Raw genomic sequence first — 144,179 nt, 5'->3', positions numbered from 1 at the left:
AAACATGTGAAGGAGCGGCATGTGATGAGTTAAGATTAGCCATGACCCACTGCTTTGCTGCACTATTCCATCGTGGTCTTGGATTTTTTTTTTTGCATTTCCTTCGCAAGTTTCCTGTATCATGCAATTAAACACCCATTAAAAACACTTCGCATCCACTTCAACATCAGGGCATCATTCGCAGATTTGAACACATCTTTGTGTTAAACTCAGGGTGGTTGCATGTTCTGACAGAAAATAATTAGGCTTATTTTATAGTATTGGCCCTTGGTCCGAACAGCTGCCTTGCCAAGTGCATGCTGCAACAAGTTAACTAGACCACATAAAAAGGGGGGTCTTCAAAAAAAAAACTGAACTCACTAATGACAGATAGCACAGTAAACGGCAGAGTGGTATGGTTAGCTCTTGCGTTTGTACAAAGAAAGATCTTTTGAAGTTCATCTGGCTCACATTACAACTGTTTCAAACAATTAGAGAAGTAAAACTTTAAACCATGTGATATAACTGGTATTTACATGTTAATAGAAGTCTTCCTGTATGGCATTAATACACTAACGCGTGTGAGTTTGGTTAAGTAACATTTAAGAAAAAACAAAGTTCAGGACTTAACTATTTGTGTGCTAAACTTTGGCCAGGTGGTGTGAACAGCTTAAATTATCTAACAATGAACACGCATTCTTGTATGTTGAACAACTGGGGCAGCAGTATATGTTACTATGCTTCTGTTGTCCATAGAAACCAGAATAGTTAAGCCCGTGTGTACGAACATCCGAGGGGGTGCTCCGGTTTCCTTCCACAGTCCAAAAATGTGCGGGTTAGGTGAACTGACCATGCTAAATTGCCCCTGAGTGTCCAAAGGTAAGGTGGGGTAATGGGATTAGGGTGGTGGACTGGACCTAGGTGGAGTGCACTTTCGGAGGGCTGGTGCAGACTCGATTGGTCTGATGCAGTGTAGAGATATTATGCTTTTATCTTTCAAAATCCCTGGAGAACCAGATATTTAGGGAGCCCAAATGTATTTTGTAGAAAACTCTACAGTCAGATCCCAACAGGTTCAAGAGTTTCAGGGATTCTGAGAAGATTGCAAGTTCTGCAAAATATCCAGCCCTAACAATAACGGTACTATCAAATCATAATAATATTCTCATCTGGCAGTGCATCAAGAAAGAATTTGCATTTGCATGAAAAACTTCGGGTGAAATTCTCCGGTTCCCCAGCCTCATGTTCCAGGGTGCTAGGCTGGCAGTGCCAAGGTGCCAAGCTGGCATTGTGCCCACATCGGGCTCAGGGGTGCCATTCCTGTATGTGGTGAGGTGTGGGGGGGTCGAAGGACCCCCCCCCCCAGGTGAGTTGAGGCATTGGGGGGTCCGGGGGTTGCGCCGGGGGTTGTGAGACCAGGGCACCATTTAAAAAGGGCATCGCAATCCCTCCCTGCACTGAAGAGCTCCTCCGTGCAGGAAATGTGGCTAGGTGCGGCCTTCCCCGCCGAGGCACGAAAATAAGACATAGCGCCGATAGATAGTGGGGTCATTCCCTACATTCGCCACAAGCACCAGGAACGACCCCGCTAATCCCGCTCAGAACGGCTCTCTCTTTTATTTTGGTGAGATCGCGCCCTAAGGTTTTAATTGATTTTAATTTGGCTAAGTTTGTAGTGCTACGCTTTTGCATGGCTGATTAAAAGAATTGTTCGATAAGATTAGAGAAACAAATTCATCGCATAATTTTCCAAATGAGGCCATGAAAATAACTGACATTGGGTTCTGCTTTATTGATTTCAGCCGCAGTAGTTAGATTCTGATGGTAATCTTCATGTATAATGCTCCCTCACAGTCTACTGTATGCATTATTATAACTCCTGTAATTCCCAAATCATAACCTAAAGGGAAGATTTGGTTGACCTGACCCAGTCTCTGGGTGCAGAAGTGGTATCTTGTCATTAGTATGCATTACACATTGTGCGAATGACTCTTCAGTTGTTCTCAAGCCTGATCTACCCCATAAATCTCTGAAGGGAAGAAAGTACAACAAAGAGGCCGCTGCAACTGCAGCCAGTGTTCAACTAACGACATTGACTTTTTCCCCAGTCAAATTAGTGGAAAGTTTTCATCTTCCATTTGTTTTAAAGGGACAGTCCAACTTTCTTAACATCCATTTATTAAAGCTATTTGCCATTTTTGAAACCGTGTGCATGTAGTGCATCTTTCCTTCTACGCAAAGGTGATTCAAATGGAATAGCGCGTGGTAAGTTAGGGAAACGCGGTCAGAATCTGCAGTGCTTTTAAATATTCTTAAATTGACTTTTCCCAAATATTATTATATTTGCTGCACATAGTGATTGGATTGGATTGGATTTATTGTCATGTTTACTGAGGTGCAATGAAAGGTGTTGTTCTGCATACAGTCCAGACAGATCATTCCATTCATAGGACATACATAAATGTAAATAATTGGCACAGGCATTGGGTGAAGAATATTGAATGCCATGCTGATTTGTAAGTATTTCCAACAGGATCACAGGCCCTAAAAAACGTACTTTATATCTAAAAGTGCAGAGCTAAGAAATGTGTGAACATTCAGCATGTAACGTTGAGTCACAGGGCAGCATTTATTGTTCCACATCCTCACTGCTGAGTTAGACAGCTGCTCAGTGAAGGCCCTAGGGTAGATTTCAGTAGCTTTCCTGGCTTGGCAGTCACAGTTGCTTCACGTCCAGGGAAGACCACAGAACTATGAGAAAAGTTGGGAAGAAAACTGAGGAAAAATAATTATTTCTTTCTGTTGAAGTAAGTATTTAGCGGTGCATTTGACACCTCTTCTGTCTCTTGATTGGTCATTGACTATTTTTTATGCTTCCATTTCAGTGCTGGTGCATTCAGAGGACATGCCTTCCTTACTAGGCTGAGATCACTGGCAAAGCAAACCGTGCTGAATTATTCTCACTAACTCTCACTGTTCACTTGGGAGGTTTGGACAGACAAGACCCTGAGATGCCGCAAAGGCAATTATACTTCTTGCAGGACATCGAGAAACCTTTCATCTATTTAGGATTGGCAAAAGCCATCTCAAGCATGGCACACGCATTAGAATGGCAAGCACCAATGTAATATAGTTCCATCAGATTAAAATTTTGCTTTAACAGGGAAAGATGGCCCTACTGAATCTGCAGTGGGATTGACATTGACACCAGCAAAGGCCTCTGACTGGTTAATGCATAGTGAGCAAGAATGTGTGGAGATTAGTAACCATCATGGTAAGAATAGAAATGGAATTATAATATTCTATCACATTTCTCTTTCTTTTATAGCTGTTTGCCCACATGCATCACCCTTCATCAGATAGAAGAACAGTTGGAATTCTTCACTTCCAAGTATAATGGTCCCGCCATCTGTGTCATGGCATTTTCCAAAGAAGAATCATCGAGTGACATTTTATTCATGGTTGCTCTCTCCCACTGAATTTGCACAGTTCTGGCAAAAATGACTGCATCAAAGTTGCAACCACATAAATATCGGACCAGCATTTTAATTGCTAAACTACTTTGTTGTCAGAAGACCTCTTGTTAGAGTAGTTTATGAGGAGACAGTATTGTGTCCTAGATCCTAAATTAATGGCTCAACAAATAGTTTATGCACCTGGAGTGAGCATATGATTTATGAATGATCCTTTAATAACTTTAGGCTGTATTATTTAGATCAGGTTTATTTTTTCTTGTCGTGACTGTTCTCTTTTTACTTACTGTGGTGAAGGCCTTCATTCGTTGTCGAGGTATAGTTCCATGGGCAGCAGTGAGAAAGGATCTTGGCTCAGAAAATAAGAAAATAGAATAAATATGGGTGGGGGTTAGGACTAAACAGGATCAGAAAATGCTTATGGGGTAGCTCATAGGCCCCTTAACACTGGTTATACATTTGGGCAGAGCATTAAACAAGGGATAACTGGAGCTTTAACAAAGGCAATGTAGTAACTGTGAGAGCCTTTAAGTTTCATATAGACTGGACCAATTAATTGGCAAATGTAGTTTGGAAAATTAGATTATAGAATAATTTTGTTATAAAGTTTCCCAGAATAATACGTGTGGAACTGATTATGGATAATGCAAATTTCTCATAGAATTTACAGTGTAGAAGGAGGCCATTCGGCCCATCGAGTCTGCACCGGCTCTTGGAAAGAGCACCCTCCCCAAGTCCACACCTCCACCCTATCCCCATAACCCAATAACCCCATCCAACACCAAGGACAATTTTAGACACTAAGGGCAATTTATCATGGCCAATCCACCTAACCTGCACATCTTTGGACTGTGGGAGGAAACCGGAGCACCCGGAGAAAACCCATGCACACACGGGGAGGATGTGCAGACTCCGCACAGACAGTGACCCAAGCCGGAATCGAACCTGGAGCCTGGAGCTGTGAAGCAATTGTGCTATCTACAATGCTACTGTGCTGCCCAAACACAAACACTTTCACACAGAATTTGGGTCTGGTATTGTGCTGTGAGGCAGGTTAATTAGTAATCTCAAAATAAAAAATACTCTGGTGGAAAAAAAGTGATCATAATATAATTGAATCCTATATTAAGTTTGAAAGCAACATGCTCCAGCCCCCCAAAATAATCTTAAACTAAAACAAAGCCAATACATAGGTATGAGGAGAGAGCTGGCTATTGTTGATTAGACAGATGGGTGAAAGGGTGTGGCAATAAATAAACAGTGGGGAGCATTTAAAGTGTGATGAAGCTCATTTATTTACCTTCTTTAGTTCGTATACTCCAGTACCTGAAGACGTTGGGCCTCTTGTGCATGCTAGCCAGGAAATGATGACCTGATACAGAGTGCCATCATAGTGAGTGTGTCCTAGGGAGCAGCACAGGGGAAGAGGACATGGAGAAGGCCTCAAATCAGGGAGCGGACAGGGGGAGGTCCCAAAATGTAGTCCCAAGCCTAAAATACATTCCAGTTAAAAAATAACTCAGCACGAGAGATTCATCCGACGCTTATTCAAGAAGTTAAGGATAGTACTGGATTAAAAGACAAGGTTTATAATGTTGCAAAGAAAAGTAGTAAGGCCATGGATTGACAGTGTTTGAAAAACTGGCAAAGGACCATCAAAAAGTTGATAAAACGAGAAAAGGTAGAAGATGAGAATAAACTAGCTGAGAACAGAAAAATAGATCATAAGAACTTTTAGAGACAGAAACATGATGGGATTTTGTGCCAACTCTTCCCGTCCCTGGACGGTCGGAGACTGGACGTACAACTGAGATGCACGTCAATACCCTATGGAAGTCCTGACGCATTGGTCCACGTGGGAATTGCCTGGGAATTTTCAACCTCCAATGAGCAATGCCCCTGCTCCCCAGCACTCTGGGCGAATGTCACTGACTCTGAGTTAGAGTTGGAGATTTTGCACAGTTCCGCAGTACTTACTTGAACAATTATCCAGGAAATGTTATACAAATTAGAACCGAGTCAAACCCCTCAGTAACAGCTTAGGCCGGGATTTTCCGGCTCCATTGTGGTGGGACACACCGAGGATTTTTCAGCGACTCAGCCAAAAGTCCACTGACTTTCAGTGGAATTGGAAAATCCCAACAGCGGGCGTGGACGTAATATCCCACTCTCAGCCTCCAACTACCCCACTGACCCAAATTGACTGCCTCCAACCCAGATCGCCCAAATAGTCCCCAGACCAGACCTGACTACCCTTCCGACCACCAGACTACTCCATCCAAATACTCAACTACCCAACCAACAAGACACAGGCCTGAATTCTCCAGTCGTTCGCTGACGGTGGGATTCTCTAGTCCCGATGGCAGTGTGCGGTGGCTTCAATAGAAATTGCCATGGACAGCGGTGGGAAAAGAGAATTCCGCCGCCAGCGAACAGCTCACAGTCTCCCACTGCCGAGAAATACGTGACTGGCAGGCTGGAAAATCCTGCCCACAACCACCTCCCTCACCAGTCGACTACCCCCCAACCCGACTATCCCCACAGCCCAAACCCCTCTCAAACTGACAACTACACACTGACTGCCACCCGACCTGATTGTAGGAACTCACCCACCACCCCAATAGGAATCCGCACCTCAACAGGATTCTTCCCCCAAAGTCCAACTGCTGACAACCAGCCCTCGCCCCTGACAAGACTCAACTGCCAACCCCCTCCCCCATTCCGGCCCAAACTCTTTGCCCCACTCTCCCTGCAACCTCAGCCAGGTCCAACTCCCTCCCCCTCCAAAGGCCCAACTGTGGACCCAGTCCCGTGCCCCTTGGCCAAGCCTGACTACCAATATCACTGCCCTCACCCCGGCCAGGCTCAACTCCCTTCCATCCCACTCCACTAGCCAGGTCCAAGTCTCATCCCCACCCTACGGCACAACCGCTGACCTCCCCCGACACCCCCCAGACCCGACACACCCCACACAAATCCTACCCAGTTACTTTGTCCCGCGCTTGTTAAAGACCTTTAAACCTGCCTGGAACTTCAAACTTACCTGGCATACGGTAGCCAGTGCAGTAAAAAAAGTGGGTGTGGCTTACTTGCTTATGGCTGAGCTGTCCTCGGCGGCCCTGGGAGTAAGTTGCATTCCACAGATCTCGCCCGGCCTGAGTTTGAAGGTTAGTCAAGATAGGATCGCCTGGATTTCCAGCTAAGTACTTTTGACTGGAATGGCAATCCGACTTAATTCCAGTCCATCAGAAGGTACGGCACAATGTATCTCAGTTTGTTTACAATACAAATCTAGGTGGGAATGTACGTTGTGAGGATGACAGAAAGGGACTGAAAAAAGACATGGACAGGATAAGCGACTAAGCACAAGTTGGTTCATGGACTAAAATGTGGAGAAGTGTGAGGTTATTCACTTTGGAAGTAAGAATAGAAAAGCCGAATATTTTTTCAAAAAGCTGTGAAACCTGGAAGCATTGATGTTCAGAGAGGACTTTGGTTGTGTTTGTATAAGGAACACAAAGTTAGCACGCAAGTACAGCCAGCAACCTGGAGGCAAATGGCATGTTGGCTATTATTGCAAAGGGAGTGGATCACAAGGACAAGGAAGTCTCGCTATGATTGTATGGGGGCTTTGTGGAGACTGCATCTGGGATATTCCGCGGAAGTTTGGAGGCGTGGCTCATGCCGTCACACTGGTGGAGCAGCGCCGGAAAAAGCTGGAATCCGGGAATCCCAAGGTTGAGGTGCCCTTTAAATATAAAGAAAATAAATTCCCACACATGCACAATGGTGCTCACCAGAGGGCCCCCCTTCAAGGATGCTAGGAAGCAGTACCAGGGCACTGCCTGACCATGTCCCTCTCAAACCGGGGGCTATAGATAGCTGTGTGCCCCCAGGGGGTTCCCTTCGAATGCTTCATGTTTTTAAAAGACAGTTGTAAACCTCACTGACGTGACGTCACATTGGTGAGGGGGGGAATTCTAAATGTGGGGGACGATATGGTGGAGAAGCCTGCTAATCGTATTAAAATTTATTAAAATGTACTGAAATTGAGGTTCCTGCCCAGTTACCCAACAGCGAGGGGGTGGGGAATATAGGGAAACGGGATCTTGCCATCGAGAATCTAGTTTTCCAATTCTTGCGGGTTTTGCGCCTGCATCGCCGTTCCCGCTCACAGCAGGCACCGGCGCAAATTCGCGGCCACTGTGTGGAACTTTGGTCTCCGTATTTACGGAAAGATATACTTCCATTGGAGGCGATACAAAAAAGGTCCCTGGGTTGAAAGGTTTGTATTATGACAAGGTTTGTCCTAGGGCAGCACGGTAGCACAAGTGGATAGCACTGTGGCTTCACAGTGCCAGAGTCCCAGGTTCGATTCCCCGCTGGGTCACTGTCTGTGCGGAGTCTGCACGTTCTCCCCTTGTCTGCGTGGGTTTCCTCCGGGTGCTCCGGTTTCCTCCCACAGTCTAAAGATGTGCAAGTTAGGTGGATTGGCCATGATAAATTGCCCTTAGTGACCAAGAAAGAGTCAGGAGGGGTTATTGGGATATGGGGATAGGGTGGAAGTGAGGGCTTAAGTGGGTCGGTGCAGACTCGATGGGCCGAATGGCCTCCTTCTGCATTGTATGTTCTATGACGAGAGTCGATGTAAATTGGGCGAATGGTCTCTGGAGTCTTGGAGAATGAAAGGCAATCTTATTGAAACATGCAAGTTCCTGAAAAGGCTTATTGGGTAGACACTGAGAGATGGTTTTCCCTGGCTGAGGAAATCTAGCCTCAGGGTAAGCAGCCAATTATTTGGCACTGAGATGAGGAGAAATTTCTTCAGTCAAAGGGTTGCGAATATTTGGAATTCTCTACCCTGGATTGTTGTGGATGCTCCTTCGTCGAATATAAATAAGGCAGAGGTAAATGTATTTTTGTTCCTTTGGGAATTAAGAGATATGGGGAGCATGTGGAGTTAAGGCTGATAATCAACCATGATCATATTTAATGGAGAGCAGGCTTGAGGGGCTGAATGGTTTACCCCTGCTCTTGTTTCTTATGTTATGCTCCTATGGACACTAGTGACCCTCAAGTATCTCACCAACTGCCCCCTAGTTGGGCGGAATAATACAAGATAGTAGATAGCTCACTCTTCCACCCACCTCCCCCTCCTCCTCCACCAACCCCCCCCCCCCCCCCCCCCCACACACACCCAACAAAGTCAATGAGGAGCCGCCATGCTCCATGCTGACCCAACCCAACACCATAATCCGCTGCAGGGAGGCTAAATGAGGACCTCACTGGGCAGGAAGACCTGCCCTCTGGAGTTTGGGCCAATCGGATTGGCTGGCAGCTCCAACAGTCCCAGTACCGCCAAGAGCGCAACAGTGGCAGCTACCAGGACTGCAGGAGGAGATAGTGGAAGGCCCATGGATTCCCGGAGCAGGTAAATCCAGGATCTTGGCCAGAGAGGGTTTGGGTATATCAGGGAAGAGTGGAGCAGGGTGGGGGGGAGGAGATGGTTTTAAGGATATGGGTGGGTTGGAAGGAAGGGGAGGGTTTTGATCTGGGGGGGGGGCGGGGGTTGCCCTACTATCAATAAAGGACAGTCCCCTTTCCCTCCTGCCATTTGAAAGATACCTTTTTTTTAAATCAAGCTATCCAACAGCCCACACCAAATATTTTTTATGGCATGGGTAAGTAGTATTAATGTCCACTGGCTTGATAACAAGCCTAATTGACCTTTGGTTATGTTTTTGAATATGGTGGCTGGACTCCAGAATTAGCAGCCAACCCAAACCCTGTACGAAGGAGAACTCTGGGGTAGGTGGGGGGAGTGGGGACCCACCCTATCATATGTGCCCCTCATTCCCAAAACACAACCAACGTGGATGCCTTAAATACATGGTGTGAGCCATGACTATGAGTCTCTTCAGGATATTTCACCACAGGTAACTTCACTGCTGAGCCGAAACCTATCTCACTTAATTTCCACACATGCATTCCCAAAACTCTGAAAAGTCTTTGGAGTTTGAAAGGTTGCCTCTTCTTAGAGGGGTTGTGAGATTGCTTAGAGCAACCAGCCTACTCTTCCACTGAGATCCCTCAACTCATGATGGACCTTCCTGGCCTGAGTGTCTCCGCCATTCAATGGGATAAGTCATCGAGCTTATTTCCAACTAAAAGTACAGGTAGAGATATAAAAAAAGGAGACATTTTTCCATGGCTAGAACATAGAGATCACCGGCTCTACCACGTGGCACCTATTAAAAGCAACGAGCCTGGTTCATGCAGTCAGTTTTTACAGGAAGTAGTGCTTCCAGATTTAAATATGGGATGTTTTTAATAACTCTTTCCTACTGTTCTTTTGGCAAGTTAATGTAGCAAATATCGAGGGTAATTTTCATTTACAGGCATTGTCAGCATTTACATTTCAATCACTGTGCGAGTGAGAATACCATCAATACAGTGCAACTAACTCTGCAGTGCTCCAAATGGTATGAAGTTTTACTTCAGAGTCTGTGTTCAATATAAAACCATTCAATGGAAAGCATTAGTCTCACAAAACATTGTAAAAACGCCCCAAACTCTCAAATATGCATTCCTATAAATCATCGTTACAAATTACACCTTTTCTTTTCGCGAAATGCTTTTTATATGCTTTAAAAATGGCAACCTTCCTTGCTATAGTCCATGTTTTTGCAATCATTCCTGATTGCTATCGTAAAAAACGTACTGGGAACTTTGTGAGAAGGTTGTGGTGCAGACTGGAACAGATTAAAAGCTGAAATTGTTGTTGTTTTTATCATTCAATGCAGTCGACAAAAGCACATGAAAGAAAACCACTGTAAAATTGGCTTCCGGGTTCTTTGTCTGCTTGTCCATAGCCAACTGCACTTGGAGTTTGTCCAAGTTTAAAAACTCAGAAAACACTTCCAAGTTGCAGTAGCCCTTTTGTTTGGGTTTTCTCCTTCAGCTGTATTTCAGACTTGTAGGAAATTATTAGCGGGTGCTCACAAAAAAGGGGATCTTAAAAAACAAACGCATTTTGAAAAGAAACTCGCAGGACCAACTTTGCATTTTGAGCTCGCGTGGAAAATCCATAAACTATTTATCATCGCCACCAGAAAATCCACAGAGTGATCATCTTTTCCCTGCTCCCATTCTGAAGATGTTGTCTTCCCCTGAGGTTCCACAGGCACTGGCTGCCCTCCAGTACGAGGCCCAAATAGCCATTCTTCATGTGTCAACCCAGACAATCGGTGGCAACAAGGTATTTGACAATGGGAACTAATACAGCTGAGCCTGACTCTGCTTTGACCTGGCATCGAAGCATACTTTCAGCAGGATAATGATCAGGCGTGGGAATGCAGGCTGATAGATTTCTTATCCCCGCCTTAGTCTGAAAAGACTGAGGGATATTGCAGCACCCCAGCCTTTTTACTCTGAGCTGCCAACACAGCATCAACAAGAAAGCTGGGTGTAGAAATCTGTATGCGACACCTGCTGACTTTACCGCGATTCCCTGGAATTAGGCTACACCATGGGCTGCTACCTAGATGATCTATTCTGCATTCTGCACCACCACCCCCCCCCACCCCACCCCACCCCGCACACCCACACACACCACCACACGGCAGCTGGTGGAATTTCACAAATGCCACTTTAGGTGGAGAAATCTGCCATCCTTACCCTGTCTGGCCAACATGTGTCTCCTGCTCCTCAGCAATGAATTTGTTTCTTATCTGCCCACTGAAATGGCCTCATAAGCTACTTGGTTCAAGGCAGTTACGGTGGGTAAGAAATGTTGGCCTTGCCAGTGACGCCCACATCCCACTAATTTTTTAAAGAAATGTGCAAATGCAAATTTGAACTCACAAACCCACTCTGCAATCCTTCAAGAGGCTAGAACAGTGTTCCCTCGACTTCCTGTTTGCCGTGCATGGCCGGCTTGTTGGACAGCGCAGCCCCCTTTAAGATTTACATGAGACCACGAACGGCATATCTTAAAGAGAAAATGTATTTGTGCTTTGCCCCTCACACAATGCATTCCTGATTCCTGTGCGACTGCACAATTCAACACAGCTGAAAGGGAACATGACTATTAAGTGTAAAATAATGAAGGAATTATGACTGCAAACGTCAAACCACCTGAGTCTGATTACATAACGGCTGGGATTTTCTGGGCGTTCCCACCAGCGGGATCTTCCAGGCCCGCGAATGCACCCCCCCCCCCCCCCCCCCCCCCCCCCCCCCCCCCGCGCGCTCATCATGGATTCCCTGGCAATGGAGGTTGTGAACAATGGAAAATCCTGTTGACGCAGTCAGGCCCGGAAGATCCCGACCAATGGCAAAACACGTGATTGGGGGGGAGGGGGAAATGACGATGGGGGGTGCAGAAATCCTGCACAACTTATACAATGCATTTCAAGTGGCTTTTGAACATCAGTGCACTCAAGAATGAAGTATGACCAAACTGTCTCCATAGAATGCTACCCTGTGCAGCATGACTACCAATTCAATTGAAAAAAATAAATCATTAGTTTATTTTCCCTCTGCCCCTCAAGGAAACTCTCAAAAATAAGAATTTCACACTTATGTCCATGGTTGTCTTAGCTAATGTAGCATCAGTTTGGAGCCATCAGACTCCAAAGTTTTGATCTCTGCATGGGTTGGTACTCTCTCCAGCTTCACTGACTGGTAGCAGCAGAATTAACCCGAGTGTGAGCTTGGGATGGATTCTAACCCCATGCGCACCTCTTGTCCATCAGGTGCAAGGGGTTAAAATTGGGCCCAGTGAAAGTCAATGTCAATCCCATTCTCAGGTGATTCCGTGGGGAAATGGGTCGTCCTAGGTAACATAACTGGCAACTTTGCTTAGGATGTTATATCTTAGGGGATTACAGTTTAACCATACAGCAATAAAGGTGATTAGTTTTGCATCTCACTAGAATTATGCCTGGCCTCAGAATGAATGATTTTGTCACTGGTTTAACAAGTACAGGAACATTCTCGTTTCTGCTAACCCTCAGTGATATGAACACCAATCCACAGTGACATTAAAAAAGAAATGTCTTGATATGAATATTTCTTCCAGAAGGATAACTGACCTGGGGAAATCCACGTTCTAACTGCTGCATTTTAATCAGAGGCCATGGTAATGATTTCTTTGTGCTGGGGTTAAATGGAATGACAAGGGTGACCTCATTCTGAGGTTGTCTACGGCAATTCTATTCTAGGTGAGAGTTTTATTAAAATGCGATGAATACATGCTGAGATATCTGTGTGGCAGACCATAAAATATCCATTTTGGCAGCTTTGTATGTTCACCTTTTATCTTGAATTATACTATATTAAGACAAATCCTTCCCGTAAAAAGCATTCATTATATAGGAGTTATTTAAGATCACAAAGGATATTGTTGGAATTAAACCTTCCTAACTCAATTCATTAGTTAATGTTTAGATTGCACACACTGATTAATTGACAACCTATTTTGTGATTTCATTTCTCCAGGCAATTAACCATAAACAACCCAAATAGGGTTAGGTTTCCACAGAACTGTGAACTTCCTACAGTTTCTTATATACGGCCAATAAATCAAACTAATAGGCACTGTAAATGGTTGCACGCCTAGTTTATTTTGAAAGAATTCCCATAGGGTAGAAAGGTTAAAAAGTAATTTGGATTGAAAACATATATAAAAATAGGTGTGCATGTATGTGTTTGGGCAGTTGTATGAATAAAAGGACTTAAAATATTACAACTGTAAGAGCTGGAGTTGGGGCTTAAAATGATTGGTTAACCCCAGCTTTTGACGGACAATTTTACAACTTTTTTCTCTTGTTGCCTTCTGTTCGGCGTAGATTTTCTCTGGGTGCTATTCGTGATGGAGCTGTGAATCCAGTCCTTGCGAACGCCTGGACAGTTTTGCTCAGAGGAAACCTCTACTCTTGCGGAGCTGAGCTCTAAGTTGACAGTTGGCAGTTTTCCGTCAGGCCTCGAAGAGTCCAGCGTGGAAGTGAGACATTGCAACTCATGAGAGGAAAAACTGAGACTGCCGTTTAGGCCTCACACCGTTTGGGCCTCAGGTCAGCCAATAATGGAGTGGAACTGGCGAATTCTGCAGCCAAAACCGAGTTGCCTTCCTGATTGGAAGATGACGGTGCTGGTGTGTGTGGCCAGCAATGGCTAAAAATGGAAAGAACATTTACAAGTTTGAAACTTGAAATCTGTACTGAGCGGTTACACAATTGATGGAACATGTGGAAAAGGCTTTACCTTCCAATTGAGATCAACAGGTTGCGTACTCCTGATGTTGCCCCTTACTCTACCAGCATATTTATGGTGTGAGGATCGATAATATATTTGCTGTGCAATTGTGAAGCAGTTGCAAAATAATTTGAATTGAAGAGAGAAACGTTGTTGTCTTATGGTTGACCTCAACGTCTTTATCATTTATCCAAATGCAAAACATCTTATGGCAGACAAGGTCCTCTTTGAAAAGATGTGTTTAACCAGGATTAGCAATCTTCACGTTAACCAAACAAAAGCATTTGTGCAAACTAAATGTAAATCTACAGTTGTTCATGCTGGTGGAGAGATGAAATACATTGATAAGAGCTTCATGCCGGCTTTGTGATCTCACTGAGACAGCCCCAGGGACAAAGGTATTAATTTCTTACCACCAGATAATGTATGTTTCTCCCAGTCCGTGTCACCAGCAGTTCAGAACGACTTGTCAATCTCCGGTTCTGTATGGTGTTGCGCAATCTTTACACAAGTTGTTTTTTTTTGCGCGCACAAGAGATTTGTCTCTAACTGAGAAATTAATGAATCGGGAGCCTGGGGATGTTTTCGGTGTCATCCCCAGTGCATCCCGCTGCCTGTAACACCCACCGCAACCTGCATGTGGCATTTCCATGGCGTCGTCATGCAGCCTGGTTGCTCCTGAGTGCTACTGCAGGAGCTTCTGATTTTTGAGTGCCGACAGTTCATGTATGTAACCGTGATAATCTACATGTGATAATCTACATCCCTAAAAAGAGCTTGGATTCACTAAAACCCCTCCAGAAAGAGAGGAGTGAATCAGCTGTCACTTTCTGATTTAATTTTATTAATGGGTTGAATAATTGACTAATTGACCTGAGAGGGGTCAAATATTCAGCTTCAATACATTTCTATTCACGACAGCACTGTCACATGTCACAAACAAGCTGTGGCACCAAAAGCACGGCTTCCATTCGTTTCAATGTAACTCAGAAAGTTAGAGCTGATAATATGACCAGCAACGGCCAACTTCATTTGTGGCTGTTGATTAGATTTTGCTCTTCGCTTTGCCTGAACTGAAGCATTAGATTCACAATCACAGTTATTGCTAACTTCCTGCCGACTCATGTGAAAGGCACCCGCTCAACTATTTATTCCACTTTTGTTTGACAATAGAACGCAATTCCCATCCTCGGTTCCAAGACAGTTAAAAAATGAAGGATTCCTGCCAGAGTAGCGTGGCGGTCCTAATGTCAATCTCCTGCCATTAATTGGGTTGTTGTGGACTGTCGCAAGAATAAGTGGAATCATGGCACAAGAGGGCATAAACATTTTGAAATACATTCAGTTTCGGCCTTTTCATAGAATCCACAGATTTCCCGAAAGTGAGGAAGGAGGTCACTCGACCCATCGAGTCTGCACCGGCCCACTGAAGGAGCAGCCTACCTAGCCCCACTCACCCCCACCCCCCCCCCCCCCCCCACCCCCATCCCGAAATCCTGCAATCTCCTAACCTGCACCTCTATGGTCGCATAGCTCAAACTTACAACATCAACTTACAAATGGGATGTTATAGCAGAACCTTCTAGAACAAGATAAAGTAAGCTTCTTTCGACATTTCCATGGGCGGGTGAACATACATAGAACATACAGTGCAGAAGGAGTGTATTCGGCCCATCGAGCCTGCACCGACCCACTTAAGCCCTCACTTCCACCCTATCCCCGTCACCCAATAACCCCTCCAAACCTTTTTGGACACTAAGGGCAATTTAGCACGGCCAATCCACCTAACCTGCATGTCTTTGGACTGTGGGAGGAAACCGCAGCACCCGGAGGAAACCCACGCAGACACGGGGAGAACGTGCAAACTCTGCACAGACAGTGACCCAGTGGGGAATCGAACCTGGGACCCTGGCGCTGTGAAGCTACAATGCTATCCACTGTGCTACCGTGCTGCCCACAAAGGAAGGCAGAGGGGGGATTCAACTTCCACCCAAAACAGAGATGATAAAGCTGGACCAAGCACCTAAAGCTACTGTTGGAATGCCCAAACTGTTTTGAGTTTTGGGGCCCGTTATAATAGCGTAGAGGGCTGTGAGTGGCAAATGCCTCGGCACGTTGAGCCTGGAGGGGTGTAGAATGGAGCCTGTCTCAAAGGTGTAGTGGTAGTGCTGTGTGTGGGAGCAAGCATAGGCTAGCATTGGGACCAGGAAGAGCCCCGAAGAAATCCTCCTCGAATAAAGTTTGAGCCAAGGAGTTCATATGGACAACTATCCTTCCGTTTGCACCTGAAAATTGCAAAAAGAAGTTCTACAATCGGCACAGGACTCTGATTTTTATGTAACTTTTGCCAGCAATGGAGTGAACCACTCACTGTTCCATTTACAGGTTGACAATTACTGAGAAATGAACTGCCAGCCATTGAAAATTGTCCCCATATTTTATTTGCCTTTTAACCATAAACCTGTGTTGTATCATAATGCTATTGTTGGACCATTTCAGTTCTGCTCCAAACATATCATAACATTGAGATTCACAGGAGTATTGCCAGGAACTTTAAATTGATTCTGGAACTGACAAAAGTCTAAACTGGGCCCAATATTATGGAGTTTCTTTTTGAAGAGTCCAAACTTTGGCCCAATTGTTTCCACTAAAATGGTGTTGTCCATTAGGAGCGGGACATTTTTTGCCAATTGACTTCATTGTATGTGTGGTGCCATTTTGGTCGCTCTACTGGAAAATTCCAAGCTCATTGCACCTTCTGGACACTGGAGCCAATAGGGTGTAACACGTGCAGTACACACCAAATAAAAACTGACAACTTACTCATGTTTGGTACAGTTGACTCATTTCCACATCAAGTCCCTTTATATGGTCCAACAAAAAAGAGGAATGGAGAGAGGAAATAATGTTTTAGTTTTGCAGAAGTTGGTATTTGTTTATTTAATTTATCGTTTATCTAATATTTCACACAGGTCACCATTTCCGTCACCTGTATGTTTCCAGACCGTTGTTTCATGCCTCTTGTACAAACCTCATACAATCTCCAAATCAAAGTGGGCAGGTGCAGAAAACGATTTTCAGGTATCATTTTTCTTGCAGTGAATACTCAAGATCGATCTCAAAATATCTTTGACGGATTGTGCATGTTGACCACACCTGATTAGTTTCATTTTGACCATGTTTTGGCAGTCATGAGTTGCCAGCTTTCAGCCGGAATTCTCCGGCCGTTCCGGACGGCAGCGCACTCCGTCCTCAGGTTTCCAGGCGGCATGGGAGGCTTCAATGGGAAAGCCAATTGACAAGCGGGGTAGGATAGAATCCCGCCACCAGTGAACTGCGCATGGCCAAGAAGCACACAGCTGGGGGACCGGAGAATCCAACCCTACAATTAATTGGCACTTTCTCTTCAGAAATGTCCGTAATAGTCAACCACTTTTGTCCATGATTGTGGGCTGCACCTATAAGCTTGGCAACCGTTTCTTGGTAATGTCCATAGATTTAACTAGCAATCTCTCCCAGTTAGGAGTCAGAGGTCTACAGCCTCTTTATTAACATTTCAGGTCGGTGACCTTTCATCAGAAACATTGGGGGTGATTCTAACCCCCACGTTGCACCCAGCATATCTCCGTCGTTCCCGGGGAATAGAGGGAGAGCCTCGGATTGGGGTTTGCGTGGGCGCCGGACAAAGTGCGATGCTCCCAGCCTGCAGTACTCGATACGATCTGGTTCACGCACTTGCGAGGCATGAACCAGACTCGCATCTTTAAATAAGTCTTCAATCTCATTTAGATGTGTTCACTGCCCCCGTAGGCGCACGGTGAGGCCAGCGGGAATTACTACCAGTTTCCAAAACTGAAAACCAGATGTTATAGACATGCCGGGGGCTCGGAGCGCACTGGAGCCCCCGGGTGGTCGGGGGCAGGGCCACCCTGCCAGCCTGGCACTGCCCCAGCACCCTGGCACTGCCAGGTTGGTACTAGCAGGGTGCCATGGGCAGTGCCAGGGTGCCAAGATGGGCTATCAAGGGGCAGAGCCTGAGGGGGGTCATGGCCATGAAAGTGGGGAAATTGTGTGTGGGGTGGCCTGACGGGGGTGCTGAAAGAGGAGTAAGCCTCATGGTGGGGGGCCCTTGGGACCCTATAGTTGGGTATCGCTCAATTGTGGGGGGGGGGGGTGCTGATGCCCTGATCCCGGCGTGGATCGATGGCGATGGTTGGGTCCCCCAAATGCCTGCATGGTGTGGGGGGGGGGACACACAGACATTTAGTGATGGGGGTTGGTTGTCCCTCCAGAATCAAGGTTGGGGTTGTTGTCTGTGTCTGGGGGGTGGTTGTAATGTCCGTGGATGGGGGTGTGGGGAACCTTGAACTTAACTTTGAGATTGGGGCACACTTTGATCTCTGAGGAGTTGGTTTTGCTGGCATCTCTAGGTCCCCACTTCAGAGAAAATTCTAAGTGGGAGAATTCAGTGAGAATCTCCCCAAACTCCAAAATAATGACGAAGGGCAGGATTCTCCATTGCTTGCTGCCGGTAATGTGTTTCCCACATCAAACGCAGCTAAGTGTTCCTATGTTCCAATGTAAGTGCTTTGACTTATTCTTTTTCACAGCAAAAAGCACTTAGCTGCTTTCGATGTGGTGAAGAGCTGTCAATCTTAGCAAGATTCTGCTCCTACTGCACTGTAAATTCTATGATTCTATGAGTATTTAGAAACATTGTGGTGAGCATCAAAGCAAGGGAATGGAGATGCATTCAAACCTGAAGGGAAAGTTAGATCAACGATCCACCAAAGCACCTTTCTCTGGAGTAATAAAACTGTCAATCACAGGCTAATGCAATGTATTGCTGTGTGAAATTGAATGGAGGATTTGCATTTCAATGGCTGTCAAGGGATTTCAAGCCCTTTGAAATGTACTTGGCTTTCAAGCAAGCCTCTGACACTTGTAACAGCTGCTGCTTTAAGCACATTTGTCTGAGGTTGCAGATGTTAGTAAAGGGTAAGTAAAAATGCAGTGATTGTTCACCCTACTGCCTGGACTGTTCTTCAGTTTTCAGGCAGAGGTCTCTGTTGGGGGTCTCATGAGGGGGTCTGATGGGGGTTAGTAGGGGGAGTCGAGTCACCCTCATGCATGCATGCTTTGGGGGGGTGACCTATTATTCCCATGGTGGTGGGGGGAGGATACTACTACTTGTCAGTGGTGGGGGCAGGATTTCCTTTGTGCGGGGGGAGGAGGGGCCTGCCGCTGGACCTTGGTGTTGGGCCGTCCACTCAAAATGCCCCCCCCCCCGATACCCGGATTCCGACAGTGGAGACCAGGAGTGAGCCTCCGTTGGCAGGAGCACTTAATCTCCAAAATGGAGAATCCCGCCCGTAGTCACTTTTTGGGAGAGTCACCCCTTGTATGCTGACATGAGCAGTATATGTAGTGAACTGGAAGTACAAGCGGGTACTGATGCCTGTCATATAACAGCCACCAGTACCCTCTTGTTCTTCAGGACGCGCATCAAGGTGGTTATGTTGGACAGACATGTCATGTGCTTCAAAGGGAAAGATGATGAAAGTGCTGACCACAGCAATCACCTGGCTGATACATTTCTGAGAAGCACACAAACTGATATTGCAGTGCCAGCTGGGAATAAGCCACCGGAATAACGGCTGGGGAAGCTGCTGATCTTGACAGTCGCTAGGAATGCCATCCCTATATCGCAAGTTGACCCTTACTGCAGACGGAAAACCTCCGCAAATAGCTCAGGGCTAATCCAGGGAAAATGGAAACAAACACATGTGCCAAAGTTTGCAATGGTAACTTGTTATTTGCTGCTCTCCCTGGCATGCATTTTATTCAATCACCTCGACTGTGAAATATCGCATTTGATATACTTTCAAAAATTTGTTAAAATGGCCCTCAACGTTTCTCAGATAAACAATCAGAATAAAAATGTCTAATAAGAAAAACATAGTACTAAAAAGGTTCCCTGAATATAAATGTACGTTGTTGCTGATGCTGGTTGGTTACTGCCACAATTTCATGCACCAAGACAAGTGGTGATTATTCGAACACATTCCTGGCTTGATTCTTATTAATGCTGGACAGCTCAGGGAGTGAATCACTTGTGACACCGTACCAAGCCTCTGCCCTGGCTTTATAACCATGGTGCTGATGTGGGTGATGTGGCCAACCCAGTGAATCCCAGGATGTTGATCATGGAGAACTCAATGATGATAGTATGGTCGAAGATCAAAGGGAAGTGGTTGGTCTTTTCTTGTTGAATATGGTCACTGCCTGGAACGAAGGTGGTCCATGCGTTACCTGACACTTATTGGTACTAGTAACTCGAAACATATGAAAGTTAATTTAGTGAGTGAGAAATTTAATAGCTTTAATCTTTCTATATCCCCTTCAAGTTTTCACAATACGGACATATGCTCCTCGTGAAAACGAAACCCCAGATGCATTGGGGGGCTGGCAGCGGTGGGGAGGGGGGAGTTAGAGGTGCGGCAGGTCTGTGGTTTGATTCCAGTCATCAAGAATCTTCATATGGTTCATGCACATGGTTCAATTTCTGTTTGTGCAACTTTGCATTAGAAACAACCAACATTTATCAATAGGTTCACATTACCCATGGTGAATATTTGCAGTATTCAGACAAATTACTGAAGGACCACAATGTTTTTCATTGACTAAAATAGTGGCAGAAGGACATGAACAGTTCATCTGGAGGTGGGTCGCCACCTTATTATGACTCACCTATCCAAATCTCACTGTTGGAAGGCACATAAGTAGTGCCCTTGTAAACTGCCAAAATCTCGGCAGACTTTAATTATCCACGATGGAAAAAACAAAACCACACTGAAATGATTTATGGGCGACAACTGGCAACTTCATTTTGACTGAAAACTCAGGGAGCTACGTGTTGCAAATCATTTCTCAACAGGTCTGGGCAATTGTTGTTGAATTCATTTCATCACACACTGCCTTAGGGGAAAATAAAAGAACAGGTAGAGACAGAGTAAAACTGCTTAGGAAAGAGGAGGGGAACGAAAGGCAGGGGAAATGGTAACAACTTTCATCTGTATTCGTAATGTTTCTGGCTAAAAGATTCAAGTATATCTTAAATGTATTAACACTATTATCAGTAGCATTGCCACACCTTATTCTTTTGTGACTGAGAGAATGAAAAGCTAAATGTAGAATTTTTGTGGAGAAACATTAGTCCTTTTCAACTGCAATTGTAACTAATATGATTTAGCAGCCGGCTTTAGCCAGGAACATCTTTAGATTCATTTTCAGTCAGTTTGATTCAGTCCAAACTTTCAACGATTACATTTACAACTTCCAACAATTATACATGAATGAAGATTGGTAAAATCCAGCACTCCCCCATTTGGGGTACAGAGATTGCACCCAGCATGAAGATTAATGTGCAGTGAATTAGGAATGATGTGAATTGCATACATGTGCAATGAATGTTTTTCAGATGGATTGCAAGGAGTGTGTTTTTTTTGTGCAGGAAAATAGCTACAAGATTCCTGTCCAAATGTTACTTGAAGAGAGGTCCTTGACCTGAAAGGTTAGCTCTGCTTCTTTTGCCACAGATGATGCCTGGCCTGCTGCGTACTTCCAGCATTTTCTGTTTTCATTTCAATTTCCAGCATCAAGGGTATTTTGCTTTTATTTATGGTAATCCACATGAGAAAAGGTGCAGGGATACAGCATATTAATAGGAGTGCGCTTATGATTGTCACTGCAAGTGACTCACACTTCCCAGCAATGATAAATCTACAGTAATCATCCTGAATCATATTGCACTAAGAGGAGGAGTAGTGACAGGCTGGTGGCCTTTCGCTGCAGCCCCATTACTGAGGTACGGGGCAAAATTCTCCCCAAACGGCGCAATGTCTGCCGACTGGCGCCCAAAACGGCGCCAATCAGACGGGCATCGCGCCGCCCCAAAGGTTCCGCATCTTTGGGGGCTGAGCCCCAACATTGAGGGGCTAGGCCGGCGGCGGAGGGATTTCCGCCCCGTCAGCTGGCGGACGCGGAAATGACATGTCGGGGCGGCGCATGCGCGGGAGCGTCAGCGGCCGCTGACAGTTTCCCACGCATGCGCAGTGGGGAGAGTCTCTTCCGCCTCCGCCATGGTGGAGACCGTTGCGGAGGCGGAAGGGAAAGAGTGCCCCCACGGCACAGGCCCGCCCGCGGATCGGTGGGCCCCGATCGCGGGCCAGGCCACCGTGGGGGCACCCCCCGGGGCCAGATCTCCCCGCGCACCCCCCCCAGGACCCCGGAGCCCGCCCACGCCGCCTTGTCCCGCCGGTAAATAGCTACTCTAATTTACGCCGGCGGGACAGGCAATTTCTCGGCGGGACTTCGACCCATCCGGGTCGGAGAATCGAGCGGGGGGGGCCCGCCAACCGGCGCGGCCCAATTCCCGCCCCCGCCCAATCTCCGGTACCGGAGACTTCGGCAACCGGCGGGGGCGGGATTCACGGCAGCCAACAGCCATTCTCCAACCGGTGGGCCGGTGGGCCCCGATCGCGGGCCAGGCCACCGTGGGGGCACCCCCCGGGGCCAGATCGCCCCGCGCACCCCCCCAGGACCCCGGAGCCCGCCCACGCCGCCTTGTCCCGCTGGTAAATAGCTACTCTAATTTACGCCGGCGGGACAGGCAATTTCTCGGCGGGACTTCGGCCCATCCGGGTCGGAGAATCGAGCGGGGGGGCCCGCCAACCGGCGCGGCCCGATTCCCGCCCCCGCCCAATCTCCGGTACCGGAGACTTCGGCAACCGGCGGGGGCGGGATTCACGGCAGCCAACAGCCATTCTCCAACCCGCTGGGGGGTCGGAGAATGACGCCCACGGTGTCTTTGGCTCCAATGGTCCCCCTCTCTCCCTGCTTCTGGGAGACCACCTCCAATGAGCTGGCAGCCTCCACAAATGGCTGATGGGAGTGCTCCTCTGTTGGCAGCAAAATACCAGTGTTGCCATGTGGTAGTCACCACTGTTGGATTGTACATGCCACAGAATGGCCGCTAGGCAGAGCCTCAAATGCCCAAATTGGCTGCCTGGCTCCTTGGAATAGACAGCCAATACTGGTGCCCATCTGCCCTGTAAATTCTCACAAGGACAGGACTGGGTAGGGAGCTGTCCCGACACACCTCCCCCATATTCTCCTGCCCCCATCCCGCCTCCAACCACCTTTCCATGGGGCAGGGAATAGTCAGCCCGTTTACTCTGTTACTCTCTCTGCGGATGTTGCACGAGTATTTTAAGCAGGCTCTGCTTTTCTTTTAGATTTCCATTTTGCTTTTTTTTTATTGAGAGGGGCCTGACGAATCAGTCATTGGCTGGAATGGATTTGTCTTGGACAGGGCAAGCCTGGGCACTTTTCCATTTTGTCGGGTAGATGCCGGGAGTTGGAGCTTGTGCTGAAACAGCATGGCTGGGGCAAGGTTAGTCCTGGAGTACGTCTTCATTACAACATGTGTCAATCACTCAGCATTTCTGGCTGAAAATGGTTCAAACAGTTCAGCCTACAACCATTCATGATCAGAGGTTGGAGGACTGCAGAACTTTAATCTAACCGTTTAGTTGTGGAGTCACTGTGCTCCGTCTGCAGAATGCTGCATCTGCTGCTAGGAATTCAATCTTGCGTTGTAGCTTAACCAGGTTGGAACTTCATTTTTACACATTCTTCATTTTGCTCTTGGCACGCTCACCTCCACTCCTCAATGAAGTAGGTTTCATAGTTATGGCCAAGTGAAGGAAATGCTAGGCCCTGAGATTAAACACAATTCTGCTGTTGCTGAAGACCCAAGCGCATGTATTTCCAGTTTTCTGTTCTGAGTATACCCCATTTGGCGCAGTGCTAGTGCCACACCATTTGATGGAGGGTTCCCTCACTTTGAGGGCAATATTTCCATCACGTTGCGCCTGGCGTCGATCTGGGCATGCGAGAGAGGCCCAAATTGGCCTACGCGCTGGGGGCAAAACCAGACCTGAGTCACTTGACCCGCAGTGCCCGGCGCAATCATAATCATATTTAAATGATACATTCGGCTCATTTAAATCTGCGTGGCCTATTTGAGGCCGCAGTCTCCTGGCTCCCGTGAGTCACCAGCCACACCGGCAAGGCCTCAACCCGGCGGCAATTAGTACTGGTCTCCACAAGGGGAGACCCAATGTGATGGCCACTCAGGGGGGTCTCGGAGGACATTGGAGCCTCCCGGGTGGTCAGGGACAGGGCAGAATCCTGGCACACCCTGGTACCCGGGAACCCTGGCAGTGCCAATCTGACACTGCCGGTGTGCCCAATTGACACTACCATGGGTGCTCAGGGCATTGCCTGGTGTCAGGCTGGCAGGGTATGCCTGACCCTCTCTGCCGCCGCTTGTCCATCCAAGGCAGCTGCCTTCGCTCCTCCCCAGGCTCATCCGCCACGTCCCCCTCCTGGTCCAGCACCTCCTCCTCCTCAGGCTAGGCCGCATGTTCCTCCTCCTCCTCCAACACGTCACTCCACTGCTGTGCCAGTTTGTCGAGGCACAGCAGACCACCACAAAGCGGGCAACCGTTGGAGGGTGTACTACAGTGCACCACCAGAGCGGTTGAGGAATCGGACCGCATTTTCAGCAGTCTGAGGGACTGCTCAATGACAGCCCAGGTGGCCACATGGGTCTTGTTCGATCAAGTCTCCGCATCAGTCTCTGGTCACTGTACTGGCATCATTAACCAGGATCTCAGCAGGTACCCCTTATACCCCAAGAGCCAACCGGTCATTTTGGGGTGCCCCTCAAAAATGCCAGGGATCTCCAACTGCCCCAGGATGTAGCTGTCGTGCACACTCCCTGGGAAGGGTGCGCACATGTGCATGATCTTAAGGTGGTGGTCACACACAAGTTGAACGTTTAGGGAGTGGGACCCCTTCCTGTTAATGAAGGGTGCTCCCAGGCCACCCAGTGCATGCAAGGTGACATGCGTGCCATCTATTACCCACTGGACCTGGGGTATCCTGGCGATGATGGGCCTGGTCCAGGGAAAAGTTTATATAGTCCAATGCCCAGGCAAACAGGGCATTTGTCACTTCATGGATGCAATTGTGGGCTGTAGGTTGGGATATGCCCCACAAGTCCCAGCTCAAGTCCTGGAATTAACCCGAAGTGTAAAAGTGACCTTCGTAGCCACTGGGAGCGAGTATCCTTCTAATCCACGTGGTGCCAAGTCTGTAAGGACGTGGCATAGATGCCGCACCATCCCCTTGTTGAGGTGGAGCCTCCTGCGACACATGCTGTCCAGCATGAACTCAAACGACCAGCGACGTCTGTGCGCCTTAAGCCATCGCCTGCTTCTCCCTCGGGGTCCCTCCCTGGCCTGATGGGAGGCCAGGTCCTCAGGTGGGATGGGCCCCTACACTTGGGCTGCTGTCTTGAGCCTCTGTCATCGTTGCTGCCGCTACCTTCGCCGGTGTCTGGTCGCATGGCTGATACCACCACCATGAGGGCAGCTACTGCATGGTCCACAGTACCATCCATAATGTGATAAGGAATTGGAGAAGGTGAAAGACTGACAATCAGTTAGGACTTCCACCCTGGAACCTTCCAGTCCCCCAAGCCTCCCCCACCTTTACATTCCCTGCCTTCTCGTAGGGTGCCATCCAACAAGCCGGTTGTGCTGGGGGACCCCACCCTACACACGCACCCCTGGACACATCAGGGGCCCCCGGGTAATGAACCCCAGATCCTGGATCTCAGACCCCTGCCGGGACCATTACTTGGACCAGGCGCAGGTACCCTCCCCGATCCACACACCCACCCTATGGTCACGGGGAAATCCCCAGTGCTGAAGCCCAGCTCGAGGGAGCTTGATCGTTGGCTGCTTCCTCTATGGTGTTGACACCTCCAGTGTTCAGGCAAAGTGTCCAGACCTCACAGTCTGATTGGGATGCTTGGCAGTAACACTCACCTGCGACATGGCACGTCTACCCATGGGTATCTACTTGGGAATATTTTGTTTATTAACAGTCAACATTGTACAAAAGGATAAAAAAGGTAGAAAACCAAATCACTTACATCACAGTAATCATTAATCGGCATTCGCCATTGGTATAAACGCAAAGTTCCAACAGTACAAAGAAACCCAAATGCACAGCCGACGATAAACAGTCAAGGAATCCACTTGGGAGCTGTGGAGTACTGATGGAACAAAACAATGTCTATTCCCTATTAGCAACAGCCTTCAGCTGTACAGCCAGACGCCGCCACGGTCAGTGTGAGTTAAAGTGATCTGCACCATATTACCACGGACAGGACTCTGTGCTGGGGATGTTCGGTGGGCAGCAGGGGGGGCAGACAACATAGCCGATGATGCCCCTGGTTATGGGTATCCGGGGGGTGGTATGTTCAACCCACGGAAGCTAAGCCCATAATGCCCCCCACCCCCCCACCCCCAGCCCGGCTCCGAGCACTGGGGCAGAGACCGGTTAGATCATGGGAGGCCATTATATAGGGGGTCCAACCACTAACGATGTGGAGACTGGGCTTAATTGGTGATTATTGGTTTCTCGCCACATCGCGGCGAGAGCCGGATCTTGCCATTGAGAGCGGGCCATGCGGGCGCAAGGTCTGTGCAATGGTAATTTCTATAAATACTGTGATAGACGGATGCGTCAGCACAAGCAGGTTGGTGAGGATGAGGTCAAGTAGGTTTTTCGTTATTCTCTCACCACTTGGCACAGGCCCAGGTTGGTAGGTTTGTCTTCCAGGACATGGTCAGCTCAGTCAGCAGCTCTTGGTTGAGTATATTCTGTGTCCTTGCTGCCTCGGTGCACTTTCCAAGTGGTGTTCAACATGGAAGAGTGCCGACTTATCAGGTGAGAGAGAGCAGTGGGTGGTAATCAGCATGAGGTTAACTTGCCTACATCTGACACGATGCCATGAAACATTTGGGGTGTGGCGACAGCAGTATCTGCAAAGTCAGGAATGCACACCTGCTCCTTTTGGCTTCACATGACCGTTTGGTTACAAAATGGAACACTTATATTTCACTGATGACTACAGGGGCCACTGCAGAAGCTGAGGAGGAGATTTTCTGGCCCCTGCCCTGGTGATTTTTCGCAAGGGGGATGCAGTGAGCCATTCAAATGTCCATTTATTTCGGTGGGACCAAAAGATCCCACAGGCGGGAAAGCCAGAGTGAGAGAGGCTGTTAGATCCATTAATTTGTAATTGATAATGCACAGGGTCCCTTCATCAAACATTAGGCCTGGAATTAACATATTCCAATGAGCTATCATCTGTTTTAGGCTTTTACTCGGAACACCTCAACTAATATACCTGCGCAACCAATGGGCCTGCAGATTGGTCACAGGTCATCCCACTGCTAAGTTGGTATACTTTGCACATGTTTTATGCCTGAAAGCATTTATCCCAACATGCCTTCATATTAATTCCTGACGTCCTGTTTTTCATTTCAAAATCTATTTGGCGGATCCACATTTATACTTGTGATATTGATTTCACTGATATTGATTGATGTGTTAAGTAAGTTGGTTCAACGTTGACTGCAACTGGATGCAGTGAAACTAGAAACAGGCTTCTGACACAGGACATGGTCCAACACTGTTTTATTGAACTTCCTGACTGCTGCATATAGTCTGCTGTGAGTTGACACTCTATCAATCTAACTGACAACCTCCTACTGGCTTGACCAGACTAACTGTCTACCTCATGGTGATAGTGCTCACTGGCTTGTGCACTCTTACTATCTCAGTAGCTGTGTCCTGTAGAAAGAGGGAGAGTCTTAATGCCCTGTGTGCTTTATAGTGGTGGTGTCCTGTCTGGTGATTGGTTGTTATGTGTCGTGTGTGTTCATTGGTTATCCTGTGTGTCAATCACTGCCTGTCTGCATCTCATTATATACATGAGTGGATATTATGACATTGATTTCATGTAAAACATCAGACCAGAGACTCAAGCATCATGCAAGACAATACTAAACCTTAAAAGGCTGTCTTGATAATGATGATTTGCCAGAGCCTTCAAAGTGTTTACAAATTACAAATTGCGAGAATGATACCTTATTTGGCGAAAAGAATAAATAAAACAGATAGGTTACTGCGTGGCGCGGCGGAACCAGGTTTTGTCTTTCCAGCTCTGGGATTGGGCAAAAAGTTCTTTCTCTCAATGCCAACTTGGAAGCTTGCAGGCGAAGGATGGTTTCAGCAGCATTAACCCAGGTTGTAGGAAGACCACTGCATAAAATTATCCGCTCGTAACTTTTATACGGCCACGAAGGAGTCCACATCAGGTAGTTCAAAGAAACTTAGTTTATTTACAATAACTATTATATACATCGCACAGTAGATCCCAACTGGATCTGCCTTGGCGGGGCTTAACTGGCCAGCTTTATATACCATACAACAATACGTTGTTTACTTAACGGTGGAACTCATACCCTGCCAGGCTCGCGGGGAAGTCAATTGTTCCCACCCTTAAGATACTTGCGGGTTATAACAGTAACTAATTTAGCAATCCCACTCGGGGAAGCCACAGGCACGGCTAGTATGCCTGTCGCAAAGCATTAATGAATGTGTAGCAGGAATTTCACGCTCCCCCGCTGGGTTTTTAGGCGGGGGGGGGGGGGGGGGGGAGCATGAGATCGAAGGAGTTCCTACCCACCCCAACTTCGCAGCCATTTTACATTGGGATGCATAAGGCCTCGGATGGGACGGCCGTTCTTTCCCCAGTTGAGGTCCTCAAGTGGCCAATAATCAGGGATGTTTACTGGCCAGCCTCAATTTATGGCTGGCAGGAGGATCTACCTGATGTAGAGAAGCCTGAAAAAGAATGGCCTTACCTCGCGGGTGGGAAGCAGGGGGGATCAGGGGGAGCTGGTGGTGAGGGGAGGTGTCTCCATTCAAAGCCCCCTTCTGACTACAGGCACCCCCCCCCCTCTCTTAAGGTCCTGTGGACGTTGGACCATGTCCTCCCCCCCCCACCCCCCCACTTTCTCCAACACCTCACCTGTCACCTTTGCATCCCCCAGGTCTTCCCTACCCTCCTTTCCTTCAATGACAGGACAAAGGCTGAGACATCTTCCTGAAGTTCCTCTTCAGTCCACCACAGCTCATTTCGGTGACTCAGATTGGCCGACAGCTTTCAAAGGCGAGACTCCCTCCCAAGTGAGGAGCTAAATGTCCCGCCTGCAGCTAATTGATGCTCGTTAGAGCATGAAATGGTTACAGGACACTTGGAGTCCGTGGGTACTCTTTGGATGTTGGGAAGTGAGATCCCGCTATCCTAAAAATTCAGGCCCATGTCTTGATCTCTCGGATGAAGACTCATTGTTGGGACACAAAAGAGAGAGCTTTTACTCTACATCTGGTGTTAACGTGAGAATGACAGTGACATTAGACATCTGCACCTGATGCACTGCATCACGTAGGTGCTGCAAAAGTCGCAAAATTGGGGGGCAAAACATAAAAATTAAAGCAGATTGCCTGGTTTTCCTTCATTGATTTAAAGAAAAAAAAGGTGGGCGAGATTTAAGGTCTGCTCTGCAAATCTCCCAATTTCCTGATATGCACTGCACTCTGGCAATCCAGTGCAATTGCTCCAGAACATCTCCTCTTGGATGCAAAAAAATAAAACGGCAACCGTTATGCCATCTAGCAATGACAGCACGGTGGTTAGCACTGCTGCCTCACAGCAGTGAGGGACCCGGATCCGATTCCAGCCTCGGGTAACTGTGTGGAGTTCGCAGATTCTCCCCGTGTCTGCATGAGTTTCCTTCGGGTTGCTCTGGTTTCCTCGCGTAGTCCAAAGATGTGCAGGTGGATTAGCCACGCTAAATTGTCCCAAAGTATTCAATGGTTGGGTTTGGTTGCAGGGATATTGCGGGGGAATGGGCCTAGGTAAGGTGGTCTTTCAAAGGGTCGGTGCAGACTTGATGAACCAAATGGCCTCCTTCTGCACTGTAGGGATCCCACGATTCTATGAATGGCACCCGCCAATTTAATATGGACAGAACAGCACGGAAAAGGTGAACAATTAGGCCAAGGACAAAGCTTGCTCTACTTCCTTCCTAACTGTCTCCTATTATGGCAACGGGTTGTTTATCAGCACTAAATGCCGCATTGTAAATGGAGTCCCATTTTTCAAATGCATGTCAGGGAACAAACAAGGATTAATTTTCTTTGCTGCTCAATTCGATGGCTGGCGATACCTGCCGAAGCTGTCTATTTGGACCACATGCACAGCCTTTGACAAGCTGCAATTCGTATTTGCTGTTTGACTTTGGAGGTGTCGGTTACAGCAAACAGTAGGAATTACTGGAGCATGAACTGAAGGGAACTATGTCAGAATTTTCCATGTCTGTTAATTTAACTCACGTATGGACAGCCTCAAACGGATTGTATTTACCACAGGAGAGTGTTTAGCTGCAGTAATTATTTATTGACGATGGATTCCACAGCATTTACGACAGGTAACTGCATGAAATGAACACTTTGTCGTAAAGTCATTATTGCTCCCAAAAGTCTTCTTCATTAATTATTTACAACCTTGCTTTAGAATCAACGAAATGTCAGCATGTTTTAATACTGAGAGAAAAAAAGAAAGGCTTCAGTGGAAAAAAAAACAACTTTTCAGATTGCCCGAGGTAAGATTTGCAAGAATGTAGACCATAATACTTCATCTCATATTCCCTAAAGCTCTTGTCGCCCAGTTGTTGACATGACGACGTTTATATAAGCCTGTCCTCCCTATGAACTGCGGTCTTGAACTTCACAAAGAAGCTCATCTCTTTCTGGGACAGCTAATTGTTATGAGGACAACTGCAGTTTTGTTCAGGTGAAAAATGATCTCTTTTGCTACAGGAAGTTTTTTGAAAGAGGAATTAAAACCACACAAAAAAAACCCTCAAGGAGAAATAAGACGGCATCTCCACGACTGAGTGTTAATGTCAACCTAGTGAAAGATTCTCGGGTGATAGCATTCCGGTTTCTTCCCCAGCAAAAAGTATTTAGAAGTCGAGGTGATCTTTCCCCGTGGTTCAGTTAGTGAACATACTACTTAGCTCGGAGCTGAGTGATACAGAGCAGGGAGGTTTCAGATTCAATGCTGATTATATGCTGAACTCACTGATCAGTCACGGTAGCAGTATTAATACTAAAATTGGCCAAGGTTTGTACATTCTCCCAGTGTTTGCGTGGGTCTCACCCCCGCAACCCAAAGATGTGCAGGCTAGGTGGATTGGCCACGCTAAATTGCCCCTTAATTGGATAAAAAAGAATGAGGTACACTACATTTTTTTTTTTTAATTGGCCAAGACATCAAAAGTGCAAAAATGGGGTTTAAAAAATAAAAGATAGGTTTGTGTTCCTGGTCAGGAGCCCATGTCTCTTGCAGGTTGCTTGAAGCCTATAAGTAACCTGATCTTCTAAAACCAACTCCGCTGGGTTGGCCATCTGCTAAGGGTGTCAGAGTCCTCGCTGCCAAGGCAAATCTTCTTTGCCTAGCTCAAGGAAGGTCTCACGACCAAGAGGAGGACAAAAGAAGCTCTTCAAAGGCACCTTGAAGACTTACCGTAAGAAATGCAACATAGACTTCAGAGACTGGGAGACCGTTGTTCAGAAGAGACCTGCCTGGAGGCACCTCTTGATTGAAGGGGCACAATTCTTCAAGGATGCCCGACTTCAAGCGTAGGCTCGGAAAAGGAGCCTGAGAAAGGAATACCCACGATATAGAATCGAAGGACTAATCCCACTTCCCGGAAACCTCTGCCAAATGTGGGGTCGAATTTGTGGCTCTAGGATCAGGCTCATCAGCCACGAAAGGGCCCACAGTGACCACTAAGACGGAGTTTCTTAGATAGACAATCATATTCACGAGTGTGTGATCGCTGAAGAACAAGAAGTAACCAGACATGGAGGGCAGTTATACATATATACAGAACATCAGGGACATGTTGACAAAACAGTGCAAAACAGATGAACAAGAAGAGAGAACTATTCACATTATCCCACTGGTGAGCCCATAAAAATATACCTGAGTTTGATGGATGCAACTGAAAGAAGCTTACAAACCTGATTCTGCTGTCAGCTCTGCAGGTTTGCAGATTACTAAAATGTAATCTGCAAAGTCCTCAACGAAAGCTGCCGGGCATCCCTCCACTTGAAACTTCCACCAAATTCTGACGAAGCCATCGCAAACCTAGAATTAAAATAAAATACACTTTATCATTCACATATCAATAATTATCCCATAAAAGTGAATCAGCTATCGCCAAACTTGAACTGTTGCTTGTTTTCCAAAATATAAAAATAATTAACATCCGCAAATGAGTGAAATATGACTGTAATGCTTCCACAAATGTAAAACCATGTTGAGCTAGCTTGTAATTAAAATTAATGAATTCTTATGGATTGAACAGAGAGTGTTACATACTTGGCTTACACTGTCGATTTGCAGAATGGAATGGTTGGTCTGTGACCTCCGATTTGTATTTCCTTGATTACCACACCGTTTGTCTTATAACTAGATCTTTTTCCAACTTTCCAAACTGAATTTTTCACTTGAAGTTAGCGTTTTAATAGTCGTTTTAAACCTCACACAAAAAGGAAGATTATCCACTCATACGAGTAAGATCTGTAGAAACATGCTGATGCTCTTGGTATATGCAAGTTATTTCGTCTCCCTGTCAGAGAAGGTAATCTGTTTTTTTGCAGCAATGCTCAACGTAGCCTATTGATTACCCACTTGTGCGGCCACATTTCCTTCTGAAACTGAGGTGAAGAGTTTGGAACCATTGTGCAGAACATCATCAAGACTGAAAAGAGTAAAAAGATGAGGTAAGGAAATATGGATTAGCTAAGCACACCAAGCTTTGGTTTTAAAAGCCTGAAGAATTTAGGAGGAAATAATCAGGGAGGTAAGACACTCCACAGCTTTGACGTCCTTGAAAAGACAGTTAATGTCTGCAATAATGTAAAGGGGAGGAAGAGCATGAAGTAGAAACATTCCTCAAATTTACCAGAATACGTATTTTATTTTACAATAAAAATTTGAGGTTTTCTGAAAGAGCATGACCCCCAAATGTACCACCAATTTTCTGCCTTCAACATTTGTATTCCTCTCGTCACACTTCCATGTTTTTTCGACAAAGCGGAGAGGGGACAGTAGGAACAGAAAGAACTTGGGAATGGAGGTTAACGAAAGTGCCAACATTTAACTGCGGGATGGGGAAAGATGGAGGAACACGCCATCTTTAACTTGGCGGGGGAGGGGGAAGAACATAGAACAGTACAGCACATACAGGCCCTTTGGCCAACAATGTTGTGCTGACCACTTTTCCTAATCTAAGATCACCTAACCTACATCCCTTCAATTTACTGCTGTTCATGTGCCTGTCCAGGAGTCGCTTAAAATTTCCCTAATGACTCTGACTCCACCATCCCAGCAGTGCATTCCACACACCCACCAGTCTCTGTGTAAAGAACCGACCTCTGCCATCTCCCCTATACCTTCCTCCAATCAAATTAAAATTATGTCCCTCGTGACAGCCATTTCCGCCCTGAGGAAAAGTCTCTGGCTATCCACTCTATCCATGCCTCTCATCACCTTGTACACCTCTATCAAGTCACCTCTCTTCCTTCTTCGCTCCAGTGAGAAAAGCACTAACTCACTCAACCTTTCTTCTTAAGACATGCCCTCCAGTCCAGGCAGCATCCTGGTAAATCTCCTCTGCACCCTCTCTAAAGCATCACATCCTTCCGATAATGAGGTGGCCAGAACTGGACACAATATTCCAAGTGTGGTCTAACCAGGGTTTTATAAAGCTGCAGCAAAACCTCGCGGCTCTTAAACTCAATCCCCCTGTTAATGAAAGCCAACACACCATACGCCTTCTTAACAACCCTATCAACCTGGATGACAACTTTGAGGGATCTATGTATATGGCCCCCAAGATCCCTCTGTTCCTCCATACTTCCAAGAATCCTGCCTTTAACCCTGTATTCAGCATTCAAATTCGACCTTCCAAAATGAATCACTTCACATTTATCTAGGTTGAACTCCATCTGCCACTTCTCAGCCCAGCTCTACATCCTGTCAATGTCCTGTTATAGAACATAGAAGATAGAGCATTACAGTGCAGTACAGGCCCTTCGGCCCTCGATGTTGCGCCGACCTGTGAAACCACTCTAAAGCCCATCTACACTATTCCCTTATAGTCCATATATGTCTATCCAATGACCATTTGAATGTCCTTAGTGTTGGCGAGTCCACTACTGTTGCAGGCAGGACATTCCACGCCCTTACTACTCTCTGAGTAAAGAACCTACCTCTGACATCTGTCTTATATCTATCTCCCCTCCATTTAAAGCTATGTCCCCTTGTGCTAGACATCACCATCCGAGGAAAAAGGCTCTCACTGTCCACCCTATCCAATCCTCTGATCATCTTGTATGCCTCAATTAAGTCACCTCTTAACCTTCTTCTCTCGAACGAAAACAGCCTCAAGTCCCTCAGCCTTTCCTCATAAGATCTTCCCTCCATACCAGGCAACATTCTGGTAAATCTCCTCTGCACCCTTTCCAATGCTTCCACATCCTTCCTACAATGCGGCGACCAGAATTGCACGCAATACTCCAAATGCGGCCGCACCAGAGTTTTGTATAGCTGCAACATGACCTCATGGCTCCGAAACTCAATCCCTCTACCAATAAAAGCTAACACACCGTACGCCTTCTTAACAACCCTCTCAACCTGGGTGGCAACTTTCAGGGATCTATGTACATGGACACCGAGATCTCTCTGCTCATCCACACTGCCAAGAATCTTACCATTAGCACAGTACTCTGTCTTCCTGTTATTCCTTCCAAAATGAATCACCTCACACTTTCTGCATTAAACTCCATTTGCCACCTCTCAGCCCAGCACTGCAGCTTATCTATGTCCCTCTGTAACTTGTAACATCCTTCCGCACTGTCCACAATTCCACCGACTTTAGTGTCATCTGCAAATTTACTCACCCATCCTTCTACGCCCTCCTCCAGGTCATTTATAAAAATGACAAACAGCAGTGGCCCCAAAACATATCCTTGTGGTACACCACTAGTAACTGGACTCCAGTCTGAACACTTCCCATCAACCACCACCCTTTGTCTTCTTCCAGCTAGCCAATTTCTGATCCAAACTGCTAAATCACCCTGAATCTCTGAACTGACTTTCTGAATGAGCCTACCATGGGGAACTTTATCAAATGCTGAAGAGTACGAGTATTACTCAGAGACAATGGGTGCCATTTTGACTGGAAGGCAAAGGGAGCAAGCTTGAACGGAATCGACGGAGGAAGAATAGTGCCAGTTTGAATCAAGCGAGGGACAAAACCAATTTGGGGGGGGGGCGGGGTGGTAAGAGCATGAGTTTGAATTGAAAAGGCAGAAGAAGAATGCTAGCTTGACTGATCAGTGGAAGAATGCCAGGTTAAATGGAAAGGAGATCCGAAACAGAGGAGAGGGTCAAGTAGGATGAACTAAGAGGGTTTGGGGGGTGGGGAGAGGGGAGCGGGTGTGTGTGTGTGGGGGGGGGGGGGGGTGCGAGCAGAGTGACTCTGTGAAGGGGTGAGGAAATGGATGGAGTGTGTGTTAATTAGGTCTCGAGATATTAAAATGGGCCTGACAGCTGGGGCGAGGGGGGATATGGAAAGTAAATGGTGCGTTTAATCTTCGAGGAACTTGAAAATTCAAATGTCTCTGTACCTTCAGGTCTTTTTTAGATTAAAAATCTGTCAAACAAATGACTCAGAACGCAACATAAAAATATAAAAAGTCAAAATTGTCCAGGAGAGCACTTGAACCACCTGGAAATGCACCGATTTGGTGATTGCAACATTTATATTCCTCCCTTTAGGCTTTCAATCACATTGATTTTTTGCACCCTATATAAGTGAAAGAACATTTGTGACTATTGTACAGCTTGAGTTACAAGGCTGTGTAACTATTAGTTTTCACTTGCCATAGGGTTATATTCCGGTTTGCCCTTGAGCGGTCCGCTTTTGATGAGCTGATTCAGTCTTTTTTGAAGCCGTTGGCTCAACTTTGCTAGTTTTCCAGGGTGCCATGTATGCATAACTTTCAAGATGAGGGATGATTTGAGAATTAACAGCAAGCTGATCATTTGGACCAGTGGTTAATGATTAGAGTGGGTTGTTTTCAATCCCCATGTTGCACAGTAAAGTCCTTACAAATCTTCGCAAATGCTTTTCATTGTCTTGGCTCCCTAATGTGAATCTCTTTATATCTACCAGTCACAATTCATCTCCAGACCATTCCAGACAAGTGATATTTGATACAAGCATAGAATTCCAGTACACTAAAAGACTTCCCATTCATCTCTTTTGTTTCGGATTTGTGATCCAAGCATAGCTCTGGAGTACAAAATGCTCATCCAAGCACAATGTGATTCCCAACTGTCCAGTTTGCCATGCTCAGATCACTAAATACGCTCAGTATGTTGCCAAATCTCACTTATGCACAATGGAATATTTTCCAAGTTTGTTCTCTTTGTGCGACCCAAATGTTTCTGCTCTGTGTTTCCTGTCTTTTTTTTTTAAATAAAATCGAAATGCCAAATGATTGAATTAAAACTAAAATTAACTACAGTTAGCTGCACATTTTATTTGCTTGCAGAACTTTTGGGTTTGTTAATGTGGGTTGTTAATGCTGGAATAGTTCAGACATCGCTCAGAATTTTCAATTCAGGAACTTTGAGCGGGATTCTCCGTCCAGCGATGTCGGAGTCGCAAACGATGGAGAATCGTGTGTCAGCCGAAAAATCAAGGTTGGTGCCAGGCGGAACGCCACGCTCCGCCACCTCAATAGCAGCGTGAATGCGTTCCATGTCCCTCACTGGTGTGGGCATGTAAATTGTACAGTAGTGGCCCGACCCGGTAGTCTCCAGCCTCCCGCGATGCTCCGCCCCCACCAGACGGAAGGGGCGCAGGCATGGTTTGCTTGTGGTATTTTAAAACGGGAATCAGGCACCGTGACTGTTGACGGTGAGAGAGGAGATAAGTCATTGTCATGATATACACCAGTATATCATGGTGCAGATACACACACTGATGGACACACAGCAAGACCAATCAACACACACATCACCGCAGCCAATCACCAGTTAGAGCACACTCACTATAAAGACAGGGGGCATCAGATTCAGCTTACAGCACAGGTCCTCACCATGTGCTGAGTGCATAGACTGGTTAGGACAGGCATAGGTCTTTAGTTTAATCTAATATTGTGTTAACCCACAGTGAAAGTATGTTCAACAGTTTCTCACTTAATAAAATAGTGTTGCACTATTTTAAGTGTTGGTGGCCTGCAGGTGTTCCACGGATCCAGAGCACCCAACACATCAGTCATGTTTCCAAAGGCGCAGCTGTGGTCTGCCAGTTGTGCCGCTGACTCGGGGGTGCCAGAGCCGGGTAGGAGTGACCAGAAGATGGACCGTGAGCCTGGGGTATCCCCCGGGCCCGGAGTGTCCGGGCACAGACCGCCATTGCCGCGGCCTGCAAGGCGGCGCACTCCACTGACCGCCCACCGTGACACGTAAATGTGCAGAGTGCCACCAGCCGTATGGATGCCCCCCAACCCCCCCCGGGCCGCCCCCCCCCCCCCCCACCCCCAGGAACCCCAAAACCCCAACCAACCCATAACAGGATGGGCATGGTCCAACGTAGCCAGTGATCCACCAGGTGTTGGCAGCTCTCAGTGCACCTATTCAAGGTGCTGACCCACTGCAGGTGGAGCAGGGGAGGGGGATGGTACAGAGCGAAGCCCGAACAGCGGGCGCATGCGCCATAGCCCTTGCCACCCCCCCCCCCAGCACACTACCCCCCAGAGCGGATGCCCCACCATTGGCAACATCAGCTACCCCGCAGGAACACGGCCCAGAACCAAGCCTCACCTGCCCACTGCGGCCCTGCTCCCATCCAACTTGCCCCCAGAAAGGTAGTCGCAATGACACACCACAGCTACGGTCCCAACAGGTGCCAACAGGCAGCGCCTGTCGTATGAAAACCAGCCTGACCGGGCGTGCCGCCAACGACTGCAGCTCAGCAGAGAAACCGTGCAACGTCTGTGCCGGATCATTGCGCATCTGGAACCTCGGGGTATGGGGGAGGACACCGGCTCCTGGTGTCTGTCAAGGTGACTGTCGCCCTGAATAACTATGCCATGACGTCCTTCCAGGGGACCTGCCTGGGACCTCCCAAGCCTCCGTGCATAGGTGCATCCGCACCATAAAGGATGCCCTGTATGCCCGGGCGGCATAACACATTGTCTTCAGCGTGGACCAAGCCCACCAGGTTTCCCAGGCAGCCGCAATCGCTGGCATGCCCCAGGTCCAGTGGGTGATCGATGGGATGCAGGCCCCCCTATGGACACTGCTGCCTGAGAGGGTGCTCTTCATCAATCGGAAGTGGTTCCACTCCCTCAATGTACAGCTATTCAAGCAGCGTGCACGACATGTTTGTCCTGGCCCACTTAATAGTGCCTGACTCATTGGAGGTGCTCCCCTGGGTGAGGTGCTGGCTCCTGGGCGACAGGGGTTATCCGCTGTGCCCGTGGCTGATGACGCCTATCCGGAGGCCACAGACCGATGCAGAGACCTGCTATAACAATGCCCATGCAGCCACCAGGGGCGTCATCGAGTGGTGCACCGATGTGTTGAAGGTGATTCAGGTGCCTGGACTGCTCAGCAGGTGCCCTCCAGTACAGCCCTAGGTGGGTCTCCCGCAGCTTGGCGGCCTGCTGCATCTCCACAACACCGCGCAGCAGAGGGGCAACATGCTGGAGGAGGAGGTGGAGGAACGGCATGCCTCATCCAACAAGGAGGATGTGGAAGAAGGCCAGGATGCACAGGACATGGGGCCTAGCCAGGCACAGGAGGCTGCAAGGCGTGTGCACCAGGGCCGCCAGGTACGGGGTAAATTGATCGCCTCCACATTCGCCAAATAGTGGGCCGGGCCACCGGCAACTCAACCGTTCCGTTCCACCGCTATATGTCCGATACCCCCCCATCACCCCCAACCCAGCAACCCACCCCCCTCCTAGCTTCCCCACCAGCTGCACCACAGGGTGTTGGACCTGGGTTGGCAGCATCAGCGGGTCCGTTCCATGGGACGGAGGATGACGTCGTTCCACTCCGTGATTAGCTCTGGTGGTCCGCAACGTCTGACTCCCGCCATGGTGTCACATACCAGTATCCGTCCGGATGATCTCTGCATGCATGCTGGCCATTCCCTCACAAGGGCCCAGACACCCTCTGGAGGGTTGAGGAGATGGGGTTCGGGGGTGGGGGGGAGGTTGGTGAGCGGTGATTGGTCACACACTCAGCAGGCCCTACCACACGGCACCGCCGCATCTCTGGCCCAGGCCCCTGCCCCCTCCAAGGGCGTCCACTGGGGGTCCACCCGATTGCCCTGGGGGGCCCTGCACCTTGCTGTCGTCCAACACCCTCACCCCACATCTCCGCACCCCCCCCCCCCCACTCACCCCCACACACACACACCCAACACCCACCCGGCACACTGCACCCAGCCCTGCCTCTCCCTCACACCCTCCGGACAGAAGCCCCTGGCAGCTCGGAAAGTCGGCCGCGCAAAGATTTCACAACTTCACTTTCTCTGAAAATTCTGCGAGCATACCACTCAGTCGATTCACACACCAGAGGATTGGCTCCTTCACTGGCTCAGAAGCCATTTTTTTTCCTGTATGTCAGTGAAGTACCTTGGGATATTTTCCTCAGTTAAGTGCACTGTGCGACTTCAAGTTGTTGAATGAATGATAGATACTTTGAAGCATTCATTTTCGTACTTAACGAGGAATATGCAATGTGGTTTTGATTCTTGAGTCCGATTGTTTTTTCTGATCTCTTACTTGTCCACTAGTGGGACAATTATTGTCCACTAGTGAGAAAAGTTCGGCAAAATTTGAATAGACTGAGAGAAGAAACTTGGAAAGCTGCAGTTGTGAGAGTTTGATGGCTATTGCTACCCACAGTACAATATCATTCAGGTCTTGGAACTCACGCATTAGAAGCACTTGACTAAATGTGTTGCTAATAACAGTAGCCCTGATCTGGGTGCTACTGATTGAGGTGGGTTTGTGTCTTCTCGAGGCTGCTGTTGGCTGGTTTCCATGGGTCAAATCAGAAAATCCTTGACCGAGGCACCAATGGGATCGAATTATCTATGAAGGTTATACCTGAAATTACAGCCATCTGTGCACTCATTTTATCAATGTCCATTATAACTCAAAGCTAGAGAGGCAGAGAGATTTAGGAAGGGAATTCCAAATCATAAGGAACTTGGGAGCTGAAGGCATTGCCACCAATGGTGGAGCAATTAAAACTGTCCACATGACAATGGATGAGTACCTATTTTTAATTCCTGTGATGCCACACTGAATATTCATACCTCGTCAACATGACATCTACTATATAAAGATGAGAATAAGTCAAGGGAGACCTGTGGGAGCACCAATGTAAGTATAGCCCCAGGGAGGGCACGGGACATGCCCAGGCAGTGCCTTGGCAATGTCCCCTGGCACTGGTTGGCACTGACCCGGTACCGGTTGAAGTTGCACCCAGCCCAAACCGGGTTCGGAAAGGGTAGGCAACTGGTGGCCAATCTAAGAAGGCTGCTTAATGTGATCATGATGCCCCCGGAGAGCAAGGAGGTAGAGATAGTGGTAGCTATGGATGTGGAAAAGGCTTTTGACCGGGTCGAGTGGGACTATCTGTGGGAGGTGCTGGGACAGTTTGGGTTCGGGGAGGAGTTCATTGATTGGGTTAGGCTGTTATATCAGGCCCCGGAGGCTAGTGTAAGGACGAACAGGACGACATCAGATTATTTCAGACTGCACCGCAGGACAAGACAGGGTTGCCCTCTCTCCCCACTGCTGTTCGCGCTGGCCATAGAGCCCCTGGCAATTGCTCTGAGAGCTCCAAGGGATTGGAAAGGGCTGGTCCGGGGGGGGAGTGGAACATAAAGTCTTGTTATACGCGGATGGCCTGCTGTTATACGTAACGGACCCAATGGCGGGGATGGACGGCATCATGGAAATCCTGAGGGAATTTGGCCCGTTTTCAGGATATAAACTGAACGTGGCTAAGAGCGAGTTGTTCGTAATTCAGGCGAGGGGGCAGAAGAGTAGGCTGAAGGGGTTGCCGTTCAGGCTGGTAGGAGAAAGCTTCAGATACTTGGGGATACAGGTGGCACAGGACTGGGGCAGGTTGCATCAGCTCAACCTGTCCTGACTGGTGGAACGAGTGAGGGAGGAGTGTCGGTATTGGGATGCGCTCCCGCTGTCACTAGCGGGGAGGATGCAGACTGTTAAGATGACGATTCTCCCGAGATTCTTGTTCATATTTCAGTGTCTCCCCATTGTCATCCCGAGGTCCTTCTTTAAGAGGCTGAATAAAATGATTCTGGGATTTGTCTGGGCAGGGAAGTCTCCACGGGTGAGGAAGGTGATGCTCGAAAGGAACAGAGGGGAAGGGGGGCTGGCGTTACGGAACTTTAGCAACTACTACTGGGCGGCCAACATAGCGATGATAAGGAAATGGATGGTGGGTACGGGGTCGGTTTGGGAGCGGTTGGAGGCTGCTTCGTGCAAGGGCACCAGTTTGGCAGCCCTGGTTACGGCGCCTCTGCCGCTCCCGCCTGCGCAGTACTCCACCAGCCCTATAGTGGTGGTGGCTTTGCAGATCTGGGGCCAGTGGAGGAGGCATATAGGAGACGTGAGAGCATCGGTGTGGACCCCAATCTGCGGCAATCACCGATTTGCCCCGGGGAACATGGACGGTGGGTATCGACTGTGGCAGAGGGCGGGGATTGCGAGGGTGGGTGATCTGTTCTTGGAAGGGAGCTTCCCGAGCATGAGGGCATTGGAGGAGAAGTTTGGGCTGGCGGGAGGGAATGACTTTAGATACTTGCAGGTGCGGGATTTCGTGTGCAGGCTGGTGCCGTCCTTCCCATGCCTCCCGCCAAAGGGGAGGCAGGACAGGTAGCATAGAGGGTAGAGTCTCAGATATTTCCAAAGAACTAATGGGAGCAGAGGATACACAGACGGAGGACCTGAAGCTTAAGTGGGAAGAGGAGCTCGGGGGGGGGGGAGATGGAGGACGGTATTTGGGCAGAAGCTCTGAGCAGAGTAAACACGACCGCAACATGCGCCAGTCTGATCCAGTTTAAGGTTGTCCCGGATTTTGAAAACTGGAGTGGTAATGAGTCCTGAGGTGACAACCTTTGGGGTGTCGGAGGACCCGGGAGTCCAGGAGGAGAAGGAGGCCAACGTCTTGGCCTTTGCTTCCCTGGTAGCCCGGCAACGAATACTGTTGGTATGGAGGGACTTAAGGACCCCGAAGACCGAAGTATGGCTATCGGACATGGCGAGCTTTCTCGGTCTAGAGAAAGTTAAGTTCGCCTTGAGAGGTTCACTATCGGGGTTCGGCCGGAGGTGGCAGCCATTCATTCATTTCTTCGCGGAGAATTAACAGTCAGCGGGGCGGGGGGGGGGGGCAAGGTAGAGTAGAGTAGGGGGAGGTTTAGGCAGGTCCTTGCGAGAATGGAGTTGTGGTTTGTACTATGCGTGATTTGCTTTTTTTTTGTACAGTACTATACAATGTCATTGTTTTATATGCCAAAAATACCTCACTAAAATTGTTTATTAAAAAAAAAAGAAACTGCACCCAGCACCAGTTGGCACAGCCACGGCATGGCTGGCACTTCCCCGGCACTGATTGGCACTGCCCATGGCACTGGTTGGCAGTGCCAGTTGGCACCAGAGGCAGTGCCAACCAATAACAGGGCAGTGCAGGGGAAGTGAAAGCCTGTGCTTCAGCAGTATCAACTGTGCCAGGCCAGTGTCCACCGGTGACAGGGCAGTGCCAACTGGCACCAGGGCAGTGCCAACCAGTGCAAGGGACAGCGCAAACCTGTGCCAGTGGTAATGCCAGGATGGGCCCTCTGGAGAGCCCCATTGGGGGGTTCCCCATATATCTGATGGGGAGGGTGGGGGGGCGGAAGGACTGCCTGTGAAGGGGGGGGGGGGTGATCCCTGGAAAGGGGGTGTTGCTGAGAGGGGGGGGGGGAAGAGTGCCCACGACACTTGTGTGGTGTGGGGTGTCACTCTGATGCTTGTTGGGGGATCTTCTGTGTCTGTGGAGGGTGGGGTAACTAGGGTGCCATTTAAAGAGGCACCCCAATTTCTATCAGGGCCCTCCCACCACAGTGACACCTTGAACCGCACTCCCCAGATTTTCTGTGCACTAAGTGTCAGAACATCTGGTCTGGAGTGATACATGGCGGTTTTCAGTCAGAACTTGACAAAATCTGGGAAAATTCCATCCCAGGAATGGAGCAGGACAGTTCAGTTAAAATGGTTGAGAAACACTGGTTTGTTTTATAGAAAGTTGCCACGTGCCTTTACATTTGTTGAACATTTCTCTCACTGACACATGTTTACTGTGCAATTTTCACAGAGACACACATATAGTCCAGAGCTGGCCGGTTCTGAATTCAGGCCCGGTGACACAGGGAGCTCTATCATACAGGAGAGAAGGATTGGGTTGCTGCCGATGATAGAATCATAGAATCTACAGTGCCGTAGGTGGCCATTCGGCCCATCGAGTCTACACTTGCCCCTGGAAGAGCACCCTACCTAAACCCACACCTCCACCTTATCCCCGTAACCCAGTAACCCCACCTAACATTTGGACACTACAGGGCAATTTAGCATGACCAACCTACCTAACCTGCACATCTTTGGACTGTGGGAGGAAACCGGAGCACCCGAAGGAAACCCACGCAGACACGGGGAAAACGTGCAGACCCCGCACAGACAGTGACCCAAGCCGGCAATCGAACCTGGGTCCCTCGTGCTGTGAAGCAACTGTATGGATAACTGTGCTACCGTGCCATCCTAAATCTTATTTTGGATTGGGCAAGTTTCAAATGAGGCATCTGGAAACTTCCAAAATGTTAGCCTCACACCAACAAGATGATCTGAATGTTGCTCACCCTGGAATTGGGAGAGTCAGGGCAGAGATTGCACTCGCTGGACCTCTGTATACAACATCCTCCCCGACAATCTCAGCTGTCATTGCATTCCAGTTTTACCTGGCATATCTTCCCTGCCACCACCCTGCTCATTCTCAGATGTGACAAATGCTGAGAAATAGTTCACATTAAGTCTTTACTTTTACATTTGCTGCCATTTGCTTTTAAGTTGGCAGATCTCCTTCAATAAGAACTTTTAGCCAGACCTTCCAAGAGCCACACTCAGGCTAAGTAACAGGGCAAGGCCAAGTTGCAATTGCCACAGAAACAGTTCTGTATCCGGAAATTGCGTGCAGTCACCTCTGTGCACTGCTGACTAGCTTCGTGTTCACAGTCTATCATTCTAGCACAAATTTTTTCCAACAACGAAAAGTCATAATTTAGAAATGTAAACTTGTCAAGACTTAGTGTAACTGAACATATTGTCCATTGTCTCTCTAAATCACCAAACAACAAAAGGTGTAACCACTTGGCCCTTGGCAGATAATTCAATAAGCTAATTAGCCAGAAGGGAGTCAGCTAATTCTGGGAAACACCTTTATCATGTTGCTAAGGGAGCGTGACCAATCAGAGGTTTAACAAAATGGTTTGGTGTACACTACGTTCCATAAGGAAGATTAAAATTCGACAAAGCTACCCATTGCCTGTCAGTCTGGGTTTATTCTATAAAGTACATAAAAACTCCGAAATTTTGAGGTTTAAAAAGTATGCCTCATCCACTGGAAGTGTAATGCAAAAAATTTAAATTTATCTCGGAGAGAGACAGGGAATATAATTAATAAACTGCCCAAAACTAACAATATAATCTGATTTTGCAAGTTGTATGATATACAAGGAGAGTACTGTGCAACCTGTTAGTGAAGGAGGAGACCAGAACTCAATCTTTAGTCATTTTATTCACAAAGTGAGAACATACAGATGTATCTAACTCAACAACCCATCACCGGAGTCAATAAGTATCTCTTTATACTCCTCTGAAGTAAACTAAAAACAAATAAATAAACCAATTGACAATCCCTTAAATGACCACAAGGTAGCACAATGGTTAGCACGGTTGCTTCACAGCGCCAGGGTCCCAGGTTCAATTTCCGACTTGGTCACTGTCTGTGCGGAGTCTGTACGTTCTCCTTGTGTCTATGTGGGTTTCCTCCGGGTGCTCCGGTTTCCTCCCACGTGCTTGTTAGGTGAATTGGACATTCTGAATTCTCCCTCTGCGTACCCAAAGAGATACCGGAGTGTGGCGACTACGGGATTTTCACAGTAACTTCATTGCAGTATTAATGTAAGCCTACTTGTGACACTAATAAAGATTATTATTATTATGGGTACTGCAACTAAAACAAAACTAAGAAGGAAACTTATCAAATTAATTTAAAATGTCATTTCTGGGCTGATGATGCATGCCAACCCCCTGCGGTGCCCACAAGTTGCGGAAGGCCTCAAGCACATGGGTGGCCAACACATGCTCCCTCTCCAAGGAACCTGGGTGTGGATGCAACCATAGAAAAGCGACAGACAGCAGAGTCTAACAAAGTGTTTCTTCAGATGCATACAGATGTCTTCATATCCGTCCAGGTCATCATCCAATGGGTGCCCCCTCGTATACATTTAACCTTATTTTTTACAATTAACATGCTGTACTCTATACACTTAAGAATGCTAATAATTAAGTATTTTCTTTACTGTGCTGACTCTATGGGTGCAGTAACTAAAGTGGTTTGACTATCAAGTTGCTTTGGTTTACCATGTACATTCTTAATATAATGTCATACAATCCAATGTTTAATACTGTATTCTACTGATTATAATGATAGTAAGTAATTGTTCCTGGCACTTGTGAGGATAATGAATGCAATAACTGTGTTTAAATTGTAGCCTAAATTTTTCAAGTGAATACACATTTTCTTCTATATCGTTGATATATATCACAGACAATAAGGGACCTAGCACTGAACCCTGTGGTAGCCCACTGGAAACAGGCCTCCAGTCACACAAACAGCCTTCTACCACCACCCTCTATCTCCCATCATTAAGCCAATTTTGGATCCAACTTGCCATTTTACCCTGTATCCCATGTGCTTTTACCTCCTTTATCAGTCTCCCATCTGGGATCTTATCAAGGCTTTGCTGAAATCCACATAAACGACATCAACTGCACTACCCTCATCTATACACCTGGTCACCTCCTCAAAAAATTCATTCAAATTTGTTTGGCGTGACCTCCCTCTAACAAAACATTAAAAATATTTACCAATTACCTGTAAGCTCTGCTTTACTTTCAGTAGACTGAGCAGCCATTGCCATAGTCTAGATTTTTGCTTGGATGTGATGGAGGCAAAACCACACTTAATCAACATATTCCAATTTAAATCTACAAATAAAGATTCATCTGACAAAAGTTATTGTAAACTAGCACAAGTTTATTGTAGCGCCACCCTCTCCCATCATCCCTTGTAGCAGAGGCAAAGGTGAAGAAAAATGCACATGATCTTTCAGAATTAATAGATACAACCAGAAATATTAAGAGATTTTAAAATAACCGGCAATAACAGGTTATTTATGATACGGTTGGTTTGCTTACAGGGCAAGATTGGTGGAGACATAGCGCAGAATCTGGTGGCCCCGGCATGCCCGGGGCTGGCCCAGGAAATATTGGTGAGCCGTTCAATGCTTCATTGACATCAGGGCGACTGGAAGATCCCGCGTGCAGGATGGGACCTTCACTTTCTGCCCTATAGCGTACCACTGTCGGTAACGCCAGTGGTCATTTTGCTGGCATCCTGCCTCTGAATGGATTGGCAACTGCTGCTATTTCCCATCGCAAATATCTTCATGATGTAGGCCGGATTTCTCCGGCTGTTGGGATTCTCTGTTCCTGCCGGCAGTGCACCCCGCCTGTGGGTTTCCCGGCAGCATGGGGTGGCTTCAATGGGAAATTCCATTGACAAGTGGTGGGAGTACAGAATCCCAATTCAGCAAACAACGCAGCTGGGGGACTGAAGAATCCAGCCCGCAATACAGAGTATGGTACCAGAAGATATTGGTTTAGATAATCTAATAGCATATCGGCAGTGTGACCGTAACATCCGCGGTGTGATTTCCAATCCTTCCCATCCAGCTCCGCCAAAGTTGACACTTGCCATTGATTCCCTGGCGGCAGGAGGGATGGGGCACGCAAATTGTCATTGACTCCGGTAGGACCAAATGATCCTGCCACCAGCCAACAGTGAGCTGACTCCGCCCTGGAAAAAAACATCGCATGGGAATGGTGTCGGGGCAGCGGGCTGGAAAAAGGGGCCATCAGCAAAATATCATTACTGGCAGTAATTTGTGTTCATACTATTTTCGTCTCACGCTGTACACCAAAAATATGAAAAAACAAATTGTTTTAATATTCCTCAAAATCTCGGGTCAACTTATACCTAAGATGTATAACACAATTTTTGGGGGCCAAAAATCAGGGGTTGACTTTTACACGTGATCAGTTATTACTCGAGTATATACTACACTTTCCTTTTCAACTTTGCGAAAATAATTGGGTTTATTTACTTATTACAGAGATTCACAAAAATACTTTTGCATTTATACAATGATTTTCACAACCTCCAGATATGTCAATGTGCTTTACAGACAATTAAGTACTTTTTGAAGCGTATGTTATAAAGTAGGAAACATGGCAGCTAACCTACCCTCAGCAAACTTCCAATCAACAATGCGGATAAAGAGCAGATAATCTATTTTTGTGATGTTGGTTGAAGGATAAATATTGGCCAGGGCTCGCGGGATAACTCCCCTGCCCTTCAAGATGGTGTCATCTGATCCGTTACATCCATCCTCGCAGGCAGATGGGGTCTCAGTTTAACACCTAATCTTAAAAACAGCGCAGGGGCCGATTTAGCACAGTGGGCTAAATAGCTGGCTTTTAAAGCAGACCCAGGCAGGCCAGCAGCGCGGGTTCAATTTCCGTATCAGCCTCCCCGAACAGGTGCCGGAATGTGGCGACTAGGGGCTTTTCACAGTAGCTTCATTTGAAGCCTGCTTGTGACAATAAGCGATTTTCATTTCATTCATTTCAATTCTCTCTCAGCGTTGATTTTTGTGCTTTAGCCCTGGAGTGGGACTTGAACCCAGGACCTTGCAATTTAGAGGTAAATGTGCCACCGAAAGAGGCCCAGCTGACACTGTGACAGAAAAAGGAACGCTTTTTGACTTTTTACCAGATTTTCCACGAGCCAGAGGAACACGGAGTTCTCTCTTTTATTACTACAACATGCATCAAAGTTTCCCATCGGAGGCAAGAATCAGGAGGCAGGCCCGATCTTGCATCACATTCCTGCCTCTGTTGACAGCCTAGAGGAAAAGGGATTTGCATGAGATCAGAAAATAATGACCTGACAGACAGGTTTGCTGCCCAATTAGTCGGCAGGAGGGTGGGAATGGAGGTGGGACACCAGGAAAGTGGGCCGCAATCTGGCCTGAATTGACAGCCATTGTTGAGCTGCCCAAACGGGGGAAAAAAATAATTAGAGGATCTTCATCTTGAAAGTAGCCAGGGCAAATGGAAAGCTGGGACTTAGAATAGGGAAAGATTGGTTTTCAAAATTTCATTGCTGATCTGCAGTTTTTTTTGTCCGTACTTTTGCTTTTTTCCCCATCAATCAAAACTATTTCAGCATTGGTGCCCTGGTTCCCGCCACAATGCGGTTTGAGCTGCCTCAGAGAGCTTCTAAAGGCCCCCATAGAAATCTCAGGAAGTCTGAAGGTGAGTTCCCTAATGACTTCAACTCGCCCAAGTATCGAGATGGATGACTTTGCTTTCCTGCCCACGCCCCTACTCTCCGTCACTCCATCCTCGGAACAGTCAGCGAAGGCAGCAGATAAAGCCTGCAGCGCCATTTTGTGCCGTCTGGCCTCCATTGCAGCCCAACTCGGGACAGGATAACCTGGCCCATGCATGCGTCTAAATCCATTCTGGGATGTGGTTACCCTCCCTCTTCTGTTGCAATTCTTTAAAATCTTCTGTGTTGTTTTATCCTCATGCCCGTTCTGAGTGGAATTGTCAAATGACTCCCAACTGCCAAAAAACTGGAGTCATGTCCGGTGAGAAGTAATTCCGAAAAGTCCAAACTCAGTTCCAGTTTAACTGCGTGATCTTACTTACACAGTTTCCCAGCCACAGCCCACCCAAAACATTTGACTGTGGCCGGCTGGAATGTTTACTCGGTGACATTCTTGCTTTGCTTCTCAGTGATGGCTTACCAAAGTAAAATACCAAAGTTTGGCGCGTCAATTGTATGAAAAGGCAATAAAAGCCATGGCTTGGAAATCTGACTGCGCAGTCCCACTCTGTTTTTGGGGGGGGGGGGGGCATGATAATTGGGTGCAGCAGGACCCATTATAGCATCTGGGTGCTTCTTCTGTGCTGGACGTCTGCAGCCTGCCGTGCTGGCGAAGGCATCCTGCAGTTCACACCTGGAACTTATGGTTCCTCCACTGTTTTCCAAATCGACAGTCTAATCCCTCTTTCTGACCCCTCTGCAAAACTGTTTCTCAGATAAACAGCAGCCAAACCAAGTGGCCCTTAAAGGGATCGCTGGAGGCTGCCACCCAAAATGACACCTTTAAAGTTTTCTACTTAGCTTAAGCTAGAGCCAGGAGTTCTTCCCCCACACCCCCAGATTATAACCTTGACAGCTGCTAGCCAACGCTTGTGTTCCCCACCTCCCCCCGCCACCCCTCCCATCCTTCCCTTCCTAGCAGTTCTCTAGTATTATCTTAAAGGGCCTGACAGACCAATGTATTTTGGTCATCAGCCTTGTGGATCATGTCCATGTTTGTTTTTTATTCATTCACGTGTGTCTGTGCCAGCATTTATTGCAAGTTAAGACTCAACCACATTGCTGTGGTTCTGGAGTGACATGTAGGCCAGGCCAGGTAAGGATGGCAGATTTCCTTCCCTAAAGGATATTAGTGAACCAGCAGGGTTTTTGCGACAATGGTTTCATGGTCATCATTAGACTTTTAATTCCAGATATATATTTTTTAATTGAATTAAATTCCATCACGTGCCATGGTGAAATTTGAACCCGGGTCCCCAGATCATTATCTTGGGTCTCTGGATTATTAGTCCAGTGTTAATGCCACTATGCCACCGCCTTCTCAGGCATGTTCCAATTTGTAAGACCATATCATTGAAATGTGGATATTGGCATGCCTGTGTCAAATTATTGCATCGCCTGATTAACGGATGAGCATTTTTAAAATACCGGTTAAAGTCCCTGTTAAACCAGCGATGTAGATTTATAAAAATATGTTAAATATCCATTCACTCCTGAAGCACAGGATCTATTCACTCCTGAAGCACAGGACCATTTCTAGCCTCATCAGTTTATTTCGAGAGCCAGGAACTGATCACTGTGTGAGGCAGCTTGATATAATGCCCAGAACTATTTATCATCATTATGTCCTCTTCCCTACCTTGAAGAGGTTTTCACGAGAGCACAAAACTGATAAGGTCACATCTCTAACTTGCAATCTAAAAATGATCTGAGCAGCAAATGCTGTCACCTCAAGCTGAGCAATCAATCAATTAAATGAGACAGGACTGTGAAGAAATCTATTTGATTTTAGCAAGGTACAAGAGCTAGCTTCAACAAGATAATCTGTACATTGGTGTTCTTCACCTGGCGATTTTCACAAGCATTTTAGTTCTGAATTCTGCCAACACAGTCAATTAATTAATTTTTATCAGATAGGTTTTACATGTAATTCCAAGCTCAACATTTATGTTCATATCATTCCAAATAAAATATGCTTTTTAAATGCAATTATTTGATCGATAAAGGCAAAGTGATTACTTGTTGCACAGCAGACACCGCGGCAATGTATATTTTTAAAAAGGAACTTTGAGTGTTCTCTGACTTGCCCTTTTAATAAACACTGTTAGTAAGCCCCTGTGATTCACAAATGGGTTTCATCTTTTGTCCAAGTTCAATACCCGTCACAGCAAAATGTGCACTTAATAATTTTGAAATACTAGATTATAACATTATCTTTTACTCTGCTTTTGGTTCTCGGGCATGGACAACGTGCATGATGTACAAGTGTGAAAAGAGAATGTCAAATTAAGAACATTGGACGTGCTGGACAAGACAAAAACCAAGGGCTATCCAGTTCAACTTTTACCATCCTGGTCGGCACATAATACAGCGATAATGGAGTCACTGACTAATCATCATTGTAAATATGTGGGATTTAGCCGGCCCGTTCACTGCGGGTGTAATCCTGTTGGGGCTGTTAAATCTTGCAAGAGAACATAACGGGATTTGCACCGGTGAGATTTCAGTTTAATATTTTCCCTGGCCCCCGCCGGTGACATGATCAGGTTCATGTCCAGAAAGGGTATGAACCTGCTTTCCATAATTTTTTATGTATTAACATATACTTACTCGGCTTGAAGCTGTAATGTCCACTCACGTCTTATATTCCCATCCAGTCGGCGCAACGTCACGTAGCCTGAATCACAACTGGTTTACAAAAATGTGAACCTGTCAAGAGGATCACGCCAGGTGATTGCGGTGAGTTTAGCCCCCAGGTGGTGAGGGACGTGTCTGGGCTGTGCCCTTGCACTGACCCCAGGCACCCAGGCAGTGCCAATGTGTCACTTCCAAGTTGGCACTGCCAAGGGCGGGCCCTCTGGTGAACGCTAATGGGGACATCCCTTTATGGGGGGGGACGTTGTTGGGGGGTAGGTTGTGCATGCATGGGGGTGGGGGAAGCTGGAGGCTGTGGAAGGGAATGGGGGCGGTGATAGCGACGGGGAAGGGACCAGTGCCAGTAAAGGGGGGGGGAGGGGGAATGCACCAATGCAAGGGTGGGAATGTCTGGTCCCCCGATGCTCGAGTGCTGTGGGGGGGTTGATTGCCATTCTGATTGTGGGGGTTGAGGGAGTATTTCCCATGTTCGCCAGGAGGTCCCGACCTCCTTGCAGGGGGTCCTAATCTCCTTGGGGTGGGGGAGGGGGCCTGACGCAACTTTGATATCGGGGTGCCCTATAAAACAGCACTCCAATCTCAGAATCCCAGCTTTGTCGGCATGTTGAGGCCCTGCCTCCTCCCCCAGCTGACTGTTTAATCCTCACCTGCACTTTGAAATAGCACAGAGGGCCGTTTAATCAGGTGAGAAAGTCTGTGAAGCTGGATAGTTTCACACAGCTTTTCTCACCTGATACAAACTCTGGGAAAATTCCACCCAATTGTTCTGTTAACCTACAACAGACCCAGACAAGAGGCACGGAATCCCTTACCTGAAAGGTCTGGGGAACCAGAGACCCAAAGTTACTTGTTGCTCCCATGTTTTTCCTCCGGGTGCTCCTGCTTCCTCCCATCGTCCAAAGATGTGCAGGTTAGGTGGATTGGCCATGTTAAATTCCCCCTTCGAGCCCAATCATTAGGTGGGATAGTGCGGGGGAGTGGGCCTGGGTTAGGGTGCTCCTTTGGAGGGCTGGTGCAGGCTAAATGGCCTCCTTCTGCAATGTAGGGATTCTATGGTTCTATATAATATCTGAAATCACACATTTACTCTCAGCTAATAGTATTGTTTTTGCACTGAGCTGCTTCTGCTGTCTCCCTCGGGATTTACCACTTGCTGAGTGAAATGTTTCTGCAGATTGGTATTGAACTTATTCCCATATTCTCTAATTGTTGTGTTCCAGACAAATGAAAGAGCTAGATCACGGACTAGATTATAGTCCCTGCCGAAGCCTTAAAACAGCAATCACAATCATATTCTCAGCCTTTTTTCCAGTGAGAGTATGCCCAATGTAAGTAATTGCTCTTCATAATTCAATCCTCCACCTCGCGATCATTCCGGTAGCTTCTTTCAGGATCCTTTCAATAACTGCCTTTTGTACTGGGGCAACCAGAACAGTATGCAGTATTAATTTAGAAAGAGGAAGGTTTCTCTTGCTATTTTGCCTAATTATTGCTTCTTTAACAACCCAACATCATTTTTAAATACGTTTCAACAGTGATTTGCTGCCATTTTATCGTCAATCAGTGCATCTGGATCACTTACATTTTCCATGCACATCATTTTCTTTCCACACAAGTAAAAGTCCCTTCCTGCTGTCATGTGAGAGAACCTTAAGACATGGATGTTTAAGCAATGTACCTTTAAGAAAACAGTGATGTCAGAGAGTGGGTGGAGCTGAGGTCAGGTCAGCCATTTTGCAGTTTGGTTTTGCAGTTTGAAAAGTGCCTGGCTGGTTTTGCTGAGAGCAGTTTAAAAGTGCGTGGCTGTTTTGCTGTGAGCTGATTAAAAGGAGAATGCCAGTTTGAGACAACAGCTTGAGAAGTTCTGGTTTTCTGTGAGTTGCTTGAAGGGAGAAAGCCAGTTGGAAAAGGTGGGTGGTGTGTGTCTGTGTGTGTCCAGAGAGCTGCAGGAAGAAAGCAAGGTGCTGGAGCTGAAGTCAACCAAGCTAATATATCTCTGCCATTTTACAGAAAATATATATATCCTTTAACCTGATGTGATACTGGTTAAAGGTGTTAACTCTCTTGGAAGTTTGAAGGAATATTTTAAGGAGTTATTTACTGTTGCAATATTTTCTGAGTTATCTTTGAAGTAAGGGGTGTTAAGAGATCCGATGTTTATTTAAGATGTTAAGTTGAGTTCATGGAATAAACAGTGTTTTGAGTTTAAAAACCCACATGTCCATAATTTTAATACCGCACCTAGGGAACAAGCCGTGTGCTCGGAAAAGCAACAAATCCATTAAAGGGTGAGGTTGGTTAAACTCCATGATACATTTTGGAGTTCTGAAAACGCCTCGCCCATAACACTGCTCTTGTGAAATGAAGACCTTTACATTCTTCTGCACTGGATTTCATCTCCCACCTATTGGCCTAATTCACAAGTATTCCAGCCAATGGCCATGCCTGCCTGTACGATCATCAGCGTCTGGGCTCTGTGATTAACTTATTATATTTCAATCTATTTCTGCCACCTTTATGGGTGGCAGAGTAGCACAGTGGTTAGCACTGTTGCTTCACAGCACCAGGGTCCCCGGTTCGATTCGCAGCTTGGTCCACTGTCTGTGCCGAGTCTGCACATTCTCCCCGTGTCTGCGTGGGTTTCCTCCGGGTGCTCCGGTTTCCTCCCACGAGTCCCGAAAGACGTGCTTCTGAGGTGAATTGGACATTCTGAATTCTCCCACTGTGTACCCGAACAGGCACGGGAATGTGGCGACGAGGGGATTTTCACAGTAACTTCATTGCAGTGTTAATGTAAGCCTACTTGTGACAGTAATAAAGATTATTATTATTATTATATTTAAAGTACCACGGGGCGAGATTCTACGGTCAGCCAGCCGTGTGTTTCTCGGCGACGCGCCGTTCACTGGCGGGATTCTATCATCCCGCCGATTCTCAATGGGATTTCCCAATCATAACCACCCCACGCTGCCGCGAAAACCAGGCGGGAAAATTGAATCGCAACGGCTGGAGAATTTCGTCCCAGTTGTACCAAAGGCCAAATAACGTCTGTGGAGAGAGAAACATTAGCGTTTAAAGCTAATTACGTTCCATTCGCACCATTCTGAAAGGCTATTGACCCAAAATGTTAGATGCTGTCTGACCCGCTGAGCATTTCCAGAATTTTCTCTTTTGATAACAGGTTTTCAACATCTGTCGTATTTTGCTTTTGTCCCAAAGGCCTTGCTGAAATTCAAGTAGGTCACAGCCATTGACTTAATGTATAAAATGCGGGCACTCAAAGATTAACAATACCGTCCTTTCCCGAAACCATATTGAGTATCTTTAATGATTTTATTCCTAACCAGATTCCCCACTTTCTTACCTTAAATGAGAATGTCCATAACTTTACCCACATTGAACATCAGTCTCAATGGCCTTGTTTCCTGGGTCAATGTTGCTGCTTCTTTTTTAGACGTGGACCAATCTCTGGATTTCTCCAGTCCCCAGGCTCCTGTCTGGTATTCAGTGACTTTTGCAAGATTTTTTGCCAAAGTTCCAGCAGTCTCCTTTCTTATTTCCTAGGGGATCCTCAGGTGTACCTTCTCCAGTCCCTGGGATTTATTTACCTTAAGGTTACGCAGTTGATGTGTGTGATGTTACAACTTGGCTCTGAAACAATGGAGTTTATTTCCAGGTTGAATAAATTGTCTGTTTATCCTTGGTAAAGACCGAAGCAAAAAACTGATTGAGCAGGTTTGCAGCCTGTGTCGCATCTGTCACCTGCTCACCCATCCCACCTTCAACAATTCCACTGCATCCTCATTTTGCTTAATGTGCCAAAAAAAGCTTTTATTATTATCCTTCACTTTTTCATTCCATATTCATTTCTAGGTTTTTTCGATCTTCATGCCCTTTTTAAGATGCCTAGCGTGCCTTTTGGCTTTGAATCAGTCTTAATTTTGTACCATTTTCTATCATGGCTTTTTATCCCCTGTGAGTTCATAGAATTATAGAATCACAGAATTTACAGTGCAGAAGGAGGCCATTCGGCCCATCGAGTCTGCACCGGCCCTTGGAAAGAGCACCCTTCTTAAGCCCACACCTCCACCCTATCCCCGTAACCCAATAACCCCACCTAACCTTTTTGGACACTTAAGGGCAATTTAGCATGGCCAATTCACCTAACCTGCACGTCTTTGGACTGTGGGAGGAAACCGGAGCACACACGGGGAGAAAGAGCAAACTCCTCACAGACAGTTACCCGAGGCCGGAGTTGAACTCGGGTCCCTAGTGCTGTGAGACAGCAGTGCTAACCACTGGCACACAGTGCCATCACACCACTCCTTCTTCTCATCTGTTATTTTAGTAATTATTTAAACTGTACAAACTTACAGCTGATAAAGGCATGGAAGAACAGGTCAAAGTGTCTTTTAACTGATTGGACTTCAGCGATGTAAAGAAACAGAAGTTATGTTCCTCACATCGAACCGGAATAGATTTGCTAAATTATGAAATTGTTCAGCGTGGAGATTTGTGTTCATTGAACTGCCTCTTGTCTTTTGTGAAGACGGAGCCCAGCTTCTAGTTTTCAAACAGAAAATAAGTCAGTCAGGAGCAGGTAGTGTGAGCTGGTGATATTGGTGGAGAATTAGTAGGGAAAAAGAACCCCTGAGGCAGAAAAAAAAAGCCGAACAGAATTGACAAGCTAGAGCATATCCTGCATCAAGCATTTATTAATAATTACAGTTTACAGCAAGTGTGATTTAAAAAAAATGTGCTGACAAGAAAATACGCCAAGTATTTTAAACATCCACATGCCCCAACTGTAATCTGTTAATTGCAAATTGATTGCTTTACTGATACGATACAAAAGCTATTTGAGAATATGCACAATGGCAATGGAAGGATACAGTATTAGTTGCATTAGCCTGATCCCACAAACGGGAAAATTTGTCAGATCAAAGGAAATATATTAAAAATAGACCCACTTATCTTCAAGAATGTGATTTGTCATTATCAGAGATGCTCTGATGAAGATTGACTGATATTTACAGTCTCCAGTATCTCTGTCGCACTATATCCGTGCTGAAGCCAAGGGGTTTTGCAAAATGAGTGATATAATTTGAGTGAGAGGTGTCCCCAAGCATAATTCAGCAAGACGCTTGAGGCCGCCTTCCAGGTGGTAGTTTCATTTCACTTCAACCTCACACTTTCTGCCATGCAACATGACACGCCAGGAACTTTCAAAATTTTAATCTTGTTTACACACAGCAGAATGCTTCTAACATCAAAATTCAACGTGCAGAATCTAGTTAGTGCAGCATTTCCACACACAGCAGCAGAGTAACCTTGGAGCTGGCTGACATCTAGCACTGGTCTGAATGATGTAGGTTCATTCATTAAGAAAGGTGTTGGAATTTCAGCAAAGATCAAGGTCCAGAAATTCTACAAAGTGAGTTGTTTCCCTTTTTTACGTAAAATATACCAAGAGTTTTCAAGCAGAATCCCAATGCATTATGCAAATTAGTCCCGCAGAGGACAGAATGGCAGAAACCCTGGGCTGGATTCTCCCAAAATGGGACTATGTCCCCACGCCAGCGTATAAATGCTGGAGATTTACTCTGGAGATTCTTGCAAAAAAGATCAGTAATTTAATGACCTGCATGGGGCTAGCAGGGCCCTGGAGTAATTCACGCAGCTTTAGATGCGGATACGGGCCCCGCACTTCCGTTTTTGAGTCTGCGCATGCGCACGGCAGCGGCTCCCAGCTGCCGCGCCGAGTGCAATGACGGACCCGGGGCGAAATTCTCCGTTATCGGCGGAAACTCCGCCGATCGGCGCAAAAAACGGCGCAAATCCCACTTGCGTCACGTCATAAAAATGGGCCGATAGTCTGCGGCCCGAAATGGGCTAGCAGCGACGTAACGGGATCCGCGCTTGCGCAGTGGTTCACGCCGTGCAGCTTCATACGCGCTGCACGGCGTGACGGCTCATAAGGCCGCGCAGCTCCCCCCCACCCGACCGGAACAGCCGACCGCAACACCCGACTTGATGGCTGGCCGTCGCTCAGCCCCGAGGTTCGAGTCACGCGATGTGGAGGCGCTCCTGGATGCGGTGGAGCAGAGGAGGGACGCCCTGTATCCCGGGCACGGCCGCAGAGTTGCCCCACGCCACAGCCGGCGTCTGTGGAGGGAGGTGGCAGAGGCCGTCACCGCTGTGGCCCTGACACCACGGACAGGCACCCAGTGCCACAAGAAGGTGAACGACCTCGTCAGAGCAGGCAGGGTGAGCGTCCCCCATATCCCCCATATCCCCTCTCCCCCAAATCCCCCCCTCCCCCATATCCCCCATATCCCCCCTCCCCCATATCCCCCATATCCCCCCTCCCCCATATCCCCCCTCCCCCATATCCCCCCTCCCCCATATCCCCCGTCCCCCATATCCCCCCCTCCCCCATATCCCCCCTCCCCCATATCCCCCCTCCCCCATATCCCCCATATTCCCCCCTCCCCCATATCCCCCATATCCCCCCTCCCCCATATCCCCCCTCCCCCATATCCCCCATATCCCCCCTCCCCCATATCCCCCATATCCCCCCTCCCCCATATCCCCCCTCCCCCATATCCCCCATATCCCCAAGTGAATCCAGCCCTAACCTTAACCTCTGCAATGCACGCGCAACCGATGGCGTGCATTCATATACCTGCCTAACACTGTTGCCTTTTACCCCTGCCACCACCCCCCCCCCCCAGGAGAAGCGCGCACACAACAATAGGGAGCATGTGAGGACTGGAGGAGGGCCCGCTGATGAGAGGCCACTGACCGTACACGAGGAAAGGGCCCTGGAACTGGCTGGCGGACCTGACGACCGGGAGGTTGCTGATGCAGAGGTCGGGGCCCCACGAGCAAGTGAGCCACCAACAGCCCGTCCCCATATCCCCCCTCCCCTATATCCCCCTCTCCCGTATCACCTGATCACTGCCTGATGTCTAACCATGCATGCTTCATTGTGTATCGCAGGACCAAACGTCCAGGCCCCCATCCCCGCAGATGCAGACCGCCCGCAGGATGCCCCTCCGAGACCACGGGAGACGGAGAGACCCGCACCCTCCAGCATGCGACGCCCGCAGGATGCCCCTCGGAGACCACGGGAGACGGAGAGACCCGCACCCTCCAGCATGCGACGCCCGCAGGATGTCCCTCGGAGACCACGGGAGACGGAGAGACCCGAACCCTCCAGCATGCGACGCCCGCAGGATGCCCCTCGGAGACCACGGGAGACGGAGAGACCCGCACCCTCCAGCATGCGACGCCCGCAGGATGCCCCTCGGAGACCACGGGAGACGGAGAGACCCGAACCCTCCAGCATGCGACGCCCGCAGGATGCCCCTCGGAGACCACGGGAGACGGAGAGACCTGGAGCAACAGGGAGACGACACCCCCGTCACGTGCGGGAGCGACCACCCAGCGATGAGGGGGGCAGCCACAGGCCCCCGTCACATCCGAGCCAGGACACCACTACCCAGGACACCACTATCCAGGACACCCCTACCCGGGACACCACTACCCAGGACACCCCTACCCGGGACAGCACTACCCGGGACAGCACGACCCAGGACACCCCTACCCGGGAAGACGAAATACCGGACAGGGACTCAGAGTGGATGGGTGGAGACGAACCCCCACCCCAAAGTGCCATGGACTCAGAGTGGGACGAAGAGCACGACACAACGCCACTGCTGTCACCAACACCCTCCACCATCGCAGAAACACTCACCACGGTTGGGCACTTTAGTGATGAGGCGTCTGGTACACTCACTGGTGCGCACAACACAGCCGTCCCGGTACAGCAGGTGGAGGTAGGAGCAGCAGAGGTACCGGGCGGTCGGAGGGCAGCCCAGGCCAAGCGAACATCTGCCGCCCAGATGGATCCCGGGTTCCTGCAGTTACCACACCCACACATAGATCCGATGCAACCACCGACACGGAGACGAGCGAATAGGGTGACGGGTGGCTTGCGGCGGCTGCGGTCGCAGGTGGAGGAGTCCACCCGCGTCCAGGAGCTGGGAGTGGTCCCGGTCATGCGTGCCACCCAGGCTGACACCGCACGGGTGGCGTCCGCGGTGGAGGCAATGGGTGCGACGGTGTCAGACATGGGGAACGGTTTGCGAGGCCTGGGGCCTTCCGTGCAGGCGGCGTCTGTGGCCCAGGAAATGGCTGCCCTCTCACAGGAGGCCATGAGCCAGTGCCAGCGCCAGATGGCAGAGGCGCTCAACGCCATAGCCCAGTCTCAGCAGGCCATGGCCCAGTCTCAGCAGGCCATAGCCCAGTCTCTGCAGGCCATGGCCCAGTCTCTGCAGGCCATGGCCCAGTCTCAGCAGGCCATCGCTGAGGGCATCGGCGCCAGTGGCCATGTGCGAGCTGGCGTCGCACTGTCGCAGACAGGGTTCGACAACCCCCTGGGCTCCATGGCTGCAAACCTGCAGACCCCTGTCGATACCAGCACGGGCCTCCAGGACTGGCAGCGCCAGATGTCGGGGGCGCGTCGGATGGCCAGTCCGTTCGCATCCCCCACCCATGTAGAGGCCTGGGGGCCATCGGGCACCCCGAGGGAGGAGGAGGTGGTGTGGTTCCTTCCGGCTCCCTCTGTAGGGGAGGTCCCGGTGCACCGCGACACCTCGGACTCCCCCCCTTCCGTCCCAGGTGCATCGGGTGGGCAACGGGCAGGACAGGCTGGCAGCTCGCCATCCCAGTCGCCCGGGCCGCAGCCTGGCCCATCTAGGCCAGGACGCCCCAGGAAACGGCCGCCAAAGGGATCCAGTGTCAGAGGGCAGGAATCACAGGAGTCCACCTCCAGTTCTGCTGTACCGTCTGGGGAACCACGTAGACGTAGTCAAAGGGCCCGTAAGGCCAAACAATTAGACACTGAGTAAGTTGGCACGGGTGCAGGGCACAGATGAGTTTTAGGCGCTAGGGCACGTGCATGAACTCCTTTGGTTATTAAAGTCAATGTTACACCTACCGAAGCTGCCTTTGTGCTCTGTCCAAAGTGTGCGGGGGTGTCATGTACGTTGAGCGCAAGTGTGTGTGTGAGGGGTGGTCTTACCTCAGCCCCAGGTGAGTCTGCCCCCTTCCCCCTGGGCCGCCATCAACATCCCCCGGGCAGAGGACGGGACCGTGCGCTGCAGTGTCACAGCCGCATGCAGGGATGGTCCGGGTGGATGGTGGTACTGTGGCCATGGGTCAGACATAGTCCAACGATGTAGAGCCAGGAGCTCATCGGAGGCGGGCTGTCATCATTCTCCATGGCCTGCGATAGACACGCGTCCACCCGCAACTGGGTGAGCCCGGCCCGTTGTGCCGCCGGTGGATCGGCAATTGGGAGTGGGGGGGTGGTGTGCATGCGGGTGGGGTGTGTGGGGTTGGGGAGGGGGGTGATGGTGCTGGGTGGATGGATGGGTGGGGGGTGTGGGTGGTCGGCTGTTGTCATGGTGTGCGGTCTGTGGCCATACTACCCGATTCCCACGCCCATCTAGTCAGTGAAGCGGGCGTCTATCAGTCTGTCCCGTGCCCGCTGGGCCAGCCGGTAACGGTGGACAGCCACCCGTCTGTGTCTACCCCGTCTGCCCTGACCATTGCCCCCATCCCCCTCATCTGGGGAGGACTGGGCCTCTTCCTGCTGCTCCTCCACTCCGCCCTCCTCTGCCTGCGGCACATCGCCCCTCTGCTGGGCTATGTTGTGCAGGACGCAGCACACCACAATGATGCGGCCGACCCTATCTGACCGATACTGGAGGGCGCCCCCAGAGAGGTCCAGGCACCTGAAACGCATCTTCAGCACGCCAAAGCACCTCTCGATCACTCCCCTTGTCGCTACATGGGCATCATTGTAGCGGTTCTCCGCCTCATTGCGTGGCCTCCGTATAGGCGTCATCAGCCACGATCGCAATGGGTAGCCCCTGTCGCCCAGCAACCAGCCCCTCAGCCGGGGATGGCGTCCCTCGTACATGCCGGGGATGGATGACCGCGACAACACGAATGAGTCGTGTACACTGCCTGGGTAACGGGCGCAGACGTGCAGGATCATCATGCGGTGGTCGCAGCCCACCTGTACGTTCATCGAATAGGTCCCCTTCCTATTAGTGAACACGGCCCTGTTATCTGCAGGTGGCCGCACGGCGACGTGCATCCCATCGATCGCGCCCTGGACCATGGGGAACCCGGCAATGGCAGAGAAGCCCACGGCCCGGGCATCTTGGCTGGCCCGGTCCACGGGGAAGCGGATGTAGCGGTGCGCCATGGCATAAAGGGCATCTGTCACTGCCCGGATGCACCGATGCACCGATGTCTGCGATATGCCGGACAGGTCCCCACTCGGTGCCTGGAATGACCCCGTTGCATAAAAGTTCAGGGCCACCGTAACCTTGACGGACACGGGGAGAGGGTGTCCCCCGCCAGTGCCACGCGGTGACAGGTGTGCCAGCAGGTGGCAGATGTGTGCCACGGTTTCCCGGCTCATCCGGAGTCTCCTCCTGCATTCCCGGTCCGTGAGGTCCTGGTATGACTGCCGGGGCCGGTACACACGGGGCGCCCTCGGGTGCCTCCGTTGCCGTGGGGCCGCGACGTCCTCCTCCCCCTCCTCGTCCTGTCGGTCAGGTGTCCCTCCAGCCTGGGCGGCTGCCGCCTGCCCCTCTGCGGCAGCCTGCGCCGCCTCTCTGGCACGCTCCTCCTCCTCCTCCTCCTCCTCCTCCTCCTCATCCAGGGCAACATAGACATGAGCGGCTGCCACCACGGCGGCCAACATCGCTGGATGATCTGAAAACATGACGACCTGGTGGGGGGGAGGGGAACGACGACATGTCATCATTGCCCATATCCCCTCCTCCCCCCAGCCAGGTGGCATGGACCGCATGGGTCCAACTGTTGGAGGCTGGCACCTGGCCAGGTGGACCAACTCATTTGCCCTCCCATCACCCACCCCGGCACGGACGCCCCCCCGCCCCAACCTCCACCCCAGCACGGACCCCCCCCAACCTCCACCCCGGCACGGAACCCCTCCCCAACCCCCAACCTCCACCCCGGCACGGACCCCCCCCCCCAACCTCCACCCTGGCACGGACCCCCTCCCCAACCCCCAGCCTCCACCCCGGCACGGACCCCCTCCCCAACCTCCACCCCGGCACGGACCCCCTCCCCAACCCCCAACCTCCACCCCGGCACGGACCGCCTCCACAACCCCCAACCTCCACCCCGGCACGGACCCCCTCCCCAACCCCCAACCTCCACCCCGGCACGGACCCCCTCCCCAACCTCCACCCCGGCACGGACCCCCTCCCCAACCTCCACCCCGGCACGGACCCCCTCCCCAACCCCCAACCTCCACCCCGGCACGGACCCCCTCCACAACCCCCAACCTCCACCCCGGCACGGACCCCCTCCCCAACCCCCAACCTCCACCCCGGCACGGACCCCCTCCCCAACCCCCAACCTCCACCCCGGCACGGACCCCCTCCCCAACCCCCAACCTCCACCCCGGCACGGACCCCCTCCACAACCCCCAACCTCCACCCCGGCACGGACCCCCTCCCCAACCTCCACCCCGGCACGGACCCCCTCCCCAACCTCCACCCTGGCACGGACCCCCTCCCCAACCCCCAACCTCCACCCCGGCACGGACCCCCTCCCCAACCTCCACCCCGGCACGGACCCCCTCCCCAACCTCCACCCCGGCACGGACCCCCTCCCCAACCCCCAACCTCCACCCCGGCACGGACCCCCTCCACAACCCCCAACCTCCACCCCGGCACGGACCCCCTCCACAACCCCCAACCTCCACCCCGGCGCGGACCCCCTCCCCAACCTCCACCCCGGCACGGACCCCCTCCCCAACCTCCACCCTGGCACGGACCCCCTCCCCAACCCCCAACCTCCACCCCGGCACGGACCCCCTCCCCAACCTCCACCCCGGCACGGACCCCCTCCCCAACCTCCACCCCGGCACGGACCCCCTCCCCAACCCCCAACCTCCACCCCGGCACGGACCCCCTCCACAACCCCCAACCTCCACCCCGGCACGGACCCCCTCCCGGCACTCCCCCGGAGCCCAGCCTACTCTAACCACCCCCCCCCCCCCCCCCGCCGCACACACACACACACAAGCCGAGACACACCTCTCCTCAGGCAATCAGTCTGCGGCCACGCCATTTCCTGCCCAGAGCCAACCCCCCAGGCCGTCACTCACCTCCTCGCTGGTCGGCGTGAGCCTGGAGCACCGGGTCACGCCGATGAAAAGGAGGTTTGATTGACGTCGACGTGAACGGTCATCACGTCGACGGGACTTCGGCCCATCCGGAAGGGAGAATATCGGCAGGCCGAAAATCGGCTGCCTTGCGCAGGCCCGTGACATTCTCCGCGGCAGCGGCGCCATTAACGCCCCGCCGACTTTTCTCCCTTCGGAGACTTCGGCGGGGGCGGGGGCGGGATTCACGGCGGCCAACGGCCATTCTCCGACCCGGCGGGGGGTCGGAGAATGACGCCCCCGGACCGCGGAGGCAGACAGAAAAATTAGACACCCGCCCCGATCGGCAGTGCATCCGAGGATCTGAACATGTGGATATCAACCCCGGCCTCCAATAAGGCCGCCCCCCCCCCCCCCCCCCCAGGACCGGCGCCAGGCCCGATTTTGGCGTGAAATTGGCTTCTCCGCTCCTGCGCCGAATGCGATTTTGGCACGGGGCTGCGGAGAATCCAGCACCCTGTGTAAAGTGGGAGCGTGTTTGCATGGAAATTTAATTAGCCTTCAAAATGGCAGTTCTAGCTGAAGACGCCAGCAACAAACTGGTTTTGCATGCAGAAAAAAGAGACCCAATACCGATTTCCGAGCTCTAGCAGAGATTGGACTGTGATGAGTGGAGCTTTTTTGTCAGTGTCCACCATCAAAGGGTCATTTTGCCTTTGCATAAACTTCAACAAAATTTGTCCATCAGTACAGGAATGCTCCCTGGACTTCATAGTACTCATGAGTGGCCCAGGAGCTCCCCCGATCGCAAACAACTCATAACCTTTGTGAAGCAGGCTATGAAACTTTCTTTTAATATTTTTAATGGGTTGTAGGTGTCACTGGCTAGGCCAGCATTTATTGCCCATCCCCAATTACCCATGAGAAGGTGGTGGTGAGCTGCCTTCTTGAACCGCTGAGGTCCATGTGATGTAATTACATCCACAGTGTTGTTAGGAATTTGTTAGATTAGGAACTTGTAAAAGTTACCTTACTCTTGCTAAAGATGATGATGAGGTTAGGAAAATAATTCCAGTATTATGTTGGTGGCTGAACACCTTGTGGCTGTGGCATCCCTGTGAAATACTTGTGAACCTATGGACTAGGCCCCTCAAGCCTGCTCTGTTATTCAAACAGATCATAGCTGACCTGATTGAGGATCATTTTCCTGCCTATCCCCCGATACCTTTCGGCCCCCTTGTTCATCAAGAATCTATCTACCTCTGCCTTGAAAGTATTCAATGACCCTGCCTCTACTGCTCTCTGGGGTAGAGAGTTCCACAGACTCCTGAATCTCTGAGAGCAAAGATTTCTCCTCATCTCCGTCTTAAATGTGATTGGGCGGGATTCTCCGAATGCCGACTCCGAAATGGCATTCGGCGGTCGGCCGGAGAATCCCCATTTGCACCGGAATCGGGAGCGGTTTTGCTTTTGCGATGCTTCGCCCCCTCAAAAGCGGTGTACCGCACGCCGTCGGGATGGCCTCAGGACGTCACCCGAGTTCCCTCTCCCAATGCACCGCCCACAATGTGCCAAGTTCCCGATGGCGTGGAACACTTATGGTATTTTTTTTTCCGTGGACCACGCATGGCGGCTGCAGACTGTGTCCAGCGCCGCCACAGTCAGGGGGAGCCATACCACTGGCCTTGGGGGCTTCTGCATGGGTTGGGAGGACCGGTGGGGAGTGGTCTGGGGGTGGCGAGGGGGGTTACAGCGGGTCATTATTTGGCAGGCCTGGTCTGCCCGCGGCCGGCGCCATATTGCACAGCGCAGCTGCCACAGGCCGACACCGTGCACATGCACGGCCACAGACCTGGCCATTCACCAGCTGTATGTTGGTGTGGGAGCCGTGAGCTTTATCTGGGGCGGCTCTAGCCCCTCAACGGTTCTGGAGTCGGTACAAATGTTGCCCTGTTTTTTCTGGCGTAAAACGCCATTCTTCCCACGCTGCCATCAGCACTTAGTCTGGAAATCGTAGAATCCAGCCCCTTATTTTTAAGCTGTATACTTGCATTGTGGTCTTTCCCACAAGGGGAAACATCATTTCAGCATCCACTCTGTCAAATCCCCTCAGGCTCTTGTACATTTTAATCAGACCCTCTCCCATTCATAGAACATGGAACATTACAGCGCAGTACAGGCCCTTCGGCCCTCGATGTTGCGCCGACCTGTGAAACCACTCTAAAGCCCATCTACACTATTCCCTTATCGTCCATATGTCTATCCAATGACCATTTGAATCCCCTTGGTGTTGGTGAGTCTACTACTGATGCAGGCAGGGCATTCCACGCCCTTACTACTCTCTGAGTAAAGAACCTACCTCTGACACCTGTCTTATATCTATCTCCCCTCAATTTAAAGCTATGTCCCCTCGTGCTAGACATCACCATCCAAGGAAAAAGGCTCTCACTGTCCACCCTATCTAATCCTCTGATCATCTTGTATGCCTCAATTAAGTCACCTCTTAACCTTCTCTCTACGAAAACAGCCTCAAGTCCCTCAGCCTTTCCTCATAAGATCTTCCCTCCATACCAGGCAACATTCTGGTAAATCTCCTCTGCACCCTTTCCAATGCTTCCATATCCTTCCTATAATGCGGCGTCCAGAATTGCACGCAATACTCCGAATGCGGCCGCACCAGAGTTTTGTACAGCTGCAACATAACCTCATGGCTCCGAAACTCAATCCCTCTACCAATAAAAGCTAACAGACCGTACATCTTCTTAACAACCCTCTCAACCTGGGTGGCAACTTTCAGGGATCTATGTGCATGGACACCGAGATCTCTCTGCTCATCCACACTGCCAAGAATCTTACCATTAGCCCAGTACTTTGTCTTCCTGTTATTCCTTCCAAAATAAATCACCTCACACTTTTCTGCATTAAACTCCATTTGCCACCTCTCAGCCCAGCACTGCAGCTTATCTATGTCCCTATGTAACTTGTAACATCCTTCCGCACTGTCCACAACTCCACCGATTTTAGTGTCATCTGCAAATTTACTCACCCATCCTTCTACGCCCACCTCCAGGTCATTTATAAAAATGACAAACAGCAGTGGCCCCAAAACAGATCCTTGTGGTACTCCACTAGTAACTGGACTCCAGTCTGAACATTTCCCATCAACCACCACCCTTTGTCTTCTTCCAGCTAGCCAATTTCTGATCCAAACTGCTAAATCACCCTGAATCCCATGCCTCCGTATTTTCTGCAGTAGCCTACCGTGGGGAAACTTATCAAACGCTTTACTGAAATCCATATACACCACATGAACTGCTTTACCCACATCCACTTTTTTGGTCACCTTCTCAAAGAACTCAATAAAGTTTGTGAGGCGCGACCTACCCTTCACAAAACCGTGTTGACTATCTGTCGTCAAATTATTCCTTTCCAGATGATTATACATCCTATCTCTTATAAACCATTCCAAGATTTTGCCCACAACAGAAGTAAGGCTCACTGGTCTATAGTTACCAGGGTTGTCTCTACTCCCCTTCTTGAACAAGGGGACAACATTTGCTATCCTCCAGTCTTCTGGCACTATTCCTGTAGACAAAATGACTTAAAGATCAAAGCCAAAGGCTCAGCAATCTCCTCCCTAGCTTCCCAGAGAATCCTAGGGTAAATCTCATCCGGCCATGGGGACTTATCTATTTTCACACTTTCCAGATTTGCTAACACCGCCTCCTTATGAACCTCAAGCCCTTCTAGTCTAGTAGCCTGAATCTCAGTATTCTCCTCGACAACGTTGTCTTTTTACTGTGTGAATACTGACGAAAAATATTCATTTAGCACCTCTCCTATCTCCTTGGACTCCAAGCACAACTTCCCACTACTGTCCTTGACTGGCCCTACTCTTACCCTAGTCATTCATTTATTCCTGACATATCTATAGAAAGCTTTAGGGTTATCCTTGATCCTACCTGCCAAAGACTTTTCATGTCCCCTCCTGGCTCTTCTTAGCTCTCTCTTTAGGTCCTTCCGAGCTAACTTGTAACTCTCGAGTGCTCTAACTAAACCTTCATGTCTCATCTTTACATAAGCCTCCTTCTTCCTCTTGACAAGTGTTTTGACTGCTTTAGTAAACCACGGTTCCCTTGCTCGACCACTTCCTCCCTGCCTGACAGGTACATACTTATCAAGGACACGCAGTAGCTGTTCCTTGAACAAGCTCCACATTTCCATTGTGCCCATCCCCTGCAGTTTTCCTCTCCATCCGATGCATCCTAAGTCTTGCCTCATCGCATCATAATTGCCTTTCCCCCAGATATAACTCTTGCCCTGCGGTATACACCTATCCCTTTCCATCACGAAAGTAAACGTAATCGAATTGTGGTCACTATCACCAAGTGCTCACCTACCTCCAAATCTAACACCTGTCCTGGTTCATTACCCAGTACCAAATCCAATATGGCCTCGCCTCTCGTTGGCCTATCCACATACTGTAGCAGGAAACCCTCCTGCACACATTAGACAAAAACGGATCCATCTAAAGTACTCGAACTATAGCGTTTCCAGTCAATATTTGGAAAGTTAAAGTTCCCCATAACAACTACCCTGTTGCTTTCGCTCCTTTCCAGAATCATCTTTGCAATCCTTTCCTCTACATCTCTGGAACTTTTCGGAGGCCTATAGAAAACCCCTAACAGGGTGACCTTTCCTTTCCTGTTTCTAACCTCAGCCCATACTACCTCAGTAGACGAGTCCTCATCAAACGTCCTTTCTGCCACCGTAATACTGTCCCTCCCCCTCTTGAGTCCCACAGTGGTTAGCACTGCTGCCTCATGGCACCGAGGACCCCAGTTCAATCCCGGCCCTGGGTCACTCTCCGTGTGGAATTTACACATTCTCCCCGTGTCTGGGTGGGTCTCACCCCCACAACCCAAAGATGTGCAGGGTAGGTGGATTGGTCATGCTAACTTGCCCCTTAATTGGAAAACAAGAATTGGGCACTTTAAAAACATTTTTTAAATTCTTACCAAAGTGGACAAGTTCACATTTTTCCACATTATACGCCGCCTGCCAAATTTCTGGCTACTCGCTTAACCTGTCTATACCCCTTTCCAGGCGCCTGATGTCCTCTTCAGAATTTACTCTCCTATCTACCTTCTGTGTCATGAGGCACTGTCCACCCTATCCAATCCTCTGATCATCCTGTATGCCTCAAATAAGTCACCTCCTAACCTTCTTCTCTCTAACAAAAACAGCCTCAGGTCCCCCAGCCTTCCCTCACAAGATCTTCCCTCCATACCAGGCAACATCCTGGTAAATCTCCCGTGCACCCCCTCCAATTCTTCCACATCCTTCCTATAATGCGGCGACCAGAATTACACGCTAGTTTTTTACAGCAACAATGGAAGGTCCAGTCACGGCACCCCGATTTCGGGGGTGGGTCCACACCCTTGCCACCAAGTCGGTCGCCACTAGTCCCAGAGTTCCAGCCATACACTCCCCAGCAAGCCTGGAGACAATATAAAGTGTACTTACTTTCTGGCTCCACCTCAACATGGCGCCAGGACCCCATTTCTAAATACTAACACCGAATCACGCTCCCGACTGGGAGGGGTGGATCATAATGGGGTGGGGGGGGGTGGAGATTTGGGCTTCCAGCCCCTGAATTGCATTCAAATGAATGCAAATCAGTTGTTTGCATGTTCCTGTTGATGCGGGGTGGGAATCCCGCTGTGGTGGGAGCGGAGACTGGGGACGGGCCTGCCACCTGGCATCGAACCCGTTTTTTACCCTACGTGGAATTCTCCACCCGATCAGGATTCCTGGGGAACAAAGACTCCGGCCTATGATAGGGCCTTTCAAACAGAAGAGTTTACACAAAGAAGTAACACCCACAGCCGCTGAAGATGATGTAATACAATTGTCATCTAAGCCAGAGGTAGGGCAGCACGGTGGTGCAGCGGCCAGCATCGCCGCCCCACGGCGCCGAGGCCCCAGGCCCGATCCCGGCCCCGGGCCACCGCCCGCGTGGAGCCCGCACACCCCCCCCCGCGCCCGCGCGGGCCCCGCCCCCACAACCCAAAGACGCGCAAGGTAGGCGGACCGAACACGCCAAACCTATTCTTCTGACCAAAGTGGGGCAGCATGGTGGCACAGTGGTTAGCACTGCTGCCTCATGGCACCGAGGACCCCAGTTCAATCCCGGCCCTGGGTCACTCTCCGTGTGGAATTTACACATTCTCCCAGTGTCTGGGTGGGTCTCACCCCCACAACCCAAAGATGTGCAGGGTAGATGGATTGGTCATGCTAACTTGCCCCTTAATTGAAAAACAAGAATTGGGCACTTTAAAAACATTTTTTTAATTCTTACCAAAGTGGACAAGTTCACATTTTTCCACATTATACGCCGCCTGCCAAATTCTGGCTACTCGCTTAACCTGTCTATACCCCTTTCCAGGCGCCTGATGTCCTCTTCAGAATTTACTCTCCTATCTACCTTCTGTGTCATGAGCAAAATTAGCAAACATACATCCTGTCATCCAAGTCATTGATACAAATTGTAACCAGTTGAGGCCCCACGATTGATCCACTTCTTACATCTTGTCAACGTGGAAAGTACTATCGACCCCTATTCTCTGTTTCCTGTTAGCTAACCAATCCTCAATCCATGCTAATGTGTTGACCCCTAACAATGAGTTCACATGTTGTATCGTAACCTTTTCTGTGCCACCTTGTCAAATACCTCCTGAAAATCTAAGAACACCACATCCACAGGCTCCACTTTATTCACAATACTTGTTACTTCCTCAAAAAACAAATAAATTAGTCAAACGTGATTTTGCTTCCACAAAACCATGTTAACTCTGCCTGATTTCACTGAGATTTTCTACAATACACTGCTTAATAATAGATCCCAGCATTTTCCCTCTGACAGATGTCAAGGTAACTGATTTGTAGTTTCTTACTTTCTGTCTCCCTCATTTCTTGAATATTAGAGTTACATTCACTATTTTTCAGTCGGATGGGATCTTTCCAGACTTTTGAGAACTTGGGAAAATTAAAACTGATGCATCTGCTATCCCAGCAGCCACTTCTTTTAAAACTCTAGGATGAGGACTTGTCAGCTTTTTGTTCCATTAATTTTCGCAGTACCCTTCCCCTCGTGATTGGAATTGTTTGAATTTCCTCGCTCCCTTTCGCCTCGTGATTCACAATTATTTCTGGAATGTTGTTTCGATTCTCGACGATGAAGAACTGATGCAAAATATCTTCCAATTCATCAGCCATCTACTTATTTTTCATTAGGAAATGGTGGATGAATTGAACAGATATTTTGTAGTGCACAACATGTTCACAAGCTTCCACCCTTTTCACCCTTAACCAATTCTTGGCATGTTTCTTGTAGATCCAGCACAATAATTAGGGGAGGGAAATAATGATGTCAAAGAACAAGAAAAATACAATTCCTTCCTTCCTGATGATGAGAAAGATTAATTTTGAATTGGGCGGCAGGGTGGCACAGTGGCCATCACTGCTACCTCACAGTGCCAGGGACATCGGTTCGAATCCAGCCTTGGGTGAAGGTCTGTGCGGATTTGCACATTCTCCCAGTGTCTGTGTGGGTATCCTCCGAGTGCTCCGAAGTTTGTCTCCACCGTCCAAAGTTCCAGGTTAGGTGGATTGGTCATGATAAATAAACTGCAGCTCTGGTAGCAACAAGGAAATGAAATGGAAATCGCTTATTGTCACAAGTAGGCTTCAAATGAAGTTACTGTGAAAAGCCCCTATTCGCCACATTCCGGCGCCTGTTCGGGGAGGCTGTTACGGGAATTGAACCGTGCTGCTGGCCTGCCTTGGTCTGCTTTCAAAGCCAGCGATTTAGCCCTGTGCTAAACAGCCCCTGAGAATACGCCACGCAGAATAGCTTCCACCCAATGCAGTGGGTGTACTGCTCTCTCAGGATCTGGTCACTAGTATTAGATCAGTCATTTTGCTGATCATTGGGGACACAATCCAAGGCCCAGAAAAATTACAGTGATGGGATCTGACCTCTTCAGTACTGCCATCTCTGAAGACAGCTGCACAACATGCACCCCCACTACCCCACCACTGCAATAAGAAGCAAGTCCATGAAGCCCATGTAGGTACAATGCCAGAAGAAAACAACTGCGAAAAGTTGTTTCCAGCTCCAGAAACCTTGACTGAGACTTTCTATGATTTATAGTGTCACAAACTCATAAATCCGGCAGGCCCATTTGCTCCTGACAACAGCTCAGACTTGGAATAAGTCACCCCGAGTGTAAAAGCAGGAAACTTGATGCTGCCCGCATTATATTTTATGGGTGGATTACGGGAAATGTCAAAAAGCTCAAGAGAATTAAGGAGGATCAACTTCTGGGTGGATACCCAACGTAAACAGCTTCTACCCAACTTGGCTGCCAAAAAATTACTTGGCCCAATAAATGGGGCCGCTTTTGAGTCCGCACGAGCCATTGGTGAGATTGGCAAAGCGGGCGGAAAATTTGGAGAGAATAGTCATTTCCCGATTTTCGCCACCCCTCGCCAACGACATCACAAAGTTCGTGCCCACAAAGGGCAGGAACCTCATTTAAATAGATTTTAATGCATTTAATTAGCAGGCCTGTCGCCACATGTTCCCCCGTCACTAAATATTAATCGACGAGGTTTACAACAGATTTGGCCAAACAAGAATCAGTTGCTGGGATCCCTCAGGGGCACAGAGGTAAGTATAGCCCCTGGGTGGAGAGGGACTTGCCCGGCAGTGCAGGTTGGCACAGCCAAGTTGACAGTGCTAAATTGGCAGTGCCAATGTGGCAGTGCCAACATGTGCCAGGGACCAGTGCCAGGGATGGGTCCCAGTGGGAGCCTCTGATATGTGGTGGGAGGAAGGGCGGGCACTGAGGAAGGTAGGAGTGCTGGCGAGACTTCTGCAGTGATGGGGAATTCCGCGATGATTGGTGGGGGCCGTAATATTTCAGTTCTGATCGGGGCATATTTTAAAGATAGGGCAGCACGGTAGCGCTGTTGTTAGCACTGTTGCTTCACAGCGCCAGGGTCTCAGGTTCGATTCCCGGCTTGGGTCACTGTCTGTGCAGAGTCTGCACGTTCTCCCTGTGTCTGCGTGGGTTTCCTCCGGGTGCTCCGGTTTCCTCCCAGAAGTCCTGAAAGACTTGCTGTTAGGTCATTTGGACATTCTGACTTCTCCCTCTGTATACCCCAATAGGTGCTGGAATGTGGTGACTAGGGGCTTTCACAGTAACTTCATTGCAGTGTTAATGTAAGCCTGCTTGTGAACATAAAAGATTATTATTATCTCTGTGGAGCCAGCAATCGGCTCTATCAGGCCCCGCTCCATCAGAGTGCTGTCGTAAACCCCACCCACTCAATCCCTTTCTTTAAAGAGGCTCAAGATCTGGAGAGAAAACTGGTCTGTGCAACTGGAGAGCTACACGGCAGTTTTGAGTCTGATCCTGGCATTGTGACAAAATCTGGCAAGATTCTGCCATATATGTTGAAATTACACTGAAAGTGCTATGAAATCTCTCGGCCCAGGTCTTGTGTTACATTGTTACACCCTATGCCTGAGGCAAGCTTTGACGGTTATGACTGTACTCATTCAGAATCATACCTGAAGACTAATCTAAAGGCTTCAAAAAAAAGATTGTAGTGATGATACAAGCTCCCTGTTTTTTAGTTCAGGTGATCACATGGATTTTCATTAAAATATTATAGCTCTGGTACAGCAGCTTTCCTGACTTTGGGTCGTACCAAAGCACCGTGCAACCACTTAAGTACATTTGAAGTGTAGTTTGTCATAATATACACCAGTATATCATGGTGCAGACACACACTGATGGACACACAGTGGGACCAATCAACACACACAACATCGCAGCTAATCACCAGTGAGAGCACACGCACTATAAAGACAGGGGGCATCAGAGTTCCCGCTCATTCGAGTTGCAGCTAGCTAGGAGGACAGAGCTCACAGCCTGCAACACAGACATTCACCATGTGTTGAGTGCATCGATTGGTTAGGACAAGGCAAAGGTCTTTAGTTAAAGCTAGTATCGTATTAACCCACAGTCTGAGTATGTTTAAACAGTCAATGAGTCAATAAAATAGTGTTGCACTACTTCAAGTGTTGGTGATCTGTATGTGATCCAGAACACCCAAAACATCATGATACCAGGATTGGTGGGATATTAGCACTTCTTAGACTTACCTGCAAGTGATCTGCCTTCCGCCAGCATTCCGCAATTCTGCAACATGGACAACATCAGCCCGCCGCTCCGCATCGCCGGCAACCTCGGGGCCAACTGGAAGATTTTCAAACAGCACTTCCAGCTCTTCCTCGAAGCCACGGACACGGAGGGCACCTCGGAGACCAGAAAGATTGCTCTTCTCCTCTCCACGGCCGGGGACCATGCCATCCACATTTTCAACTCTCTGACCTTTGCAGATGACGAAGATAAGACGACGTTCAAGACGGTCCTCCTCAAGTTTGACACTCACTGCAGCGTAGAGGTGAATGAATGTTTTGAACACTATGTGTTCCAGCAGCGTTTGCAGGGTAAGGATGAACTTTTCCAATCCTTTCTCACGCACCTCCGCATCCTTGCGCAATCTTGCAGCTACAGGCCCACCTCCGACTCCATGATACGCGACCAGATCGATTTCGGTGTTCAGTCGGACCCCCTACGTCAGCAGCTCCTCAAAGTAAAGCAACTCAACCTAGCGACCGCCATCAAGGCCTGTGTCTTACATGAAAATGCCACGAGTCGGTATTCCCACATACAAGCGGCTGAAACGGAAGGTCCCCACGGGGCGGAACGGGTCCAAGTGATTGAGCACCTCCAGGGCCTCAGCCTGGATGAGGGCAGCCATTTTGCGCGCTTTTCGCGGACTCCCACGCTTGGACGCACCAAACGAGGGGACGGCAACATTGAGGAATGTACTGCGCAGGTGTGCACCATGCATGACCGCACTGCGCATGCGCGGTGGCGCAACGAACGTGCTGACGGCACGACGTACAGCAACTGTGGCTCCGCCCATTTAAAGCGGCAATGCCCCACAAAATCTCGACAATGCCTACGATGTGGAAGACTTGGCCACTATGCTGCCTTCTGTCGAGCAGCTCAGTCTGCCAATTCATCTCGCTTCAGCCAGCCTCGCAGGAATGTTCCGGCAATTCAACCCATGGTCACCGAGTCCGATGCGGACCTCCCACACAGCAGTGACATCGAGGACCCGAAGGCGCCTTTTAGAGTCGGTGTCGTAACGAAAAACAGGCTGTCCCCGAAGCCAATACACCAGCCGCTGTCGGTATACAGCATCGATCCAGACGATGAGTGGTGTGCCACCCTGACGGTCAAGCGGTCCCAAATACGATTCCGCCTGGACACTGGTGCCTCCGCCAATCTCATGGCGTGGTCTGCTTTCCAAAGCCTTCATGTCAAACCAGCCATCCTTCCATCGGCCTGCCAGTTATTGGACTACAATGGCACCATCATTCCTGCTACTGGCTCGTGCCAACTTGAAGTGACGCACAAAACACGGAAAGCTATCCTTCCCTTCGAGATTGTAGGCTCCTCGAAGGACTCCCTGCTTGGCGCACAGGCGTGCAAGCTGTTGAACCTCATTCAAAGAGTTCGCTCTCTCTCTCCTGATGACACGTCTGCCTTCCAGGACGCTGACTTCAGGGCGCAACTCGACGCCATCGTCGACCAGCACCGCGACATCGTCGAAGGCATGGGCACGCTCCCATATACTTACAAGATCCTACTCAAACAGAACGCCACGCCTGTGGTGCATGCACCTCGCAGAGTCCCAGCACCCCTCAAGGACCGCCTCAAGCAGCAGCTGCAGGACCTCCAAGACCAAGGAGTGATCTCCAGAGTTACGGAACCAACCGACTGGGTCAGTTCCATGGTGTGTGTAAAAAAGCCTTCCGGCGAGCTGAGAATTTGTATTGATCCCAAGGATCTGAATCGCAATATCATGAGGGAGCATTATCCGATTCCCAAGCGCGAAGAGATCACATGCGAGATGGCCAAGCTCCTCACCAAATTTGACGCCTCGAAAGGTTTCTGGCAAATCCAGCTAGACAAATCCAGCAGGAAACTGTGTACCTTTAACACCCACTTTGGCAGATATTGTTACAACAGGATGCCGTTTGGGATCATATCGGCTTCAGAAGTGTTCCACAGGATCATGGAACAAATGATGGAAGGTATTGAAGGTGTTCGCGTCGATGTCGATGACATAATCATTTGGTCCACCACCCCGCAGGAGCATGTCAGTCGCCTCCAGCACGTGTTCAAACGCATACGGGAGCAGGGCCTAGGCCTCAACAGAGCCAAATGCTCCTTTGGTCAGACGGAACTCAAGTTCCTAGGGGACCACATCTCCCAGTTGGGTGTGCGGCCGGATGCGGACAAGGTGGCTGCCATCACAGCCATGAAAACGCCAGAGGACAAGAAGGCGGTCCTCCGATTTCTGGGTATTGTCAACTTCCTAGGGAAGTTCATCCCTAACCTCGCCTCTCATACCACGACTCTCAGGAACCTGGTCAGGAAGACGACGGACTTCCAATGGCTTCCTGCCCATGAGTGCGAATGGAGAGAACTCAAAACCAAACTCACCACGGCCCCGGTCTTAGCTTTTTTTGATCCAGCGAAAGAGACAAATATTTCGACCGATGCCAGCCAGTCTGGCATTGGGGCAGTGCTCCTGCAACGCGATGAGGCCTCATCATGGGCCCCTGTTGCGTATGCGTCAGGCGCAATGACCCCCCACGGAACAGCGCTACGCGCAGATAGAAAAGGACTGCCTGGGCCTTTTGTCCAGTATCGTCAAGTTTCATGATTATGTGGACGGCCTTCCCCAATTTACCGTCGAGACCGACCATCGCCCGCTAGTCAATATAATACAGAAAGACTTGAACGACATGGCGCCTCGCCTCCAGCGTATTCTGCTCAAGCTCCGGCGATACGACTTCCAGCTGGGTGTACACCCCGGGCAAAGACCTAATCAATGCCGACGCTCTCTCCAGGGCAGTCAACACTCCATGTGACCCAGCGGGATTCGTCTGTCAGGTTGACGCCCATGTGGCCTTCGTGGCCTCTAATCTACCTGCCACGGATGAACGCCTCGTCCAAATCTGCCTCGAGACAGCGGCTGACCCTTTGCTACAGCGTGTCATGCGCCACCTAACAGACGGGTGGCTCAAGGGCCAATGTCCGCAGTTCTACAACATCAGAGATGATCTGGCGGTAGTCGATGGTGTTCTCCTGAAACTGGACCGCATTGTCATCCCGCACAGCATGCGCCAGCTCGTCTTGGAACAGCTACACGAGGGCCAGCTTGGCGTGGAAAAGTGCCGCCGACGGGCCCGAGTGGCTGTGTGCTGGCCCGGCACGAATGACGACATAGCCAACACAGTGCTCAACTGCCCCACCTGTCAGCAGTTCCAGCCGGCCCAACCACGTGAGACTCTAGAGCCCCATGAGTTGGTCACGTCCCTTTGGTCCAAGGTCGGCATCGACCTGTTCCACGTGCTGGGCAGGGACTATGTCCTGATTGTAGACTACTTTTCAAACTACCTGGAGGTGGTACGTTTATACAACATCACATCGTCTGCAGTCATCCGTGCCTGTAAGGACAGCTTTGCTCGACACGGCATCCCACTCACTGTGATGGCGGACAATGGCCCCTGCTTCGCAAGCCAGGAATGGTCCAACTTTGCCAGGAGGTACAAATTTGTGCCTGTACCCCCAATCCAACGGCAAAGCAGAGAAGGGCGTCCACATAGTCAAACGGCTCCTCTGCAAGGCTGCCGATGCTGGGTCCGATTTCTACCTCGCCCTGCTGGCCTATCTCTCGGCCCCACTGTCCACTGGCCTGTCGCCAGCCCAGTTGCGCATGGGTCGCACCCTGAGGACGACGGTGCCGTCCATTCATGTCCCAGGCCTCAACCACGTTCCGGTCCTTCAACGAATGCAACTGTCTCGTGCACTGCACAAGGCGGCTCATGACTCACGTGCAGCTGATCTCCCTGCTCTGGCTCCAGATGACAACATCCGCATCCATCTTCCGGATGATGGCTGGTCTGCAATCGCTGTGGTTCTTCGGCAGGTGGCTCCCCGCTCGTGCCTGGTTCTTCTACCGGATGGCTCCATTTTGCGCCGCAATCGTCGTGCCCTTCGTCTCCTTCCGCGCTCGCTACGTGATTCTCCACCATTGCCACGCCCTCCTGTTGACCCTGACCTGGATTATGCAGAGATTCCGGTTACTCTGCATCCTCCTCACTCTGACGCAGTCCAGCCCGCTCCTCAGCCGGCGGCTCCCGACCCACCCTTGAGGCGGTCAACCAGAATTCGACACCCACCTCAGAGACTTAGTTTGTGAACTTTGTGAACTTATGGACTTTCTGATTTGTTCTGTTCTTCCGTTTAATCGTTCAAGTGGCTTGTATATAGTGTTCATCTCGTTATTCTTGGGACACATTGTTTTTCTGCACCAGGCACCTTCCCATGTAAATAGCTTCGTTTTTATGTACATAGTCCTGTAAATATTTCGCACACACGTGGCAGGAACATTCACCATACATTATTTCAAGAAGGCCACCATCATATTTCAAGAAGACTACCATCATACCGGTACCAAAGAAGAACCAGGCAACGTGCCTCAATGACTACTGTCCAGTGGCCCTGACTTCAGTCGTAATGAAGTGCTCCGAGAGGTTGATCATGAAGCGCATCACCTCCATACTCCCACAACGCCTTGATCCACTGCAATTCGCATACCGCTGCAACCGGTCCACATCAGATGCCATTTCCTTGGCCCTACACTCATCCCGAGAGCATCTCGAAAACAAGGACTCCTACATCAGACTCCTATTTATTGACTACAGCTCCGCCTTCAACACCATAATCCAAGCCAAGCTCATATCAAAGCTCCAAAACCTAGGACTTGGCTCCCCACTCTGCAACTGGATCCTTGATTTTCTGACCAACAGACCACAATCAGTAAGAATGAACAACAACACCTCCTCCACAATAGCCCTCAACACCGGGGCCCCGAAAGGCTGCGTACTTAGCCCCCTACACTACTCCCTGTACACACACGACTGCGTGGCAAAACCTGGTTCCAACTCCATCTACAAGTTAGCTGACGATACAACCATAGTGGGCCGGATCTCGAATAACGACGAGTCAGAATACAGGCAGGAGATAGAGAACCGAGTGGAGTGGTGTAGCGACAACAATCTCTCCCTCAATGCCAGCAAAACAAAAGAGCTCGTCATTGACTTCAGGAAGCAAAGTACTGTACACACCCCTGTCAGCATCAACTGGGCCGAGGTGGAGATGGTTAGCAGTTTCAAATTCGTGGGGTGCACATCTCCAAAAATCTGTCCTGGTCCACCCACGTCAACGCTACCACCAAGAAAGCACAACTGCGCCTATACTTCCTCAGGAAACTAAGGAAATTCGGCATGTCCACATTAACCCTTACCAACTTTTACAGATGCACCACAGAAAGCATCCTATCAGGCTGCATCACAGCCTGGTATGGCAACTGCTCGGCCCAGGACTGCAAGAAACTTCAGAGAGTCATGAACACCGCCCAGTCCATCACACGAACCTGCCTCCCATCTATTGACTCCATCTACACCTCCCGCTGCCTGGGGAAAGCGGGCAGCATAATCAAAGATCCCTCCCACCTGGCTTACTCACTCTTCCAACTTCTTCCATCGGGCAGGAGATACAGAAGTCTGAGAACACGCACGAACAGACTCAAAAACAGCATCTTCCCCACTGCCACCAGACTCCTAAAACGACCCTCTTATGGACTGACCTCATTAACACTACACCCTGTATGTTTCATCCAATGCCAGTGCTTATGTAGTTACATTGTATATGTTGTGTTGCCCTATTATGTATTTTCTTTTATTCTCTTTTCTTCCCATGTATTTAATGATCTGTTGAGCTGCTCGCAGAAAAATACTTTTCACTGTACCTCGGTCCATGTGACAATAAACAAATCCAATCCAATTTATTGCCACGCAGGTACATTTTTTATAAAAAAAAGGGGGGATGTCATAATATACACCAGTATATCATGGTGCAGACACACATTGATGGACACACAGTGGGACCAATCAACACACACAACACCGCAGCCAATCACCAGTGAGAGCACACGCACTATAAAGACAGGGGGCATCAGAGTTCCCGCTCATTCGAGTTGCAGCTAGCTAGGAGGACAGGGCTCACAGCTTGCAACACAGACATTCACCATGTGCTGAGTGCATTGACTGGTTAGGACAAGGCAAAGGTCTTTAGTTCAAGCTAGTATCGTATTAACCCACAGTCTGAGTATGTTTAAACAGTCAATGATTCAATAAAATAGTGTTGCACTATATCAAGTGTTGGTGACCTGTATGTGATCCAGAACACCCAACACATCATGGCTCACTGTTCCAATACAATACAATGTAGGAAACATGATAGCTGACACGCATGCACACAAAAAGCCCCGCAAACAGCAGTATGGGAAAAAAAGATAAATGTGCTGCTGTAAAACGAAACCCATCAGGTCTCGTTCACTTGGTTTCAAAAACGTGAGCTCTTTCAATATATTTCAACCTTAAAAAGAAACATACTTCCGAATGAATAATATCTGTCCCATTCTTTTGGATCCTAAGCACTTTGGGTATCCTGAGGTCATGGTTGGAATTATGGGTCAATAACCAGAGGACACAGATTTCAGATAATTTGCAAAAGAACCTGTGCACAGCAAGTTGTTAAGATCTGGAATGCACTGCCTGAAAGAGTGGTGGAAGCAGTTTTAATCGTAAATTTTGAGAGGAAATTGAATGTAAATTTGAAAAGAGAGCATTAGCAAGGCTCTTGGAAAAGAGCAGCCAAGTGGTAGTAATTACCTATTATCGTGTAAAACCTATAACAAAGAGATTTTTGCATATCAGTAATATTGGATTTTTCATTTTCAAGGCAATGGATAACATTGAAGGTGCATATTCCACATATTCTACATCTAATGTATGTATTAAGTGCTTCTAGGCCAGAATTAATGAAGTTGAAAGCATTGGGCAGGATTCTCCGGCCACGCCCGCCCAACTACCAGAGAATCCCGCCCGACTTCTCCATTGTCTGCGTCTCGGCATCGCGATCTTCCAGCAGGCGGGGCAGAAGAATCCAGCCCATAGGGTCATGCAATCACACACCACAGAAAAGGCCCTTCAGCCCATCATTCTGCGCTGATCAAAAACCACCGTCTAACTATGCTAATCCCATTTTCCAGCACTTGGCCCATAACCTTGTATGCCTTGGCATCGCAAGTGCACATTTAAATACTCCCACCACCATCTTGGGTAAAAAGGTTTTTCCTCACATCCCCTCTAAACTTCCTGCCACTTACCTTAAATCTGTGCTCCCTGGTCATTGATCCCTCCACCAATTGGAGACGTTTCTTCCTGTCTTCTCCATCTATGCCCCTCATAATTTGACACAATCTCAATCGTTTCCCCCCTCAGTTTCCTCAGCTCCAAGGAAAACAACTCCAGTCTATCTAATCTCTCTTCATAATTAAAACTCTCCAGCCCACGCAACATCCTGGTAAATCGCCTCTGCACCCTTTCCTGTGCTATCACATTCCTCCTATAATGTGGATTCCAGAACTGTGCACAATACTCTAGCTGTGGCCGAACCAATGTTTTATAGAGTTCCAGCATAACTTCCCTGCTCTTCAACTCTATGCCTCGGCTAATAAAGGCAACTATACCATATGTCCCTTTAACCACTGTATGCATCTGCTCTGCTACCTGAAGGGACCGGTGGACATGCACACCAAGATCCCTCTGATCCTCAGTATTCCCAATTTCCTGCCATTTATCATGCATTCCCTTGCCTTGTTTGCCCTGCCCAAGAGCATTACCTCACACTTATCCTGATTGAATTCCATTTGCCACTGATCATACCCTCCTGTAATCTGAGACTCCTCCTCATTATTTACCACCCCACCAATTTTCATATCATCCGCAAACTTACTGATCAACCCTCCTACATTCAAGTCTAAATCATTTGTACAAACCACAAAAAGTAAGGGCCCCAACACTGATCTCTGCGGGACCCCACTGGACACATGTATCCAGTCAGAAAAACACCCCTCGACCATCACCCTCTGCTTCCTGGCACTCAGCCAATTTTGGATCAAATTCTAATGATGAAAAAACTGTCAGCATTTGCCTGAAATTGACAGCTACTTCTGGCATCGTACATGCATGGTCAAATACAAAAATTTCGATGTTGCTGAAGTTATTTGCCATTCCTCTACAGGGCGCACTTTTGAAGTCCTCAGAGATGAAAATAAATGAGAGATCACAGAATTGTTCTGAGCTTCCCCTTTTTGTGCCATCATTCTCATTGTAACACCTCTCAACAAGGTTACATATCCCTTCTCTTGTTGATTGAAGTGTGACTGGGATTTATGTCATATTTACATCTGACCACTCTCTCTGGTCCTGAAAACCCTATTCTACATTTGTGGAATGTCAAATTCCTCTTTTCTATGTCAAAAACTCTGTAGTGAATTCTAATATTTTTTTAAGTTTATGTTATTTCAATCTTTATTTTGCTTTCTTTATTTTCTTGTTCACTGGCTGTGACGATTCCTCAACATGATTGGTAGCTTGATAACATTACATTAACCAAATGCCTATCATTGGTGCCAGAATGAGATTAACCTTATCTGAGGAAGGATGTTCTTGCTATGAAGAGGGTGCAACAAAGATGTACCAGACTGATTCCTGGGATGGCGGGACTGACATATGAGGAGAGATTGAGTCAGTTAGGATTATATTCATTGGCGTTTAGACGAATGAGGGCAATCTCATAGAAACCTATAAAATGCTAACAGGACTAGACAGGATAGAGGTATGAAGGATGTTCCCAATGGCGGTTGAGTCCAGAACCAGGGGGCACAGTCTGAGGATACAGGATAGACCATTTAAGACTGAGATGAGGAGAAATTTCTTCCCCCAGAGTGGTGAACCTGTGGAATTCCATACCACTGGAAGCAATTGAGGCTTAAACATTGCTACATGCTTGCAAAAAGGAGTTATATATAGCTCTTGGGGCTAAAGGGTGAAGGCAGGAACAGGTTCTGAGTTGGATGGTCAGCCATGATTATAATAATTGACACAGCATGCTGGAAGGGCTGTTACTCATTTAGGGTAGAAACATCTTTAGGTGTTGGGATCATTTTGTGCCTCAACCCCTGTTTGGGTCTGCAATGCACCATCCAGCACAGGCAACCTCCGAATTGACCAGTTCTGCAACCACTGACCAACTAACGATGGCAGGCAGGTTTCTGAAGCTGCAGACCCAATTAAGGCAGGTAGATATAAGGACAACAACCAGACACTCCGATCTCTGAATTTATGGGCGTATGGGCCGGATTTCCCAGCCTCCAAGCCCTATGTTTCTCAGCGGCGGGCCATTGATTGGTGATGGGGTTCTCTACTCCTGCCGCTGCCAATGAGATTTCCCACTGAAACCATCCCTCGCCGCCAGGAAACGCACGAGCGGGAGAGCGCTGCCAGAGAATCCCGCCACCAGCAAACGGCCAGAGAATTCCAGCCTATGGCTGGTCCTGCCTTCAAACCTGCCTTCAAACCTGCCTCTACAGGACCAGGGAAGATTCTAGCCTTAGTGATGATAGCCTATGTCACATCAGCGATTGTTTTGTTTTGAGAGTTTGAGAATATACTCATTTATCATACCTGTCAGATAAATGGATCCTTTTTAGTTGCCATTATCTAAGTTGGGTTTGGATTCAAGAAATGAAGGTTTGGCAAACCATCCTCCACTCAGATTGTCAGGAATGCAGCAAAGGAAAGAAATAACAGGAATAATTTCACATTAGAACTGTGCGCTTAAATTAAAGCCTCGCAATTCATAAATTCAAGGAATAGAAGTGGTCAAAATTCCTAAACCAAGACACATTCCTTTTGACAGTTTTTGAGTTGGCATCTCTATGCACCTCCCATTCGGGTGAACTTCGCTGGAACACTGCAATTATATGTTGGCAGGGATGCCATTTCAACGCCCACAGGCTGTAGGCAACGTGCAAAAGAGAAGGCATGCACCAAGATTGTTTACATAAGTGATTAAAGTCAACGTCATGCCAGCATAAATGATCTTTAAATCATTGTCGATATTGCCCCATATTTAACATGCATAAATGAAAAACAAACATATCCTCAACATCTGACCCAAACAATGAACCAAAGATTTTACTGCTGGGACCTGAGGCAGATAGGTTTATGCTGCGGCTGCCCTAGTGTAAAGCTGCAAAGGTTCAGTGCGCAGAACACCTGGATCGCAGCATCATCGCCATGGTTACTATCATCCCCCTCCCAGCACGCCTGCTAAGCTTATCTCATCTGCCAGGATCGAGACCATTTCCCCCTCAGGTAATGTCAGTCGAGGCAAGCCAAGGCAGATTAATGCAGTGTCGCTGGTTTTGTGTTATCCCTGTGAAAGATATGCGCTGCTCCCACCAGCTGATTAGATGGGAATTCTGTCTTATCAACGTGATCTAGAAAAGTACATCCTGATTTCATAATACTAGCTTGTTGTGCAGAGGTCAAGGAGGTCATATTCCAGCAACTGCCCATTCATATTCTGAATGCACAATTTTATATTCTAAATACACACATTCATTGCCTTTCAGACATATTCTTTTACACGAATAATGCATTTCCTGTTTCACTGAAATGAAAATTACAGGTAGATTTTGTTTCACAAATCAAAGTTCTTGATGTTAAACTAATTAAATTTTTCGACAATTCACACCTCTCAACCACCGATCTCTCAGTTACTTATGTAAGTCGGAGTGCATATGGGTGAAAGGTCCTGGTTTAAGGCTAGCTGGAGGGACTTTTCTTAAATTTTAATCCGATTTCACTCAGGGAATTAGATTCATACTTTTTCTCTATTATTCACTTGTTTTCTCATTCCTCCCCAAAATCCTGCGGTCAGTTCCCTCAATTCAGAACCTCCTCAGAACTCTGTCTTTTGAATTTCTCCAATAAAGTTCTGCTCGTGCCATTTCAATGAAACAGCACTAATCATTGTTAAGAAATGGCGTCCTCTGTGACTGTCACTACGTCGCACTGTCCCTTTTCATCCTTTCCACCTTTTCCACAGTGAACCAACCCCTCCTCCTCCTGCTCTGCTGTCGAGTTCAGAAGGGCTCTCTTGATTGGTCGATTGTTGCCTAGCCAATTGTAGTCATAGCATCTCCAGCGATAGATCCTCTTCTCATCACCATGCCAGTGATCTATCCAGCAACCCTTGCTCTTCCTCAGCTTCAGCCAAAGACCCGGGGTGAGATTTCAACTGACTCAAAACCCATCCACTTTCACAGCTAAAATTGGGCCCATGGAGTTAACTTCCATACGCCTGCTGACAACATCCAGCTCTACCTGCGCCTTCCTCCTGGGCTCCGCCACTACTTTTCCAAGACTTGGATGGGTTGTTAATTCCTCCAGTTAAACCGGCCACAAACTCTGTACTCCCCCATCAAAATGTATCCCTTTCCCATGTCACTGTCTCAGGTTCACAAATTCAATGTCAGCTTGAACCGCAGATTCAGATCCTTACCCTGTATCCTCTCAATCATGAAGAGAACCTAGTGACACATTTTTGTTACCATCCGTTTTGAACCCTCACCTCAGCCCATCTGTTGCTGAAGATGTCATCCAGGTGACTCGACCAGTCTCATGCCCTCCTGGCCTGCATTCCATTCTCAAAAAATGTAGGCTGATCCAATATGCTACAAACTTGAGCTAATATTCTACCATCCACCAATCCTGCTCAACCACCGCTCCTATCATGATTGGCCTTCATTGGATCCCATTTGGCCAAAGCCTGAATGAAAACTTATCCTCATGTTAAAATTCCTTCACGGCTCACGCCTCCCTATTTCTATAACCCCAAACAGCCCTTCAACTTCCCTGCGACTCTCTGATCATCTGATGCTAGCCTCTGGTTGATCACCCCTTCCTTGTCTACCTAGTCTTGAGAGACCAAAGGGAGGCGGTAGCATAATGGTATTGACAGTGGACTTGTAATCCAGAGATCCAGGGTAATGGTCTGAGGACCTGGGTTCAAATCCCACTATGGTAGGGTGCAATTTGAATTCAATTAAAACAAAATCTGGAATTAAAATCATGAAACCACTGTCGATTGTCATAAAAACCCATCTAGTGCACAAGGAAATCTGCCAACATTATCTGATCTGGCTGGCCTGCATGTGACTCCAGACCCACAGCAATGTGGTTGACTCTCAAGTGTCCTCAGGAATGGGCAATAAATGCTGGCCCAGCCAGCGACGCCCACATCACATGAACGAACAAAGAAAATGGCAGCTGGTGGATTTTGAATTCAGTTAATAAAAGCAAAGTTTGGAATATAAAGCTAGCCTCAGTAATGGTGACCAGGGGCGGGATTCTCCCCTACTCGACGGGGCGGGGGGTTCCGGCGTAATGGAGTGGCGGGAATCACTCCGGCGTCGGGCCCGCGCCGGAGTGGTTTGCGCTCCACCGGCTGGCGGGAAAGGCCTTTGGCGCCACGTCAGCCAGGGCTGAAAGTCTTTGCCGTGCGACGCATGCGCGGGAGCATCAGCAGCTGCTGACGTCATCCCCGTGCATGCGCAGGGGAGGGGGTCTCTTCTGCCTCTGCCATAGTGAAGACCATGGCGAAGGCGGAAGAAAAAGAGTGCCCCCACGGCACAGGCCCGCCAAGTATCAGTGGGCCCCGATCGCAAGCCAGGCCACCGTGGGGGCACCTCCCGAGGCCAGATAGCCCCGCGCCCCCCCCCCACCCCCAGGACCCCGGAGCCTGCCCGCGCCGCCTTGTCCCGCCGTTCAAAAGGTGGTTTAATCCACGCTGGCGGGACAGGCATTCCAGCAGCGGTACTTTGGCCCATCGTGGGCCGGAGAATCGGCGGGGGTGGGCCCGCCAACCGGTGTGGCGCGATTCCCGCCCCCGCCGACCGGCGCGCGTGATTCCCGCCCCCGCCGAATCTCTGGTAGCGGAGACTTCGGGACACGGCGGGGGCGGGAATCAAGCCAGCCACCGGCGAATCTCCGACCCGGCGTGGGGTCGGAGAATCCCGCCCCAGGAAACTATCATCAATTGTCCTTTTAAATAAAAAACATCTGGCTCACTAATGTACGTTGGGAAAGAAAATTGACCATCCTTACCTGATCTGGTCTATATGGGACTCCAGGCCCACAGTGATGTGGTTTCACTCTTAACTGCCCTCTGAAATGGCCGAGCAAGCCATTCAGTTCGAGGGCAATTAAGGATGGGCAACAAATGCCAACCTTATCAGTGATGACCACATCCCGTGAAAGAATAAAGAGAAAGGCATCCAGATCTTATACTTTGGGATTCCCTCCCTAATCCTCTTCAAATCTCTTCGCATAACTCTCTTCCTTTAATACCTGCCGTAAAACATACCTCTTTGACCACACTTTTCATTATTTTCCTAATACTTCTTCCTTTTGTTCAACATTCATTTTAGTATGTTATGCCTCCACAAGATATTTGGGGATATTTTCCTACATTAACTACTCTATGGAAATGCTGCGTTTGTTTTCTCTCTATTACTTTTCTCCCTACCAGTTGTTACTTGTTCGAGTTTTCCTTTCTCATGAACTTCCCTGAATTGATTAGCACTCTCACATATACACCCACTCATTCACACTCCCTGTCCCATCTTTCAGCAACATAAGAAAATATTCTCACCCGCTTTTAGAAAAAAAAAGCCTGCTGTTGTGTCAATAATGGGAATGTAGCTTAAAGTGCGAAGGATTGTCGGCTTAATATTCACAGTTGAGAAGAGTTCAGAAATGGTAAGAAGCTAAAAAGAGAGGCAGGTCATGTGGTCTAGTGGTAATGTCCCTGGGCATCTGGGCTAGATGCTCTGGGTTTGAGTCCTACTCCAGGACCTGATGGCCATGGAAGGTTAGTCCATAGCATGGCCAAATGAGTTCATTATTAACTTGTAAATCCTTCCACTACACTTATGGCAGGTGGTAATAGCTGGTGAATCTCCCCGTCACCCATGCTTGATGTGGAATGGTCCTCCTCAAAGCATCTGATGACAGATTGGTAACCTGTTCAAAGAGGAACTAGCTACAGAAACAGACACATGCCATTTATCAACCAGCCGTGTGACCTGATCCAACTATCCCAGGTCTTTGGGTCATCATTATTATATCCCTCCCCGTGTGCTATCTGTTTTTGTAGTGGGTTTACAGGAAATCTGGGTACATGTCAAGAATTGTTTAAGAGTGAAAGGGCGGAGGCTTGTGGACATGGACAGTGTTTCACTGGACGCTACAGCCACAGTCACCAACATAACACTTGATTATTTTCCGAACCATCTCCCTTGGCGTGAGCAAGGTTTCTTCCTGCAAGCTCCAGAGCCTTTTTCTCAAATGCTCTGATTCACTTAAGGTTGGGGATACTCTTGCATCAATCATGAGTACTGTAAATTCTATGGAGCAGTCCTGCACAAGATGAAATTGTTTTGGAAGATTTTATGAATGAAAAATGACCTTTCGTTGGCAGACACGGAACAAACCAGAGTCCCACTCAACACAGTCCAATTTCTGGTTGAGATCTAAAATGGGTAGTGCGGTCACATAGAAACATATAAAATAGGAGCAGGAGGAGACCATTCGGCCTTCGAGCCTGCTCCCCGTTATGACCATGGCTGTTCAGCCAACTCAATAGCCTAATCCTACTTTCCTCCCCATACCCTTTTACCCCCTTCACCCTAAGTGTTATATCTAACTGCTTCTTGAAAACGTACAATGTTTGGCCTCAACTACTTCCTGTGGTAACAAATACCACAGGCCAACCGCTCTCTGGGTGAAGACATTTCTCCTCATCGCTGGTAAATGGTCTGCCCCGTATCCTCAGACCTTGACCCCTGGTCCTGGACACACTCACCATGGAGAACATCCTTCCTGCATCCACCCTGACTTGTCCTGTTAGAATTTTATTGGTTTCTATGAGAACCCCCCTCATTCTTCGGAACTCCAGCGATTACAATCCTAACTGATTCAATCACTCCCCATATGTCAGTCCCGCCATCCCCGGAATCAGTCTGGTAAGCATTCGCTGCACTCCCTCTAGTATATTCTTCGTCAGATATGGAGACCAAAACTGCACACAATATTCCAGGTGTGGCCTCACTAAGGCCTTGCCATGATTATCACCGAGTCAGAAAGACTCCAAAAGTACAAAAGGTGGGTGTTCTCATATGCTGTTAAGGGCTACCAGCAGGGCACCAGTAGAAGGGAAATGTGTCACATTATCCAGTCTTACTTTCACTTTTGTTTTGAGCAGAGCACACACACACAACTTTGATGCCTTTGAACTTTTTATGTATGTATAACTGGTCTCATGTGCCTAGCCTTAATGAATGACTCTTTATAAGCGATTGGCACCTTGTGTCTAGTGTAGTATTATATCATAATAGCATGTCATGGTGGTGTAAGAGTCCTTCCTGTTATTTCCTTTGTTCCTATTTGTTTTAATTTATTATTTTTGGTTCGTGGACCCATAATCAGGATGTGCCTTTAAGCAGAAGAGTGCTTGCCAGGACAATGCATTCTTTGGTTTAGGAGAGGAGAAACCAGAAATCTCATCAACCAACTTTGGAGGAAGTTGGTTCGATTGATTGGCTGGCAATCAGTGGATTGGCCAGGGACAGTGTTCTCCCTGACAACAGTCAGTGATTGGTTCCTGCGTGATGCTTTCTTTTTTTAAATAAATTTAAGAGCACCCAATTATTTTTTCTCAAATTAAGGGGAAATTTAACGTGACCAATCCAGCTACCCTGCACATTGTTTGGCTGTGGGGGTGAAACCCATGCAGACATGGGGAGAATGTGCAAACTCCACACAGACAGTGACCGAGGGCCGGGATTCGAACCCAGGTCCTCAGCCCCGCAGTTCCAGTGCTAACCACTGTGCCACATGCTGCCCTTGCTTGATGCTTTCTGAGAGAGCTGGGCAGAAGTGATAATACCTTGTAAGGAGAAGGAACACTATCTCTCTCGCTCTTGCTGAAAGAATTGCTTTAATATTCTCAAACCAGTGAGTGCCTGGTTTACGCTGGTTAACACTGCTACCTCACAGTGCCAAGGACCCAGGTTCAAATCCGACCTTGGGTGACTGTCGATGTGAAGTTTGCACGTTCTCCCCATGTGTGCGTGGGTTTCTTCCGGGTGCTCTGGTTTCCTCCCACAACCCAAAGATGTGCAGGTTAATTAGATTGGCCATGCTAAATTGTCCCTTAGTGCCCAAAGATTAGGTAGGGTAACAGGGTTGCGGTGAAGTGGGACTAGGTAGGGTGCTCTTTCAGAGGGTTGGTGAAGACTCGATGGGCTGAATGGCCTCCTTCGGCTCTGTCGGGATTCTATGTAAACTTGAAATCATCCTGAATCTACAGAGAAAGTCGAAAACCTTGCCAGAGAAAACCATCTCAAACCTAGAAGGAAGAAGTATTGAAACGAAGGCTTGAACTTCAGAAAGCCATCATTAACTAGAAGTTGTCCCGGTGCATCAACGATCCTTTATCCTTTTTTAAAATTAATATATACTTTACCTCTCAATCACCCTTTCCCTCTGTTTTGTTTGTGTGTGTAGGGATAGTTGGGGGTAGTTAGGAAGGGGGGAGGTGTTGAGAAAAGGGTATTAGATAGTCAATTACATTTTTATGTCAGTTTAATTACAACGCTGTACACAATAAAAGGTTACTTGTGTTAAAGTTACAAACCTGGTAACTGCAGTTTATTGGGTTCAACCAAGGACCTCAGGTATTTTAAAATAACTTTTAATTTCACTTTTGCTGCGAGTCTGGGTCAAGTGGGGCGGGAATTGACCGTGTACTAGCCCAGGGTGTTGTGACAGTAAGATCACGTGCATGGTTTCTTGGTTCAGCTGTCTTAGAACCAGACAGACATTCCAAAAAAATTTGCTATGGGATATTAAGGTCTGCATGAGCTGAATGTGTCAGGATTAACAGAAGGATCACAAATGATATGAGCCCCATTGGATGACCAGTTCAGGATCAGGTTAAACGTCCGTATTCATTGACTAGAATTCATGTCATTTCAACAGCAGCTAACATACACCACTTTGTCAGCAGATAGAGCAGTACGGTGGTGCAGTGGTTAGCACTGTTGCCTGCAGTGCTGAGGACCCGGGTTCAGTCCCAGCCCTGGGTTACTGTCCGTGTGGAGTTTGCATATTCTTCCCGCGTCTGTGCAGGTTAGGTGGATTGGTCACATTAAATTGCCCTTTAATTGGAAAAAAAAATAATTGGGCACTTTGTCAGTAGATGCAGGGGAAATGATTATGCACTGTGATTTTCAAACACAGAACTAGCAGACAGAATTGTTTGAGTTGATGATCGCATCCACTCTCCTGGAAGCATTCCAGAAGATTTGCTGGACATACCCAAATTGTATATCATCAAAGAGCTTCTCAAGGATAGCCATAAGTATGAAATTATCCTCGCAGAGCGACAAAGTTTACAGGTCCTATGTACAACCACAATTGTTGATGCACTCCCGAGAACATCCAAACCTAGCAAGACATGTGAAAGGGGAGGCCTTCTGCATGTACCATGGAAATGCTCAGTTTTCCATCTATCCTGCAAGGCATGTGGCAGAAAGGGTCATCGGTAGCTGCAGTGCACTAGAGCAAAGCCTGACGCAGCTACAAAAAGCCATGCACTGATCCAAACAGACTGTAAACAAGGGGTACGTTCAAGCAATAAGAATGACCATCAGTGTCCCATCAGAAACATATACACGAGGTGAATGACAAACCAGAAAATTACCATGATGTGCACGAGAAGACACATTGAACACTTGTTTCACGCTGTCAGTCCCGTGAAAATTTTAAATGCTGTCACAAAAAAAATTGATACTGGGATACAGGGAAACAAGAAATAGATTGTGTATAATGCATGTCAGGTGAATTTTTTAAACAACAACCTGGCCAACTACAATAAGTTGAGAGGGAAAATAAAGAGGAAAATAGGACTGGAAAGAGAGTACATGAGAATAGAAGAATAGAATGGTAATTAATAATAATCTTCTGCCTGTATGTAAATATTAAGCAGGCAATAAAAAAAGAGGTGTGGCCCATTAGAGACAAAGAAAGTGATAAATGCTTTAAGAAACGGTAAACTCTGAAATAATTAATGAGTACTTTGTTTCAACGTTTACGAATGAAGAGAAATCTGATAAAATATCAGCGGAAATGATAGATTTGAAGGATCTGGAGAACATTGATAGGCAAAATGTATTGAAAAGGCTGGCTATACATGGGGTGGATAAATTACCTGGTTCAGATGGCTTACCTCCAGGTGGCTAAGGGAAGTAGGGGTCGAGATAATAGAAAGACTTGCCATTAGACATGGAGACGGTGCCCGAGGATTGGAAAGCAACAAGTATTATACACTTATTCAAGAACAAGCGTAAGGACATTCCTAGAAACGACAGGTCAGTCAGTTTAACCTTCATGGAGGGTAATGCTTAAGGAAACATAACCAGGGGAAAAAATTACCAAGCATGTGGAGAGGTTTGAGCTAATTACGAAGAGCCAGCATCGACTTGTAAAAGGTAGATTGTGTTTGATTCATCAAATTGGATTTTTTGGTGAAGTAACAGATAAGGTTGATGAAGGGAATGCAATGGATGTTGTCTGTATGATTATGATTTTAAGCAAGTGTTTGACAGATTACTGCATAAAAGGCTGGTTGGCAAATTGAGGCTCATGGGACAGGAAGGTCAGTGTCAGCTTCTACAAAATATTGGCTTCAGGACAGAAACTGTAAGTCATGGGGTAAATGGTTATTTTTCAGACTGGAAGAAGGTAAGCAGTGGTGTTCCCGAAGGATTAGAATCATAGAATCATAGAATTTACAGTGCAGAAGGAGGCCATTCGGCCCATCGAGTCTGCACCAGCCCTTGGAAGTAACACTCTACCGAGGCCCACATCCCCACCCTGTCCCTGTAACCCAGTAACGCCGCCCAACCTTTGGACACTAAGGGGCAATTTAGCATGGCCAGTCCACTTAATCTGCACATCTTTGGACTGTGGGAGGAAACCGGAGCACCCGGAGAAAACCCACGGGGGGAAAGTGCAAACTCCACACAGACAGTCACCCGAGACTGGAATTAAATCCGGGTCCCTGGAGCTGTAAGGCAGCAGTGCTTACCACTGTGCCACCGTGCCACCCCCACTGTGCCACCGTGTAACCCCTACTGTGCCACTGTGCTGTTAGTAGGACCATTCTTTTTCTGATTTATAAAAATGACTTGGTTTTAGAATACTCGGTAAAATTTCAAAATTTTCTATTGAAACTAAACTTGAAGGTGTGTCTGACAGTGAGGATGATGATCATCTACTGCAACAGGACATGGGCAGACAAGTGACAGATTGAATTGAATACAAAGAAATATGTACTTAATAGCACAGTTCTAAAGAAAGGGCAGTGGGTCCTGGGGATTCATGCAGATAGGTCTTTGAAGGTGGCAGCGACATGTTGAGTTATGGTCTGGTGAGACTACAACTAGAGAAGTGCATCTAGTTCTGGTCACTGAACTTTAGGTAGAGTGTCATGATACTTGAAGGGAAGTGAAGGGAATTCATCACGATGGTGCCAAGGATGAGGAAATTTAGCTACAAGGTTAGGTTGGACAAGTGTGTTTGTTCTCCTCTGAGCAAAGTTGGCTGGTGAGAGAGCTGATAGAGAAGTACAAGATTATCACAGGTTTAGACAAGGCAGACAAAAAAAGATGTTCCTATTAGTTGATGGTGAAAGGACTGGGGATGTAGAATCATAGAATCCCTACAGTGCATGAAGAGGCCATTCGGCCCATCATGTCTGCAACGACCCTTTGAAAGACCACCCTACCTAGGCCCAATCCCCCCCCTCCCTGTAACCCCAGCCCAAGGGGCAATTTAGCATGACCAATCTACCTAATCTGCACATCTTTGGACGGTGGGAGGAAACCGGAGCACCTGGAGGAAACCCCACGCAGACACGGGGAGAATGTGCAAACTCCGCACAGTCACCCAAGGCGGGGAATCAAACCCGGGTCCCCAGCTCTGTGAGACAACAATGCGAACCACTGTGCAACCAGGCCACCCAATGTAAGTGGGCAAGACATATAAGGGTGATGTGAGAAATAATTTTCTTTATGCAGTGTGTAGTAGTGTCCTGAAACCTGCTGCCTAAGATGGTGGTGGAAGCAGAACTGATCAATGACTTCAAAAGGAAATTATCTGGCCACTTGGAGAAACTATATTTGCAGAGCTACAGGGATAGTGCAGGAGAATGGGACTGACTGGATTGCTCTGCAGAGAGCCAGCATGGACTTGATGGGCTGAATGACCTCCCTCTGTGATATAATTACTCGATGAGTGTGTGTTTTGTTCAATGCAAATCAAAGTTCAATATTTCCAAAAATGATGTTTCCAATGTTATTTGTGCATATGGTACAGGACAAAGCAGCTCGCTTGATTGCCACCCCATCCATAACCTTTAACATTCACTCGCTCCACCACCGATGCACAGTCACAGTAATGTGTACCATCTACAAGATCCACTGCACAATCTCACTCAATGCTCCTTCGATAACACTGTTGAAACCCGTAACCTCCGCAACCTAGAAGGGCAAGGGCAGCAGATAGATGGGAACACCACCACCTTCAAGATCACACACCTTCCCGACTTGGGACTATGGGCTCCATTCAACTAATGGGAACAAAATTCCACAGCGAGCACCTTTAGCCAAGTGACTCCCAGTAACCCCCCCCCCCAAGACCGTACGCACTATGGGAGCGTCACCCTCCCGCCCAGACTCACACACAGCTCTCCATTGCCCAATCACTCACATGCAAAAATGCCAGCTTGGCACCTTGGCAGTGCCAACTGGCACCACCCATGCCAGCTTGTAGTGCCACACTGGCACCCAGGTGGCACTGCCAAGGTGCCAGCCTGCCACTTCCAGGGTTTCCCAGTGGTACCAGCAGTGCCAGGGCACCACCATGCTCATAGGGCATGCAGCTAGGCTCCTCCAATCCACTGGGACATCCCCACAAATACCACACCATCTAGTCCCTGTTGGTGGGGACCAGTGCTGAACAGCGCTCACCCAAGGTCTCTGAGGCAATAGGGATGAATGTCAAAGCCTCAGGTGGCTCAGGAATCTGCATATTAGAGTGAGACTAACTGTCCTGCTCTAATATGCACTGATGCACGAACAATGACCACTAAAGCGAGGCTGTAGTCCAACTGAAGGCTTTAATAAGCTAGATGTTTCCCCTGCAGCTCAGGTACAGAATGAAGGCTGCTGGGGCGGCACGGGTTCTTATACCCCGCCTAGCAGGGCGGAGCTACCACACAGCTTGACCAATAGGAAGCATGCAATATCTACCAATGGTATTCCAGCATTACCAGGTACCGTAATACCTCTACACAGACTACCACATACACATTTGCCAAAAAGTGGTCCAGCCCACAATGGGCACGATTTATATCGCAACGTTTCGCAAGATCGCTTTGGATTTCATGAGGTTGTGAGCCAGTTAGGTCCGGAGTGGGGCCACACTGCGCCGCGGCGAGCTACTTTTCAGGTGCAGCGTGGCCATTGGATCATGCCAAAATCACCTTTCCTTCACTGTCACTGGGTAATAATCCTGGAACTCCCTCCCTAACAGCACTGTGGCTGTGCCTGCACCACATGTATTGCAGCGGTTCAAGAAGGCAGCTCACCACCACCTTCACAAGGGCAACTAGGGATGGGCAATAAATGGTAGCCGTGCCAGCGAAACCACATCTGACAAAAAAAATAAAAATAATTTACCGAGTGAGCCATTGCAGAGAGTGCTTTCTGTTCCAGGGATCAGAGATTGATAACTGAAGAATGATGGAGCTAATGTCGTAGAATGCGCACCACAGTGAATCCTAGAATAGCTGCTAGGCCTGTAAGCAAAGGCACTTCATTGACAAGCAGAGACAAGGCATACCTTCAGAATAAAAACATGAAATTAAAGTTAAACCCAAATCACATGGCTAGAAAATTATAATATATGGTTACCAGATTGAGAAATCGAAATTTGCAATACAGTATAAATAATTCCCTGAAACACTTATCATTGTATTCATTTTTCTTTGAATTACCACAACAAAAACCTTCAACATTACTCACTTGGAGCAAGATCCAATATTGCAGTAAGAACTGTAAAACAAGTGACCTCATTATCAAGACAAACCTCAGTTCTCAAATAGTCAAATTCCAGCTCTTGGTCCTCAGGCAAAATGAGTAAGACTGGACTTTAATGCACGATCGGGTAAAACACTGAAAACAACGGTGGGTGGAAGTAAGTACGACATTCATTCGGGCCATAGGTTTTGGGGTCCTGTTGACACTCAAAGATAGATTATTTCCGTCTGTGCCAGGATTTAATGGATCTCTCCATTATTTAGTACCAGATCAGATTCACATTGTGATATAAATAGACTACCAATGAAGCAATTTATGTCATAAAACAACTGGAGACATTTCCTGCAATTTTATACTCATTCTCCACAGCTAGCACATTCTTGGAAAATCAACTCTATTTGTACCAGGGCCGAAACTGTGTCACTTGTCACTGAGCTCAAACAGAAGAGTGAGAGGTGAATGGGTTAGTTGAGCTGGGGGCATTCATGTCTTTTTGACATTTTTTTAAGCTACTACTTTTACAACTGTGCCTCAACTAATTTAGTTGATAGAATCCCTGCTCTCCAATGAGATAACATTCAGGGATTGTTCTCTTTGCTACATTTGGGAAATCAGTGCGTCCCAGGCTTAGTGAAGAGGACAGCAGGACAGAGACTGATTTTTCCAAGTATTGCATGCGAACATACAAAATAGGAGCAGAAGTAGGCCATTTGGCCCCTTGAGCCTGGTCCGCCATTCAATAAAACTATGGCTGATCTTTTTGTGTTTTGAATGCCACATACCCATCTATCTCCGATAACCTTTGATTCCCTTGCCTGACAAGAATCAATCTACTTCTGCCTTAAAAATGTTCAATGGCGGGCAACACGGTGGCTCAGTGGTTGGTACTGCTGCCTCACGGTGCTGAGGACCTGGGGTCGATCCCAGCCCCGGGTCACTGAACGTGTGGAATTTTCACATTCTCCCCGTGTCTGCGTGGCTCTCGCCCTCACAAAACAAAGATGTGCAGGGTCGGTGGACTGGCCACACTAAATTGCCTCTTAAAAAATATATATTCAATGACACTGCCTTCTGAGGCAGAGAGTTCCAAAGTTGCACAACCCTCTCAGAGAAAGATATTCTCTTCATCTCAGTCCTAAAAGAGCAATCACTAATTTTAAAATAGTTCCCGATGGTGCTCACCCACACGAGGAAACAACCTTTCCACATTCACCTTGTCACTCTCCCCAACTTCTGTGTCTATTGAAGGTGGCAACGATGTGCAACGTGAAAGATAAAGGAGGCAGAATACTCTTTGCAACATGGGCTCCCAAACCATCACCCCGGCCTGCAACCCCGATTCCAGAACAATTGAAAGATGTCGCAGGCCTCATGGTACCACAAGACCAGCTGCAACGGAATATTGTCGCTCTGAATTTAAGGCAGAAAACCAGGAAAAGAGAGAGGGTGATGAATAATGCAGCACCAGGCGCTGCTCACAGTGGCTTTGGACAGGAAACCACCAGCTAATTCCAACATCTGACTTGCATTACTGGAAGACAACCAGGCAGGTTCCTTCTCGAGCATCTATGCCAAACTGCCCAATGTTCACCGAACATTCATTGGATCGCACGGGCACAGACTCCTGAAACCACACCCCACAGCCCCCTGCCTCCCAACCCTGATCTCTGCCTAGTGATCAATCTGAAGTAGGTCCATGTGCGGACCTCAAGGGAAGACATCATCAGGCTTAAATGTGTGGTGCCAACACCGACAAAGCCAACACTTAACTCAGGGTTAACAACCATTTGGGGCGTTAAGCCAGATTCTTCAGGAAAAGGTGAGCAAATGTAAATGATTGAATTCTATTAGCCAAAGGCAAATGTGTAAATATAGGTTCACGTTTACCCAGTGTTTAGCACAGAGCTAAATTGCTGGCTTTGAAAGCAGACCAAGGCAGGCCAGCAGCATGGTTCAATTCCCGTACCAGCCTCCCCAAACAGGTGCCGGAATGTGGCGACTAGGGGCTTTTCACAGTAACTTCATTTGAAGCCTACCTGTGACAATAAGCAATTTTCATTTCATGAATGAGATAGCTTCATACAATAAATGAATTACCAGTTCCCCTAACAGCAACACTACTCATTTTGTATCCAAAGGCGAGTTATTTTATTTCAGTCATTGTACCTGGCAATGTTTTGGCTTTGCCAGATTGCCAGTTTGCCCTTCTGTTAGCTTGTCTTTGATGAAAAAAGGACCTGATAAAAGGTAAGGAATTATTTAAGGTTGAAGGACAGATGGGACACCTAAGCATGGATGGGTTTGAAGAAATATACACGAGTATTTGCACTTCACACACATAAGTTGTCCTGAGGTGGAAAAACATTGGCTGAAGCAGCAAATCAGCACTGAAACCTTCCACCTTTAACCTCTCAATGGCAGTTTAGGATCTGTAGGTGGTAAAGTATGACAGGTCTGGACTGGGAGAGACAAGCAGGTGAGGAGGTCAAACAGTGTTGTCAGGGACAAGAGGAAATCATTCATTTTAGGATTATATTAACCTGTGATTCATTGCTATGACACGTTCTGGGGATATTTGCTCACGACGATTGCTAATTGCAGTGCCTCGGGACATTGGGTGTAAGACTTTGCCACTTTTGTCAGCTTTCTACATTTAAAAAGCAAATATCTATTTATTTAAACTGCCTTTTGTCATCAATCATCATAAAAGCCGGTCTTTGCAGAATGTTTCGTGTGGCATCCGACCTGAAGTGCAAATCTGAAAATCTAGTACTGCAGAGCGTCTCCGAGCAGGCTCGCTTCTCGGAAACTGGGGACGGAGCTGCGTTCAGGCCGTCAGACCAATTAGAGGCCGCAAAAAGATCGAGGCTATTCCGGCACATTCTACTTGCATACATGGCTCACTTAACCCCAAAATTCTGCAGTCTTTTCCCACACAATTTATTGCACCTGGTTACGCTGTAAATAGGAAGCCAATTCAAAATCTACAGTCTACCGTGGGCGCGGAACCAACATTTATTTGCATCGTATCTAAACTTGTAGTGACACTGCACCTTTAGTGAACTTTATAAGAGTGGGTGTGCCTGCCTTCAGTGATATATCACTGTGCCTCATTGAAGTTTTTGAACACTGGTTGCTGATCTCAACTTTCAAAATATTAACGGTTTCAACTTACCTTCTTTGAGCGAAATGTATCAGCCAGTTAAAAACTGCAGGACAGAATGTCTTCCACCTTTTTGGCAAAACTGTCGTGGAGCAGGCTTGAGTGACCCTGCTCCTGGCCCTGCCAGAGAATCCGAGGTCAGAACATGGTCATGTTATGTATGCACCATTGTCGGACACCTGTACCAATATGGATGCATCTCTTCACCCCACACACATCCCCAACCCACACACCTCCAGATGATTAGAAATATAGTTAGGCAAACATGTTGGCCAGTGCCATCACCACTCAAATTCATTAACACCTGACCAATTGTCCTTCTATAAAGGTGTGATGAACGGTTACTGCCTTATCATCATGTAAGGTGATGTCCCCTTTAAGACCAGGCTTGGAACCCTGGGGACTCCGCCTCTGGCTCCGCCCATCTGGGAGCCATACATAAAGGCCTGCCTCATGGTCTGTATAGCAGTCAGCTCTCGTCCAAATCTGTAGCATAGTTATTAGCCTAATAAAGCCTTCTTTACAGTTTAATCTCTAAGCATCATTATTGAGGGTACCTCAAAAGGTGACCAAAAGGTCTTTATACCAATATTTTAATACAGGGTTGAGTTCCAGGCCTGGATCTTCTTTGTGGGCACCACTTCGACTCTGGTGTCAATTAAGGTCTTGCCATGCGTTTAGATCACTGGCCAACATGATAGCACAGTGGGTAGCACTGTTGCTTCACAGCGCCAGGGTCCCAGGTTCAATTCCTGGCTTGCATCACTGTCTGTGCATAGTTGCACGTTCTCCCTGTGTCTGTGTGGGTTTCCTCTGGGTGTTCCGGCTTCCTCCCACAAGTCCTGAAAGATCCGGGGGTCTCGGCGGGACGGAGTGACGTGAACCACTCCGGCGTCGGGCCGCCCCAAAGGTGCGGACTCCTCCGCACTTCAGGGGCTAGGCCCGCCCCGGGATGGTTTGCGGCCTGCCGGCCGGCGGGAAAGGGGTTTGGCGCCATGCCAACCGGCGCCGAAGGGCCTCCGCCAGCCGGCGCGAGTTGGCGCATGCGCAGGAGCGCCAGCATGTGCTGGCATCTTCCCCACGAATGAGCTGAGGGCTTCACTTCCTCACCAGGAATGGTGGACTGGTACAGCCTCCAGTGCGGAAGGATAGAGTGCCCCCACGTCACAGGCCCGGCCGCGGATCCGTGGGCCCCGATCACGGGCCAGGCCACCATGGGAGCATCTCCCGGGTCAGATCCCCCCGCACGCCCCCAAGAACCCCGGAGGCTGCCCGCGCCGCCAGGTCCCGCCGAGGGACCTACTCCAATATACACCGGCGGGACTGGCAAAAACGGGCTGGACTTCGGCCCATCACGGGCCTGAGAATTCAGGGAGCCCCAGGGCCCATTGTGTCACGCCGATCCCCGCCATTCTCCGAGGCGGGCGGCGCGACTCACGGCGGGCCGATTTCTGGGGGGCGGGAGAATTTGGAGGACGGCAGAAGCGGGATTCACGCTGACCCCCGGCGATTTTCCGACCAGGCAGGGAGTCGGAGAATCCCGCCCGTGCTGTTAGGTAATTTGGACATTCTGAATTCTCCCTCTGCGTACCCGAACAGGCGCCGGAATGTGGCGATTAGGGGCTTTTCCCAGTAACTTCATTGCAATGTTAATGTAAGCCTACTTGTGACAATAAAGATTATTATTATTATCATCATTGGGAAGCTGAGCCTGAGGAAATCCCCAGCATTGTTATTTGGTCTCCTCGACCTGGTCCCCTCTTATCTTAGGATAAGATTTTGGGATGTGGGATGGTGGGGAGATGGAAAGTCTGACCACTCTTGGAATTGGGAGGTTTGAGGGTGTACTGTAATTCCCATTTCAGTCAGGCCCCATGCGCCTGGCCTGTACCTCAGGATTGTTTTGGGGCTGAGGAACTCTGTCCAGTGTTATGGGCCAGGGTTTAGAGAACCCCAAAGTGCTTCATGGAGTTCATCTGACCCACAACTTTTAATAGATTGTCGTATGGGGAGCATACATCCCACTCTACAGGTGTGGTACAGCAGAAATGGAAAAGTATTTTTTAAAGCAAAACAATGTTTATTCTATGAACTCAAGTTAACCTTTTTAAAACATACAGTGAACATCTTAGCAACCATCAATTCAAATACAACACCCAAGGAATACAACACAAAGTAATCCTTACTTTCCTTTTAACACCCATAAGACTTTTTAAAAAAACTTTTAACAGAAGCACATCAGGTTTAAATTCACTACTGAGAACAGTTAGCCCCCTGAATTCACCAAATGGTCAAGAGATAGTCTTTACATGGCAGAGGGAACAACATTACACTTTCTGTGGCTGACTGCAGCTCCAACACTGACACAAAACCAAAAAAACACAGACACACCCAAGCTACTCTCAAATTGAAACTAAAAAGCAGAGCCAGGGCTCAGCTCCACCCACACTCTGACATCACTGCAGTAACTTTAGCAGACTACCATTTCTTAAAGCGGCATTCCCATGACACCAGTCTGATCACCTGGTCCAGATTCAGCTGATTGAAAGTGACTGGGCAACATGATTTCTTAACTGGAAACTATCAGTTACTCAGTTTAACTGGAAGATCCACAATATTAAGCAACAGACAAATATTGTACTTCTGGGTTAGTTGTATTTAGTGTCAGTATGCAATGAACTGTATGTGCGTGGGTAAAAGTGGGGAATGGTTAAAGTATAACTCTACCAACAAAGCAAACATAAGCTCATGGATTCTAAAGTTAAAGTTTCTGTGAAGACTTGAACCTGCACTCCAGAGATATAAATTGAGCAGATTAACTATCTTGTTACCAGGTCTGCAAGTTGAAAGTCTAGCATTTCAAATTGGGTACCAGGGCACCATACCAGAGCCAGAACTTGGCAAAGAAGCTGGATCTGCCAGGGTACCACCCTGAGGAAAGGGAAGGGAAAGGTCAATTATTCCACCCACAACCCATGTCAATACAACATACCTGGGAGACTTGCCAGGTTCCTCCATGAATTATACAGCCTCCTAAGGAATCCACAGACCATTCAGCAGCTGAAAGCTGGCATAAATTTCTCAAGGTTATTGTAAAGTTTGAGGTTTCACTCAAGTTAAGATATACATTCTGAAGGGGATCCACGACATAGCATCCATAGAATCCTTACAGTGCAGAAGGAGCCCATTTGATCCATCGAGTCTGTACCTAACCTCTGAAAGAGCAACCTACCCAGGTCCAATCCCCCACCCTATCCCGTTACTCCACCTAACCTTTGGACACTTAGGGGCAATTTACCATGGCCGACCTACCTAACCTGCACATCCTTAGACTGTAGGAGGAAACCGGAGCCCCCAGCGGAAACCCACGCAGACACGGGGAAAATGTGCAAACTCCATACAGACAGTCACCCAAGGATGGAATTGAAAATGGGTCCCTGGCGCTGTGAGGCGACAGTGCTAACCGCTGTGCCACCGTGCTGCCCACTACCTGTGTGACAAAAGAAATCATTTCAACTCTCTTGTCACCGAGTCCTATTCTCCAAGCAGTGTGGGTATCTTTAGCATCCACCTGTGAATAAAGAGAGGCTCATCTGAAGCAAATCCATGCAGTCAGCACATATTCAGGACTGAGTTGTTTTCTAGGTTGGCATGTGCGCATGCTGCCTCCATTGCTAAGATTAAAATACCTCCTATTTATTGGCTTTATTGAAAAGTCAGGACGTTGTCAAACAATCATAAATCTTTGTAGGATTGAATCTCACTTTTACAGGGCCTGCATGAGCTTGATTTAAGTAAGATGGAGGCAATCTGTCTTCTACTTAAAATACATGACATCTCCTTAAATACATTTATTACCTATACACCGAGACTATTTTTTTTAATATGTGCAACAGTTCAGTACTTCAGATTCTGAGGCCTGCTCTGGAATAAGCAAAGAAAAAACCCAGAGTCAGAAAGAAGTAAAATGTGTAAAATCAATGGTAAAAATCCAACTTTTATTGCACACAAACTATTTATCACTGTCACCCAAGCTGTAGCCAAGTTGCTTAATTTAAGACCTTCCTTTGTAGGTCTTGCAGCTAATAAATGTGCCCAGCCAGACTTGATGTTTAAAGGAGAGAGTACGGATGGGGTCCCCGCAAGATCCCTGAAACCAAAAGGGAGCTTTTTCCCTTCGAACCATGGATATTGCTACAGCCGAACCAAAGAAGCAGGGACATTGAACCCTGAAGAATGGAGGAAATATTTAATGTTAAATCTCAGGGACGGATGAACCGAACAAAGATAAAGGTAATGTCTACTTGACATGCCTTTCCAAAGAGGAAATCTCCTGCCACTGCCTCGTGTTAACCCCTCCCCCTCCCCGGGGAATTAATGCCTCAGTCAGAAAGCAAGAAGGTGAGGGGACTTACCAGATCCCCCACCTCCCCATTGTACTACACATGAGAAAGTACAGGAGGAGAGGCTGGATGCTGGCCTAGCTGGGATGTGTGGCAGCTCACAAGTTTAGATCTAAGAGACAGTTGTAGCCCATCTTCTCACCGGTTCACCACATCCCAATTGATTTGGGGTAGGATAGTGGAAAACAATCGAGGCCTCTTTGTGGAGTAGATTGGAGCGTAATTCAAAATGAGTACCTGGGATGCCTAGTATAATATCCCACACACAACCTACGGGTTGGAAATGCTGGTCTTCCCCGTGCCCCATGTGGAGAATGAGCTCCTCTCCTAGGGGCGGGGTATCTCAATTAACCCATGTATATAAGGTCGGCCAGTATGGCACTGACCTGAGCGGGAACCTGGTAGGGTATTGTACCGTGTGTAAACAAAACTTTGTGTCATATTTTACTCGGTGTGGACTCCCAGTGTCCTTATTGAACCTAGTTCCCATTTTAAATTTGTTAATCACTGCGCATCACTTCGATTTTGCCAACCCATGCCTTCCAAGTCTGATTAAATTGCAATTTCACGTTTGGACATGCCCTGTATGCAGGAATTTAGGTCTTACATTCAATCTGACAGTCAAGTTTCCATTCCTCAAGATTTTTTTCCATGTTAATCCGTAAGTCTCAATTTTCTTTTTCCAATTTCCGTTTGCCTTAACAGTATTTTTGTTAAGTGTTTGCCCCTGAAATTTGAGCCAGTTCTAAAAATGAAACATCTGATGCAAATGCTGTGGACAAGCCCTGGCAGCGAAAGTGAACTCAAAACCAGTGAATATCTGTGCCCCCACAATGTAACGCTTTTGAAAATAATGGCTGAACATTGTCACGACTTGCATGGAAGCAAAACGAACAGCAGAAAGCTAAGGACCTGATCATGACTTTTAGAATGTCCCAAGCCATTTCACAGAAGATGGATGACTTTGAAGTGGATGTCATGATATCCAGATCAGCATATCATGGTGCAATCACACACACACTGATGGACAGGCATTTGGACCAACCAGCAAACACATAACATCGCAGCCAATCACCAGTGAGAGGACACGCACTATAAAACAGGGAACACCACAGTTCCTGCTGATTCTACCAGGAGATAGCTCAGAGCACAGAGCTCACAGCGTGCCACTCAGACATTGATCATGTGCTGAGTGCCTCACCAAGATAGTGATAGGGCTGGGTCCACAGGTTAGTTGGTGAAGCATGTACCCAAGCCAGTAGTTAGTTGTTACCGTTGATTAGACAATAAAACAGAGTAGTACCATCGACAGCCGTGTTGAATCATTTGTGCATCAGAACACCCAACACGACAGTGGAGTTGAAGGTCATCGCTTTGCAGTGCCGACAACCGAACACCCATTTGGAACATAGCAGGTAACACAGACAACAATGAGATAAATGATCAGTCAATGTATTTCTTTGCTGATCAGGGAAGAATGTTGCCCTTGACACTGGAAGAACTCATTATTCTTCTTGAGTAGGACCAGAAGATCGGCAACATCCATCCAAACCACTAAAATAAGGAAAATAATGACAGGAATTCTCCAGCCATTGTAATTCTCTTTTCCCGCCAGCAACGCACCTCTGCCTGTGGGTTTCCCAGCGGTTTTGGGTAGCTTCAATGGGAAATCCCAATAATAATCTTTATTAGTGTCACAAGTAGGCTTACATTAACGCTGCAATGAAGTTACTGTGAAAATCCCCTAGTTACCACAGTCCAGCGCCTGTTCCGGTCCACAGAGGGAGAATTCAGAAAGTCCAATTCACCGAACAGCACGTCTTTCGAGACTTGTGGGAGGAAACCGGAACACCCGGAGGAAACCCACGCAGACACGGGGAGAACGTGCAGACTCCGCACAGACAGTAGCCCAAGCTGGGAATCGAACCCGGGACCCTGGTGCTGTGAAGCAACAGTGCTAACCACTGTGCTACTGTGCCGCCCAATGACAAGCGGTGGGAATAGAAAAACCTGCCACCAGTGAGAAATACGCAGCCCAATGTTTCAACCAAGTATGGCACCTCTGACCATGCTGCACTCCCCCAGCGTGACATTGAAATTTAAACGTACCGGCTTAGAGGTCCTACAAACTGAACCAAGCTGATCAGTGACCGGAGAGGTTCAAGTTTCCATTAGTTTAACTGGAGAATGTTGCAGCAAAACAAACAGCAAACTAGCTTTTGGCATTACCCAACCTGTTGGGAAGATTACTGGAAATTTGTAATACCATTGAAATCAATCATTCCATTAGTGAAAATGAATTAGGGTGACATTAGCGTACAAAAACTCCAAAAACAAAAATTAGTCCCATCATCCGATATCTTGAGCGGTATTCTTGTTTTCTCTCTTCTCTGAGATAATGTGGGATAGAGCCTAAAATTCCACTCCGGTAATGGGTAACCACAGGCCTTTGTGAAACAGCTTTAAAATGCAGGCCACAGTAGCACTAGAATAGTATGCCAGGGCAGTCTTGATTAGAAAGTCCCAAATAAAAAGGGAAAGAGAAACAAAACACCAAAATGTCACAGTGAGGGGTTCAGCTCATGAGAAAAGAATGCCAAAGTGATCTCACTTCCTAAATTTGTTAACAAGCTCATATTAAAACAGGATGAAGGGATGTAGGGTCTCTTGAATTCTTTTTCATTTTATCATTTATTATGCCGATTCTTTTAAAAATCAAAAATTTCTTCATGCTCTAAGGACCCTTTTCCTTCTTGTTGCGAAGATGTCTTGGAGCTAAAGGGATTACTAGCCCATAACCTCCGAGCTCAAGGGCAGTGTTTCTGGGGTACCCTGAAGATACACAGTGGAATCCCACCACAAAAGCCCCCCCTCCACCCGCAGCACCACCCCCACCTCCTCACTCCCATACCCATATACCAGCGGAGGGAGTCGAGAAGAGAATAAAGGAATTAATGTTTTAACAGCACGTACAGCAGTCTGCCTCTTATGGTTTCATCTCAAGAACTTCATACAAACCTATCCCTTAAGCCTGATAGTACCCCAAACAGCAGCTCAAGAAGTAATAGTGCCTGGTTTATATCAGGGAAGTTTGCAATGAACTGCTCCCCATTTTATTCGAAGAAGTTGGTGACCGACATTTATTTCAAACTAATTTCCATTGCCGTACCCTCCTTCCATGTGCAGTGAGATGTACACAGCCAGATAGTCATCAAAAACATTCAGACATTTGATTATTCTTTTGTCCACTATGTACGTACTGTGTATGTTCCCTCGGTCGCAGTAAAATACTTTTCACTGTACTTCGGTACATGTGACAATAAATCAAATCAAAAATCAAATCAAAGTCACGAACATAGCATAATTTAGGAGCAGAATGGATGCAAAGAGTATTGTTCCCAAGTGTTGCACTCATTTTTGATTCGGCAGCAGAGCAAAGAAAAATCTGAATTAAAATACCTCAAACTTCAACTTAACAGTAACTTAAATGAAATAATGGCTGAGAAGTTCAAGCACTGATCCATGGAATCCATGGGGAGGATTTACCAGCCTTTCTGATCCCACTAAAACGACACCGAGCGGTTTCCCCGGTGACGGGACTGGCAAGCCACACAACATGCCGTAGAAATCGGCGAGGCCAGAAGATCTCGCTGGCAGCCAATGACAAGCCACCTCCACAGCTGTTAAACAGGCCTGGGGAGGGCTGGAAAATCTCGCCTCATGTGTATGTGGATGACACGGCAGAAATTTTGATGATTGATTTAAAAGGTTTTCAAATGTCACATTTTGTTGAAAGACTAAATATCATTTCGCACAACAACATATTTCAGACTTCCAACTTCTGAAAAAGTTTTACACTTGCTTATTACGAAAAAAACCTCTCTTTGTATGACCCAGGACCAAAGAAAGGTAATATTTACAAGATTTGAAGATGTTTTGTTAGTGCTCCCGAAACTATAATCCTACAATCTTAACCCTGGAGTGATAGGGATTTCCAAATCAGTCAAGCATACAACACCAGATCATGCACTTGACGTGGGTGGTAGTACTGCCCTGTGGCTGTCATTGCACCCAAGGCCGACTACTTGACTCAGCAGAGAAAGCTCCGATTAGCTACGTTTTTTTAAAAATACAATTAGTGGTAAGACTTATCATGAACTCAGTCACTGGTACATGTTTTTGCTCCACATATAAGACATTCTGCATGACTGTGAACGTTGAAAGTTCACATCGGGGAAAAGCTGATTAAAATATGATGTCTCCCTGCAGAAACTATGTGGTCGAGTGTGTGTCCTAAAGCACTGTCTCTTCACCTCAAACTCTAAATCCTCCACTTTTTTCCCCCCGCAAGCTGAAGTGAATCGATGAAAGACCAGTTTTTTAAAAATCTCTAATTGGCATATAGCAGTCGGCGAACTGACCTCGGGCTACACAAATGACATGTCAGGCATTCTGATAAAGTACATATTAGAGGAAGGGAAAAGATCAAAGGTTGTGTCTTAATTCACAACATTCTAGGAATAAATGAAACAAGCTTCAATCTTCTTTTGATTATGAAGTAAACTAACTCCTCCCACAAACATGTAACTCACCTGGGAGTAAACTAAAAGTGTGATCCCTGCCAAGGTACAGGTTATATTTTATGCCCTCTGAGCATTATTTGATCCTGAAATACTAGATTTACAACCCCTCACACCTCTGTTGATGGTATTTAATAGATTATCTCATGATTTATAAACTTGCGAGTTTTATCTTCAAATAATAACTGCCTTGTCAATTTCAACATCAGGAGGCCTCCATTCTCAAGAAAGGGTGGATTGCAGCCCTGGATATGTGAAAATAAAGCTGCAATGTTTTGCTGCAGCTTTATAAAACCCTGGTTAGACCACACTTGGAATATTGTGTCCAGTTCTGGTCGCCTCATCATAGGAAGGATGTGGATGCTTTGGAGAGGGTGCAGAGGAGATTTACCAGGATGCTGCCTGGACTGGAGGGCATGTCTTATGAAGAAAGGTTGAGGGAGCTACGGCTTTTCTCACTGGAGTGAAGAAGGAAGAGAGGTGACTTGATAGAGCTGCAGTACAAGGTGATGAGAGGCATGGATAAAGTGGACAGCGAGAGACTTTTCCCCAGGGCGGAAATGGCTGTCATGAGGGGACATAATTTTCAGGTGATTGGAGGAAGGTATAGGGGAGATGTCAGAGGTAGGTTCTTTACACAGAGAGTGGTGGGCACGTGGAATGCACTGCCAGCAGAGGTGGTGGAGTCAGAGTCATTAGGGACATTTAAGCGACTCTTGGACAGGCACATGGACGGCAGTAAATTGAAGGGGTGTAGGTTAGGTTGATCTTAGATTAGGATAAATGGTCGGTACAACATCGTGAGCCGAAGGGCCTGTACTGTGCTGTGCTGTTCTATGTTCTAGCATCAAGTATCAGGCTACACATTGTTACATGGTTTGATTTACAGCTGTTTGCAAGTGTGTGGAATGCTTTGTATCTGGCAAGCAATGTTCCTGGCCTGGTACCCTCCAAATTAGAAATGGTACATGAATAAAATTCTCCAGATTTCATTTCTCCAAATTGAATCCTCACCACCATCGCAATGAGTCATCCCACCCCCGACAACTGGCAAAGGTTAGCAGACATGAGGCAGGTGGGGCTCTTCTGAGGGTCCGATTCAACGCAGGTGCTAATACCGAGTCGACACACTTGGGTTTAAATGAAGGGCAGTCCCGTGGTGCCATGGGATTTAAGTCAGCTTTAATTACGCAAAGAAATGCCACTTCATGCAGCTCCTCGTTTCCGCTGTTTGTAACTCCCTGCTGAATTAAGAGGGCAACACTCCAGTTCTCAGCAGCTCCTCGGGCAGCATGTTAGCATAAAACTTTAATCTAGTTTACCCTACAACCCTGACTATAAAAGGAATCATGTTTTTCAGAGCTTTTTGTTTAAAGTGTTGAGATACCTACCCAGTTTAAGAAATAAGAATGAAAAAACAAACAAATGCCTGCAGAAAATGTTGATAAGATGAGACCACTTCATTGGTATCTTAAGATAGGTTAAAAATTCTGGGTGAAACACCCAATACGGATGGAAGGTCGCATCTGAAAGGTTCATTCACCATTCGCTTTTAGACACCGAATAACGTATTGTCGGGGTACAGTTTTTATGCTCTGCTTAAGGTAATATTCCTGTTGGATGCAAAACAGTTGCAAGATAGGCTTTGAAACTATTTTCCAGGTGCCTCTACAACCATAAGAACCTGCAAATCTCCATGGGGAGGAAGGATTATATTGCATAGGTGTATATACATACATGTCTCTTTTTTGTTATTGTAAGATATGACTTCCTTCAATAATATGGTTCAGGTCAACTCAACACACGTTCATGCCGTGTAGGTAAGATTTTCAGAAATCACAGGGAACAGAATGCACCAATTGCAATATGATCCAGTCTCCCAAAGCACTGGAATGCAAACGCACCTTTTGCCCCAGCAATAATTCAACAGATGCATTTTCAATCAGTAGCCATCTGAATAACGGTATTTCGGGTTCCGGTCCCCTCCAGGGTTTGAGCACATAAATCAAGACTGACACTCCAATGCAGCACTGAGGGGGTGCTGCGCTGTCAGAGGTGCCATCTTTCAGATGAGATGTACCTGCTCCACATGGACTGCCACAGTTCAAGAAGGCAACTCACCACCCCCTTCTCAACGGCAATTAAGGATGGGCAATAAATGCTGGCTTAGCCGGCGACGCCCACATCCTAAGAATTAATTTTTAAAAACAAGGCCCCGTCTTCTGGCAAGGGTGGCTGTAAATGATCCCAAGACAATATTTCAAAGAAGAGCAGAAGAGTTGTCCACGGTGTCCTGGACAATATTGATTTATCAATCAACATCACAAAAAACAGATCATCTGGTCATTATCACATTGCTGTCTGTGGGAATTTGCTGAGTGCAAATTAGCTGCGACATTGCCTACATTACAGGAGTCACTTATTACAATCCCAGACCAGACCCCAACAGTGGATAGGATACGAAACCCCAATATTTTAGTTTATTTGGTAAGACTGTGCGGAAAGAATACTTGGTTCCTGGAGTGACTGCACAAAGAAATAAGGATTTGGTATTTTTAAACAAAACTTTATTATTATTAACACAATATTAAACTCTTTAACATCTGTCATGAGAATGTCGCCTTAAGAAATGGTTAGCTGCTCATATTACTGCAGTGATGTCAGAGTGTGGGTGGAGCTGAGCTCTGGTCCTGCTTTTTAGTTTCACTTTGAGAAAAGCTTGAGTGTATCTCTGTCTTTTTGGTTTTGTTTTTCAGTGTGTTGCAGCTGAAGTCAGCCAAAGCAGCTGTATTTTTGAGCTCTCTGCCATGAAGGACTATCTCTTGATAATTTGGTGAATTCAGAAATTCAAATGTTTTCAGTATTGAATGTAAACCCTGATGTGCTTCTGTTTAAAGTTTGTTAAATCTTCTGGGTGAAAAGGACAGCATGCAGGATACTTAGTGTTGTATTCTTTGGGGGGTGTATTTGATTTAATGGTTGCTAAGATGTTCACTGTTTGTTTTCAAAAGGTTAACTTGAGTTCATAGAATAAACATTGTTTTGTTTTTAAAAATACTGGTCCATTTCTGCTGTACCATACCTGTAGAGTGGGCCGTGTGCTCCCCATACCACAATCTATTAAAAGTTGAGGGTCAGGTGAACTCCATGATACACTTTGGGATTCTCTAAACTCTGACCCATAACAATCACACCTGAAAATAACTTACAATTACCCCTTAAACAATGCTACTAATACAGTAAATACAATACCATTATTTACTATCTCTATTCACAATTAAAGAACAAGAAAGGAATAACATACAGCTCTCAATCTATCCTACATTTCAATGGCACAGAGTAATATACTTGCTTACCAGAACAGATTTGGTTTCTGTTAGAACCCCTATTAGACACATCTAGACTCTGGCTGGATGCCTTCAAAAAGTTGTTTAAATTGGTTTGTTTCAACTTTTCCCTTGCCCTCAGACAAGTTTGCACTGCTTTAAATACTATTAATTATTTCTAACTTTTAAGGCAAAACTGCCTTACTTGTGGATTACAGGATAGCCAGACCAGAACTCAACTCAAAATTCTTTCTCAAAATGTCTGAATGCCTTAAGCTCCACCCAACAATGACATAATCTCCCCAAACTGAAAACAAATTAACTCTCCAGGCTGAAAACACATTAACTCCCCAAGGACTCCCCAGTCGTCAAACAGCATTGCATTAGCCCAGCCCCTTGACTCTGGTCAATTTCACCTCTGGTTCCTAAAAGTTTTCTGGTCTTGCAAAATACGATTATTTAAAAGCATGACTACTACAGCTAAAGTTACTCTAATTCCAGGCTTTTAACCCTTAAATTACCAAATGTTTCAAATCCAATATATCTAAAATCCTGCATTTGTCACACACTAGACTTCAAAAAAGTAATTTGTTGCCTATAAAGCACTTTGAGATATCGGGTGGTTCTGAAAAGCGCTACATTAAAATCTTCCTTTTTTTATTTCACAGCAAGTATTGCATTTTGGAGCACATCCTCTATTGGCACTGACTGGATTGCTCCACAGGGAGTTGGAATGGCCTCTGTAAATTACTCTGTGACTGGTTGGCATTTGGTTCAGCTCCCATTGTTCAAACTTCCAGTATGTTACATGGAGGAGTCAACAATGAACACTCAACAGAATTTCTGCTGCCCGAGGTTTCATGTTGCCGTACTCAGGCAGCAGCCGGAGCTCCATGCATTATTTCTTCTCTATTCCTTCATGGGATGTGGGCATTTCTGGCAAGGTCCACGTTTGTTGCCCATCCTTAATTACTCTCGAATTGACCATTTGAGGGTAGTTAAGAGATCTCACAACCACATTGCTGTGGGTCTGAAGTCCTATGTTGGTCAGACCGGGTAAGGTGGCAGATTTCCTTCCCAAATGGCCATTAATTGATATAAAGCTGGTCTCAGTAATGATGACCACAAAACCATTGTTAATTGTTATAAAAACCCATCTGGTTTACCAATGCCCTTCAGGGAAGGAAATCTGCCATTCTTACCTGGTCTGCCTCACATGTGACTTCAGATCCACAATAATATAGTTGACTCTTAAATGCCCTTTGAAATGGTCTAACAAGCCACGAAGTTCAAAGGCAATGAGGGATGGGCAAAAATGCTGGCCCAGCCAGTGACAACCACATCCCATCACAAAATTTAAAAACACATTTTACCCTAGCATTGCAGTCCAGATTTATTCATTGAATATAAATTGCACCAGCTGCCATGGTGGAATTGAACCCATATCCCCAGAACATTAGCCAAGCTTCTGGATTACTCATCCAGTGACATTACCATGATGCTAACATCTTCCCCTATTTGCCCCAGACAATACAACTTCACCAAATTATGCCCCTTACCAATAGCAACTTTTCAAATGATGACCAAGACAGATAGCAAAACCTGATAGAAAATAAACATGGTCAAACACTGAATCCAATGATTATGGTACATGGTATCCCTATCAGTTACCAGTCATGTGTTTTACCACATAAACAGTGATTCATAGTTTAAGATAGTTGTCCGTATACTTGGAAGGAATTGTAAATAGCAGCACAGGGACACCTGCTATAGGGCTTGGTTGTTGTTGGCTACAACAAAACTACAAGCCAAAATATATATCTGTGTACATGCCACTACAATAACGTGGGCCAACGCCTAGAGTTCGGAGCACATGCCAGACATTTGTGTTTCACAAAAAACTATGGAGAATTACTGAAATTACAAAAAGTGCACTTGTAACAATAGTCTGCAATTACAGAAAGAGATTTTGCACATGCCTTTGTCCCAACAGGTCGATCCTGTCAACAGGAAATTTCTGTACCCGGTTACCGCCACCACATCTGAGGCCACACCCAGCACTTCAAATTAAAAAGAGTTATAATCCTTAGTGGCAGTTGCATATGTGATTAGTTTCATCAGATCTCAATTGGGCTGGTATGCAAAAGAGGAAAAAAAAATGTCAAGGCAGTTTGCCTGCAAGCCAACACACCTCATGCTGGGAGAATACAAAGCCAAATTATTAACAACGATAATTCAGTACTGAGCTGGAGACAAGAGCGAGCGCTCCACACTACTACTGGCAACTGTGCCCAAAGACGAACAATACAGCTCACGGTCTGAAAGGGACAAAGGCGTGCATGGCAATGAAATAAAATGGCAAAAATAGCTGAACACGATCTTGAAAAATAGCTGACAATTCCAAAACTTCCCTAAATATAACTCTTAAGACACATAAGGCAAGGAGTTGGATAGAAAATGCATTGGGTTTCCTATAAGATACACTCAATTTATGCTCCGTTTTGAACAGGGTTAGGTTAGCTTAAAGTACACAAAAGTCAAGGTGGCAGCAGTGGGGAAAGTTAAATTTATTTACAGTGGTTGTGAATGCTTAAGGCAGGAGAGTTACGTTCCAGCAATGAGAGCATGGCATACCTACCCTTAGAACATTCCATTTTTGACACTCTTTGGTGTATTCTCCACAAACTTTGAAGCCCATTGTATTTCTACCTTTGAAGCCAAGAACCATTTCGCTCAGAAGAGAGCTGGAGATATTTTGAATATGAAACAAAATGTTTTATCGGCTTCAACACAATTTCACTGAGTCCATTCCGAGCCCCCAATATTTGTGACCCTAAACCCTTAACAACATACATCTACATTACTCCAAAGCGGCTGTGCATCCTTCATTCATAAGACAGAACCGGTTCAATATCACAACAGTACTTGCCCCAGATCCAATAACAGCTGAGGTGTGGGATTGTATTTTTAAGTAACTTTAGGAAGGATAAAGTTGAGTCAATAATACTCAAACAAAGCCTGAGAAATGGGTTCACATGAAGGGCCACATCCAAACACTAACTTGCCTTTTCCTATTTTACTTGCTGATCTTCCTATCAAGCATTTTGTGCTTTTAAAACCTTAAAATGAACATGGTTGTTTTATTCATTCTTATTGACATTATCGGTAGAAGTAAAACAAAACAGATTACTCTTGTGAAATGCCAGCCGGCTGACACGTGGATTAAAATGCTGAGGTCGGCTGGAAACTGTCACGCCGGTCGCAAGCTTGAATGTAACTCCAACTATATTGAATCTACCATGAACAAGGGCCACGCGTGCTAGAAATTCAGGCTGGCACATCTTGTTCAGGCCAATTTGAATGAGCCTTGGGTGACTAAACCTCCATCGGTGCAGAGGGTCAGTGCAGACTCGATGGGCCAAATGACCTCCTTCTGCACTGTTCGGATTCTATGATGTGTCTCATGCAAGAAGATTACTTTGCCTTTCAAGATCTTCAAGTAAGCAAACACCCTGAATATTTTAACCGGACCATTTAGCCCCCTCACATCCCACATGACCATCCTGACATTGGGTCTCTGAACACCACCCCCCCCCTACCACCCCCCATCTATTAGGATCCGCCACCGCCATATCCACTTCATGAGGATATCCAGCTGGACCCAGGCATGCCTCGGTTCCAGGCCCACCCAAAATGGCCGACATCACCACCCTCGCCCAAATCCATCAACAAAGAAACCTGCGCCACCAGCATTCAACACTCCAACGACCTCATCCCCATCCCCCCATAGCTTCCAATCCACCACTCCTTCCCCCTGCCCCCTCCCTCTCTCCCCTTCGATCAGGCAAACAACCCACCCAACTCCAAAAAGCACCCTACCCCCCACGAAACACTGAAAACATTGTTCTGCAAGAAGGTACTGAAGGCACTGTTGCTAAGTTTGCCGATTATACAAAGATCTGGGGCGAGATTCTCCAACCCCCCGTCGGGTCGGAGAATCGCCGGGGGCGGGCGTGAATCCCGCCCCCGCTGGTTGCCGAATTCTCCGGCACCGGATATTCGGCGGGGGCGGGAATCGCGCCGCGCCAGTTGCCGGCCCCCCCCCCCCGCGATTCTCCGGCCCGGATGGGCCGAAGTCCCGCTGCTAAAATGCCTGTCCCGCCGGGGTAGATTAAACCACCTACCTTACCGGCGGGACATGGTGGCGCGGGCTCCGGGGTCCTGGGGGGGGCGCGGGGCGATCTGGCCCCGGGGGGTGCCCCCACGGTGGCCTGGCCCACGATTGGGGCCCACCGATCCGCAGGCGGGCCTGTGCCGTGGGGGCACTCTTTTCCTTCCGCCTTCGCCACGGTCTCCACCATGGCGGAGGCGGAAGAGACTCTCTCCACAGCGCATGCGCGGGGATGTCGTGAGCGGCCGCTAACGCACCCGCGCATGCGCCGCCCGGAGATGTCATTTCCACGCCAGCTGGCGGGGCACCTAAGGCCTTTTCCGCCAGCTGGCGGTGCGGAAATTAGTCCGACGCTGGCCTAGCCCCTTAAGGTTGGGGCTCGGCCCCCCAAGATGCGGAGCATTCCGCACCTTTGGGGCCGCACGATGCCCGACTGATTTGCGCCGTTTTGGGCGCCGGTTGGTGGACATCGCGCCGATACCGGAGAATTTTGCCCCTGTAGAGGGACAGGTAGTATTGAGGAAGCAAGGGGGCTGCAGAAGGACTTGGACAAGCTAGGAGAGTGGGCAATGAAGTGGCAAATGAAATACAATGTGGAAAAGTGTGAGGTTATGCACTTTGGAAGCAGGAATCTAGGCAGAGACTATTTTCTAAATGGGGAAATGCTTCCGAAAGCAGAAGCACAAAGAGACTTGGGAGTCCTTGTTCACGATTCTCTTAAGGTTATGTGCAGGTTCAGTCGACAGTTAAGAAGGCAAATGCAATGTTAGCATTCATGGCAAGAGGGCTAGAATACAAGACCAGGGATGTAATTCTGAGGCTGTTTTAGGCTCTGGTCAGACCCCATTTGGAGTATTGTGAGCAGTTTTGGGCCCCGTATCGAAGGAAGGATGTGCTGGCCTTGGAAAGGGTCCAGAGGAGGTTCACAAGAATGATCCCTGGAATGAAGAACTTGTTGTATGACAAATATTTGAGGACTCTGGGTCTGTACTCGTTGGAGTTTAGAAGGATGAGAGGGGATCTTATTGAAACGTACAAGATACTGCGAGACCTGGATAGAGTGGACATGGAGAGGATGTTCCACTTGTAGGGGAAACTAGAAGCAGAGGACACCATCTCAGATTAAAGGGATGATCCTTTAAAACCGAGATGAGGAGGAATTTCTTCAGCCAGAGGGTGGTGAATCTGTGGAACTCTTTGCCGCAGAAGGCAGTGGAGGCCAATTCACTGAGTGCCTTTACGACAGAGATAGATAGGTTCTTGATTAATAAGGGGATCAGGGGTTTGGGGAGAAGGCAGGGGAATGGGGATGAGAAAATATCAGCCATGATTGAATGGTGGAGCAGACTCGATGGGCCAAGTAGCCTAATTCTGCTCCTATGTCTTATGGTCTTATAAAACTCAGCCAACCTTGTCCCTCACCCAGACAGAAACCACACATCCCCAGGCAACCAGCCACAGCCCCTTTCCTCACACTGCTCCCATTAACTAGCGTAGTGACCCCTGCTTGAAAAACAAAGAAAAGAACCCAACCGGAAAAAGCTCAAACAACCCCTTACCTCACTCCCCCATCCAAAATGGCACGTACCGGGAAGAACGAACCCGTACCGCCGCCCCCCCCCCCCCCCACAACAAGACAAACTAACCCAGACTGCCATAGGAAAGAAACATGGAACCCAGAATAACAAAGACATCGAAAATGTTAAGGAACAGACACAAGCTTCTGAAATCTTTCAAAAACTCTACAACTTCTCATGACCACAATCAGTTCTCCCCCACACCATTCTTCCTCACTAAGTCATTCACCTTTTCCGGAGAATTGAAATAATGATCTCTGGCCTTAAATGTGAGCCACAGTTTTGCCGAGTCCAGCATTCCGAACTGTACTTTGCTCTTGAAGAGCGCCATCTTGACCTTGCTAAACCCAGCTCGACATTTTGTCCCAATATTCTGATGAATTTGAATGGAGTGTCCCTCCCAGCTACACTCACGCTAGGCCTTCGCCCACTTTAAAATTCGCTCCTTGTCCAAATACTTGTGCAGGTGGATGATAATTACCTGCGGTGGATGCTGGGTCTTGGCTTCTGCCACAGTGACCAATTGGCCCAGTCCACATCAGGAGGTTTTGTGAAGACCCTCAACCAATTTCCCAGCCACCTTCGCCACGCACACGGTGGCACTCGTACCTTCAATCCACTCGGGTCAGCCGACTGTCCTCAGGTTTTGACCCGTGGACCGGTTCTCCTGGTCGTCCACCCTGGCCTTCAAGACTTTATGGGCCTCGCCAACATTGATATTTCTGCCTCTAAAGAAACAATTCACTGGGGTCCAAGACCGCCCTCTCCACCTCCTGAATCGTCATGCCCTGCGACTCCTGTCGCTGCTCCACCCTTCCATCGCCACGTGAAAGGGAGCTACTGCCATCTCAACCACCTTAGACAGGTCTTTCCATACCACCTGCCTGTGTACCTGGAATTCTCCTATGATGAATACCAGTAGCTCCTCCGTCGGCAATTGGGAGGGCGGCGACGAGACAGCGAGGTCCGCCATATTCTCTTTCATCCGTCAGGGGGGTCCTCCGAATCTGGAGTTGGGGTTTTATTCGATTTTTGCATAGTATTATATCCCGCAGACTTCCCACATCATAGAACATAGAACATTACAGCGCAGTACAGGCCCTTCGGCCCTCGATGTTGCGCTGACCTGTGAAACCACTCTAAAGCCCATCTACACTATTCCTTTATCGTCCATATGTCTATCCAATGACCATTTGAATGCCCTTGGTGTTGGCGAGTCCACTACTGTTGCAGGCAGGGCATTCCACACCCTTACTACTCTCTGAGTAAAGAACCTACCTCTGACGTCTGACTTATATCTATCTCCCCTCAATTTAAAGCTATGTCCCCTCGTGCTAGACATCACCATCCGAGGAAAAAGGCTCTCACTGTCCACCCTATCCAATCCTCTGATCATCTTGTATGGCTCAATTAAGTCACCTCTTAACCTTCTTATCTCTAACGAAAACAGCCCCAAGTCCCTCAGCCTTCCCTCATAAGATCTTCCTCCATACCAGGCAACATTCTGGTAAATCTCCTCTGCACCCTTTCCAATGCTTCCACATCCTTCCTATAATGCGCCGACCAGAATTGCACGCAATACTCCAAATGTGGCCGCACCAGAGTTTTGTACAGCTGCAACATGACCTCATGGCTCTGAAACTCAATCCCTCTACCAATAAAAGCTAACACACTGTACGCCTTCTTAACAACCCTCTCAACCTGGGTGGCAACTTTCAGGGATCTATGTACATGGACACCGAGATCTCTCTGCTCATCCACACTGCCAAGAATCTTACCATTTAGCCCAGTACTTTGTCTTCCTGTTACTCCTTCCAAAATGAATAACCTCACACTTTTCTGCATTAAACTCCATTTGCCACCTCTCAGCCCAGCGCTGCAGCTTATCTATGTCCCTCTGTAACTTGTAACATCCTTCCGCACTGTCCACAACTCCACAGACTTTAGTGTCATCTGCAAATTTACTCACCCATCCTTCTACGCCTTCCTCCTGGTCATTTATAAAAATGACAAACAGCAGTGGCCCCTATACAGATCCTTTTGGTACACAACTAGTAACTGGACTCCAGTCTGAACATTTCCCATCAACCACCACCCTTTGTCTTCTTCCAGCTAGCCAATTTCTGATCCAAACTGCTAAATCACCCTGAATCCCATGCCTCCGTATTTTCTGCAGTAGCCTTCCATGGGGAACCTTATCAAACGCTTTACTGAAATCCATATACACCACATCAACTGCTTTACCCTCATCCACCTGTTTGGTCACCTTCTCAAAGAACTCAATAGGGTTTGTGAGGCACGACCTACCCTTCACAAAACCGTGTTGACTATCTCTAATCAAATTATTCCTTTCCAGATGATTATACATTCTATCTCTTATAAACCTTTCCAAGATTTTGCCCACAACAGAAGTAAGGTTCACTGGTCTATAGTTACTGGGGTTGTCTCTACTCCCCTTCTTGAACAAGGGGAAACATTTGCTATCCTCCAGTCTTCTGGCATTATTCCTGTAGACAAAGATGACTTAAAGATCAAAGCCAAAGGCTCAGCAATTGCAATCTCCTCCCTAGCTTCCCAGAGAAGCCTAGGATAAATCCCATCTGACCCAGGGGACTTATCTATTTTCACACTTTCCAGAATTGCTGACACCTCCTCTTTATGAACCTCAAGCCCTTCTAGTCTAGTAGCCTGAATCTCAGTATTCGCCTCGACAACATTGTCTTTTTCCTGTGTGAATACTGACGAAAAATATTCATTTAGCACCTCCCCTATCTCCTCAGACTCCAAGCACAACTTCCCACTACTGTCCTTGACTAGCCCTACACTTACCCGAGTCATTTGTTTATTCCTGACATATCTGTAGAAAGTTTTAGAGTTATCCTTGATCCTACCTGACAAAGACTTCTCATGTCCCCTCCTGGCTCTTCTTTGCTCTCTCTTTAGGTCCTTCCTAGCTAACTTGTAACTCTCAAGCGCCCTAACTGAACCTTCATGTCTCATCTTTTCATAAGCCTCCTTCTTCCTCTTGACAAGTGTTTTGACTGCTTTAGTAAACCAAGGTTCCCATGCTCGACCACTCCCTCCCTGCCTGACAGCTACATACTTATCAAGGACACACAGTAGCTGTTCCTTTAACAAGCTCCACATTTCCATTGTGCCCATCCCTTGCAGTTTTCCTCTCCATCCGATACGTCCTAAGTCATGCCTTATCGCGTCATAATTGCCTTTCCCCCAGATATAACTCTTGCCCTGCGGTATATACCTATCCCTTTCCATCACTAAAGTAAACGTAATTGAATTGTGGTCACTATCACCAAAGTGCTCACCTGCCTCCAAATCTAACATCTGTCCTGGTTCATTACCCAGTACCAAATCCAATATGGCCTTGTCTCTCGTTGGCCTATCTACATACTGTGTCAGGAAACCCTCCTGCACACATTGCACAAAAACGGACCCATCTAAAGTACTCGAACTATAGCGTTCCAGTCAATATTTGGGAAGTTAAAGTCCCCCATAACAACTACCCTGTTGCTTTCGCTGCTATCCAGAATCATCTTTGCAATCCTTTCCTCTACATCTCTGGAACTTTTCGGAAGCCTATAGAAAACCCCTAACAGGGTGACCTCTCCTTTCCTGTTTCTAACCTCAGCCCATACTACCTCAGTAGGCGAGTCCGCATCAAACGTCCTTTCTGCCACAGTAATACTGTCCTTGACTAACAATGCCACCCCTCCCCCTCTTTTACCACCTTCTCTGAGCTTACTGAAATATCTAAACCCCGGCACCTGCAACATCAGAGGAGAGAACAACGAGCTTCAATTATTTCGGCTTAGCTCCCACCACAACGCCCGTTTACTGGGTAAAAAGGGCCAAAAGACCAGTCTCTAAGTGGGAGCCACCTTGTGCCCGACTGTTCATCTCATGGCCGCCACCAGAAGTAGCCATCATGAATTACTGGGATGAAAGTCTTCTTTCTACACAGTCTGCAATCAATCTATCATTTTGTTATAGTAATTCCACAATGATTCAGGTTTAACTAAAATACATTGGGAGGGCAACATCTCACCTGTGGATCTTCTGACTGCAGAGCCTAGACACATCAATTCACAGAATCATTCTGTTTGGATCAGGTGCAGAGGGCTAGCAGATCATTAGATCTGGATGGGAAATGTCCAGTTATTAATGTGCGCAAAGTATCAACAATGACAATTGATGACTTTCCCACGACACTGCCTGTGGGTCGTCTGAGGCAAGTTTCTGCTACTTAGTTCCAAACCTCTCCTGACTCCTTAGTTCCTTTGGTCAAATATTCTTGAAGGAAGTGGTCTATGTCGGCACATCCTTGCTGAGAGGTTAGTTATTCTTGAGATTGGAAGATTTTCTAGATTGTGGTTGTTCCCCTGGGGAGAAGGCAGGTTATCTCAGGATTGAAGAAAAGCAGCAGGAATTAACTTTCCCTTTTTTGTTTTAACACATGACTGTGAAAATAAATGTTCAGTTGCGAGCTGTGAGCATTTTATATGATGTGGAATATCTGAAGTGTGACACGTCTCAAAATATTTCCACACGAGGGGGACATGCGAACAATAGACTACAAAAAGTCGAGGGCGTTGTAGACTCGTTGGAATTTTGTAGAGATCCAAATGTAATGCTCTCACTTCCTTTCTACATTACTCTGATGCATGTCGTACTTCAAGAGACCCATAGGCCCAATACCCAGGGTAGTTGCTCACAGCACAAATATTTGAAAAATGGTTTGGGTGGGAAGGGAGAATCAGTGGGGTTAGGACATGGTTCTGTCACATCTGGAATCAAAACGCAAGTAGATCTCAGATGTCTTTTCCCTGAGAGTTGCAGGGTCCCTTAAACAAAATAGCTTTGGGCAATTTCAACCTAGTTTCTGGGGCACATAATTCCACAACATAGAATTGCCGACACTTTGGCATTAATTGACAGGTTCACAGAAGCAGAAGTGAGAAGCAAATAAATCAGCTTGTCGATTGGAGGTATTCTGTTTGTGCTGCTGCTATTCTGTCTGCCAGGTAGCAACAAGGTGTTCTTCCAGGGAGAAACATTCCTGAAGCATAATTGTGTGAAATTATCTATGCAGCAACTTTAATCATCAGAGCTTTCGTGGGAACAGGACCCATTCTCAGCTCAGAATCAGACAGAAAAAAAGAACAGATTTGGGCATGTCCTTTTCCTTGCACACTGGCAGCCTGCATGTATTTTTTAAATTTTGATCATTGGTTGCTGAAGTCTCGCAGTCCGCAACTGCAAGAATATTTTGCAGATGCAAACACATTAGTTTGTCATTAAGTGCACATGGGGAACTTTTAAAGGCTCAAACTGTCTAAGGACGCAGTTATACTGAGCACACTTTACTATACATTTGAGTGCACAGGAGTCAGATGAACAATTTATACTGGCACTCAGTTCCTTGGCATACTTCTGAGAATGCTTTAATTGGCAAGGTGGGAGATGTGAGTGCCCATTTGCATTCAAAGACAGTGCTCCCATATCAAGTAACACAGATAAGCAAATTGCAATTACTTAATCCCTGAATTACGCCAAATACTAGGAACGCGATTTAACAAAAAAAAGTCCCATTTTGGGTGGGTTAAAGCAAGGTCGTTCCCGCTTCTCGTGGCAGGAACGAGCCCGCTTTCGAACGGGATTCCATTATTTTTTGGGACCTCGGTGGGCAATGCTCCGCTCGCTATTGTTGGAAGAGATCAGGGCGCCATGATCTCTCGTCCTTCCGACGTAATGCTCGGACACCCCCAAAGCCCCAACTCACCTGTTGGGGGTAGGTCCTCGAGCCTTCCCGCACCACACCTCATACAGGCCCTGGGTACCCTGGGCCCGATCCAGAGCAGGGGCAAAATGCCACCTGGACAGCTTGGCAGTGCCATCTGGGCACCCTGGCAGTGCCAGGCTGGCATCTAAGTGGCATTGCCAGAGTGCCCAGTTGGTACTGCCAGACTGGCAGTGCCACAGTGCTTAAGTGGCGCCAGCAGTGCCAGATATCACCCTTCCCAGAGGCCTACCAGTAGGGGCTGGTTTAGCACAGTGGGCTAAACAGGAAGAATGTAATGCAGAACAAAGCCAGCATCATGGGTTCAATTTCCGTACCGGCCTCCCCAAACAGGTGCCGGAATGTGGCGACTAGGGGCTTTTCACAGTAACTTCATTGAAGCCTACTTGTGACAATAAGCGATTATTATTACTACCCAGGGGCCTCCAAATCGCCTGGGAGACCCCCCTGTCATTCTGCCCAGTCCCAGTTTGTGGAGACCAGTGCTAAACGGCATCAGGCTGAGGTCTCCTCAGTGTTGCCGATTGATCCGGGGGACTGGCTAGTCCTGACATAGGCTAATGTGGGCGGGATCCAGACCATGACATCTCGTGAGATCTCGTTAGATCTTGCGGGGCGAGACGACCATCGGGAATCCTGAAAGGGGCCCCTCGCGGGATTCACCGGCTGCATCCCGTCCCTTTCCAATTCCGGTGGGTTGTCATCAGTAAATCGCGCCCTATAGCTCACTTGCAGAAGACCTCACCTGACTGCACAAAAATGATGGTACAATTTTTGATTTTCCATAGACCCATAGGAAAGTTGCAGCGCAGTAAGAGGCTATCGTTGTGTGGGTTTCCTCCGGGTGCTCTGGTTTCCTACCACAAGCCCTGAAAGACGTGCTGTTAGGTGAATTGGACATTCTGCATTCTCCCTCTGTGTACCGGAACAGGCGCCGGAATGTGGCGACGAGGGGATTTTCACAGTAACTTCATTGCAGTGTTAATGTAAACCTAGTTGTGACAATAATAAAGATTATTATTATCATCAAGCCCAACCATCAAAATTTAGAGGATTGGCTTTGGTTCAATTCGCGCTCAAGCTCAATTCCATTTTCTCGGACTTTGCTGAATAAAGATATTTCTCAATCAGGAAATTTTAGAATAAACAGGTTAATTTACCTCACCAAAGAATTTCACATGGATTGGAAAATGAATATGCATGTTGCTATTTCAGCCACAGTGCTTCAGGTTTGTGCTTCAGAATTGGACAGGCCTCTAACCAAGCTGTTCCAGTAGGGTTACAACAGTCATCCACCCATCACAGTGAAAGATTGGCCAGATATGCGATCGCAACAAACAGCAGGCAAGTAAGAAAAAAATCAAACTTAACTTTCTGGTGGCTGTCTCCAGTGATCCTTGTTAAAACACCACTTTTGTTGCCAAGTGCCTGGTTCAGGTGTGGGCGTTAGGCGCCCGTTTGTGAGTATTTATGATGATGGCAGGTTATGCAAATCTAGTATGGATTGAACAGTGCCATCATCTGGCATGCTGGACCCTTGTATGTCCATTTCACACCTTGAACTGAACATACAGTCATAGAGGTTTACAGCATGAAAACAGGCCCTTCAGCCCAACTTGTCCATGCTGTTAGACGTTTTAGTTGCTGTGATATGAAGAGTCTAAAGTTCTGTTCCTTTTTCACAAACACACATTTATTTCCTTCCAACAGCCTTTGCACAAAACTCTCACTATACATCACCTGACAGAGGCCACCTGAAGCCCCTTTACATATCAGTGTCAATTAATGGATACTTAACATAAATGAGACAACTAATTGCAATGTCTCTTAACCCATTACTTAACAAATGCTGTCCAGTTTTTACCACTAAGCTAGTCCCAATTGCATTGGGCCCATAACCCTCTATACCCAGCTTTTCCATATAACTGTTTTTAAAAGGCAAATTTGTCCCAGCCTCTACTACTGCTTCTGGTACACCTTCTGTGTGAAAACATTTTCCCTCTGGACCCTTTTGTATCTCTCCCCTCTTACCTTAAACCTATGCCTTCTAGTTTTAGACTCCCCTACCTTTGGGAAAAGATGTTGACTATCTACTTCATCTATGCCCCTCATTATTTTATAGACCTCTATAAGACATAGCATAATGCAACCTCCAGGCCATTATATCTGGCCACTGCTTCTTTCAAAGATTTTTGAATGACAAGATCTTACCAAAAATGCAATGCTTTCCTCATGATGGGTTGCTGAAGTTTCTTTTCTTCTCTAGGAGTGGAATTCCATGCTGGTGTAGTGGTTAACCCTTCAGGTTAGCCACTCCCATGGTTCGAATCTCGCTTGCGCCAGATGTTTGGTTCATTAACGCTGTAGCATCTCCCTGCAGCGTGTGTCAAGTCTGCCTAGACAAATGATTGTGCTGAGTATTAGCTTTCTTTCCTTCCCAGTGAACGCCAAGCTTTCTGCCATGTCACCAACCAACATTCCCTTCTCTGGGAGTGGTTATGTCTTCACAATGTTAAACAATTTTGCATTGATCTAGCACTTTAAAGGCAGCAAAATGGCTCAAAGTGCTTCACGAGACACAATCAGACAACAACAAGAATCAATAAAAAGAGAGTCATTAGGACAAGTAACCAAAAGCTTTGTCAAAGTGACCAAAAGCGTTGTCAAAGAGGTAGGTTTTGGTCGGACTTCTCTCGTCGTCGGGATTCACTTCTCCTGCTGACAGCACATCCCTGCCAGCAGGATTCACAGTGGGGTAGGATGGTTTCAATGGGAAACCCCTTGACAAGCGGCGGAAAGACAGAATTCCGCCACCAGTGAGCGATGCGCGGCCAAGAAACACGGGGCTAGGGGATCGGAGAATCCCACCCCACGGTCTATCTCAAAAGGAGTGCAAAAGTTGGATTGGCTGACGGAAGGGATTTCTAATACATGTTAAATTTAAACCACTTCAAAAGTCTTTATTATTAACAATAATTATAGTAATCTTTATTATTGTCACAAGTAGGCCTACATTAACACTGCAACAAAGTTACTGTGAAAATTCCCTAGTCACCACACTCTGGCACCTGTTCGGTTTGAGAATGTCCAATTCACCTAACAAGCACGTCTTTCGGAGCACCCGGAGGAAACCCACGCAGACACGGGGAGAACGTGCAGACTCCGCACAGACAGTGACCCAAGCCGGGAATCGAACCTGGGATCCTGACGCTGTGAAGCAACAGTGCTAAACACTGTGCTAAGTATGAAATTGTTTTTGCAAATTCTGCAAATTTCTATTTGTCCAAATTTATCCTTGTGTATAGTTTCAAACATGATCTTGTCAGACTGCAGCTTACGGTCCTGCTTCTGGCCACCCTGCTGAATGACATCTTCGAAATTAAGAAACTACCAACAATTAAATTGTGAGCTGATTTCCCATTTAAGCCACCCGAGAAAATAAGAGAGAATTTCACATGAAAGCAGCTCTAAATCCTGAACCTCAGAAATGCACAAGAACCTAAGCTGTTTACTTCTGGCATTCTTTAACCAAAATGAAGATTTGTAAAATTGTGTATTTATTGATTTCTGAAATGGCCAGTACTCCGCAAGTGCAGCTGTAAAAGCTTTTTTGGAGTTGTGTGTGCAGAAGTTAATTCCCAATTTGATGGCATGCACACTTCCTAAGCTAACATAAACCTTTAAAATACACTTCACCTACTCATCCTGTCTTTCCCTTGTCTTACTTTGCTCGGTCAGCCCGTAATCACAGTGTCTCGAACACTTGCAAACCTACAAACCAAGATTACCCTTGAGGGTAATGTTTGCGACAGGCTGACAGTGCAAAACAGATGTATCTTGGGCTGTACATTTCCTTATCAAACAGGTTGGAATGAGAATACTTTCTAACTTACAGACTCCCACTTCATTTTCTTTTCTCCTCTGCTTAACTAGAAAAAAAACTTGGCAGATAGTTCATAAGAACAATAAGATATCTATTTCATCAGGCAATTCAAAATATAATAGAATGTGATTAAGTTCTTAAATCACACAAAAAATTATTTGAAATTTGTGACAGAATGGGAGGGATTGGAAATCCAAGGAGACTGCACCTACTTTTTATTAAACTATTATCTAGAGTTACTAATAAGCAGCTTGTAGTTCAAATTACTAGATCACAAACGAAGTCAGGATACTGCTGATTCAGGTTAGTTCCGATAATGATCATCCTGCTTTGGTTTCCCTGGATATATTTCAAGTAGGTTATACACAAACAAAGCTCCTATTCAGATGAAATCCCTGACTCTTAATTATTCTAATCATTGCTCATAAAAACTGTGGTTTCTTATTACACAGTTTAGGAGCAAAACTCTTTAATACCGGTAATGTGTTTGATAATATCAATTACTGTGGAGAGGCTCTAATAATGCATAGTTATCTTTATATCTTGCTGTTTATCTACAATGTATACACAGCCGTAACTTAGAACGACATGTAGCTATTAATATACAGAGAGAGGAAAATAGATGGGCAAGTAGAAATTCAGCCAGATAGTTTGATTGTTAAATAGCTAGATTAGATGAGATTAGATTTCAACCTATATGGTGAAAAGAAACTGGGGCAAGAGTTAAAGATGCAAATATAGCATTAGACTCAGGCAGGCAGTGCACGTCCAGCTCCAGCAGTTGTCTCTCATTGCATGGACTTCATTGCTACTGCAATTGGAACCTTAGAAGGTTTCTCCACAGGTAAATTAGCTGTCGCAGTTTTTAAATATTAAATATAATCAGCATTTTAGACAATGATTAAAGGAGCTCCATGCTTTGCCGAACCAGTGAATAATGCAGCCAGCAGTGCAAATGCTGTCAGCTTACATTGCTCTCAAGCAGGTAGCTGCAATTGACCAATAATCAAAGTATTGCATGGCCAGCCAGTGAAACGAGTTAAAGTGGACTTCCATTATTTAGGGCAGGTCCACATTTCATCATTATAAGTCACTTCATAAAAAGATTGTCATACACTGTTTCACGTGAAAGTCCTTTGATTCCGCAAAAGTATTTCAACATATCCAACCTTCAGAGAGTGAACTGTGCGACTGAATGTAATAACAGCTGCTCATTGTACATTCAAATGATACACACTCAATCAGTGGCACTTTAAACAGGGGCCCATTTAATGTACAAATGAGCAGACCTTGCCTTGAATGCAACATCAGCTGGTTACTGCGATAGTCAACAACACATGCTCTGCTCACCAAATAGCAAAGGATCTTCTTGTCAAACAGTCCCCATAGCTAGATGAGAAGATCAATACGGAGATGGGAGGGAAAGCTTTTGCTCCAACTTCCATGGCCTTTCTAGCACATTATGGCGATACAGAAATGGCGACCGAAACATTCCAAGGGAAATGAAAATGAAATGAATGAAAATGGCTTATTGTCACGAGTAGGCTTCAATGAAGTTACTGTGAAAAGCCCCTAGTCGCCACATTCCGGCGCCTGTTCAGGGAGGCTGGTACGGGAATTGAACCATGCTGCTGGCCTGCCTTGGTCTGCTTTAAAAGCCAGCAATTTAGCCCAGTGAGCTAAACCAGCCCCTGAGGAAAGAATAAAGGTATGAGAAAAGAAAGAATAAATGAACAAATGATGTATCACATTTGAAATGCAGTACTTATTAATATGCAGAAAGACAGCAACGCAACAGGCAAATTGCCATGATGTATCCCAGCTAATTGCATTGGTATTATGAAGTGACAGCTTAGCATGTGACAGAGAGTAAATCAATTTTTAAAAAAACAAAGCCAGGAATGAACTGGTAGAAAAGAGATGAGAAAGAATGGAAGCAACAGTAAAGATCTTGAGAAAAAATAGCAGCAAAGAATGAATGTAAGAGAAGATTACTGTAAAGAAACCACAAGAAAACTAGAGAATGCAAAATAGAATATGAGATTGATCAAAGAAGCAATAGGAAAGAAAGCAACCATTAATAATAATAACAATAATCTTTATTATTGTCACAAATAGGCTTCCATTAACACTGCAATGAAGTTACTGAGAAAATAAATAAACTGAACATTTACATCTATTTTTGCTGCTTGCAAACAAACATACAATTAGAAGGAGTAGACAATTTGGCCTTTGAGCCATTTCATAAGATCATGGATGATCTGATTGTAACCTCTACCCTCCTGTCCACCCACTAGACTCTTGTCAGTCAATAATTTATCTAACTCGGCCTTAACAATTTTCAAAGACCATGGCTGGAATTCTCTAGTTGTTGCTATTCAATTTTCCCGCCGGCAGTGCACCCCTGCCAGCAGGTCTCGTGGCGACATGCGGTGGTCTCAATGGGAAACCCCATTGACAAGCGGCGGGAAGATAGAATCCCGCTGCGGCCGAGAAACACATGCTGGCCGACCGGAGAATCCCGCCCCCTGTCCCCACCACTCTCTGGGGAAGCGGGTTCAGACTCACATCCCTCAGAGAAAAGGGATTCTCCTCATCTCCAACTTGAATGGGAGATCCCTTTATTTTTAAACTGAGTCCCATGGTTCTAGTCTCTCTCATAAGGGAAAACATCCTTTCAGCATCTTCCCTGTCCAAGTCCTCTCAGGATCTTATATATTTCAGTAAGATCACCTTCCCCTCTTCTAAGCTCCAATGGAAACAAGGCCCAACCTTTCCTCAACAGAACCTTTTCATCCCAGGAATCAGCCGAATGAACCTTCTCTGATCTGCTTCTAATGCAATTATATTCTTTCTCAAATAAAAAGGCCAGGTTCTCCAGATCAGGTCTCATTAACACCCTGCACAATTAGGCTTTTATATTATATCCCCTTGCAAACGTTCCATTTGTCTTCCTAATTATTTGCCATATCTGCAGATTAAATTTTATGATTGATATACCAGGACACCACAAGTGAAAATATGTTAAAAAGGGAGAAACAAGAGAAAAGAAAGGCAAACCACAGGAGAAGGGGAGGGGGTAAGGGGGCAGAAGGGGGGAAGGGGGGGGGGGGAAGAGGGAAGAGGGAGGAGACAGGGAAAAATAGAGGGGAACCAGAGTGGGGGGGGGAGGCGAGGGAATAATAGCCGAAAGGAGAGCACGGGAAACGACAACAAATTCGGCAAATACAGTAACAGAGAGCAAGGGAAATACGGGCGAAAGACGGGATGAACAGCCGAAGCGGAGGTGAACGCACAACAACAACGGCAGCGAAAACCATCCGGGAGAAGCGAGTAACAGCACCAACACCAGGGGCGAAATTCTCCGGTATCGGCGCGATGTCTGCCGACTGGCGCCCAAAACGGCACAAATCAGTCGGGCATCGCGCCGCCCCAAAGGTGCGGAAGGCTCCGCATCTTTGGGGACCGAGCCCCAACCTTAAGGGGCTAGGCCCGCGCCGGACGAATTTTCGCCCCGCCAGCTGGCGGAAAAGGCCTTTGGTGCCCCGCCAGCTGGCTCGGAAATGACATCTCAGGGCGGTGCATGCGCGGGGGCGTTAACGGCCGCTGATGGCATTCCCGCGCATGTGCAGTGGAGGGAGTCTCTTCCGCCTCCGCCATGGTGGAGACCGTGGCGAAGGCGGAAGGGAAAGAGTGCCCCCACGGCACAGGCCCGCCCGCGGATCGGTGGGCCTCGATCGGGAGCCAGGCCACTGTGGGGGCACCCCCTGGGGCCAGATCGCCCCGCGCCCCCCCCCCCAGGACCCCGGAGCCCGCCCGCGCCGCCTTGTCCCGCCGGTAAGGTAGGTGGTTTAATCTACACCGGCGGGACAGGCATTTTAGCGGCGGGACTTCGGCCCATTCGGGCCGGAGAATCGTGGGGGGGGCCCCGCCAACCGGCGCGCCACCATTCCCGCCCCCGCCAAATATCCGGTGCCGGAGAATTCGGCAACCGGCGGGGGCGGGATTCACGCCAGCCCCCGGCGATTCTCCGACCCGGCGGGGGGTCGGAGAATCTTGCCCCTGATCTATTCTGGTATTGCCCTCCCTGCATTGGACATATCTGCTGTAATTGTTTCTCCCCCCCCCCCCCCACAAGCAGGTGCCTACTAATTGGTTCAACGTAATATTGTTAACTGTACAGAGTTGCTGTTTTTGTGCTAGTGTACAATATCCTACCAGTAATTTTTTTTTCTTCTTTATGTATATATTTTTTAATCTGTGTACATAACTGTAAATATACTGGACGGGATTCTCCCCTACCCGGCGGGGTGGGCCGTACCGGCGCCGAGGAGTGGCGTGAACCACTCCACGTCGGGACGGCCGGAAGGTGCGGACCCCTCCACACCTTCAGGGCCTCTGCCGGCCGCCGCGAGTTGGTGCATGCACGGGAGCGCCAGCATGTGCTGGTGTCATCCCAGCGCAGCACAGGGGGGTTCTTCTCAGCGCCGGACATGGCAGAGGCTGACAGCTGCCGGCGCGGAGGGAAAGAGTGCCCCCACGGCACAGGCCCGCCCGCGGAACGATGGGCCCCGATCGCGGGCCATGCCACTGTGGGGGCACAACCAGGGGCCAGATCACCCCGCGCCCCCCCCCGAGGACTCTGCAGGCCACCCGTAGAGCCTGGTCCCGCCGGTACGGACCTGGTTTGATTTACGCCGGTGGGACTGGCCGAAAACGGGCGGCCGCTCGTCCCATCGCGGGCCGGAGAATCGCCGAGGGGGGCTGCTGCCAGCGGCCGCCGACCAGCGCGGCGCGATTCCCACCCCCGCCAAAACCCCGGCGGCGGAGAATTCGCCAGCCGGCGGCGGGGTGGCGGGGCGGGATTCACGCCACCCCCCGGCGATTCTCCGATTCGGCGGTGGCTCGGAGAATCCCACCCACTATGTTCAAAAACCCAATAAAAAACATTTAGTTTTTTAAAAAGGGAGAAACAGCTGAAGTATTTATATTAGTGAATCATTTTGTGCACATATAGAAATATACATGTAAAAACAACGCGAAATGGGCATTATGTGTAGGAGTTGCAGTACTACATGTGAAAAACAATGAAGTCACAAATTTAACTTATCATACCTTGTCCAGAAATATTAATTGCATTCTGCACATTATTGCTGCCTTTTCTCCCTGTTTTCGGGGCTGGTTTAGCACAGGGCTAAATAGCTGGATTTTAAAGCAGACCAAGGCAGGCCAGCAGCACGGTTCAATTTCCGTACCAGCCTCCCCGAATAGGCGCCGGAATGTGGTGACTAGGGGCTTTTCACAGTAACTTCATTTGAAGCCTACTTGTTACAATAAGTGATTTTCATTTCATTTCATTTCATTTATTCCCACATTGAAAAGAAATCATGGTGTAAATTACTACTGCCTAAGATCACGGTGGTTAATTTTCCTGAGAATAATTCTGAGACAATAGTACATGCTGGGGATTTCATACTCTTACTGTTGTGTAAATTCCTTCCCTCTTCTGAGGTTACAAACACTCGCAGGGTGAAATCTGATCTGAGTTTGTGTCACTGCCCAGAATAGCTGCTGTAGATTTACAAAGTTACTGATCAGTGGCATCAACTAACCATCTGAATGCTGAATCATTCCTCTGTATTCTTCTGCAATCAAGTCTTAAGAGAGGGGATGGCCACAAATGTTAGGCTGCGGGGAACAGAGATTGCAAGTCTCTTCAGTAATGCCCGTGAAGCTGACGGGAGCTTGGAACACCACCACGCAAAGAAATTGACAAACTGGGTGCAATGCCCATTTTGAAACATTCCTCTCTTGAGCTTGAAATTGAATTAGCACTGGCCACAAATCTATAATTTGTGCTTTGTGCTATATATCTTGAAATAGTACCAGATATCAAAGTTCCTTTCTGTGATGAACGGTGATGTCACCTTTAAGACCGGGCTTGGAACCCTGGGGGACTCCGCCTCTGGCTCCGCCCACCTGGGAGCCGTAAATAAGGGGCCGCCTTGTGGGCAGCACCCAGTTAGCACCCGTCTCGGCACCAGGCTAGTTCTTAGCTTATTAAAGCCTTCTTTACCCTTTTACTCTCTAAGCGTCGTTATTGAGGGTACAACACTTTCCATCAGTGTTTTTCAATTAGATTCTTCCTCTGTCCTCGTATTCACGCAATAACTCTGTCCTCGTGTTCACCCTCCAGGTGCTCCGGTTTCCTCCCACAGTCCAAAGACGTGCAGGTTAGGTGGATTGGCCATGATAAATTGCCCTTAGTGACCAAAAAGGTTAGGAGGGGTTACGTGGATAGGGTGGAAGTGAGGCTTAAGTGGGTCGGTGCAGACTCGATAGACCGAAAGGCCTCCTTCTGCACTGTATGTTCAATGTGCTAAGTTCAAAAGGTCCTCCTCATGTCGCCCCATGCCAAAGTACGGCTCCTCATACACCCCTCACCCCCATGACCACTCATGTCCCATGCAAGCTATGGCACCCCAATGCACATTCACCCATTATGCACTGTATAGAACCAATAAATCCTATTGTAACAATAAGATGTCCCGAGGCTCTCAGCCAAGAATATATAGTATGCCACTATCAGCAACCTTCTTAGCCTTGATCACCCCCATTTACATTCCCTTTGTCTTTCTGTCCACAACAAAGAAGGTTGCTGATAGTGGCACACTATATCCAAACTAAAACGTTAGCTCCTGTCCTTGCTTTTCAGGTGGGTTGGTATAACCAAAATGAATTTACTGCTGACTTCCAGCCTGAGACTCACTTGCACTTTTGTGCGCACCATCATGCGTTTCAAGTTGGGTGGTAGGGTGGCAATGTGTGGGCGATTGGCACGGGCCAGAAACGTTCAGATTTAGCCATTTTGAACTGCATCTGTCCTGTGTCACTTTGAAGCCTCCTTGTATCCTCCTCACAGCTTACAATTCCACCTAGTTTTGTGTCGTCAGAAAACTCCTAAATGTTGCATTTGGTTCCCTCATCCAGGTCATTTTTATGTATCATGAACAGCTGGGGCCCAAGTATTGATCCCTGGGCTACCCTCTAGTCACTGTGTGCCACTCGGATAAAGACCCATTTATTCCCACTCTGTTTCCTGTCTGTCAACCAATTCTCAATTCATGCCAACACATGACCCCCTATCCCATGTGCTTCAAGCGGACTTTAACTCAAGTCTGCTGAATCGCACCTACAAGGTCCAAGCTTCACAAAATCATTTAAAAAGAACTAAAATTACCATTAAAAGTCAGATCTGTCTTGAACGAGTGAAAGGATATCAGGATAGTATTAGCATTGAATAGATTGCTGCAATCCTCAACAGGTATGCTCAATGCCGAGAATCAATCCAAGGATTCCAGATATCTGAAAGATATAGGTTACAGCTTATCCTTCCACGCAACCTTCTCGCACTCGTAAAGAAATATACACAAAATTAATGTACAAAGTATTTGAAAGTAAAAATGGATAAATATACCATTTATTTATTAATATATACACATCAGCTTCATTATACATGAGCTTCAATATACACCTGCCTTTTTAAAATGTTATCTGTGCTGTTATTTTACAGTTGAACAGCACATGTGCAGAAAGCTAAGCAATTGTATTTTGCCTCATTTCTGCCCCAGGCATCATTTTCCAGTTCCACTCCATTCCTGAGAGAGAGGGCACAGAATCGCTGTCAGGGAGTCGGCATCATCTACAGCCATGGAAAGGTTTCAATCAATCGAGATCTCAATCTGCTGCCGAGTCGATAGGAAAATAACTGCAAAATCTACAGGGTCTACCTGGAGATATCTCCAACCTCCAGAAGATTCTGCATTAGCAAACAAGGGGATGCACTAGCCAGAAGAAGTAGATGCTGGTATTTTTATATCTACTCCCCAGTTTGCAGAGAAGGATCAAGCACCTGGGTTGAAATAAGGCCTATGTGATGTGGCAACAATAATAAACACTAACCAGAGTTTGGAACATTTTTGCTGTTCTTTACTTGTGCCAAAGTCATTAATATGTTTATAAAGAATGGACTTATAATTTTGCTATTAATAGGACAGATGGCAAACCTTCCCCTAAGGTGAGACTGCAGAACATCATTCAGTTTCATGCAGGCACTCCCAGTATCCATGGCATAAACTCAAATATAGATTTAATGAGAGTGCATAGTGTTACTTTATGCATTCAGACAATGTACAGGCCCATATCTTGGTTTCTGATTTCACATTACTTTGGTATCGTATCGAAATCCGGTGCAGTCATCGCAGGGTTAAACGTCCTTTTGATATATTCTTTTCATCGCTGCATCTCCTTTCCTTCTGAACCTGAACAATCTGATTAGTCAGTTTGGCAAAAACATTGCAGATTTTGCCACTGAAACAGCAGCTGAAAGAAGTCAGAGAAACAAATTCCTTAAAAATGAAAAGTACTGCATCATCGTGTGTGTTTTATTTGGACAATATAGGTTTTTGTCCTGAGGCATTCACCAGCCGTATAATCAGACCTGCATGTTTGATAGCTTACACAAAGAAATCCAGGCCACGTGATGCTGAATAAGAACAGGTATGTTTGTATAAGGCCGATTGTTAAGAAAGCCCCATCGGCATGGTCTTTGTTGAGGCTTGGCCTTGTATTAAGGCCATGCAAGCTGGCTCACATACTTGCTGGCTTCAAGCCTGTGCACAGCCATCTTGAGGTGCCATGTGCCAAAACTGATGTCAACCTCTCATATCCCCAAAAACCATCTATCAACAGTAGTAATATCTGTTAGCCTGTCACTGCTGTATTCCTCTGTAAATGGCTTCTCAGACGCAAAACCTCCAAAAATGTTTTCAGCAAGATAATTACGTTGTGTAAACTATAAATGCAGAGGGGATTAGTGACTACAAAACAGCCTTTGTTTGCGAAGACTCTTATAAATTAACCCTTCCTATAAGTTTTACTTCCCATTCTAGTTCTCACACCCAAAAAGTAACTTTATATGTGAGCTGTATTTTTTTTTAGAAACAAAGCCACTCAGAATTTGAAAGCGTTTCTAGTTTGAGGGAGAAGATTATTTTTGAAGACAGGGATTCAGCATTTCATACACAATTTATATTTGTGCACATTGCACACGTGAAGAATTGGCACATGTTAAATGTAAACATTTTATTCGAATCAGGTATGCAGTACGGAGTCCATGACAAATTTTTGCCACTCTTCATAAGCCTGAATCAAGATGACATGCTTTTTTTTATGAGCCAATAAGAATCCTGATTCATGCAGTCAGTTGCAAAGTACAATAAACTTCCACATCATTGAGACTTCTTGCATTATTATTTTCTTCGCAGTAAACAAATTGTCCTTACTTGTCCTAATTGGTCAACAAAGGTGAATGGAAACATTTTGCACACAAAGTTTGATAGTTCCATTCTCATAATTCTTCAAAGGACCACTGCTTTGCTAAATTAACAAAGTATAACGACACATCATTGGTCTCCAGTGGGTTTGAATTGTCTCACTTTGAGGATGACACAGTCTATCTTCTGCAGCAATTGTGCCTTCTGAGTGCTGAACACAAAATAGCATTGAGACTTTGGAAACGCCCACGTAGTCTCTCACATCAAGATTGTCTAGAGATAAGAAAATTAATATAAGACAGGAAAAGGAAACAAAGTGTGAGATTTTTAAAAGTAAAATCCACTTGCTACAAAAAGAGAGATTTAGCTATTCCCCCGAGAGCAGGAGACTCCACCCAATTGAGGTAAGGCATTCTTCCAGCTGCTCAGTTGAAAACAAATGAAACACAGCACATATGTCCAGCAGATTTTCGGATCATCTTATGTAGAAATGAAAAGCAGGTATTATGATGGCTGCAACATCAGATTATTCCTTCCGCTTTATCCAAATGTAATCAATCCCAGATATCTTTGCAAAGGAGTTCAGTTTGAGTATAAATTAAAATATGGCAAAACTTGCACTGGTCAAACCGTACCTTGAACAATGGATGAGAAATTGGCTATAGCCTGTTTCCTGTCACAAGTCTGCTTGCAACAGGTGCCGGAAGGCTCAAAGCTCATCCCAAATTAAGCCTCAGGCTTCTTCCTAATAATTTCATGGAGCTGTCGACACCAAAACGACCAGAGCAGCCTTGCTGCAGACCAACTTGGAACACATGCAACACCGCTCAATAGACCCTGGTGAAGAATATAATATACGGACCAGGTTATTCTGGAATAGGCCGGTCATGGTAGTAGAACAAGGAGGGATAAGTTAGAACTGCAGAAAGGCAATTCTGAATATACTGATTAGAAAGTATTTCTTCATGCAAATACACATCAACACTTCAGTTCCAAGCAGACGAGTGGAGGCAAAATCCTTAGACTCATTCAAGAGTATAATGAGTAGCAGGGAACGTAGGACATTTCTTTGGATTTACATTCCATCAGGATGAGGGAAGATGTGTCAAATATCCTCCCTCATCTGTATTTATAATCTTGTGGTTGTGTCATTTTTGGCTCACTGTTTCCCTCCCTCACTTTCCCACTGTTAGTTTCCAGGCTTAAGCTTTTATGCTCAAGAGCTGGTCTCTTCCAATCATCTAATTTGCATCTGAATCAGCAGTGGCAAAAAAAATCAGCATTAAAATGCAATAAATATCAGCTTCCTTATTTCCAGAATCATGATTCCTACTTTCACCGAGACCACTGCTATCCACCGATTCTTGCTCATGGTTAATTCATGGCATGAAACTTTATTTTTGGAACGTAGACATTCAGACAAAGATTGATTCTGTGGGTCCCACACAATTTTAGTAGAAGAATCTTCGTCAGCTGGTAGCACTGCTCTCAAGGGTCAGTGCTGTTTATATGCAAACACTATAGGGCAGGCCATATGCTGTAGGTTTTAGACATTTACTATCAATTGACTATCAGAACGGGTGCGATCCATTTATACTGAGCACTTGGTCTTGTGCATACTTATTAACTGGAGTCCTATTTTGGTGCAGTCAAAACATCCTATCTTACAGCAGGTTACTCCGCAGGGAGGGTCTCAACCGTTTGTGCCATGACAATCCTTGTGTACAAAATTATATTTGATGCTAATTACAGTACGTAGCTGATTCCCCTGGTTACCAGGAGCAACATAAAGATGCCAACACTGCTGTTGTACTTGTGTCAATATGTTGGCACAGCATACACTTCCAATTTTTAATCTGTACCTGCTTCCACAGGGAGCCAGTTAGCTCAGTGGGCTCGATGGCTAGTGTGTGGTTAAGATTGATGCCATCAGGGTGGGTTTGATTCCTATGCCAGGTTAAGTAGACATGGGTCCTGCCTCCTGCCCCTGAGAATAGAAAGAACCCACTGACAAAAACTGCCAAGAAAACATCCTCAGGATGAAGCACCAGCAGACAATGAGCCAAGTACCTTTGGGCAGAGCACACTGAACATGACCTGCCTCCATATCAATTTCATTCCAGATTGAGGTTGGTCGGGTTCAATGTTGTTTTGCAATGCAGAGTAATACCTGTGTAATCTAAATTTGGCCGATGAATTCCACTGGGCTGGAGGCCATCAAGAAGGCACTAAGTGACAGCACTACATTCAGGAGATAAAACAATCAATGCTTTTTACTGCATCTGCATTAAAATTAGGTTAAAGGGTGTTCAGTGGCTAATGGAAGATAAAACTGATTCGGCTGCAATTTCTTGGAATTTAGAGTTCAGAAGGAGGCCACCCGGCCCATCGAGTCCGCACCGGCCCCCAGAAAGAGCACCCCAATTAAGCCCATGCCTCCACCCCATCCCTGCAACCCACCCAACCTTTTGGACACTGAGGAGCAATATAGCATGACCAATTCCTAATCTGCACGTCTTTGGACTGTGGGAGGAAACTGGAGCACCCAGTGGAAACCCATGCAGACACGGGGAGAAAGTGCAAATTCCACAAAGACAGTCACCCGAGGATTTATCAACTGCCTTATGCTAGGTCTTTAATATGTCTACCCATAGAGGGGATAGGGTCCGAGCAGACCCATGGGACAAATAAGAATTAGTTAATACACCAGGTCCACCATAAAAATAATTTCTCGGTTTATATCGATGATAATTTGGCTCCCTCGAATTAAGCTGAGCAGATACCATTATCCCGTACTTTATAAACAAAAATGGTCTTAGGAGAAAGGATCAAAAGCAAAACAGAAGTAAGCCAAAGAATATTAATACTGCATTCTGACTTTGGTTTTTTTTTCCAACACACTAAGAGAACTTCAATGTCTTACCTTAAATTTCAAAATGTAATCTGATAGTCGTACCGGACCTAAAACCCGACCAACATATTTCAAAAACCCTCCAAGATAGAAAATAAATACATACATTGAGAACGACAAGTTAGGAAAGATTCTATCAAATGATTTTTATTTTTTGGGGGGGCGCATGGAGGAATAAAAGATCCTAAATATTGTCATTCTTTATTTCAGTGAGAAAACCTGACTTAAATGGAAAAAGATCTTCTGAAGACACACTGCTTTAAATTATCAGGTGCACCTTGCAGCAAGAAAGATATGCACATGTAGGCCAGAAAGTGTAATCAATTAGAAAGCATCTTGTTTTTCACATTCTGCTGCTTCTGGAGTACACATTATAAATAAGAGATATTTAGGCTCTGGGCCCAGAACAAAATGCCTCCGTTCCCAACGTCTCTATTGCAGCCACTTTTTATTTGCTGCTCAACTTCCTATTGTGACAAAATGCTAATAAAGCACGTCAACACTGCCAGTGGCCAAGCACTCATCTGAAAGTATTTGTCAGGCATAATGATGGCAAACTCTCCTGAGTCCATCAGGATGCGGTTTCCACAGGCCGCCCTCCCCGGCCCCTGCTTCAAGTTGTATTGATGTAGTTAATTACTGTTGAATAGCACTCCAGATTCCCATGGTTGTCAGCGTACCTCTGCCTGCCCTCCCCTAGGCTTTGTTCGAGGGGATTAGTGATTGTCCCCAGGCCGAAGCTGGGGGAATACAGGCTTTCATAACTGACTCATCATGGTCCTTCTTTCCTCAGCTGCTTTTTGTTTAATTTTACGTGCCGTGAAGAGGTAAAATCGTACAGTGTCTTCAACCTTCCAATTCACTCTCCCCTCTTACCTTTCCCTGTCTGTCGCTCATAATCTGAAAGAAAGATACCATTTCTGCCGCTGTTACAGTGCTTTAAAAGCAGGTCACTAGTGAGTATCAGTAAGTGAGACATCTGTATCTGCCACTTAATTCCATGGTCCACTAAACTGCAGGTCCACTAAACTGCAAAGCCACGCGCCGGGCCAGAGAATAGCCGCAACCGCGCCACGACGCCCCGATGCCGGCGCACGATTCTCTGAGGTGCGGAGAATTGCGCCAAACGCGGCGCCGGCCGCGGGCCACTGGAATCGGCGGGGCCGCCGATTCTCCGGCCCGGACGGGCTGAGCGGACACGCGGAAAAAGCAGAGTCCCGCCGGCGCCGTTCACCCCTGGTCGCTGCTGGCGGGAACTCTACGCGAAGGTTCGAGGGGGGGCCTGTGGGGCAGGGGAAAGCGCTCCTTCACCAGGGGGGCCTCCGATGGGGTCTGGCCCGCGATCCCCCCCCCCCTCCTCCAGGCCTACTTTGTTGCGCGGCCGGCCCCTGAAGCCCTACGCCATTTTGCTTCGGGGCCGGCGCGCTGAAGAAGTCCCCTGCGCATGCGCAGGTTGGCGGGCCCAACTGCGCATGCGCGGGTTGGCGCGTCGCCATTTGGCGCCAGGAAGGGAGGCTGGAGTGGCGTAAACTGCTCCAGCGCCATGCTGTCCCCCTGTGGGGGACAGAATTGGTCATCCCCGGGCCCGCGTTCACGATGGTGCGAACACTTACTCTCCATTTTAGAGAATCGCCCCCACAGTTTCTCGAATAATTTTTATATCAGCAAAACCAACCTTATTTAACATCTTCATTTATGCTGATTGGCATAAAATGTTGTGTATTGGTTTGATTGCAACTCACTTATTTGTTTAATTTAGCTCTATATCTAATCTCACATCACCTGCACGAATCACATTTCCCACAAAGGTGACACACCGATGAAACAGAGTGCATTGGATTGTAGGATGAAATAACAAAAAAATGCAGAAATAAATTGCTTCACGGTTTCATTTTTTTGTACAGTTGTCTTAGAAACTGTAGACACAATGCAGAAATGCAAACATTTGTATCAAGGATTTTGATGTGAAACTTGCACTGATCTTCCATTCATTCCAATGGAGATAATATAATTACATAACCTGCTTAATGTCATAAAGGCCTGCTGTCCAAATGGCTATGTGATTAAAGAAGAGCTACTATAACTAATCAACAAAACTGTCCAAGTCCAAGTCACTGAGATTCTTTAAGACAGAGATAGATAGGTTCTTGATTAATAAGGGGATCAGGGGTTATAGGGAGAAGGCAGGAGAATGGGGATGGGCAGCATATCAGCCATGATTGAATGGGGGAGCAGGCTTGATGGGCCAAATGTCCTAATTCTGCTCCTATGTCTTATGGTCTTATGCTACCCACCCCCACGTTGTGTGTTTCCTTCTTAATACAATACCAACAGTGTAAACCCTTATTCAATGAATGCATTAGTCAGATCCAATATTTGTGTTGATGCCCAAATATAAAATTCAAAATCTTACATTTCATGCCATCAGTGGTGAGACTAAGATGCAGTAAAGGCAGATGAATATTTTGTCATTTTAGTGCTTGAAAATGGATCACTTGGTCCTTTCCTTTGTTGAAACCCAACTAAACAATTAAGGTTCGCACTTAAAGTGTGAAAAGGAGCTTCCAAAGGTAATTTTTGGAAACTGTCAATTTCTTTTCTCAAACTGAAGTAATTTAACCTTGGCTTCACATGTACCTGTTCTTTTCTTGTGTTCTATATCATTTTTTGTAATGTAGGGACAATGGAATGCCTAAAAGCCCGGTGACATTCCGTAAGTCACGTGACTCGGATCTTAAAGAGACATTGCACACAACCACAATAACGCACATAGATAACACCACCCAAGTAGCAATTTCTGAAGTGCATGTACAGACAGTGATCATCAGCAGACTATCTGACTATGGCAGACTTCACACTCAAGCTTGATCCTATTCAGAGCACTCATCCACAATCATGCAGTTTCTGAGGGGAATCTTCATGGTGGTCAGGGGCAGAAAATCCGACTGATTTTCCGTTCGTTAACCAAGTGATGTGGAAGTTAACTGGAAAGCCCGCCCCAGCCTGTGCTACGGTTGGATAATTCATAATAATCAGATTGAGAACTGAGCTTGCAAATTTGTTCACAAACTAAATTCACCTGTCGATTAGGGCAGCAGACTAAATGCATGAACATCCATTTTGAAAAACCGTCAAGGTATTTGCCAGGAATGGCTGGTTGCCAAGGACCAAACAATTCCAGTTGATTTAGGTGACTTTGAGCATTTTGCAAGGTCTGTGGTGATATGCATCACTGTAAATACACAAGGGGTTAATGTAAATACACTGGGACTAAATAAACACTAGAGGGAGCACCAGAGACATCATGACACACTGACATTCAACCAATAGGTCAGTAAGATAGGACACGACCAATGGGCAGTCAAGACACACCCAGAGGTGACACTACCACAAGGGGGCTACCCATATAAAAGGACAGGGCACACATGCTCTTCCTCTTTCCATAGGCGACACTCAAAGACACAGGGGCAGATCAGGGAAGTATCACACCCATTGCATGGATTAGAGCAGGCTGGTTAGTTAGATCGAGTTACTATAGTAAGATTAGCAGGAGAGTCGAACCCAAGTAGGGGAATTGTTAACTGATCAATAAATGTGTTAAATCTATCTCCAAGTCTGAACCTTCCTTTGTCAGAGTATACATCAAGGAAGCAGCTTATGCTACGTGAAGAAGCATAACACAACATGGTACCAGTTAGTGACCTGTTGAATCCCTATAGTCCAACTCAACAAATCCGTGACAGCCAGCAACAGCACCCAGGCAAGATTTTCGAGATTCCAGTTCCACAGCAGCTCAGGTACCACGGCAATCTCAGTGCCAACTGGCGTGCATTCAGGCAGAGATTCGAGATCTACCTGGTAGCGTCCGACCTAGATGATGTGGCGGATGCAGAGAAAATAAAGCTTCTACTCACCATTGCGGGGTGCAAGAGCAGATGAAATCTTCAAGACCTTCAAATACTCAAAAGAGCAAAACAAGAGAGACTTCTAGACAGTCCTGGACAAGTTTCAAGAATTCTGCGAGGAAAACACAAGAGAGAACAGTAAAAGAGCCTCCAATACTGACCACGAGGCGAAGGTAGGCCTGCAAATGCAAAAAACGGCAGTTTTGATTTGCAGCCATCTTGGGAAAGGAGCCACACATGCGCAGTTACGCAAAGAACAGAAAGGACCGTCGGTGCATGCGCGAGAAGCCGCGCATGCACCATTGCGAAAAAGGCACCAAGTAAAGGAACAGCGATCTACGCATGCACAATCACTTCCTATGCTCTACGTCACAAGCGTCATGACATCAGAGGCCCTGGACCACGCCCACTTAAAGGGGAAATGTCCCAAAACAGGAAAAAAAAATTAACGCCATAAAACACAATTCTTTCACCTGGAACAACAGCACAATGCCTGAACTTCGACCAGTAGCTGAAAGTAACCTCTGCAGAACCCTGCAACAAGCAATTAGCACCGCCCTAGAAGATGATGTGGTCCTTGAAGACTACGACTCAGACGAAGATTTCATCATTTGACGTGGCGACCCCAGTACCAAATCCGAACCGCAACTAGAGGTGTTGTACATTGAAGACTCCGACGACGAGGTCTTCGGATTGGGGAATCCTAAGCCCAGCATATATGACATCCCGACTCATGAGTGCAGGATTATGCTGTGGCCTGACGCCAAGAGTCAGAGAGCGGTACAAGCCCGCAGAGAGTGGCCTGCTGCCGCACAGACAGTGGTCCACGCACCATGAAGAGTCCCCGACTCCACACAGACAGTGGTCCACGCACCACGAAGGGTCCCAGCCTCCACACAAGAAGTGATGACAGTCTCCATAGCGAGACCAATGCATGATTCCACACAGGGAACGCTGCAGGACTCCACAGAGAGAGTGACAGAAGCCTCCACAGTGAGCACGTGGACAGACTCCATGATGGAAGCAATGCAAGACTCCAGAGTGCAGTCCTTGCATGAACAAGACCATGAAGGTCTAGCAACCTCAAGTGAACAGCAAGAAGACTATGACAGTCTACCACGCTCACGTGAACAACAAAGCGACTATGACAGTCCACCCAGATTATTTGAGCCACTAGAAGAAGACTCTGACATTGTACCCAA

At 47.4% G+C, this 144,179-nt stretch overlaps 1 long non-coding RNA gene across 1 annotated transcript; it reads left to right on the top strand.

The window, feature by feature from the left end:
• The first annotated feature begins 30,003 nt into the window (after positions 1 to 30,003).
• LOC140395592 (uncharacterized) lies at positions 30,004 to 134,796 on the top strand. Its single transcript, XR_011936241.1, has 5 exons — positions 30,004 to 30,190; positions 30,277 to 30,364; positions 32,433 to 32,555; positions 125,951 to 126,185; positions 134,458 to 134,796. It is a non-coding gene; the product is annotated as an uncharacterized lncRNA (long non-coding RNA).
• The last annotated feature ends 9,383 nt before the right edge of the window (positions 134,797 to 144,179 follow it).

This window comes from Scyliorhinus torazame, chromosome 18 (genome assembly GCF_047496885.1).
Source record: "Scyliorhinus torazame isolate Kashiwa2021f chromosome 18, sScyTor2.1, whole genome shotgun sequence".
NCBI lineage: Eukaryota > Metazoa > Chordata > Chondrichthyes > Carcharhiniformes > Scyliorhinidae > Scyliorhinus > Scyliorhinus torazame.
The sequence above is the reverse complement of the archived record's forward strand: the minus strand, read 5'-3'. Positions and strand labels throughout refer to the sequence as shown.